The sequence below is a fragment of the Protopterus annectens genome, chromosome 2.part1 (genome assembly GCF_019279795.1).
Source record: "Protopterus annectens isolate FY-2018-M chromosome 2.part1, PAN1.0, whole genome shotgun sequence".
Classification (NCBI taxonomy): domain Eukaryota; kingdom Metazoa; phylum Chordata; order Ceratodontiformes; family Protopteridae; genus Protopterus; species Protopterus annectens.
In genome coordinates, this window is record NC_056729.1 from 1,045,639,178 (window position 1) to 1,045,783,356 (window position 144,179).

A 144,179-nucleotide genomic window follows, 5' to 3' on the forward strand; every position below is an offset into this window, starting at 1 on the left:
CAGGTTTAAAACAATATTTTTTTCAGTCACAGCATTAATACCATCTACCTTTTTATTATATGGTTGTTGTCCATATTGGTTGTTTTTCCTGTAGTAACCATTCAAACCTTCTCTATTCCATTTACGGTTTGGCAGGTTTTCATTTTCCCCACGAAAATGCCACTGATGTTCCTCTGGTTGTTGTGCCAGGGGTAAAGAAGGGAACTCTAAATCCTCATTATTAAATCCTTCATTACCACTCGCTCCTTCTGAAGAGGTAAAGGAGACAAATAAGGCCTTCTTATAACTTCCGTTACATTGTTGTTGGTTCCCCTGTCGTCTATTGGATGAAGCAACAAAGGCCCGCCCTCCTTCATAGTCTCCAACGTCTTTGAGAATTTTATTTTTTTTTAATTCAATGAGTTCCATTTCTAAAGAGTTCAGTCTACCATTTACTTTTCCCATAAATTTATTCAAATGATAAGCAGAGAGGGAACCAGTGATTTAAGCTGACAAATTCACTAATTTTTGTTTAAGCTTTTTTGCTTCCACTGGTCTCTCTCCAACAAAATGTGCAGCCACTCCATCACACACCTATGTAAAGCTGCTATTGAATGGTTTATAAATTGTTTATCAATTTCACAAGTTGTATCAAAAGGCTCACTTGGATTTTTAATAAAACGAAGACCCCTAGGAGTGACATTCAGGTCTATATACCTTTGTAACCCCAAAATATTAAAGTGCACTCTCATTTCTTTTTCCAGAATGCCTTTAAATTTATCACATAAATCTTTTTTATCAGGGGGGACTATATTAAGTGTTTGTCCCACCAAAATAAATGGATTAGAAATACATTTAGCTCTTTCACTAATACAATGATCAGAAATGTGTCCCAAACCTTGGCTGCCATTAAGGTTCTCATTTAAAACTGAAGATGAACTTTGGGAAGTATTCAAATATTGTTCCATAGTCCGTTGTAATCCCAGCTAGGATCCATTATTACCAACAGTTCCCAAAACTGATGTCAAATATTTCTGAAAAACCCAGGGAACATCCTGGTTAGGATCTGAAGCCATCTCAAACCACAACAGAAGCAAAGCAAACAACAGTAAGCAACTCCAAAATGGAATGCCAAACTTTAGTAACAACTGGTTCAGATCTAAGAGAATGGAAAAATCACCAAATACAGGGAATTCTGTTCACAAATTCTTTAATTTTCTCTCTCTAGTGCCTCAGTGTATGTACCTTCAAGAAGTACAAAACATTTTAAAACACAATCAATTTTTATAATAAAAACCTTCACCAATTAACTAATTAGGAAGCCAATTATTAAATAAAACACCTCCAATTTACTTCTGCATTTAGTCCTAAAGGGACTAATGTACCAAACTTTAAAATCAACACTGATTCCTCATATAATAATTTTTCTTTAAGTAAAACATCATTTTCATAAAACTTTATTTGTCCAAGGACACAACCCTGTAATAACAAAAAATTGCTGTTGGGTTTATCTTTTTATATTTGCAACCAGAGGGAAGATAAAGTAATAGCTATGCACTTTAAAGATAAACTATGTAAATTATGAAAGTTAAAAACAGTGTGTTGACACATGATAGTTTTATAATGTTGATAAATACACATTCGGTCATTATGTCATAGACTTTGACAACAATAAACTAAGTGCAATGTTCATTATCTCAAATGTTTAAGCTGTTGGACAGTTTAAATGTTGCTTAACTGTGTGTAGGTTCAAATCTCATGGTAGCCCATTTTCTAAACATTCTTGTCAGTAGCTCATGTACCTTTGCACATCACATATGGAAATCACAAAATACCAGGACTTGCAGGGAGAAACAAGGGAAGTATAAATGAAGGATCCTCAAAAAAAAAAAGTCCCCAAAGTAGTAGGGCAGTGGGTCTCATTAGAAAGAATTACAGTCTTATTTATATATGCTACAGATACATCTAACTCCATATGAATTGCAGAAGGAGTCAGTTCTGGGCACATTGCAGGTGCTGCAAAGGGCACTTGTGTCTGACATTAAAGACTGAAACAATATTAATTTTACAAACTTTAATTACACTTTGATGTAGGAATGGTGTCCATTCCAGTCATGGTATTAGAAACCCAAAAGACTTGGAAATTTAAAAAAAGATGTATATTTGTTTGAGAACTTATACAGTTCATATTTTTATGCACCTAGCATGGCTGTGGTACACTAATGCCTATAGTGCTTAGGCCATGGATTACTACTCTTATCTCCATTATCTGCAAAGTTTCCAGAAACATTATTCAGTTACTTCTATTGATAATGGTCTATGTATATAATACATACATATGTTACCTCTACAGTTTAAATTACACAACAGACTGTTATAGTCCATTGCTTCTTTTAATTGACTGCCCCCCTAAATAATGTATAGGTAGGTCTAAATAACACAGTTGTACAGTAATTCCTTTAGTGGCTATTTAAGTTTTGCAAGTAGAGAGAAATGTTTTCTTCCAAACTATGATGATTGGAAACCTAGCTGTGTACATTGGCAGGTCTTTGTCTAGTTGGTTAGGTCTGTCTGTACTCTTACAAAATGTCATCTTAGATTGGCATACATGTTATTGTATGTAATGCTTCCCTGCATATTCATAGCTGTCAGTTGTTTGACTTCCATCAGTTCATGTGAACTTATGTATCAGTTGTAAGTTTGAACCTAGGCCACTGTTTTTCGACCACCGGTCCACGGACTGGGTCTGGTCTGCTCCAGCAGAAATATCCTGCCAGTCCATGAAAGCAGGAGTGGACTGGGCATCTGGCAGTTCTGGCCATTGCCAGAAGGGCAGGTGCCAAAATGGGCCAGTGGGCCAGGAAAAAAAATTATGTATTTTTAAGGGTGTTCTTCCTTAAGAATGTCCTTTTTGTCTGGTCGCACACTGTTGCATCTGTGGGACTGATTGTTTATTCTTTGTCTTCCACATGAGTGGAATTGGAATTCCAGAATATATTTGTACTGGGGACTAAAGAAGTAGGTAGGTGTCTGTGTGTGTAAGAGGTTGGTAAGTGTGTGTGTGTGTGTGTGTGTGTGTGTGTGTGTGTGTGTGTGTGTGTGTGTGTGTGTGTGTGTGTGTGTGTGTATGTGTGTGTGTGCATGTGTGTGTGTGTGTGTGTCTGTATGCCTCATATTTTTGGTCTGTAGCTCATAAAATTGTGTTTTTTTCTGGCGATTCCCTGGCTAATCATTGAGGACTGAAGTCAGAAAATAATGGCAGACATTTCAGCTTTAGCATTCATATCTTTCAGAAAATTCATACTAATGCAAAACTGTTTTGTCAACTTTTGAAGTTTCTAACAGCAATATTTAGAAGCTGTCCCTATTTTTGGGCCTTCCTCCCCATTATTTGTGGCTTTATCCAGATTTCTTTCTCTAAGAGGTTAAGAGGTATGCTGGGGTATAAGAGGGAGGCGCAGAGGTGTATGCATGTGTCAGGTTCTACTTTCAAATCTCGAAGTACTGAAATACTGAATTTCAGTATTTTGACATGATAATCACGATAATCTACTACAATTAAAGATTTTAAAAAATGAACATAACCATGCTGAAAGTTCATAATACCGAATTTTCAGTATGTGATGTTTGGTTTTTCTTTGTACTCTCCACCATACAAATATACATACAAACATGACCTTCTTCCCTACACCATCACAAACCACAACAGCAAACACACCAACAAATCCTAATAATCTACATTTAAGCAGGGTCAAGCCCCCCTGCAACCCTCCCACACCCCGGCAAATTATATATATCAACTCCGTGGTCGCACTACCACAAAAAAAAAAAAAAAAACAACAAACCTGCTGTTACATGCCCTTACACCTGCATTGCACAATTTCAAAGCCATACCTATGAGAAACATACACATTACACATCTACAAAAATCATCACTTACAAAACAAACACACACACACTTTCACCTGCCTACCACAACCTACTCCTCAAACTTCCCAACAAAGTGAAACATAAAACATTTCTCTCCAAATCTCTTACATACTAAATACCTACCAGAACCTTCAAGTATCTGTCTCCCTGGGATGACATGATTGACAGACCATGATGCTCTGCCAGACATGGCCTGAATCTGTCACTCCTGGGCTTCTGGATACTGGCCAAGACTCTTGCCACCTTTATAGTGCCTTTTTTAAGCAGTGTTCCAAAGACCAAATTACCACCGTAACAGCAAAAACAAATGCAATCTGAGTATCATGCTGCTCAACGCTAGAAGCCTAAATCTCAAAATGTACTCTCTCGAAGCACTCCTTAAAATGGAGAACATCGACATCTGTGCTGTAACAGAGACCTGGTTCAAGGCAGCAGAAAGCACCCCTGCACTACCAGGGTATAATTCATTCCACACCTTTCAGCCCCAGAACTTGGACCAAAGCTCCAAAGATGGTGGAGTTTTCATATTCATAAAGGATCACACACCTCCAGACTGGTAGCCCAACATAATGCATCAGAGATACTTCAGGTGCAGCTAACATTGGGTAAGACAGCAATTCAGGTCATAGCCTGCTATAGGTCCCCAATCATGTCCCAAGACTCACACTCCTCATTCCTAAGCACCCTGGAGAATATTAGGGTCCAACCTAACACTCTCATACTGGGTGACTTCAACTACCCCTCCATTAACTGGGAAAACTACTCATATACCAATACACTTGCCCAATGTTTCCTGGAATTCATTATTTCCAATGCCTTGAACCAGCTCATTCTTACCCCCACTAGAGTTAGCAACATCCTTCACCTAGTCATTACTAACATGGGTGACCATTGCTCTACACCAGTAGTCAACGCCTCCCTGGTTAGATCCGACCACAAACTAATCACCTTGGAAATCCGCACCCTCCCCCCTCGCAAAGGTAACTACCATGAAAAACTTCTACAAAGCTAACTTTGGCCTATTATAAACAGAGGTTGCTGACTTCACAGCACCCATGCAAGTGGAGAATAGTTGCATGATTGCTGAATCACACACCAATGCACTGTACAAACATGGACACAAATGCATGGATCTCGCCATACCCAATAGAGCCAAGACACTCTCCTCCAAAAAAAGGAAGCTAATCTGATGGTCCCCTGCCATAAACAAACTCTACAACAGAAGTAGGAAACTGATGCAGAATAAGGTGAAGTCCCAAGACTGGAAAAACTCCTTTATCAGCCTCAACAAAAAGTTGAGATCCCTTATCAAATCCTATAAAGCTAGCTATGAAAACAGAATTGCAGCAGATAGTAAGGACAACCACAAGGCCTTCTATAGTTATGTAAAGAGTCTCCACGGCAATACCCAAATTTGCTCAGAGATACTGCACAATGGTACCTCCTATACTGAGCCAACAGATATTTCCAATATACTGTCCGACAGATTCAGTGCTAACTTTACCCCTCTCCCCCCTCAAAGGACCAATCACAATACCAGTAGATTACCAGGCACCCAGTATTACTGCTGCACAAGTTAAAACAGCACTGTCCAAGGCCAAGAATACAGCTTCTATAGGACCTGACAATATCCCTGGCTATGTTCTATATGAACTACAGAGTGAACTGGCAGTTCACATGTGTGCCCTGTTGAATCACAGCTTCACCTCAGGCTTTGTCTACCGAATGGTGCACTGTTACAGTCATCCCTCTCCACAAATGAGGAGCAACTACAGACCCTGGGAACTATCGTCCCATTAGCCTAACTAGTCTGATATGCAAAGCTATGGAACGCATCATCATGAACCTATTAAACAAGGATATAGGGAATCTTCAAACTCTGGATCCCACAGAGTTTGGTTTTGTGAGGGGTAGATCATGCCTGCTCAACTTGGTTGACTTCTTTGAGTCAGTCACCAGAGCTATGGATGAAGGCAAGGTGGTTCATGCTGCCTACCTTGATCTGGCCAAGGCCTTTGATACCATTCCCCACTCAGGAATCATAGAAAAACTTACTAAGCTAGACATCAAGCCCTATATTGCTAGGTGGGTTGCAAACTGGCTCACAGATAGAAATCACAGTGTGAAAGTAATTCACTCTAAGTCAGTCTGCCGACCAGTCACGAGTGGAGTCCCACAGGGTTCGATCCTGAGTTCTCTCCTGCTTGGTATCTACTTCTCTGAAGTCCAGTCCAACACAAAGGAACTCTGGCTGACAAAGTTTGCAGACGATTGCAAGTTGGGAGCCATTATTAACTCTCCAAATGATGTTGACATCCTACAGAAAGGCCTCCCTGAGACCAACAACTGGTGTCAGAACCATGGCCATAAGCTCAATGCCAAAAAATGTGTCATCATCCCCTTTGGGAAAAACCCGGTTCCCATGAATTACCATATTGATGGTAGTCCACCGAACACAGAAGGCGTTATAAGAGATCTGAGAACACAGGGTGATAGCAACATCTCTTTTGACCACCGCATTGCCACTGTGGTCAGAAAGTCCTTCTATGTGGTACATCTCATTACTAAGGGTTTTGCATCCAGAAAGAAAGAGGTCATTGTCTCCCTCTACTCTTCCCTCATTAGGCCAATCATCGAGTACAATGCCCCACTTGGCATGTACCTCAGTAGACACCTGCAACAACTGGAGAAACCACAAAAGTACCTCACAAAGAGGATCCTAGGCCTTAAACACTCGCCCTATATTGGACAGACTCAAAAAACTCCAACTATTGTTTGTCTCATATCATCTACTTAGAGACGATCTCTGCTTGACTTACAAAGCCATGTCTGACCCAGCTCTGTTAGAAATTCTACATCTAAAGAAATCCCAATCACTCCACACCACACGATCCAGAGACCTCAACCTCATTACTACAATCAACAAAACGTGCTGGAGGGACAGGTTCATAACCCAGAGACTGCCCATGCTATGGAATAGACTTCCCATGCATGTCAAACAGAGTACCTCACTGTCCCTCTTCAAGATAAATATTGATGAGTGGATGGGAAATAGAAAATTCACCCCATGGATCACTCCAGTGGCTCTACTCGACATGGGCACTGGGAACTAAGGCCGGGTGGCATGATGCCAGGGCAATCCTATGGGCTAGGCTTGTAAAGGCTCCAGGGCCATTAGCCTAGTGTACACCTATGAACCTATATGCAACCACACATCGGCTGCCATATGTACATCCCACAAACCACTACACCTTAAATACATTGCATATAATGTAAAAAAGACACCACCACAAGTTATTTTGAATTTTCACACAGCTGGACTCTCGACATTGTCATCTCGAGATGCTGAAATTCGGTATTTCAGTATTTTGAGATTTAAAAGTAAAACCATGTGTCATACCTCTCAACTGTAAAGAAAGTAGAACCATGTGTCATACCTCTCAACTGTACAGATGTTCAGAATGTCCAGATTTTTGCCTTATATTTTGGTTTATTCCTCATAAAATTGTTTTTTTTTTTGACAAATTATTGGGATGATCAAGGATAAAACTCACTAAACAATGGCATGCATTTGAGTTTCAGACTTCATATCCTTCAGACTATGCATTCTAATACACATCCTGTTATTCTAACAACTTTCTATGTTTATAAGAGCAATATTTAAAATGTGTCATACGTTCTGGCCCTTTGTCTTCCCATTATGTCAGGCTTTGTCCAGATTTCTTGAGTGCAAGAGAGAGGCAGATGTGTGTGTGTGTGTGTGTGTGTGTGTGTGTGTGTGTGTGTGTGTGTGTGTGTGTGTGTGTGTGTGTGTATGGGTGTAAGAGGGGGTAGGTAGGTATGTGTGTGCCTGTGTAAGAGGGAGGTGTGTGTGTGTGTGTGTGTGTGTGTGTGTGTGTGTGTGTGTGTGTGTGTGCGTGTGTGTGTGTGTGTGTGTGTGTGTGTGTGTGTGTGTGTGTGTGTGTTTGTGTAAGAGGGAGGTAGGTAGGTAGGTAGGTACATACCTCTTGTGTCCCTGATTTTCAGGTACATCCCTAATTTTGAATGAATGACTGAAATTTTAACTCTGTCCCTCTTAATCCCGCCTAAAAGTTGTGACTTTTAATGAAAAGGTGTTTTTTTATTTATTTATTTTTTATCTATTTTGCATTTGTTGACCAGGTTTGTCTGACTGAGCTGATAGCCCTTTTCAGCAGAGGCCCGGGGAGAAAAGCTCCACTTTACATAATATAACGGTAGAAAGAGGTAGTAAATCAATAACTGAAAATGTAATATATCAATAATTTGGAGAAAAACTCCAGGCAACATTTGTTAGCAAGATATTATTAGTGTTCAAATTAGACATTAATTGAGTACAGAGCAGTATAAATGAATTTACAGTGACTAACAGTATTAAGTACAGACAGGTTAAGTTACAGACTAGACAGATTCAAGTTTATTAGGGTTCACATATAGTGAACTAATTATAAGGCTTTAGTTCTGAGATGGGGTTGTGGAGGAAATGCAGTACAGTCAGGAAGTATTGAATGAAGGAGTTATAGAGATAGCTGAATGGGGTGCTAAGAGAGTGGAAGTGTGTTTAGGTTGAGAAAGGAAAAGTGAGATTTTGTAGTTGGGGAGAAGTTGTATATAGGTCTAAAATAGGCAAGTGTGCTGCAACAGGAGAAATAGGAAGGAGAAAAAAGGTAAGGGATGATGAGTACTTGAGAATAAGTTAAGGAGGCTGTGTACAACTGCAGGACCATAGACTGTTCAGGTCCTCTTTTAATGCTGATTTGAATTCCTTTGCATTGTTGAGAGTCCTGATTTCTCGGGGTAGTTTGTCCCATGATTTGGCAGGGTTGTAGCTGTAATGGTTGAAGCCAGTTTTATTCTTTGGTTGATGGGTTTGAAGTAGGTCTTGGTCAGATCTTCGAAGAGTCCTGGAAGGAGTGTAGTAGAAGATGAGGGGGGATAGGTTGGGACAGAAGGAGGGTTGATATAATAATGAATAACCATAAGTTGTGAGAGAAGAAGTTGATGGGAAAGTTCAAGCCAGTGTAAGGCTTTTAGAGAAACACAGTGATGAGATTTATAATTTAGGTTTGCTGCAAATCTGGTGATTTTGTTATAAGTAGATTCTAACTTCTTGAGGAGTGAGGAGTTAAGGCTAGTTAGGATTTGGGAGCAGTACATAACACTTGGCAGTAGATAAGCATATGAGAGTGATGTCCTTGCTTTGTTACTGAGGAACTTTGTATTTCTGTATAAGAGCCCCCGCTTTTGGTGTGTTTTAGTGATGCTGTTGTTAACATGTAGAGCAAATTTTAGATGGTCATTAAGACACCTAAGAGTTTAGTGGATGGCTCAACTGTGATTGGTGTGTTGTTTAGGGAGAGTATGGAGAAGGAAGATTTAAGATTGTTAAGATTTTTGGGTAGGAACAGTAAGGGTTTTGTTTTGTTAGGATTCAGTATAAACTACTTGTTTGATAGCCAAGTTTCAACTGAGTTAAAGGAAGACTAAGTTAGAGAAGTTGGGTGGGGGTTTTGGCGATAGAAATAACTGTGGAGTCATCCGCATATTGGACAAGTGATGACTGAGGGCAAGATGTATACAGTAGGTTAGTGGAGATATTGAAGAGAAGTGGAACTAGTGTAGAACCTTGGGGAACACCAGTTTTAAAAGTTAGAGGGAGGATAGGGCAAAGAGCCATTTTACAGATTGTTGTCGATCTGAGAGATAGCTAGAAAACCATTCTATAGTAGGGATAGAGAAGTTGAGGTTAGTCAGTTTGTTTAGAGGGAGAGAGTGGGAGACTGTGTTGAAAGCTTTTGAGAAATTAGGAAATAAGCAAGAGACCAGTTTGTTATTGTCTCTTGCTTCAGAGATTGCGTTAATGAAGGACAGTAGGGCTGTGGTGGTACTGTGCTTTGAGAGAAAGCCATGTTGAATAGGGGTAAGGAGATTTTCTTGTAGTAAGTGTTGTATGACTTATTTGTGAATGCATTTTTTTGAGGATTTTAGAGAAGGGTGAAAGGATAGCTATAGAACTGAAGTTGGAGATTTCTGAGACGTTACCTCCTTCATGTATAGGTATAGTGTAGAAGTCCTTCCAGATAGTGGGGACTTTAGCTTCAGAGATGGAGTGGTTAATGAGAATGGATACAGGAAGAGCTTGAGAGTATGCTGCTACTTGAAGGATGTAGGGAGGAATATTGTCGGCAGAAAGAGAACAGGGTTTTAGTTTGCTGTGTAGAGTTTTGATGTAGCTGGTAGGTACAGGTTTGAGAGAGAGAATGGATTACTTGAGTGTGAGGTGACATTAGGGCTAGGAGAGGTTACAGTATTGGTATTTAGGGAGTTGGAGGGTAGCATCTTCTTGATAGATTCAATAAAATGAGAGTTGAAGATAGTTGCAGTTTCTTGTGGTGTTTTTGTAGGGCAGGAGTTTGGAGAGGAAGGGTTGCCAGGATGGAGAATGTGAGTAATTGCATGCCAAAACTTAGAGGGATTTGACTTTTGAGCAGTTGGTGGGTTTTGATAGAATTATTTTTTGTCCTTGTTGATTTGGCTTTTTTGTCAGGTTTCTAAGTTCCTTCTATTTTTGTAGGTGGAAGGGTAGCTTGGATTTTACCCATATTTTCCCACATTCTGTCCCTAGATTTCACTAGGTTGCAAATGGCTTTGGTTAACCAAGGAGATGTTTTCGCTTTAATATGCACAGTGTGGATGGGTGCTAGTGAGTTAAGGATATTTAGGAAAGTGGAGTTAAAAGTGTGTACTGCCTAATCCAGAGGCATATGATTCAGAAAGGACCAGCTGATTTTGGAGAGGAGGGCATTGAAAGATTCAGTTTGGAATTTAGCTAGCTTGCGACATACTATGTATCTGTGTGGACTTGGGGTATGGGGAGTAGATCGGAGAACTTTTACAGGGAATTGGTCACTTAGGGAGTCAGTTAGAGTTGTAGGGTTGTGATATTTCAGTGGGTCTGAGACTAGTATCCAGTCAATAAGGGGACTGGAAGTGTGAGATTTATTGGCATGGGTAGGCATGGAGATTAGCTGAGTGAAGCCATGTAGGTTGACTGATTCGCTAGGGTTATGTGAGCAAAAGGATAACCAGTTTATGTTAATGTCACTGAGGAGGATGATTTCATTGTGAATATGATGAGAGAGGTAGGAGAGAAAACTTTCCAGTGTGGGGATGTTTACCCCAGGTGGAATATATATTGCTATTATAGTGACAGTGATATAATTGTTCACATTAAGGTTGGCATCAGGATTTCAGCCGGAAGGACGGAATTTGTTTGTCTAGGAGTGAAAGAGTAAGATGATTGGGTTAGGCAATGGCTACACCACCATATTTCCTCTTCTGACGATGTAGTCGAAGTATACTGTACCCAGGAGGGAGAATGTCTTTATCAGGAACCTGTTGTTTTAGCCAAGTTTCAGTGAGAGTGATAATATCAGGGGAATAGTTTGCTAGCCAAACATGAAATTCACTGATTTTATTTAATATACTTCTAGTATTCATAGAATAGAAAGATGAATGTTTTTTGGGAAGGATAGGTGAGCCTGAGAGTGTGAAAGGAAAATGGTTTATTGGAGAGGAAGGGGATGGGCCGGGATTTGGATGAATATCACCTGATACCAGTAAGGTGTTTGCGAGGATGTAACTGTGTAAGAGAGTGGGGTAACAACTAGGGTATTTAGGTTTATTTTTTGGGCAACTCGACACCATGAAACTCCACTGCCAATCATGAGCAGACAGGTGATCCACTGTGGTGACCCCTAACTAGGAAAAGCCAAAAGAAGAAGAAGAAGTAGGAGTAGAATGAAGTTTAATTTTGGGAAGTAAAGAAGTATGTGGAGCACTGATAGAGAAGGTGATGAAGCAATGTAGTGGGTGAGGAGAGGTTTTAATAGGTGAATAACTTTGAGTGAGGTGTATGGAAATTATCTGGATTTCATATGAGGTTAGAAAGTAAAGGAGTAGTAGTGAAGGGAGATAGAGGGATATGTAGATTCTGTGGTTCATGTTAGTGAGGTGTGAGTTATATGAAAAAGAAAAGAAAAACAATAGAAGCAAGATAAAGTTGAATAACTGATTCAAAGGCAATGAGGGAGTGGAAGAAGATATAAGCAGAGGGTGGGTAGTTGAAAAGTGAGAGAATTAGTGTTAAAGGTAAACGGGATAGGTAGTGCTGTAGGAGGTGGAGTTAGATATGTAAGTGTGGGGGTGTGGATGAGTTCTGAATTGTTGTGAGGAGAGGTCAGGGTGGAGTTTGGGGAGAGGAATGTGGTTGGTTAGCTACAAATGTAATGATATGGAGGGTGGGTGGGATAGGGGGTAGGGAAGAGGAGCAGAGTGAGCCCAAGCGTTAGCAAGGGCGAACAGAGTGAGGCTACACCCAAGGTAGTAAGATATCTGAGAGACTATCTCTAATGAAAAAATCAGGTAAGATCTGTGGAGGCGAGAATTTGTGTTGTAGTCAAAAGGCTATGTGGAGAGCAGACAAGAAAAGGCCAGTTTTATAGCTAATATGGCAGGAAAATCACAAGAGGATACTATGCGAGAAAGGTTAGTAACATGTAAGTTTGTAGGAGGGAAACATTACTGGGAAATAAGTTGTGAGCCAAAAACACACATAGAAGGAAGAGTTTGAAGGGAAGTTAATTCAGACGGAAATGCTAAATAGAAAAATAGGGGGAGGGAAGAAGGCAATAGTGATGAGTGACGTCTAAAACAGAGAGGTAATAGCAGGAATTGAAGGAAGAGGGGAGGGGGCAGAGGAGAAGGTTCCAGTGGCAAGGAGTTAAACGAGACTTTGCACTATAGTCAAGCAGTTCACAAAAGGCAACTCAAAATGTATGTCAAAAGCACCTTATTACATACAATGATTAATTCAGTAAGAGCGTGTCTTTTTCATCGGCAGATAGCTGAGTATTGACTGTTGAGCAGAGGCCATGTAGCTTGAGTGGTAGTGGACTTTGGGTTGTTGGTCACCTGGGAGGTGATGCAGGCAGCAGTTCCTAAAAGGGAAATAAAGGGGAGAAGAAAATATAAGCAGGGTGAAGATAATAATATGTAGAGACAGCCTGGACGTGGTTATAGAATGAGAAGTCAAGTGGAGAAAGTTGAGAATTTGGAGTAGTGAAGATATAGTAGGAGAGAGAGGCAAAAGTAAGTAGGATAGGAGTGCAGGGGAAAAAGGAGTCACTAACTCAATATTAGAGTTGCTATATCAGGCTTAAATATTTACACCACAATCTAACCTTAACTACCAATAAGCAGCAGATACAAATGAGAAAAGCTAAGTGTAACACTAGTAAATCGAGGCAGTATATACCAAGAAACACTAAACACCAGTCTATAGTAACAAATGCTAGCTAAAGCAGTCTTATAGAAGTTACAGCAAAAACACTAGAAAAAGGGTCAATGTGATGAATTACACTTAAACAATTACAATAATTACAGTTACAGACATTTTACTTTAGAAAAATGCATAGTCGCTCATGTTCTGTTATTTTGTCAATGTCTCAAGTTAATAATACTAATATATGAAAAGTGTTCCTAATTATTTCTGGATTAGTCCCTGATTCTGTTAGGATTTGTCCCTTTTTGGCTGAGAGCTATGGGTAGGTGTGTGTGTGTGTGTGTGTGTGTGTGTGTGTGTGTGTGTGTGTGTGTGTGTGTGTGTGTGTGTGTGTGTGTGTGTATGTAAAAGGTAGGTAGGTAGCATACCTCTCAACTGTCCAGATTTCTGCCCTATATTTTTGGTGTGTTCCTCATAAAAAGGACTGAAGTTTCAGACTTCATCTTCTGCCTTAGTGGTCTTCAAAATAAGTCTCCTATTTTCACTGCTCTCCAAATGTTAAATATTGAAAACCACTGATCTAGGCTACTCCTCTTTGTCTGCACTAATCCCCATGTATGCACAGCACCAAAAGTAAAACATCAATGACTGCATATGCAGAATGCAATATTGTATTTTATGGCAATGCTTTTGTGCATAGTACTGAGAGTGAAACATCAGTGACTGAATATGCAAAATGTGATATTGTGTTGTATGGCAATGCTTGATAACATGTACTGATAACTATTTTTTCACTGTTCTTTTTTGTTCAGAGCAGTTATCATGTACTGAGCTTAAGCAATCCTTCTGTTGGTGTAATACATTATCTTGTTCTGTTTGCAGGTGCTGAAGATCATTCCAGGAAGAGAGCCTTGTGCATAGAATGTATGTGCAGGTTGAGGAGCAGTGACTGGAGAGAGGTATGTGTTATGACTTTCCAACTTTCTGTCTCCAGAAATAGTATTAACATATTTAAATTTCCAGGTTTAGATGTGTGTTCCTAAGACATTCAGGCATGCTGATGTTATGTCAGACTTCATATAATGCATCTGCACGGTATGTGTAATATATAGATGTTTACTGTGAATAACATTAATGTTCTAAAAATTTCAGTGGAATGTAGTGGTGTTATTAACAGGTGATTGCTATTACATTGAGCTTATGTGTTTATGTTGACACAACCTAAATGGCAGACAGCTGTGTTTACCTGGCATATTGGTGTTGACTTGAATTTTTTATATAAATGGTGCTTGTACTGTTACGGTTTTGCACAGCAGGTAGTGTCAGACTTCTCTGTATGACAGTGGTTCTTGTTGAGCTGTGCATAGCCGGCCTATCCTGTTATCCGATGGCTCACCATTCTTAATTCTGTTGGCAGACCTTTATTGGTTTTTAGTTCTTAAGCTCCACTTCCTTTGCAACACTGTATAACAGCATTGTGATGGTTTGCTAAAACATTACATGCCATTTCCTGTTATTCTTGTGCCACAAGCTATGCTTAGATTTATTTTATGTTGGAGGTGCTGAATACTATCTTCATAATCATTATTGTTTTCACTGTGCAAGCACATATGTAAGCATAAAACAAATGTAGGCAGTGATAATTGTACACTTCTTGGGGCACAGTTATGTAAGTGTCTCATATGCATAAATTCTAGATAATACATGCTGTTCCTATACGTATAACTGTGTATATTTTTTCTTTAGCTTTCAACTTCCATTTTGATTATGTACTGTTGTTATGTCACACATTAACCATGTTGCATTACTTGTCTCATTTGCATATACATCTTAAGTTTACCGTGGACTGTTAATCTTGCAATATTATGTATATATGTATTTTAACCATGGTATGCAAACATGACACATTAGCTGCACATAATGAGTTACAGTGAAAATATAATGGTTACGTTAACACCTCAACATAAATGTGTGAGGCACACATTGAGTAAAGAATAGGGACAATGATTGTGTACATTTGTTTCTTGACACTGGGGTTGATGTTGTTCTAAGTATAGCTGTTGAAGTGGTTTTGGTAGAGAAAATGCTTTAAAGTTTTTCTGTCAGTAGTAGTCCTCATCATACCCAGTGTTTTGGAATTGGGTTTTATGTCTGTGTCACATGATACAGTGGTAAAGCCTATTTGTCTTTCAAAGTAATTATATATGGCTGAAATATGAGTAAAAGTACAAATAATTACAGGTATATGCATGTCTGATAGAATAATTTATGTATGCCATGTAATGCACCATAGTAACAATGAGAATGTATAATGGGCACACTGATCCATTCATGACCTTTTATTTATATCATCAATATATATGCTTATTATGACATTTAGAATGTCACATAGTTATGACATTACACTTGTTATTATTACACTTTTGGGACTTTTTTGATACATCATAGACATAAGCCTTATCGTCCAGATCTGGTGACCATTACAAATACACCATAATGTGATGTACATTGGACAAACATTACACATGCCCTGTTTCATAAGTTTTAATATTGTTACTTGCATATCCTATAGTCTCTTTACAGTTATGTTGCTTCACATCTGAACTTACAGTTATAGATAGTTATTTCAGATGTCTGCCTCATGTCAATACATACTGTAAAGCAGTAGATAGATGTAGCAATATAGGAGTTGCCATATACATTAATGCCTATTATGTATGGGAAATGTTTTGTTTTTGTGTTCAGATTTGACAGAGTGTGGGACCCATGCCTAATCACCAGTTTGGATGATGACGATGACTATGACAACTTGCCAAACCACTGCCAGCTGAGTCAGACTCCACATACCAGGGTGATGACCATGACAGGGACGATGATAATGATGAGAGACTGAGATCTGCAGGTGCCATCGTTCCAGTGGTTCAGTGAGCAAGACATCCAACATCACACCAGGCAGACAATTTTCAGGATTAGATCTGGGATGCAATGACAGACATATTCCAGAAGCAGATGAGGGACATGATGGGTAACTTCTTTCAGGATATGGTGCTGACCATGTGAAATTCCTTCCAAGAGATCGATAGAGATATCATGATGTTCAACCCTATCAGGGTGGTCCCTCAGGAATGTAAGTATTGTCTGTGTGATCTAATCTTGTAATGCTGCCACCATGACATTTTCAATATTAAAATCTGTATGGCCTAGGCACAATTCTGCAGGCATCCTGTATTGCTGTTATGCTTTTCTAGCATACATCATAATGTACACTGCATATTTCCAGTCATATATGGCTTTATCTTCTTGTTGCAGTAAGACAGACATTACCAAATTACACATGTTACCATTATTATTTACATAATCTTTACATGCAGTCATTACTGTATGCCTTGCTCCATATGGACAGGAGTGCTACTCCTTCAGTCTGTATGTGTGTGCACTCCTATATGAAGTACATCATAATATTGTTATGTGTGATACACTTTGGCCCTGTATGTGACAGATGTAACTGTTGCAGTTAGAATAATGCAAGTGGGTCACAATTGTTCTACTTGTGTTGTCCCTGACTATATTTATGAGGGATGACAACAACTCACATGCTACATTATTCCCATTCTTATCACATAACACTGTGAGGTCAGTCAAGTATATTTATTTGCATGTTATTTATGTGTATGTGTTGCACACAGATGTGCATTGATATAAAGGGCAAATATCTATCCCAGCAGAGTGCTGCCCCCCTGACATCTCAGATGCTCAGGTAAGAGCCGCCCTCTCCAAAGCAAAAAACACAGTATCAATGGGACCAGATGGTGTCCCGGGCTGCGTCCTACATGAACTCCAAGAAGAGCTAAACCCAAACATAAAACTACTGTTCAATCTCAGCTTTACTACAGGATATGTGCCCAAAGAGTGGCGTACAGCAACAGTGGTCCCTCTCCATAAAGGTGGTGCCTCAACGGATCCTGGAAACTATCGCCCCATAAGCCTGACTAGCTTGGTCTGCAAAGCTATGGAAAGGATCATCATGGACCTCATAAATAAAGATATTGGGGACCTACAAACACTGGATACTACCCAGTTTGGCTTTGTTAAGGGCAGATCCTGCCTCTTAAACCTGGTTGATTTCTTTGAAACAGTCACCAAGGCCATTGACGAGGGGAAGGTGGTCCACACAGCCTACCTGGACCTCGCAAAAGCCTTCGATACAATACCCCACTCCGGCATTATAGATAAGCTCACCAGCTTAAATATAAACCCCTATGTCACTAGATGGATTGCAAACTGGCTCAAGGACAGAACCCACATGGTTATAATTGCTGGAGCCATGTCAGACTCGAAACCAGTTACAAGTGGTGTCCCACAAGGCTCAGTCCTGGGACCTCTCTTGTTCGGTATATATTTCTCGGAGGTACAGGCCAACACGGAAGGACTGTGGCTGACCAAGTTCGCAGATGACTGCAAACTGGGCGCCATAATCAACTCTCCAGCCGACACAAGCATCCTCCAAAAGGGCCTCATAGAAACAGACAACTGGTGCCAGAGCCATGGCCTCAAGCTAAATGCCAAAAGTGTGTAGTCATCCCTTTGGCAAAAACAAAGTGCCCACAAATTATCACATAGGTGGTAATCCATTAAGTACAGAAGAAGTAATTAGGGACCTGGGGACCCAAGTTGATAGCAATCTCTCATTTGACAACCACGTGGCCAAAGTGGTTAGAAAAACATTTTATATAGCCCACCTAATCATGAAGGGATTCACATCTAGATCAGGGGACATCATCGTGCCTCTTTACTCATCCCTCATCAGGCCCATAATTGAGTACAATGCCCTTTTGGGATGTACCTTACCAGACACCTGCAGCAACTGGAAAGACCCCAAAAGTACCTCACCAAGAGGATCAAAGGGCTCAAACAGATGCCATATGCTGCCCGGTTAAAGAAACTCCAGCTCTACTCAGTGACATACCGCCTGTTCAGAGGCGATCTGTGCCTGACGTATAAAGCCATGTCCAACCCGGAATTAATGGACATGCTGCACCTCAGAAAATCCAAATCCCTTCGTGCTACGCGCTCGAGAGACTTGAACCTCAGCACTGAAATAAATAGGACATGCTGGAGGGACAGATTCGTAACCCAGAGGCTCCCTTCACTCTGGAATAAAATCCCAGTCCAGGTTAGGCAGAGTCCCTCATTGACTCTCTTCAAAAGGAATCTTGATGAGTGGATGGGAGATCGTAGGTTTACCCTGGGTATCACTTCTGTGTCACTGTTAGACAGAGGCACAGTATACTAACCTCGAAAAAGGGCATAGCAAAATAAATTTAAAATGTGTGGCGAAAGCCAAACACATTCTGGCTAGGCTTATGAATGCCCTAGGGCAGATAGCCTAGTATGAACCTATGAACCTATTTGCTGTCTTATCCTTGTTCAACAACATGACATGTCCTTGATTTTGTAATTTCTGTAACATTTTTGGGTCATGCTGTCCCACTGTCCCAATGACTTTACATGGGCTATGTACTGACATTTATTGTGCTATGTTGTTATACAGTGCCGTGACAGGTACATATGAACATGTATCCCTCACATACTGCATTGAAATTAACTGATCCCTTACTGTATATACAGAGGTGAGGCTTTGATTAGCATAATTCATAATTCTTTTTTTGACTGTATCTTGTTTTTGGCATTAGTCAGTCTTTATGAATCTAGCTTATATTAGGATATGTTTGTACTCCTTTGTAGTACATGTGCACTGATTTAAATGGATTTACATCTTTATAGCCGTACTATGATTGACACTCAACCACCCTTGTGATATGCCACTTGTTAAATGCACTTATTACATTTTGTTGTACTGTATTTGCATACACATACCTGTCCTTTGATTATTCCTAAACATGTATGGTGATGCTTGTGTTAACAGCAGTGAATGTACAACCTGTTATATTACATTTGCATGGCAGTAGATATGGGTTAAGGTCTATATTACAACATTGAAGTCTCAAAACTTCGAACGTTCTAATATCAACCCCTATTCAGCAAAAGCTGAAAACATCGAACATACAGAACAACAAATTTTTTCCTAGGGAAACAATTTGCTGTTCCAAAACACATACACACATCACAAGCACACCAAACAAACAGCAATCCACACACATACACCTAAAATATTACACCTAACCCTACACTAAACTATACACACACCACTAACTATCCACTTACCTTAACCCAAACCCTAACCCTAAGATCCGTCACTATCACACACTCACCTCACCCGAGCCCTAGCCCTAACTCACTGACCCCGCCCTAACCCTCACATCCACACAATCGCACACATCCCTAGCCCGCGCCCTAACCCTAACTCACCTAACCTGCCCTAACCCTCACATCCACACAATCGCACACATACCTAACCCGCACCCTAACCCTAACTAACTTAACCCGCACTCAATCGCACACTTACCTGAACCCGACCCGTAACTTTCCACCACAGCGGTGAAAATACTGAAGCAACAGAAATGGACAACCGAATTCTTTCCCTAGGAAAAAAATTGTTTTTTTGTTTCTTCGATATTTTCAGCTTTCGCTGAATAGGGGTCGATATTAGAACATTCAAAGTTTTGAAACTTCGATGTTCTAATATAGACCCATGGGTTAGTGATATTCCAAGCTACATTTGCTGGGTACCCATGTCATTTTCTGTTTGATTGTTGCACATTATTCTGTTGTTTGTGTCATTTGTACAAAACATGTTTACATCCACCCCCCCATGCACCTGTGTCAGACACTGGCCATTTCATTCAGTGTGCCTTGTGAGGGTTTGAAGTCTATCTTGTGCTCTGTACACATGCATGCACACTTGTGTCACCTTAGCTATGGTTGTCCTACTTTATTCTGTGCCAACATTCTCTTACAGTCATTTCCTCAGTGCTGTAGGCTTATGCTGTTCACCTCCCTTCCTCCTTATAGCTTTGCCCTACATGTTTCACATATACATGGCATATATTATGTGTATATTTATCTTCCTGTAATGTATTATTATTGTGATGAAGGTAGTGTACTAGTATAATATGACATTGTGCCACCATCATGGGTATCACACACATGCAAGGCATATGCAAGTAAGGTGTTGCCATTTGAGTAGATTCAATTAGCGTTTATGCTATCCTTGTGTGTTATGGATTACCCTCCTGCTTATGCACAGGCTTGCATATCTTAACTTTCATTAATCATATATGTATCATTGCTGTAATATTCCATGTCACTGGTGTGGGTGTGTGGGATGAACCTTCTTTCGCTTTGACTTATGTAATGCCATTGCATATCACACATCTATGTTGAATGCCTGAACACCCATATGTGTTGACTCTGACATAGTACAGGTTTTTAACATATGGATCCCATTTCTCCTGTGTTTGTAGTGTGCTTACTTAATTTGGCTGCAGTACTACTGTTTAACAGTGTGCTTAGCTGTTAGCTTTTTGCATGTAGGTTTGGAGGTTCTAGTCTGCTTTCAACTTGTAAACTCCTACATTCCCTAGCCTGCATTAGCTCACCCTTGCTGTTGCTTGACTTACATTTGCACTGCTGACAGTCTAGTGGATGACTGGATCAAATATCCATTGTATACTGTTATGGCAGAAATCTCCATTTATTGTTCTCCAACACACACCTACCATCAGTCATACTCATTCTGGTATGATGACCATACAGTTTACAGGACTCCTATCAGAAGACTGAAGACGCATTTTGCTGAATGGATCTTGGTCAAACTTCAAATGTCGAAAACGCAAAATGACGAAGCGGCATATAAGCAAATTCTTTCCCTGGGAAAGAAGTTGCTTGGCCACTTCCGTCACTTTGCCATTTTCAGCACTGTAGTGCGATCTCAGAGTTAGTATATTTAAGTAGGGGGGTGTGGGGGACAAAGCTCCCCACTTTATGTAATGTTCAAATGTTTTTTTTTTTTTTTTTGGGAACAGCGATTTTTTTCCCTGGGGAAAAAAATCACTGTTCTGGTAGTTCGATGAGTTGTGAATTCAAACTTTTGAGTTGGATATAACAACATTCGATCATTTGATTATTCATTGTTATAATATAGACCCCAGTTTACAACATCTCAGCAATAACTTTTCTTCTGTATATATGTATTTTTTCATTGCACAATGTCTGGTATGCATCCTTACCCTGTTTATCATTCTCCTTCACCTGTTTTGTATGATCTATATGTGTGCTGTCTATGTACCTTACTTTTCCTTTATATCTATTTCTGCCCTTGATCTGTCATGTCATGTCTTGTGATGTTTGTAATAGGTTTGGACCTTCTCTTTTGCCACCTTCCAATTTCCATGTCTTCCATCCTTTCGTTTCTCCAAAAATGTGGCCTTTTCCCACAAAACAAAAATGCCTATGCCCATCTGACTCTCCTTCTGACCTTCTTAATCCATCATGCCTCTTGTTTGCCCCTCTTCTTCACCCTCAACTCACATCTGCTTTTCTGTCACCTTATTTCCTTGGGTGGGTGTGTTACTTGTGTTCCCCACACATGTCCAGCACCCATTGTTAGTTACTGTTAGTCATGGCACAGTGGCTGTGATTATCCTTTGCTTTACTTAATTAATGTTTTAATTTGAAAATTTGCAGATTATGTCAGATTCAACAAATTGTGGGGGGTGTATTTATATATGTCCATCTACAGATTATGATTATATCTATGTACTACCAACGGACAGTGGAAGCTCCTAAATGCTTTATCCCATACAAAGGTCCCCTCAAATTATCTGCGTTATGATGACAGTTATTTTCATTAGGCATAATATATAATTATCAACCATGGGATGGGTAAGGCCAATCTGTAACCAAATGGGATAGATTAATTCAAGCACAAAAAAGGAAATTGGCTAGGCTTGAAATGGCCAGCAAGGGCAGCTAGCCTAATAGTTATCTATAAATCTATGATATTTGTAATTTTTCAGACGTAATGGCTGATCACATTTACCTTCATTTATTTCTTTCCACGTATTAATGGAACTTTAAATTGTGCTTGCATAACATCCAAATATGTACATTGGTGATGCACATACATACTTTACTTCATGAACAACTTTTCCTGGAATATATATTTAACATGACTGATTGAGGTTGCACTGACATTGATAGTTATGTCTGCCTTGCACTGAGGTATTCTCCAAAGACTTGGGCATATTTGCATATTACTCTGTGGAATCTAACCCCATGTGGTGTGCTGGTTTAGTTTTAAATAGTCCTGCATCTGTTGTGACTTGATCTCACACATTGCTGCTGTGTTCATACTTTATACATGTATACAACATGCTCAAGTGCATCCTTCCACCCTTTCTATTGCCTTACTGCATGGCATGCTTTATACTGCACAATATCAGTGCATTAGTGCCTTTGCAAATGGACCATTCTGTACCATGAATACAGTTCTGCACAGCATACCATGACTAATTAATGTGTTTAAACCTTGCTGCACTCTGAATATAATTCCTCACAGTATTTCATGACTAAATATAGAGAATTATGATCAGGTCTGTGATCATAACCAGGATGCTGTGTGTTCAAGATCTGACATCCATGTCAAGAACACATATCATCCTCATTATGGAAGGCCCAATCATATTTTTTGTACTACATGAAGCTTTACCTGCTTCCATGTATTATAAAAGTCAGGAAAAAAAAGTCTAGTAGTGGTAAGAGTTTTACAGCTTAGAAAGACGTAACACACTAACTGCCACCACAAACAGAGCAGCCACCCAGGAAGAACAGAGCTATTAAACACTTCCTTCAGACTTAAAAAAAGTTCAACTGAAGGTTTTAAATTAGTTTAATGGCCTTCAAATTCTCTTCTTCTCTAGCCACTAAGCACTGTTAAGCACAAAACTAGTATGTAAGAGTGCTATGGGGAAACGTTATCATTGTTAATCACATTTTTGACTTCAGAAGGATACTTAACAAACCTGTCTTTTCACCAGTTTCAGAGTGTAATCACATTACTCCATTTACTACAATGGATTTAAACCTCACTGCACTGAACAGATTTCTATGCAGCATGTCATGACTAAATAAAGTGGGCAAATCTTACCGCATCTGCACAACTGGGTATACTAGTCCTAGTTATGAACCTCTATGCTGCAGAAGCTGAATTGATCAAAGTTATTCAAAATGATTTCTCTGAATTCTGCCAGAAATGGTTACACTGATGAAAGTTACATAAACTCTGCAGATACAACAAATTTGATTTCTTTTTTTCCTTCTTCTTTTAGTAACTTCAGAGTTGATTACACTAATTTACATGTGGTATGTGGAGTACCACCTCACTGGCATCTGCCCATCACACCACCTACCTTGCAGCAGGGGCAACTGCCCTCTTCATCCTGCCCTAGCTACATCTCTGATAATGAGATTGGGTTTATTTAGGATATTTTATTGATAAATATTGATGGCTGCTAATCCTTTTCAAAAACTTTTTAGGCATATTATTTATCTATACGTAGCCTAGGGTATCATTCTGATAACAATCCTAGTTTGGTATTCTGTTACAAAGTCATATAGCACAGAAAAGTTATAATGGTTCAACAATATGACATATAACTCACTGACATATGAGGAAAGAGAGCACTTGGACAGAAACTTGCAATAATATGTGTTTTTTTTTGGGTTCCTATCATATAACTAATCCAAGAAACAATGGGAAATATTCATAGACAATTAACAAGTTTCACAATGTGTTATTTCATCAAAAACTAGAATACATAGCTAGGTAGCAGGTCAAGGCACCAAAAGGCATTATGAACAATGACCCAAACAACACAGAAATGGGGTATGCAAATTACCATGTAATGATGTGTGCTAATGACATGCAATAAGAATTGAGAAAGCAGGTCGTAATTCATAGAAATGGCACAGGTCATTGCCTCAAGTTAACATCAAAGAGCACACCAAAAGTTGTGTTTCATGCAGATATATTAGTAGCAGCAACAGCTTTCATTTATCAACATTTCCTTACCTCAACCAGTAGTCAACTGGGTATGTGACACTACTGCATTAAGGAAAGAACAACATATTAGCAGATAATTATTTCCCACCACCTCACAAGCTGGCAAGTATGAGACTGACTGCACATGAACAGAGATGTTGTACAGACATTGGTTGATACATGACTTAGGCAAGAAACTTCATTAAGTTTTGTGAAAAATTGCCACTGTTGTAACTATGCGACATATCAACAGTTCCAAAATATCAGCACATTGTATGTTGCATCTTCTGTACTCTGTCTGTGGTTGTAATGCCATAACTTATGTGTGTTGTAGAGATCTGTATTTGATCAATATCTGCATTGTGATACATACAGAGCTGCACTATGTCCCTCAGATATCTGCAATATAACTGGAGTGATGCAAGTACATGACAGTTATGGGAAATTGTGTCATATATTAAATGTGTAGCACTGTCATATGTGCTTTATGCAGTGGCAATATTTATGAATACTACTTTAAATCTGTGGATAATGTCTTTTACTCAGATACTTAGCTGCATCTCAGGCTGCTAAGACTCCTGCACTGTACAATCAAAGAAAAGGTCCTCAGCCACCATGTAAATACTCCCCGGGATTCATGAAGCTTGCACCATGCACCGGAGTAGCATTGGTGATCTAGCGCCAAATATGGCCGTTGAGCGATTCAGGTAAGCGCTGTTTCCATGTGCACTACCAGTGTACGCCAGAGATGCGCAGCTCCCGGTGCATGTATGCTAATTACCCCATGCGCAGCAGTGTAGCATGCAAATTAAGGTATATAGCAATTCATGAAGTTGTGCAGGCGTAGCATAAGCATGCAGAAATGTAAACCAAAAAAAATGGTTTACAATTTGCCAAACATAAAATCTGAGCCATGAAAGCGAACCAAACTTATGTATTATAATGTTAATATATGCCAATGGCTAAATATATAGCCAATGGCATAAAACAACATGCACAACATATAAAAAATAACATTTAATGTCATGGCCACACGAATGCAAAGTATAACCGCAGTGCATCGGTGCGCAAACGGGATCACAAGGGAAATATATTTAGATGTTATAAAACTGTAATGTAATGCAATTCATGATATCCCCATAATAGTCAATGGCATGCATGCTACACCACAACCATGGCGCAAGGGTTGCTAAGGGTCTGTGACAGTGTTCCGTGCAGTAACTAGGAATTATCAGTCAATGCCATGCAAATGAGCCAAGTAATACTGAATCGCAAACGCCCCGCCAGCGTAAGGATGTACCACACAGGGTAGCATTACAACACCGAGGAGTGGCCTGGAGGTAAACATGACATCAAGAGAGGGGCACGCCACAGTAGCTGTAAGCACATTGGATCATTGCTAATCCATGTTGCGTGTTGCTAAGCAAAGCCGCAGGATAAGGGTGTGGAAGTAGCCATAGCTTTGCTTAGCTGAGAGCACACAAAGTAACTGAAAGTTCATGTGAACGTGGATGAAAACGCGCACAAAACCCGGTAGTGTACGGTGCGCAACACAGCTGAAACAGGAAGGATACGGGAAGACAATAAGGAAATGCTGCAGCATGGTAATTGGAGTACAAATGTGTAATTAACACCTAGAAACCCAAAGTGGGCCATAGACAACAGCTAATAAGGCTGCTAGCAGCTACCTGCAGAACAGGAAATGGGAGGTGCCATACAGCAAAGAAAAGAGAACTGTCACAGCATTACAAAGCAAACTTGCAGTAGATCAGCTACATAACATATTTCCCAACACAATCCTGGGTTGGTTGTGGATGGTTGTGGAAGCACAAAACAAGAAAGGCGGCAGCTGGATGCATGCCTGACAATGGGAGGTGAATCGGGTAGAAAATAGAAGTAAAAGGCAATAGATGAATCATGGGAGACAAGCGTAAGTCAACACCAAAAGCCCCACAATAGCAGTACCTTCTGTAAAACCAGTAATTAAGATACCTTGCAGCTGGAATAGCACAAACACACCCAATTACACCAGCATCATCCATTGCACAATAGTATAAGGTGTGAAAGCCCCCCACACACACTTGTGTATTCCCAGACACTCTGCACCATTGGTGTATACAGACGGGGAACTTTTAATATGTATATGTTAGGGGCTGCCATAGCTTTGATTCACCAGCATGTGTTGGAGATTGACAGTGGTGTGGAGGATGATGCTGACAGCCATCTCAGGCATCGGAGGATGAGATGAGTGTTAAGACCAAGGGTAACCTACCAGGGGCTACATGATCTGGAGATAGTAGAGCATTACAGGGTGGACAGGGACATCATACAGCAACTTGTTGAGCTGTGCCGGCCACGCCTCAGAGCCAGAAGTAACAGAGGGGAACCCATCCCAGTGGACACAAAGGTATGTGTAAGCTTGAGAATACTAGCCACAGGTACCTTCCAAATGCCAACTGGGGATATCATGGAGATCTCACAGGCATCAGCATCCAGGGTACTCCACCAGTTCCTGGATGCCATGTTACCACATGCCAATGAGCACATATACTTCCCCCGAATGCAGGAGGAGTTGGCCAGCAATATACGTCTCTTCCACTGTGTGGCAGACTACCCAGAGGTACTGGGTGCAATAGACTGCACGCACATACACATCAAGTCACCACCTGGTGAGCAGGGAAGGCACTACATAAACCTCATGGGATTCCCCTCCATCAACTGCCAGGTCATGTGCAATGCCCAGGGCATTATCATGGATGTGTGTGTGCTGGCAGCCCTGGAAGCTATCACAACTCCCACATCTGGCATGCCTCATAGCTGTATCAGGTATTTGCCAGGGGGGACATCCCATATGGCCACCTGGTGGGGGATGCTGGCTATGCACTGGAACCGTGGATGATGACTCCCATCAGAAATGCAGAAACAACCACGCAAGAACGCCATAATGAGGCACACGAAGAAGCCAGAATCATCATAGAGCATGTGTTTGGGATGTTGAAATTACAGTTCCATTGCTTGGACATATCTGGTGGAGCCTTACAGTACTCTCTAGGAACGTGTGCCCACATCTTCATAGTATGTGCCATGCTACACAATATGATCCTGTGGAAACAGCTGCAGCAGGGACAGAATGGTGAAGGCCCTCACAGCCCACCACCATTTCCAAGGGACCCACATGCACAGGGGGACTCAGACCATGAACACCCTGTGCTAGCCCCAATAGGCAGACGGAGGCATGCCCAGAATGCCCATGCCTTGGCAAAGAGGGAACGTATAGCACACACACTGACAGTGTAGGCACTCATGGACTGACACCCTTCTCCACCTGCACACACAGCAAACATGGATGGCACACACACACGACCACCTGTAAATTGTCATGTATAGGTGGTCTACTGTGTGCATCCTACATAGGTAGCCTTCAACTATTGTACACACAACCGCCATTGGCACAAGGTAAGTCAATACCTGAACAGTAAATTAAGCTATCAGCATGTGTCCATACTGTATGTACAGGTTCACAGGTACATAGGTAGGTACATGCCCAACCACCGAGGCCACTCATAAGTATAGGCAAAATGTGTCTGCTGTCGCCACCCCATCGATCAACTAACTGTCCCTCGGTGGAGCAGAACCACTTGCAGGATCCCTGGGGTGTAGCTACTGTTCATCACCCACTCTGCAAGGATTCCCCTGAGTGTCAGTGAGGGGTTTTGTATAATGTAATCAGGGATGTCGTTCCAAATAATGGGGAGTATTCCTGACAGGAATTTTCACAGATGTGTACATGTTACATAGTATACCTTATTCACAGCTTGCATATATAGGTAGTTCTCCACAGAATAATAAGCATGTGGAACACACAACTGCTGAAATGTGCGTTAATCACCCTTGCACTACCAGTGCCTGCTCTGAGAGGTAAGATATCACTGCCAGGATTAAAACACACAACCATGTACACATTCATCACAATAACATATCGCTAAGCTACCTGAGATGTACCAATGGCAGTTGTGTATACTGACAGGATAAAACACAAAAGGAAGGAATGTGTTGAACTAGGACAAACCGGCATGTACCCAATGAAAGGTGTATGTTATTTATATATATATATATATATATATATATATATATATATATATATATATATATATATATATATATATGTATATACATCATCATATATAGAGAGAGGGAGAGAGAGACAGAGATATGTCAATATATGGGGTCTATACATATATATATGTAGATATATAGATAGGTTAACAACATCTACATAGCCATGGAGGTACATATAAATGCGATACTTACCACATACCGACTGCTTTACATACCAACGCGCGTAATCCCGAGGCTTAAGGTTCGAAAGATCACAGTACCAAAACACCAGATGCGTGAGGTGTAATCTCACGATGTTAATGGGCAGTTATTCAGTGCTTCTGGTGTTACGGTTCGGGTAGGTTACTGTGTGTACGTGTGTTTCTTAGGGCTGTAGTGTGTGTAAGTGTGTGTTCTGTGTGTGGTGTGTGTTCTTGGGGGACTTCAACATGTGGTTGTGGGTTAGCTTTGTGCATCTGTTTGTGCGACCTAGGATGTAAAATATTAAAGTAGGGGGTGGTGTGGGGGGCACAGGCACCTACATAGGGGGTGTAGGGGGGCTTGGCCACCTGCTCATATGTAGTGTAGGATGGTTTGTTTGGATGTGTTGGGTAGCAGTGTGTCTGTGTGCATGTGTGTGTTCCATGTTCGTGTTACCTTCGCGAGTTACTGTTGATGTCGGTAATGTAGGGTATGGGAGTCTGGTCCCGGTACTGTGTGCGTCGGCACACTGTGGTTTCGGGATTCCATAGGTCTCCTGTATACAGCGGTTGAAGTGTTCGTATATGTGTATAACATAGACCATAGCAATAACACATTCTGCCACTACCAACCTTTATGAACAAAGGATATGGAGAGTATATGCCTATTCACTATCACAAATATGTGCTATGGGCATGAGCCAATGATAGTGTTACCACCTGTCCCACTTTGCGAGGGACACTCTGTCTTTGGGTGGTTGTGTCCTGGCCAAATATATTAAACGTGGCAAATGTCCTGGGATTGTAGGACATAATTATGTCCCATATGTACTGCAATAGTTGCATAAAATAGTTATTTCTGTATCTAAAATACCTACATATTAAAGGAAACAGGATAAGCAACTAAACTGCTACAAGAATAAGCTTATAATTAGGCAAGAAAGGAAAGTTCTATCCCTTGTACTGACCGTGGGTTTGTGTCGGCCTGTAAAATCAGATGTGTGTCCCGAAAAGGTCCCACTATGGCCATATGAAAAGGTGGCAACCCTAGCCAAAGAGGGTCAGTCACCAACACAACTATGATGACTGCAAATACCTATGACAGATATACACAGCTGTTATGTAGCAACACGTTATTACATTCAGATTTATTACCGAAGGGATTCAAGGACTATCACCTGCATGCTATACAGGAACCACATAACAGTGCCTTAATGAATCCAGCCTGCAATTACCATTGTATTAGTCCACAAATAGTTCAAATAAGGAAGGAAACCTCATGCACATAGCAATTATGTATAAAAGCAGTTCCTACACACCTGCATCTGCTAAGCACACCCACTAACATCACCCCCACACCCATAAATATTACAATACAAACTGTAATAACATCACAAATCATTCTCACACTGTACGACATCTGCAAAAGCCTTAACATACCTTGTCAGAGACACACTAACATGGCCCTATGTGAAATAGCTGCTGTTATACAATGGAACAGCTGCTGATGTAATAGGGTTTGTTTGCACTAATCCCATTACAGAGGGTTGTGCGTACACCGGGATGTGTTAGCAATTAGTGAGTAACAGCACAGTATGCTGCACTTGTACACCAAATTGAGGATGTCTGGTGAGCACACTGTACACCACATATCAGGTACAAACAAATCCTGCATAAGTAGCACTGTTCTGAAATATAACAGCTGTACTCACATGTAGAACTAAATCATCTAGCCATTACACACAGTCCATGGGAGTCATGAAGCTAATATATCTCTGTGTGTCTTAATATAGCTGTTGAAATATATCACAATAACACATCTAGGCCATTTCCCTTGAAAGTAAGGCAAACGGACAATGCCCAAAAGGAGTACTCACTTATACACCACTGTTGCCATGGTATCGGCTAATGGAGTAGCTGCACAGCTGATGTGCATCCAATTAACTACTTTGAAACAGCAATTGGTGGACAGGATACCACATGTTACCGATATGTAACTAGAAAAGTATGTGTTATCACACATTCAAACCATCCGTATATACCAGCGGAACATTACAAAGAACATTGAAACACAAACCGAAAAGGATTGAATCAACAGTTAACGACACCTCGGGTTACTAAGAAGGTATGTAGAACAGTCAGTATGTCTGTGTATGTAGTACTATTCTGTAGTATTTAAAGTGCATACAATCCATATAGTGGAAACAGTTATCTTGTATGTATTGTTGAGCATAGTAACGCTTGTAGTATTTGTGGGTACTGCTGTAGGTTACAAGGCAAACACTGCATACACCACAAGGGATGCTATATAAGGGCTTTGAATAGAAATACTCCTCACCAACTGATGTCAGTGGCAGGGCTGGTCCAACAAGTATGTGCTATAACAGGGGATAGTATATGTTGATATTTTGTAACTGTAGCCGTATGTATGGGTGTATAACAGAGAATAACATGTGGAAGGTTGGGCCACTGTGCAAGTATGATTTGCATTGTGGGATATTGTGCCAATAACTGTGTAATGTACAGTATTTTAGGCAGATATGTATTACAAGCTACATAGCATTACTGTAATGTTAGGCAAACATTAGTTATGTCAATTGGCATTTACAATACACAATAACAGGATACATATGTCTTTTAGTGAGCCAACACTTTATCAGCATGATAGCAAAGTAAAATGGAAGAGCTATTTAACTATCCATGCACATAAGACATGTAATATGTGCAAAGGTAGGTACTAGGCTGCCTTACCAAGGGTATCTGTAAGCCTAGCTAGCGAGTGTTGGCTTTCACCACCCCCGTAGGTTGGTTTCCTATGCCTCTGAACGGCAGAGCCAATAGTTCCCTGTGCCTCTGCCCAGAAGAGCCACTGCAGTGATCCCCAGGGTACATGTCTGCCTCCCATCCACACATCAAGGTTTCCCCTGAAGAGTGCTCATGAGGGGCCCTGCCTGATGTACATTGGAATCATGTTCCAAAGCATAGAGAGTGTCCGGGTCAGGAATCTATCCATCCAGCACTTCCTATTCATCGTTGTGGTTAGGTATATATCCCTATAGCATGTGGCTCTCAGGGGCTTCAGTTTAGGTGGAGCATATCCAGCAATATAGGGTTGGACATGGGCCTTGTATGTAAAGCAGAGATCACCTGTGAGTATGTGGTTTGCAACTGAGTGCAGCTGGAGTTTGTAGGTTGGGCTGCATAGGTCATCTGTTTGAGGTCAGTAATCCTCTTGGTGTGGCACTGGTGTGGTCTTCCAAGCTGTTGCAGTTGTCTTGTAAGGTATATCCCAAAGGGGGTGTTGTATCCTTTAATGGGTTTAATATAACATGTGTAGAGTCACAATGGTCCCTCTGATCTGGATGTAAACCCATTAGAGATTAGGGGGACCATGTAGAAGGATATTCTAACCACCTTGTCATTATGGGTATCGAAGGAGAGATTGCTACCTGCTGGGATTCCCGGATCCCATATTACCTTTTCTGTATGTAGGGGACTAGCACCTATGTGGTAATCCGCAGGTAATTAGTTACATCTAAAGGGGATGACTATGCACTTTTAGGCATTCAGCTTGACGCCATGATATTAACACCAGGTATCCATCTCAGTGCGACCCTTCCAGAGGGTATCTGTAACAGCTGGGGAAACAATTATGTCCACTAGTTTGCAGTCGTCTGCAAACCTTTTCAGCCAAAGCCCTCCTGTGCTTGTCTGTATGTCAGAGACATATATACCGAACATGAGGGGTCCTATGACTGAGCCCTGGGGGATGCCAGTTGTAAGTGGTATACAGTCAGACCTAGGAAATGCAACTCCCACTGTGTGGGTTCTGTCTGTTAGCCACTTTGCAAACCATCACATGACGTAGGGGTTAATGTTCAGGCGGATGGGTATGTTGATAATACCAGAAGGAGGAATGGTGTTGAAAGCCTATGAGAGATCTAGGTAGGCTGTGTGGGCCTCCTTACCCTCATCTAATGCCTTGGTAACTGTCTCTAAGAAGTCCACCAGGTTTAGGAGACATGGTCCACCCTTAACAATGCCAAACAGGGAGGGGTCAAAGGTTGGGAGGTACCCAATGTCTCTGTGACAGTGATCCATGGTGTGCACCATAGCCTTGCAGACCAGACTAGTCAGGCCTATAGGGAAATAGGTCCGGTGGTCCGTTGTGGCACCACCTTTGTGGAGTGGGATAACTGCTGCTGTGCGCCATTCAGGGGGCACTATGCCCGATGTGAGGCTATTATTGAACATGGTGCGTAGGTGGGGAGACAGTACAATCTGAAGTTCATGTAAAATGCAGCCTGGGATGTTGTCCGGTACCATGGATGCTGTGATACTGCCTTTAGAGTGTGCAGCTTTGAGAGGAATCTGCCAGGATGTTGCCAATATCAATTGTTTCTGTAATGTTCATGCCTTTGTGCTGTAACTCAGAGCAGATCTGGTTGTTGACATTGAGATATGTGACATAGCTATAGAATGCTTTGTGGTTGTTGTTGGTATTAGTTGCATTATAGTTTTCATAGCTAGCTTTGGAGGATCTTATAAGGGATCTCACCTTCTTACTGAGGCTGGCCAAGGATCTCCTCCATGCATGGTAATGTATTCTTGTTTGCAACAGCGTCTTCCTCCTGTAGTACAATATGTTTATGGCAGGGGACCACCAAATTAGTTTAGTTAATTAGGAGTATAGCGTCCTGGTTCTGTTTGGGATAGCACAAGCCATGCACTCCTGTAAGTGCTTATAGAGTGCATTTGTGTAGGATTCAGCAGTTGTAACAGTACTGCCCATCTGCATGGGTGTCATGATGTCCACCACGTCTGTCTTAAGAAGCATGTAGTTGGCCTTGTAGACATATTATACTGTGGTTCCCTTAATGGGGGGTAGGTGTGGGATGTGCATATCAACGGTGTTCAGCACATGGTCTGATTGGACCAATGAGGAGTTGGCTTCATGTGTGGAGCACCAGTCACTCATGTTGGTAATGACTATGTCTAGGATATTGTTGTCCCTGGTGGGTGTGTGGATATGTTGAGTCAGGGCATTGGTGTTTATGAATTCCAGAAAGCGTTGAGCTAATGTGTTGGTACACGAGTAGTTTTCCCAGTTAATGGTGGGGTAGATTCAGTGAGAATTATGTGATGAGTGTGGTGTTGTGCGACTGTGTACCTTCTCCACATGGCAGTCAGGGTCAGGCGTGGTTGGAGGGACCTTTACCTCCAGTTTGGCTAGATGAGTGCATCTCTCACAGGTTGTAGTGTTGGGTGGTAGGCAGATAGGCTTATCTGTGTACATGAGGCAATGTGTACATTGCCTCAAGATGTCCAGATTCATCAGATAGACAGGTGAGAACACTGACAGTTGACTCTTGGACATGCCTGAATATAGAACTGCATTCACTTAGATAAGTGAGGAAAGTGAGTACAAGAGCTACATTACTTTAAGCAAATGTGAGAAAAGTATGTACAAAACCTATTCACCCTTACCTGTAGGTAATGAGGAAGATTGAGTGCTATAGTAATTATTAGCTTACGTAGTGTTTACAAGTCCTGAACAAGTGCTTAGCATGAATAAGCAATCCAGATAGGGTCTTGGATAATATAAACACACGCCCCCCTCCCCCCAACAGGTACACAAGCATATATCCATGTACACCACAGGGCCCTTGTACCCACATTTATGCAGGTACAAGCTGCACTCAGTCTGCATGGGACCTGCTCACATCACAGGTTGTATAATACACATATGGCAAAACAAGATGCTCTCCACGTACACATCATGTGAAACATAGCTCCATGTCAGGTTGTGTACACACTGAATGGTGCACACCAACAGATATCACAACCCACAAAGGGGGAGAGTCGGGGAGACACCACTGATAATGGGAAGTACTTTACTACTACCCTGCTGAGTCTGGTCTGGAAGGCCATGAACCTTGATCACTTAAGTGATGTCAGCAGTACAGATGTAGATGACAGTATGGTTAATGTCACACTGCATATCATAACCTTGCCAGGTAGATGATAGTATGGTTGATGTCACACTGCATATCATAACCTTGCCAGGTCATACGACATCATCACCCATACTGTGTACCACCTACACTCGGTATACTAGATGTACATTCCTATGTCTCAGGAGTGTTTTTCAACAGGACTGCTGGCAGAACCAACACTACAGAAGGTGTCTGAATAATACGTGATCATCACACCAGTGGCAGCTTCAGTATGTCAGGGTTAATTAATTTTATTCCCCCTCATTGTAGTCCATACCTCACAGACAAACAGAAGGCATCTGCCTATTGAAGTATGCGAATGACTATGACCTAAGAGCAATAGCTGACTCGCATTGTCACCCTTATGTTAATAACCCTGTACCCATAAACTACCACCTAGGCAGCGGTCAACATAATGGATACTTGTGTGTGAGGGATGCAGCTGGGCAGTTGTCTTTCCTGTGATAGTTACGTCACCACACCTGTCAGGTAGTCATATGTGGCAACCCTAATAATGATAGGGTACCATTCATGAATATAGAGATCATTGTCCAGCTATACAGAACACTCAAGTAACCCATATCAGATTACATATTTCCATTAAGGGGTATTGGCCATGTGCAGATGGCCTACACCAGCCTTCCCATTCCACATCTCCACTATGTAGCATGATGCATACCCTGAATAAATCCATGTCCAACCCAGTGATGTTGGACATGCTACACGTACTCATCCTGATCTCAAACACATACTTCATAGACATCCACCTACCACATGCTGGAGAGATCCTTGTCCCATACACTTGACATAGTCCTGCCATACTATACATTCCTGTCTGTCAAAGCTGCACATCGCTCCCCTCTCAGACATGGTGTGATGACCACATGGTAACGCATGGTATATGTATCATTAACCCTGTGGATCAGTAATGTGGCACTGCTCCACCTGGTCCCACAGACCCGACTGTCGGCTACTGCCAGGTAACCTTTCATCCTAGATTCATACATGGCCATGGCATATAGCCCACTAGTTGACTTTGACTGTACATGCTATAGTTGATATCCATCGCTGCAAATACCATCTGGCTAGCTAGTGTCCCATGTGTATCACATGTGCAACACAGGTGATACATGGCTGGATGTTGAATCGCTGTACAGTGCTGTGTAGATGTATATGGCAGAACACATACATGTAAAACCTTATGTGAGTATGTCTGCAGGGTAAACCACCAACGACCAGCAAAAAACGATAGTGAACATGCAGTAATGAAGAAATAATGATTATTTATTTATAATTCCTTCAAATCCAGACCGGTTTCGGCTATTCAGCCTTTATCAATGAATACAATAAAGTTTTTTTGAATGAAATGAAGCAGCCTGCATTTATACTAGTCTCTGATTACCTGGAAGCAATATTACAGCACCACCCAGTGGCTGGACTAACAAAGTGCATGTTCCATTCTTGTTCTTCATGTTCCAATTGTTCAGGATACGAATATGTATATGTATGGTTTGGTATTCGTATCTGGTATGTTGGCGTTAAACATTGAGTATTGTACAATTACAATGTTGAACTTGTATTATCTACAAGCATATTATTTCAATTTATTATAATCTATAATATAGCAGAGAATGAGGCCACTATACTCTTTTTGCCTTGTTTTGTAATATATTATATGATCAGTACTTGGTTCATTATTATTCAGTTCTTTTGAACTTGTGGTTATCACCCTTCAAAATATATATATACTAGTGGTATATATTTTCTGCTTTTTTACACTATGATATGCATTCACAAATAGTGACTATGGTATTGGTCTATTACCTTGTAATATGTATGTCATATAATGGCTTACTTCCAGAGCTTTGATTTTTATCTTTAAAAATATGACTTAATATCTACACCTCTGGCATTTTTATGTCACTGGTCATATGCTTTAATCAAGAATGGAACATGCACTTTGTTACTCCAGCCACTGGGTGGTGCTGTAATATTGCTTCCAGGTAATCAGAGACTAGTATAAATGCAGGCTGCTTCATTTCATTCAAAAAAACTTTATTGTATTCATTGATAAAGGCTGAATAGCCGAAACCGGTCTGGATTTGAAGGAATTATAAATAAATAATCATTATTTCTTCATTACTGCGTGTTCACTATCATTTTTTGCTGGTCGTTGGTGGTTTACATTGTTGTCTTGACCCTGCATGCCATCCTTGCGGAGCGTATGGTTGTTTGCTGCAGTATGTCTGCAGGGTCACAGGTCATGTCTGCTAAGGCAGTGTAAGTCCTTATATGTGACATATACACTACATCAAGGTCGACTGCATTAATGTGGATACATCCAGCCATGTGCTGATAGGTAGGAACACCAGTACAGGCAAACAGACCACATGGAGTATGAGCAATGTAATCAGGTGACACGCACACACACATATATGGTGATAATATCCACTCAACATTGAGTGTCACATGTATGTGACACAAACACGTCAGTGTCATGTAGGTTTGCAAATACAACTATTTAAACTGAATTAATGCGATACACATGTATGTTCAGCTGTAGCTCTGTATGTCTCTGTGAGTTACTGTGACCTGTCTCCATCATTATGTCTTCCAGGTATGCCACGTGCAAGGCTTTCCCCTTTTACACGCTTGGAGGATAAGGCCCTCATCCCATACCTACTCGACAATCACGATATCCTGTTCAGCCATCTGCCACAGGATGTACAGCAGCGGGATGCCCTGTGGATGGAACTTCGCAGGAGGGTTAATGATGTGGGTGGCCACAACTGCACATACCAGCAGGTGCACAGACACTGTACAGACCTCATTAGATGGGCGAAACAGCGTGCGAATTCAATCACCAGGGAACAAGGTGCAACAGGTGGTGGACCACCAACCCAGCCCCCACTCACATGTACCAAGGAGCTACTGGCCAACCTGGGGACACCTGCAGAACCACATCCACAAGCCTTAGCCGATATTGTGGAGGTGGGTGTCTCTCAACCATTGAGCCTGGAGTTGCCTGGTAAGTCAGTACTGCACCTATAACAACTATATTCCATATAGTTGCATGTGTCACTGTAAAATATGTAATGTAACATCATATGCAAGGCATGTATACACACATGCCACATACTATTGTGTGCTACTCTGTGTATACACACATGTGCATACACCATAGTATAGTCTAATGTACTGGTGTATGTGTTATGCACATTGCTCCCTGTAGCCTTTATACATGGGTGGATTATGCTCATACTGCTGTGTTACTCATATTTAGGTACCTCTGGCGTTCTGCTGTGACAACAGCCCATTGCAGTTGAGAGTGTTATTATTTATCAGGAACCGTAATGCACAAATCTATATGTCATATGGCCATTCACAACATGTACACATAATGTATGGTCCTGTCACAATATACAGGTCGGACCTGCAATGCATCACAATGACTACCCATGTGTAACACTTTCAAACTATGTGAATCATCTCACTGACATGAATCCTCACAAACTTTATTGTCAGATGTGTTGACAGCTGTGCATACAATGGTGGAGGTGCTGTTCTCTTTAGGGATGTACAACAGATCTGATCTACACATGTGGTGAATACAAACAGTACTACACAGTGGGCTGGAGAATGGCCAGCACACAGGTTTCAACATTGTGGATCATAGCCCTGCTATGACTGTCACACATTGTGATGTGCTATCTTGACATGTCCATGACATCTATTGGCCTGGCTGCTACACTGCCTACCTAACCTGAAAACATATCCCACATACCACCCTTTATCTGCATAACCCTGTTGTCACTGGAGCATATATGTCATATGGGACAACACAGATATGTGAAATAGATGCCCATCACAATAATTTGGACAACACATGTACACACATGGCCATGGAGGATGGCCAGAGACATGGAGCAACACACACAGTAGACATGTTGTGCTTGTGTGTACACCCTGTCATACAATAACTACACATGGTTCAACCATGGCCTTTGTATAATGGACATAATGTAGATGTGGAACACTAGACATCCTACAGGCCTGTGCACATCTTGTGTAGGCGTAACATCAATCCACCACATAAAATGTGTTGAACATCTTGAGGGTATTGCAACATGACAGAAGTCACCTGTACAGTATCCACATCAGGCCACAGATACAGTACATTCCCATTGCTGGTGTTGGGACATAAATGCCATACTAGCTCCTCATGTGTGTGTCTGGTACACAGACGTCATGTGGGACATGGTGTATTGACGTGTTCACCATGTCTGGCCATAGTTGCCAGGCTGCAGCAATATGGTTGCAGATGTGCAGGGGTGTCATCCGTATACCCATCAGTGACCTGTGTCACAACTTCCACATCATGGTTTAGCATGTATATACCTCAGTGACGTGGGTCACATTCCACAGTATATATGTATTGTATCTGAACATAGTCATGGCTATGAACCCTGTCTGTAACTCACACTGTATAGCACTAGAGACACCTCATGCTTCCCTGCAATGGCCATGCACATCAGCTAAATTTGCAGTATATCTGTAGAGCGAACAGACAACACTGAATTGGTACACCATTGTCCCACTGTATATTTGACAGGACACCATTGTGTTAAACATGTATGCATGTCATTGCACACGTCAGCAGATCACATGTCATACTACATGTGATCATCAAGGTCATATGCCACACATCAGGCAGGTGTACAGTTAACCTGTGCTGGTCCACATGGTGTAATACAGGGATGTATGCTAACCACTACTATGATAGTGTAATTTGCATGCCGTCTGCTATGACACATGCATACTGATGTGTGCAAACTAGGGATGTATGATAACTACCACTATTATTGTCTGCGCTGCATGCCGTCTGTCGTATCACATGCATATTGCATGCCTTCTGTCATATCACATGTGTGTGTGTGTATGTGTGTCTATTGTATAGATTGTAATGTACAGTTCTTGTCTGCCCTCATACGTGATGTAGGTACATTGCCCTCCTGTGGTACATCAGATGTTAGTGTCCCCACAGACTCTAGCAGTGATGATGAACGTATGATTGGGACACAGGCAGAGTTGTCAGGGGCTGACACTGTGCCATTGGTTGCCATTCCATCTATATCCACCTCATCCCTGCACACAGATCCCATACCTGCACATACCCCATCACCAGTGGCCATAAAAGGAAGGACAGTTGGTGCGTGGTAGCTTGGAACAGGAAAGTGTGGGGGCTATGGAAGGTGTGCCTGCACACCATGGTGTCAGACAAACTACTGGTGGTGCCCCACACAGGCACATGGCCAGTGCTGCTCGTAGGAGGACCTCTGGCCAACATGCTCCTTCATGACAGAGCGCAGCAGCTGGTGTCACCAGACACATGTTTCAGGCTGTAATGGAGGCACAGGCACATAGTGAATGGTGCAACAGAGAAGATCACAGGCTACAGAGGGTTTCTGTCCGTTCTTTAAACAACAGCATACAGGCAATGGTAAATGCTCAACAGCAGATTGCTGATGCTTTGGATAGATGGATGGGTGACATGGTTGGAGTCCTTGACCATGGCATGACAATCCGCGAGATTGAGCTGTCTGTGTTGGAACATCTGGTAGGAGTGAGGCATCGGGCACATGGATGTAGGCCTGCTACATCACCTGTGTCAGGTCTACGTGTATGAGCTACCTCACATGCCCGCTCCCATAGTGGTGGTAGCAGCAGCAGTGCATCTGGTGCTGTGCTGTCCACACCACAATACAGCAGGCCACGTGCACATGGCCCAGGATGGTCCCAACAGGGGCACGGTTCCAGTGGACAAGTGACATCAGACAGTACCCAATCTGCACCTCTGTCTGGTAGTGCCCGTGCAACCCCTGGCAGGTACAGGTCACATGTCCGTGGCTGGACACTGTGAACTGTAAAACCTCACCTGTACAGTCTGCAACTGTCAATAATACCCCTGTGTAGGCCAGACACATGGGAGAACTGTGTGCATACATACACACACACACACTGGACACATATGTAGGGCACCGCAACACACACATGCATAACATCCACACACGCCCAATTAGATCAAAGGCCCAAACCCACACACATGATGTCATCCAATGGTGCAGCCTAGGCCTCTGGCAAACATTAACACCCTGTGCATATGATGATGCCTGTGCCGCATCCCTGGCATCCACACCATCAGTGCAGGGACATTCTCATATGGTCTGATGCACAGGGTGAACAGACTAGGATGACATGTGTAGTTTACAAATGTTGAGGACTGTTGACAGGCAGCAGATATACCATGTAGTACAGGTGTACAATACTGTTAACAGTATGTGTCTTGTGTAACAACAGTGTAGCCTAGGCCTCCGGCAAACATTAACACCCTGTGCATATGATGATGCCTGTGCCATATCCCTGACATCTATATAATCAGTGCAGGGAAATGCTCATATGGTCTGATGCACAGGGTGAACAGACTAGGATGATATGTGTAGTTTACAAATGTTGAGGACTGTTGACAGGCAGCAGATATACCATGTAGTACAGGTGTACAATACTGTTAACAGTATGTGTCTTGTGTAACAACAGTAAATGCATGTTGGTCATGATGTTCTGCTGTCCTTCTTCAGGTCTAATTGCACGTGCCAGTGGATGTCAGTGTTTGCAGTTAAGTGTCCCATATGTCAATGTGGACTACTCACAGGTATGTATGAATATAACAGCATGCACCATGTAGCTGCCACACACCAGTGAGAATGTCCCACATTACAAACATGTCTACTGTTCCAAGAGCATGATAGCTGTGTACTAAGCTACTGTAGCCACAGATGTGACATCCATAAAGGGTGACATCACAGGTACAGTTACATGGAGTGGTGAGGTAAGAGAGTGGTCTAGCTGATTACAAGGGTAGAGGCTATTGGGAAGTGTGATGCCTCAATGGGAATCAGTAATACACATTCCCATCACAGGATGCCAACACACAACTGCACCCACACACTCAGGTATTGACACACATGTATTCTGTGACACTGTAACACACACACACTCACGGCTTCACCAACACAGTAACACACTAGCACACAGTTGCTACTGGTGGGATGAGGACCCCTGCCTATGTGCAAATCATCATTACAGTACTGTGCACCTACATGACGCGCCACAGAGAATACACATGTACAGGTAGTCAGTACGGCCTAAGATCGGGGACATCAACATGGATAGTAGAATGCATCACCTGGATGGTGGGAGGGGTCTTATCAGTTCAGTATGGTAACATACATCCTCACCCCAGGGACCAGTCAGCCCTACATACACACACTGTGGCATTCAGTGATTAATACACCTATGTCATGCACATACAGATACCTCATATGTGTGAGATACACACCCCTGCCTATGTCCTGCTTTCTACATTGCAGTCTGTACAGATGTGTACACTAGTGTACAGGAGAGTGAGTAACAATTGAGATGTATTCCCCACAAAACGTGACATATATGGACACACATGCAACCACACATGCCAGTACTGTGAATCTCAGATCTGCCTAGTACATGTTATGTATGTCAGATGTACAGCAGTACTGTACATGTTACAAACTGTACTGGCGCTTCCTGTGCCAACAGTGCTGATATATGCACTAGGGACGTCATATCTATTAACAGGTGCCAAGTAATTTACATTCGCTGTCACCCTGACTGCTGTCTAAGATGTGTGTTATGTCCTTCAGTTAACAAAACCATTGCTTACTGGTTACACAGGGCATTGTAGGACCACTTGTGACACACCTGTGAGCTGTCCACAGCAAACATCCATCTGCAAAGATGCCTCACCACTTAGTTATTTCAACACATCTGTCCATACCTGTGGTACATCTTTCTGTACATTCAGCATATCACCATATGCAGTTGGCAATGTTGTGGCTGCATTGCAGCTGCATGATGTACTAGGATACACGCCACCTGCATACATCAGCAACTGCACACGCATGTTATCTGAACACACAACACTATGTGTACAGGTGTGTAGGTCCTACAATCCTGACATTTGGTCATGTTTGTAGGCATTGCAATTAGTGGATATGTGTAATGACATACATGACACATGGACTGTTGTATGATAGGATGGGTGACCAGTACAGAGGGGATGTTACCTCTGTCAACATTGATATCACACCTTATGTACTGTTAGCATTCAGCAGCCATGGGCCTACAATCTATGTGCATGTGTGTAATGGCTGTAGCCACCTGTTTGCAAAAAGGACTACAACAGCTATGCTATTTACAGGTATGTTGTGTGTGTGGCATGTACATACCCAGGCAGGTACATGTATGCCATATCCATACATGAGGGTGTGTACTGGTGTACAGCAACAGACATCTGCTAAGGATGGAAAGTACCGGGGGGCCCTGGTATGTGTACAGCTGACCTGGTCACAGACAGTGGTATCATTGCATTGCATAACACATGATGCAACTGTGTCAGTACATGTGTACTGTCCACAGTTGATGTAGAGCTTAGTACAGTACACAGGTCAAGGGTCACATGGTGGTGTACTTGTCTATATCATACAACATGTATGGTTGCGTGTTGGTGGTCCAAGGGCATGGTGGTGTCTGCAGTTTACATCCTAGAATGCAGCATGTGACACTGTGCCCTGCACATGGCTTATCTGTGATGCCTTTCATGGGGGGACCGGTCAGTACATGTGAGTGGCCTTTATGTATGTGGGTACACCACCTGGAGTGGTCTGTACCTGTGTTATGGCCCACATGTCTGGTTCTTAGGTATATGGTGGTAGTGCTAGGTTCTGAGGTATATGGTGTAAGTGCTATTGTGCACTACAGAGACATCAGCCAGGTATTCCTCACTGCACAGATATCAGTACTCCCCATTTTTGGATCTACAGTGTCCAGCTGTGAATATGGATGCTACACATCTAGCACTGGTTAGCATAAGAAAACAATGCAGTTGTCCTGTAGGTGTATGGGAGTTAACCTGTGTTTAGGACATTTGCCATGGAATGGCACCATGTGGGCAGATGCAACTCGGGTAATATCCACACTGCCTTGTATCATGGATGCATGTGATATGTGAAAAAGGCCTGCCTACTGTCAGCCATGTCATCCCAGAATGACAGCTGATGTGTAAAAGACTGGTGTCAAATATATGTAGAGCAGCGTTCTTGCTAACAATGACAACTACTAACACCAGAGACCATTACAATGTGTTGTTTACATCTACCTGTAATAGCATGGCCACTGTGGCCCTCCGTGTTTAGCATCAGAGTGCATCCCAGTCAGCCCTGTGCTACTAGGAGTATGAGCATGCCCAGTATATCCCTGTGTAGATGGACACATAATAGTGCATTCCGACCAGCCTTGTGCTACTAAGTGTGTGAGCATGCCCCCTGTGCTACTAAGTGTATGAAGCAAGCCCAGTATATCATTGTGTAGATGGACACATAGTGCATTCTGAAGAGCCCTGTGCTACTAAGTGTGTGAGCATGCCCAGTGACACCTTGTGTCGGTTATGTGCCTCTGTGTATGGGCATGGCCATTGCAACCCTATTATAGTAGTCGTCCATTCCACAGATGGGCATACTCCAGGTCAGGATGGATTCCTACTTTAAACACACAGGTTCACAGGTATGTACATCTTAACTGCCAGCATCCCTGTTGATGTCCACATTCCCAGACGGTCATAATGACAGCCTTGACATGTGTAATCTGTGTTGCGCAATTCGTAAGTAAGTAGTATTGTAATAGTAATCTGTAAATAGGCAGGTGTTCTGTACCCGCCACTGTGTGTGTGTGTGTGTGTGTGTGTGTGTGTGTGTGTGTGTGTGTGTGTGTGTGTGTGTGTGTGTATGTCCCCGTTTGCTGGTGGACTCTAAATTGCTTTTAGACTGCCCACACTCCATACATTTCTTATACCCACTGTTAGCAAGGCCGATGATGTCACCCATCTAGAAATACACCTCTGGGAAGGCTGTGTTCCAGTAATCTCGGTAGTGCGTTCTGTAACTGCATAATGCTGTAGTGTAATAAAGTAATTAGGTCGGTGTTCTAGTCCCACACTTGCCGTGTGTGTGTGTGTGTGTGTGTGTCCCCGTTTGCCTGAGGACTAAGTAATACCTTTATAATGCTCACACTCCATACATTTCTTATACCCACCATTAGCAAGGCCGATGATGTCACCCATTTACAAATACACCTCTGGGAGTGCTGTGTCCCAGTAATCTCGGTAGCGCGTTCTGTAACTGTGTAATGCTGTAGTGTAATAAAGTAGTTAGGTCGATGTTCTAGTCCCGCACTTGCCATGTGTGTGTCCCCGTTTGCCTGAGGACTGAGTAATACCTTTATACTGCTCACACTCCATACATTTCTTATACCCACCGTTAGCAAGGCCGATGATGTCACCCATCTACAAATACACCTCTGGGAGTACTGTGTCCCAGTAATCTCGGTAGCATGTTCTGTAACTGCGTAATGCTGTAGTGTAATAAAATAGTTAGATCAGTGTTCTAGTCCCACACTTGCCGTGTGTGTGTTTGTGTGTGTGTCCCGTTTGCCTGAGGGCTGAGTAATGCTTTTATACTGCTCACACTCCATACATTTCTTATACTCACCGTTAGCAAGGCTGATGATGTCACCCATCTACAAATACACCTGTGGGAGTGCTGTGTCCCAGTAATCTCAGTAGCGCGTTCTGTAACTGCATAATGCTGTAGTGTAGTAAAGTAGTTAGGTCGGTGTTCTAATCCCAGACATGCCAACTGTGTGTGTGTGTGTGTGTGTGTGTGTGTGTGTGTGTGTGTCTGCCTGCGTGAGACAAGTACAGTGCTTTGTAGTATTCTCTGTAGTGCATGCCCTAAACACATGCTGCTGCAGTGTGATACAGTATGGGTTTGTATACAGGACATGACAAGTGTGTATTTGTCTGTCAGAGCCTGTGTAGAGGTGGCCGTGATTGTTTTACTATTGGACATGTTTGGGAGCGGGTTTTGTAGTTTTTCTATATAGTATCCATATTATGACACATTGGCCACCTCACGAGGAGTACAGCTGTCAGTCAGCCATGGCACTGTGTTGGCAAGCCATACCCATACATCTGGCAAAAGGTCTGGTGAACTAAGTATGAAGCTCTACTAGTACCCAGTGTATGTCCCGCACCCATGTGCCATGCACATACAACCTTGCCTAGGATATCCCACTATGTTGCTAGTAACATGCACATTGAGGACAGATAGTAGGCATGGTGTGACCGCAGTGGCCTGCAGAGGACATGGCACCCTGTACAGCGGTACAATAGGCACATATATATGGACATTGTGCCTTCACTATGTTCCACACTGAATGGCTGCAACATATGTGGTGCCATCATATGTGATCCACTAAGGCCAGAGAATGCTGTACACATGTGCCCTGTATGGACCCATGCCACTGACACCACGAAATACCAGTCCATTCTATCCATGCAGGTGCAGGGCCGACCTGCTCACTATAAGCAGGTTTCGCCACACCAGGCCAGTATTGGCATATCGGGGTATAACAGGCTGTGTACACTACATGAGTCTGCCAAACCAGGTACACCTGCACATGTCACTGTACAGTATTGTGGGACATGCACATCCCAGGCAATGTCTTTGTGAAGGACTATCAAACACAGACATGGCATGCATTGCAAATCTATGGCCCTACACATTGGTAACCAGGATGTCAGGCCAGATAATGCAGTACCCATCTGTGTGGGACATTGCAGACACTACACCCCTGCACTGCACACCATTGTTGGGTGACGCAATGGCAAGGATTACCCCTCACCCAGCCTTGTACAGCCATCTTGCACAGCCAAACACTACACACCCATGGAGCAATGCATACCTGCATGACAGTACTGGCACCCTGTGTCTGCATGTGGGTTGCGCTGCTCCCAACCACAGTCACTCCCAGTATAAACCTCGTCGGCATACCAACAGTTGTCAAGCACTTTCACATGCCCTAGCCCATAGAACCTCCAGATATCCCCTGTGGTGCATGTGGTCCTGTGCATTACTGCGGTGTGGCAAACTAAGTAGTTACATTGTGTATTTGCCACCCTGGCAAAGGTGTCAATGCGTGTCCATTAGAGTGTGGTTGTGGTGACAATGGCATCCGTTCACGTGGACTGACATGTGTGCCACACCTAATGTATGTCTACTATATCTGTTGTAGATGGCACTCACTCACCTACACACATGTTCTTACAGCACTGCAACATACCGCCTCTGTAGCACATGTAGTAATGTCATGCACATGTAATAGTAATGAGTAGTCAGGGGTTTGCCCCTGTACTATTCAGCGTGTGGCAGATGATGCTTATGGTTAAGTCTCCAAGCCCTTCCCTGGTGTACATTGCCTGTCCCGCACACACACTCTCTGGTGGATGTGAAGGTGTACACCTGCACAGCAGTAGAATGTGTATTGTAACAGATGGAAATGGTCAGGTGATGGCATCTGCACCTATTGCAGTCCTCCTCTAGCTAATTGCATGTGACACAGCTGTGATGGTGTTCCCATAGCCATCTGCATGATAAACACAGTACACTATCTAGGGAATCATGTTATTATCTGGCCATGACAGTCACTGTGAGTGGTACCTGGATGTGGTGTTCTGACACGGCATCACAGATGTTATCTGAATGTACCTCAATCATTTTCCACAGTAGGAAATAGCCTAATGACAGGAGGGTGATGTGCCACACAACTACAGTATGTAAATGTAGCTATGCTGCATTGAGACTACTGCCTCTTTAACATGTGTGTGGTAATGGCTATTCTGCATGTTAAAATACAGACATGACAGTACTCTGTTCATGAGGGAACCCCATCTGTTGTGCCATCTGTGAACAGGTCAATGTGTGCAACCATTTGTTTCCTGTGTTACACACTGAACACACTTCTGTGCACAGCAGAAGCATGGTGTGGGGATTGCAGACAGTACATGATGATAGGGATGTGTTACTGCCATCGCATCCCTGACTGGACATGTGTCACATGAGACAGTGGTATGACTGACACTGTGTGGGATTCCCAGTGACAAGCCAGTGATGGGCAACTATTCATAGCTGCGGTCACACGTCTACTACACATTGTACAGTTGCCATGTGGTATATATGCATATGTTGTGCTCCCTCTGCAAATGTATACCATCTGTTGTGTTGGGTTGCTGTTGATATCTATGCATACTGTCATAGGTAATCCTGTATGCTGTTGTCTATCACTAAGCCATATGTGGGTTTAAAATGCAACACCATAGGCTGAATGGGTTGGTAGGTCCCGGCAGATCCTCCCTTCCCACTTCAGCTGACCATGGCACCGGGCACTGGCACATCTGGGGCCCAGCCATTAACATCAACCTCTGGTGGCTCTGCACCACCTTCTGGTGGTACCACCACTGAGGATTGAGCATGTCCCCCTTGGGAGCGGGACCAGACAGGTACATATCTGCTGTCGTGCGGGCCCGGATATGTAAGTGACTCCCTAAGGGGTTACAAAGCCAGATACGCCAGTTCAAGGATGGAGTGTCACATTTATAGGGTGATGCTGCCCCTCCTGGACAGCTCCCAGCACTGCCTCCTTTGCAGCTGTGTAGGTGTAGTGGCAGTTGCCCATGGCTGGAGACCTCCGTCCCACTGTTCCCATTGGCTTTTGAATGCCAAAGACCCATCCCCATCCAGGGTGTATCCCCCCCACATGTGTCATATACCAACCCTGTATGCTGTAATTTCTGTGCTCCTACCTATCCTCCACGGCCATACCTACACTCCTTCCCCAACATCTGACCCTCACCTATGGACACATAAGGCCATTCAGCTCCTAGGATGCCATCTGCCCTATACATAGCTGTCCATTACACACACGTGCCCACTGGACACATGAAACCCTTGTAATATGCATCATAACATACTACTGTTATCCTCACCACTGTCCCTCAGGCGCACAGTCCTGGTATGCACATCACTCCTCCATGGTCCAGGTACACATGAGGAGGATGACCCCATTGTACACAAAACACTACCAGTCCCTGTATGGTTATCCCATTTACCTCTATCATGATGATGATGTTGCACACAGCACATTGCAGGAGTACTGTTCACACATAATAATTGGACAGGTACTGTTGTGTTAATGTACATTACATGCACAGAGTGATGTATATGGCCAATGTACAACTATCTGTGTGTATGACTGACACATGTCTGTCAGAGAGAGTCTTGTAATCACATAGAGCAACACCACTACATAATACAGGTGTCGCTGGTGTTTCCCACTTCATTCGTTTGTAATGCTTTGTTGACACATGGTATGTCCCTGATACATCTCTATATATGTATGTACCTATATGCTGGACATAAACACTCACATGTACATCTACATGATGGGATACATTCCTATACTGTTGAATGACTGTGCTGTATGATATCCTCTGGTTACAGCCTCTTACGCTCGATTAGCCTCTACATTGCTTAACCAATGCAATACTCGCATACTGGTAGCCAAACACGCTTACACCCGCTCAATCCCGCACTTGCTAATGCACCTGCACTGGTGCTTGCATGTGTCACTCACACCCCTGGGTGTGAGTGAGGACCACAATATTACCTTGTGATGCCTATTACATCATACTACATGACTCCAGTATCGGGATTGGCCACCCATTAGGCGACGGCATCGCGTTCAACTGTACGGAATCTGTGGCCTGTCCAGTGACACAATCATATTTATGTGTACCTCATATAATGTGCTCCCACCTTCTGATGCCTATTACATCAGAATAAATGAATACAGTATTGGAAATGGCTGCCTATTTGGCGACGGCATGGCGTTTGACTGTATGGAATCAGCGGCCTGTTCGGAGAATCATTCATATTCATGTGTTCCTCTTAGGCATACCTTGTGATGCCTATCACATCGGCCTACATGAGTACAGCCATAGCCGGCCTTAGGCATAGGCCAACTAAACGGCCGCCTAGGGTGCAGCTTTAGTGGGGGCACTTTACCAGTAATTATTTTCTGTAGGTAGACCAGGATAGGGGCACTGGATGGTGTGGTGGGGGGTGCCGTTGTGCCCTCTGCCTAGGGCACCAGTTGACCTAAGACCACTCCTGACTACAGTATCGAGAATGGCTGCTCATTAGGTGACTGCATGGTGTTCGACTGTATGGAATCAGCGGCCTGTCCGGTGAATCATTCATAATTGTGTGTTCCTCTTACTATCTGCTCCCACCTTGTAATGCCTATCACATCAGACTACATGACTACAGTATCAGGAATGGCTGACCATTAGGTGACGGAATGGCGTTCGACTGTACGGAATCAGCGTCCTTTCCAGTGAATTAATCATATTTGTGTATTCCGCATACACTCTGCTCCCATCTGGCTTATACATGGGAACCGAGACCCTGCATTACAAATGAGTAGTTGGGTTGTGGTAGTCACATCCGTCGGACGGGTCATGCTACCACATACCTATTATAGGTTTGCCACCTTCTCAATTGGCCAAGGTAGGACTTTAGGGTTACCACCTGTCTCACGTTGCGAGGGACAGTGCGAAAATAATCAAGACATAGCACATGTCCAGATTACAGGACATTATTATATTCTACATTTCATTAATAATTGCATACAACAGTTATTTTATATATGACACTTCTATATGTTATGTGAAGTAGCATAAGCAATTCAAATGCAACTAGATTAAGCTTTTATTTGTGCAAATAAGTGTAATCTTGTACTATGCACGGCTGTAGGTATGTTTAGTCCTGGAATGTCTGACATTTCTACAGAACATGTCCCACTCTGGCCATTTGGAAAGATGGCAACCCTATAGGACCTGTATGTAGGGAAGTCAGACTTTGCAGGGCAACACACCCACAGCTTCGGCTAAATAAAAGGTTACTCTTGTACATTAGAGTTGCTTATACTGTTACCTATAGCATTTAGGTGTTTCAGAGAAACATAATTGTTTTATGCTACTACTACAGACAATATAGGTAGTCTTTGCCCTAAATCACAGGACATTTGCCTTAATTACAGTTATTATGCAGGACATAACTGCCCACAGGGGAGTGTCCCTCGCAAAGGTGGACAGGTGGTAACCCCAAACCTATTATTCTATCAACTTTCTAAGGTAGTCAGTGGAACATGCACTTTTTCTCACTATCAGACCTCTCATACGAATGGGGAGGAATAAACACTGAATCAGGGACACTGCATAATGACCTCAGGGACACATTTTAGAAGGTTGGTGCTATTAACCTGACACATTGACGGACACAGAGCACATATGTATTCATACACATTGTCTGAGGTGCATGCAGTTTATAACTTTTACATGTTGTCATTATTCATTATGTGTATTCTGCCACCTTTCCTCCTAATATCACTAGTTCTAGGATGGTTTAGTTGGGACTGTGTTAAGCTTCTGATTCGTAATCACAGACATCCCTGGTAATCGGGGACAGTTCAATTATATGGTCCGTATGTATTCCCCCAATGGTTTACGGACTTTCCAGTAGATGTGCTCTTACAGTTTGGGAGGTATAGGCATCTGCTATACCCACATCGGAATATTACTTACTCCCACGGGACGGTCCTAAGACGTGTCTGCCAGCCAACACCTGCACCCCTAGCCCCATAATCGCATACACATAGTTCCCCCACCTGCCACTAATCTACAGCACTCATCCTTACTGTGGATGCAGGTGGATGCAGGTGGGATATGAACACACTCCTACACACTGCCCACTCTCCCTGTGTCGGGACACATGTCATACATTGTGTCAATCCATGTGTTGTCAGGCTAGCACAACCTATTGTTCCATGTACAGCTACATCCTGGTCATAACTGTGTTACTCCCATTGGCTGAAGGTACCAAATGTTTGGTGTCCTGCAAGGGACGTTGCTGTCCATGTTTAAAGTGTAGACCTTGTAGATCTCTCCCACTGGTAGTTTCCTGCCGGTGGTCTGGGAAGCAGTGCTGTATTTACCTTTATTGCGTGTCTGTATGTCTCACCAGCCTAGCTGGGGGGGGTGGGGTGGTAAGTAGACGTTTGTTGAGTGGACCTCCCACCAACATATGCCCGGTCTAAACATGTTACCTGTGACTGCTGTAACATAATCTAGGTATATACATGTGTATATTTACTGTAACATATATATATATATATATATATATATATATATATATATATATATATATATATATATATATATATTTACATTAATATATACAGACATATCTGCATATGGATTCATACATGTATATTCATATTTTGCTGTTATTTATATATATATATGTACATCAGTGTGTCAATACATTCCCCGCTCATACGCACTTATACATGCGTAATGGTGTTTATAAGCTTCACCAGCATACTAGTGCCTTATTCATTATAACACCGACACAATCCAGTTATCTTGTAATCGGTATGTAGCACGTTATACAGCGGACAGATTTCAGTATATGTTCATGTACGGATTACCAATGGTAATTGGAATGTGATAGTGTGATTTGACCTGTCCCTCTTCTGCACAGCCTATTATTCCATGTACTGTTGATGTTTGTATGGGCACATTCCTATTATTTATGTCAACAAATGGAATGCATGTGTTACAGAATTTGTACGTCAACATATATTGTTGTCTGCATGTGAGTATGCATATATACCTATTACGACCTAGCTGACCTCCACTGGGCGGTCCATTAGACCCGGCCCATCCAACCCTGGCACGCCTGGATCCATAATTACATACCCATAGTTCCTCCACCCCACCTGTGTTAAATATACAAGCGTAACATCCATTATTCACTTGTTATCACAGCCATGACACACATTTACACATTTCCCTCTCCAGAGCTTTTGGGGCCCTACACACATTCTGTCCCGACTCATGTATTTACAGGTTCTCCCGCCATGTATATTTGCACATACGTGCCTTTCCTGGGATTATGGAATACGGCCATTTGCCCTTTCCAATTTTTGGAGGTCCCAGCATGGGACTACATTCCATCTATGTGTAAAGTAGACCTAGAATTTCAACAATGTTACTCCCACTGGTAATACCCTGCCTGTGGTGTGAGTAGAGGTGCTCTGCTCACTCCTGGGCAGCTTTTTATGACATACACTGAAAGCACTTTATAATACCAACATTGCTCTTGATTCTGTTCACATCCCTTGTATATGCTTTACTGTTACAACGTCCATTCTTTATATATATATATATATATATATATATATATATATATATATATATATATATATATATTTCTCATGTATGTAGATATATAGCTATACACCCATATATGTGTGTGTGTGTGTGTGTGTGTGTGTGTGTATACATATATATATATATATATATATATATATATATATATATATATATATATATATATATATATATGTGTGTGTGTGTGTGTGTGTGTGTGTGTATATATATTACATCTGTACATACAAACATATATTTCCTATGCTGGGAACTGCTTACACCTGCGCAGGTGCACTCGCCTGTGCGTTACATATGTTTAGTGTCGCTTATTTGTGCTTATTTGTGCCTTATACATTATGAAAATACCACTTTGATTGAAAGGATCTGGTTAATATTCCCATGCAATACACACGTTTACCTTTGCATGTTTAAATGTCGGCTTTACAGCAGAGCAACATTCATTCCACAAGGAAAATGATATGTGCTATTGCTGACCTTGAATTGTAAATGCCTTTTTGTTAGGCGGATGCTCTAACCACTACACTATTGGTGTTCTGCCTCATTTATATGTATATCCATGGTGCATAGTTACTCGAACACACGCCTCATCACTTCACTTACACAGCAGGCATCCATTTACTTGTTGGGAAAAATGCACTACTACACATGCGCCATTCCCTATTCCCTACTTCTCTGGACTCGTGCCACATGTTGACTCACTCCGAGGATACTCAGACCTCTACAGCCTATAGTCCTGGCACATACGTGTGTTCAATTGTCAGGGTGTTCATATGGTCTTCCGGGTTTAGGCTTATCCAACTGGGGACCAAGACTGCCCTGTACCTAGTTGAAAGTCAGACTTGGCAAGGGGAGATCGTGTGTTCCACTTTTAGCGTCATACCTGTGGTTGGGGATGCAGAGGTGTGCTTACCTATGGCCATCCTGATATATAACAGCACTATTATGGGGATTTCCTATACTGTGACCATGTTCATTCTTCATATCTACATATATATATATATATATATATATATATATATATATATATATATATATGTGTATGTGTATGTGTGTGTGTGTGTGTGTATATCGGTCTGTACATGCACATGCATATACACCTACATGCTCATTTACATTTCCCATACTGTTGAATCACCGCCACCTACCGTTGCGCATACATGCTTGCATACCCGCTTATGTCTTGGGTTGCCACCTTTTCATATGGCCAAAATCGGGGCATTTTCGGGACACACATCACACTTTACAGGCCAACACATACCCACGGTCAGTACAAAGGTTAGAACTTTACTTATTTGCCTAAATGAATGCTTATTCTTGTAGCGGTTTGTTTGCTTCATCTGTTTCTTGTAACTTTGAGTATTTTACATAAATAACTGTTTTATGCAACTGTTACATGAAATATGGGACATATTTCCTACAATCACAGGACATTTGCCATTGTATTATATTTGGTCTGGACACAACTGCCCAAAAAGGGACTGTCCCTCACAAGGTGGGGCAGGTGGTAACCCTACTTACGTCTGCTTTACAGTGCCTTAAGCACCCTATATCCGACTGCCACTATGCGAATGTGTAAGGTATATATTCTCGATAATGCACATGGGGAGATGTGCATCATGGTCAGGTGTTTAATCCCTCACAAGGTGGGGCAGGTGGTAACCCTACTTACGTCTGCTTTAAAGTGTCTTAAGCACCCTATATCCAAATGCCTCTATGCGAATGTGTAAGGTATATATTCCCGATAATGCATGTGGGGAGATGTGCATCATGGTCAGGTGTTTAATCCCGGGTCGTAGGTTCTGCAGAACCGGCTGGAGGCTGAGCAGTCTTGTGGACAACTACTGCTTATACAACTTGTGTCCAGATGTATACAGGACTGGACATTGTGTCGTGACACCAAGTCTAATATTTAGAACAGATACATATCCCATGAGGGATATTCAAAAATTGTGGGGACCGATGACCATCTTTGCTTTACAGCTGTAAGGTAGGGTTATACATGGAAGGGATACATAGTTTGCAATCCTGAGACTGCCTAGGGTGAGACTGCCTACTAGATATGGGTAGGGGTCAGTATGTGCAGATATGGCCGAGCCTATCTGGCAGCCCAAGTATGGCTGGTTTTGGTGGATGTTCAGGAGGGGGGGGGGTGTGCTGTGAAGGGGATGATGGGTATTTAGTTATGTATCCAGGTGTGTTGGGGTTGGATGGCTCAGTTCAGGCCAGACCATTATGTGGGTATGTGCCGGTAACGTTTCTGTACATGTGTACTGCACATTTTAATGTTCTCATGTTTGTGGGATTGTATTGCGGATGTGTATATCTGTTCTTTGGTTATCTTCCTGATTCACCCACCGCTCCCTTGTAGACATCCAGTTCACCTATTGAGCATCCAACGCAGTCTTCCCTTGGCAAATTATTACATTACCCGTCACCCCCCACCCCCATATTCCACAAACAACATTCATCCCTTCTCTAGTTGATGGCCCATGGCACAGTCAACCAAACACATTGTGTACACTACATATCTCTGGGACCAATATGGTTGTGAGGTCTACACTAACATTTCAGATCATCCACATGCTGTAGTTCATGCACATAGGTACTCACAAATACTTATCTTTCATGACATGGTAGGTAGACCCGGGTAATACCTGTTCATCTATGGGCCGTCCTGACAAGGACAACTTGGACCGCGAATGGGCAGATATTGGGCAAATGCTCTGACCATTGGTAGGGTTGCCACCTTTTCATATTACCTGGATGGGACATTTTTGTGGCACACATCTGAGTTTACAGGCCAACACATACCCACGGTCATTACAAAGGATAGTACTTTAGATTCATGTCTACATATAAGCTTTTATTGTTGTAGCGGTGTAGTTGCTTATTCTGTTTCATTTACTTGCTTATTCTGTTTCTTGTAACATATAGGTATTTTATATACAGACATACGTACCGTATGGGACTATTATATAACATATGGGACATAATTATGTCCTACTATCGCAGGACATTTCACATTTATTATGATTTTGGTATGGACACACCTGCCTAGAGGGGGACTGTCACTCACAATGTAGGACAGGTGGTAACCCAAACCATTGGGCTACGCTTGGCAATTGGCGGTGCGCTAACACGATGCGTTTCACTTCCACTTGGTATAACTAGTGACACTACAATGGAATATGGGCACGGGTTTTAAATATCTTTGTTCAAGGGACGGGGACTCAATATTCAGCTACGTGCCTTTGTGTTTACTTCTTATTGTGGTGTTCGCAATGATGTCTTGTATGCTTTGCATACATTTTGGTATCCACGGACACTGACAGGAGTGATTACTATTAGATGAAGGCTGTACTAGTCAGTATTTTAGGTTGCGCATATGCAGCCGACATGTTCATGCCTCCGTGCAGCGCTTGGACACGCCCCCTGCACTCGTACATGTTTCCTATGCACGTGGCCGTTACTGCAGCGCACCTTCATTAATATGCATGTGGTGCTGCTGCGCCATCTCTACACTGCACAGTTGACACAAGGATAACGCCGTCCTTGCGCCAAGCTTCATGAATCCCGTGGACTGTGTTAACAATCCACCCACAGTTACACATAATAACACTGTATCCAATCCCACCACTGCTAAGCCGTTAAGGCAAACCAGCACACAGCCAAATTTCCTGGTCATTGATGATTCTATAGTGAGGCACACCTATGTCCCCCTCATGAGACTGAGCAAGGATAGGGTCCTGGTTAGCTGCTTTTCTGGGGTTAAGATCCATCAAGTCACACAGGAACTCAGGTCATTGAACCACAGTCAGGCACCAGTATGACTCTGTCATAGTCCATGTTGGTGTTAATGACCTGAGATGTGCCTCTCTTGACTATATGAAGTGGGACATGATCAAGCTTGCTAATTATGTGTCTTAGGGCAATATGAGCCTAGCACTAAGCTCATTCTCCAAGGATGATGCCATGTTACCAACAGATAATGGTTGTTTTTAACAACTGGCTTAGCTTCTGATGTCAGTTCAGGGGGAGTACAATATTTAAAAGCCTAGGGGGGCATAGTTGACAGACCATGCTGCTTTGCAGGGATGGTCTACACTTACCCCCTTTAGGCTTTTGGATATTAGCAGAGACTTTTTCCACCCACATAGTGCCTTTTTTTTAGGCAATGCAAAACTGATAAACCTATCGATTTAACTGAACATATGAAGTAATATCTGAAGATGGTACTGCTCAGTGCTTGAAGTCTTAACAAGAAACTCCACTTCCTGCAAGCCTTCCTCATCCTGGAAAGTGTACACATCTGTGTAGTAACAGAGACATGGTTTAAAATTACTGAGAGTGCCCCAGCAATGCAATGTTATATTGCCTTTCACACCTTTAGATGAGCTACTGCATAGGAGAGAAATAAAGGTGGAGGAATGTCAGTGTGTATTAAGACCAATCTCACATTCAGACTAGTTAAAGTGTATGACCGTCTGGAACTCATACATGTGCAACTCACCATAAACAGGGTGCCGCACCATAATCTTGCAACATATAGGTCCTCCTCCATGTCCCATGAAACCCATACTACCTATCTTAATGTACTAGAGTCCGTCACTGTAAAACCCAATGCACATAGCAACACCAGTGTCTCACCTACCAATCCCTTAAGGTGCAACACTCAAAAAACAAATTGTCTTGTCATTGGAGATTCCATAGTGAGACACAAAGATGCCCCACTCACCAGGTTAAATAATAAGAAAGTCACAGTCAGCTGCCTGTCTGGTGCCAGGATTCTTCAGATCATACATGCACTCAGGTCTCTCAGCAACAAGTATCATTATGACTCTGTCATAGCTCATGTTGGAGTGAACAACCTGAGACATACCTCAGTGGACTATATGAAGAAAGACATGATTGAGCTGTCCGAGTATGTGCCCCAGGCAGGTATGTCCCTAGCCTTGAGAAGCATATTACCCTCACCTAAAATGATGCCACATTATAAACAAAACATGATCGAGTTCAATAATTGGCTTAGTTTTTGATCTCATTCAAAGGGGATCCAGTTTCTGTCAATCTGGGATGACATGGTTGACAAACCTTGCTACTTTACCGGAGACAGTTTGCACCTGGCACCACTAGGTTTTCAGCTGCTGGCAAAGGCTGTTGCCTCCCCAACAGTGCCTTTTTTGGGCAAGGTCTCAAAAACAAAATTGCAGCAATGAAAATTGCCAACCATAACAAAATAAGGGTCATGCTGCTAAATGCTAGGAGCTTAAACCAAAAACTGCACACCCTGGAAGCACTTCTATCTCTGAAGGATATAGATGTCTGTGCAGTCACAGAAACCTGGTTCAAGGCCTGAGAGAGTATCCCGGCCTTGCAAGGCTTCAATGCCTTCCACACCTTCAGACCACAAAACAAACGTGTGAGAACAAAAGGAGGTGGTGGTTTTATCTATATTAGAGATAAATTCACCTACTGACTAATTAGACTGGACAACTCCATGGAGCTACACCAAGTTCAGATTACTGTGGGTAAGACCCCCATTCAAGTCAAAGCTAGTTATAGACCCCCCCTCCATTAATCATGATGCACATGAGGCCTACTTGATCAAACTGGAGTTAATCCAAATATTGCCAAACACTGTAGTTATGCGGGATTTCAGTTATCCCACCAATAACTGGGAAACCTACTCTAGCCGTAACTCACTAGTGAAAAAGTTCATTGACTTTGTTAACTCAATTGCCCTGGAACAAATTATCCAAACCCAAACAAGAGGAACAAGCATACTAGATTTGGTCCTCACTAACATGACAAACAGATGCACTACCACAATTGTTGGACCCCTCATTAGTTAAATCTGATTACAAAATTCACCTTCAAACAGGCATTAACACCACAACTCACAAAGGCTGAAGTCAGACTAAAAACATCACCAAAGCAAACTATACCCTCCTAGGGGAAAGTATAAATACATTCCAAGCCCCACCCCCAGCTGGAAGTGGTAACTACACCAAAGCTTACACTAAAGCCCTTTACAATCACTTGTATAAGTGTATAGACACAGCTGTTCCAGAGAGAGTCAAAGCCAGAGCTCCAAATAATAAAATGCTGCCCTGGTGGACATCCAGCATCAACAAACTTTACAACAACTGTAAAAAGTTGCTAAGAAAACTAAGGTGAGGCAGGGTTGCCAGACGTTCCTATTTGAGTAGGACTGTCCTGGGATAAGCAGCCCAATCTCAAGTCCTACACTGCCAGTTAAAATCCTGGTGAAACAGCCACCACTTTGTTTTTATGATTGGCCCGTATGCCGGGTTACGAGCCACTCAAAAAATCGCAAACCGGAGCCATTTCTGTTTAATGCAGAAATGCCTGATGTTTCTCGTTGAGCAGAAGAGGCTCCGCTGTGCACTTTTTTAATTACTTCTTATACCGGCATACAGGCCAATCAAAAATTGCAAAACTGACCTTATTTTTTTGTCCCTACCTGTCCCTTTACAAATCTGGGAACCCTGAGGTGAGGCCCCAACAATGGAAAAGCACCCTCCTCAGCCTCAACAGGCAAATATGACATGTCAAATCCTCTAAGGGTAACTTTGAGGAAAAATGTAGCAAACACAGAGAAGGATAATCATAAGGCCTTTTACAACTATGTACATGAGCCAAACTAATGATTAATGGTATCACACACACTGATTCAGCAGAGATAGTAAACCTGCTAGCAGACAGATTTGGCAAAAATTTCACTCCCTTATCCCCTTCAGACTTATCACAAACCTTACCCCCAACTTCTCCCCACCCTACATATCTGAATAGCAGGTCATTAAAGCCTTGTCTAAGGCAAAAAACACAGCTTCTATGGGACCAGGCTCCATCCCAGGCTGTATTCTAAACAAACTAAAACATGGACTAGCATCACCATTAAGCACCCTATTCAATCATAGCCTAACCACTGGCTTTGTTCCTGCATAATGGAGGACTGCAACATATGTTCCCCTCCACAAAGATGGCTTAGCAACAGACCCAGGGAATTATAGATCTGTAAGTTTGACCAGCCTCATTAAAGACATAGACAACCTCCAAACTATGGATCCAACCCCAATTTGGCTTCATCAAGGACAGATCCTGCCTGTTAAACCTGGTGGATTTCTTTGAAAATGTAACCAGGGCCATTGACGAGGGCAATTCTGTGCACACAGCATACCTCAACTTATAAAAGGCCTTTCACATAATCCCACACTCAGGTATTACTAATAAACTTAGCCAACTGAATGTAAACCCATTTGTTGTAAGATGGGTTGCCAACTGGCTCCCAAACTGGTCACACACTATCCAAGAGGGTGACTCCATATCAACCAGCAGACCTGTCACCAGTGGGGTGCCACAACGGTCAGTGCTGTTCCCCCTACTGTTTGGTATATATATTTCTCAGAAGTTCAGGCCAAAACTAAGGGGCCGCGGCTGACCAGGTTTGCAGATGACTGCAAACTGGGTGCAATTAGTGAATCCCCAGATGATGTCAGTGGGTCTACATTAGATTGTCGAAATGGCATTACAGTGAATGCCATTTCGATGACACATAAACAGAGAAGTCTAAAAACAGTGAAACCCCAAGTCACCAATTTTTTTCCTAGTGAAAAAATCGGATGACCAAAAATACACACTGCACTAGTTAAAACATTACAAAGTGGGGGGCTGTACCCCCACACCTCTCAATGTGGGGGGCTGTGCCTCCCACACACACCCAAAACTAAATATACCAACTTCGAGATCGCAATAAGTGGAGTAAAGGGCAATGTCACAGCTCAGACCAAACAATTTTTTTCCCTAGGAAAAAAATCGCTGACCTGAGCATTCACTGTTTTCAGATTTCTCTGTTTATGTGTCGTCAAAATGGCATTCGCTGTAATGCCATTTTGATAATCTAATATAGACTCATGTCTGTATACTTTAGGAGGATCTCACGCAGACCAATGACTGGTGTCTTAATCATGGTCTCAAACTGAATGCAAAGAAATGCATCATCATTCCCTTATTGGAATCTCCAATAACAAGAATCTCCTATAGATTGCAAAGGGATGATCTATCCCTGGCTTGCAATGAATCCACAAACCCCACTCTTATGAATCTCCTACATATTTGTGAGTCAAAGAGTACCAGAAATACAAGGTCTAGGGACCTGAGTTTTGTCTGTGACTTAAACAGAACATACTGGAGAGACAGATATGTGTCCCAGAGACTGCCCATCCTATGAACCAGTCTTCCCATCCATATAAAGCTGAGTTCATCTATTACCCAGTTTATGCACAACCTAGATAAATAGATATTGAATAGGAAATTTCCATCAGGCCTGTCACCCATGTCCCTTATGGATAGAGGTAGCTTATAAATGCCTGGTCTTCAATGGCCTGTTTGGATACAGGACATCTTTATTCTTTCAGGGAAACCTGTCTAGGCTTAGAAAGGCCCCCTGGGTCGTTAGCCTAGTAACAGTCGATGAACCTATGAATTACCATTCCCAATGCACATATTCTAATCAACCACTCAATATGGTATCTTTCTATATGTCTGGAAATGGTTACATTTATCCATTTTCCTAAAAGTTCCAGTCCAACCGTAACTCGACTCGTCAATTGTATATTTGTGTTGCTGTCGCTAGCTAAATGTTACAGAATATGCTGAATATTCAGGTGCAGGAAAATCAAGATAAATGTAGGATCCAAATGTTATGCAAGTATTGTTTCAGGACAAGGAGAAACACCATGACATTACATGAAATCTTTTCAAATATGGATTAGGTATTACTTACTGGGGCTATCACTGGCAACCTACCTAAGGCCTTCAGGAAGTTTAATTGTGCTGTATTTTTTGATACATTCTTGCACCTCAGTTTTATGTCTTCAGTATCATGGACCATGAATTATCTCTATGAAGGAGTTCATCATTGGAATCACTTCTGTTCACAATACAGTCTTCATGCTTTATTGTACAGAGATGGCCTAGTTTTGTAGCAGGCACCTTCATCTACAGACATCATAAGCTTAGTAGGATTACTGCAAGGCAACACTGATAAAATCCAGTATATTTTGATTGGCACACCCACATAGATTGCAATTCTCATCACACCCTGAGAATCAAGCACCAAAATGGTATGGTCAAGAAAGGAGAAAATATAGTACAAAACGCAAATGACTTGTACTGTAGAGAGCCTACCTACAATACCAAGTCTGGCATACAGGTGGTGCTGTTGGGTCATGAGGCCATCTAAAGCAAACAGTCCACCTCTAGAGCAGACTGGTGAGTTCAATCATGATAGCCAGCTTAACTGGAATGCCTGCTTTCTTGTTTCTGAGAAGGATAGGCATATAGGTTCATAGGTAAGTACAAGGCTAACTTCCCTTGTGGGACATATTTAGCCTTGCCAATTTCCTTTTCAAAAGTGGAAATCAAATGTGACTGTAAGGTAAACAGATTAACCATTATACCAACAGACCTCTAGCAGACCAGGGAATTAAATCCATATTTTAGAAAACAACAGATCCAGCTGTTCCCAAAGCAGTTTGGAGGTGGTTTGCATTGCACTCTAAATGCATGCACGTGGTGTTAGGCTTCCCCTCCGGATAGCTACAGTACAGCTCCATCTGTATGAGGAGCTACTGTTGGTGCTGCAGGTTTGCTGGATTTTAACACGTGCTGCCTGCAATACGTAGCTCAGCCTAAAGATAGTGCTGCCACTTCCCTACCAGTTCCAAGGACTTGAATTGGATATCCATTGTCAACCTTGCACACTGACTAACTACACAATGTACAATGCTGGTTTAGTCTGGTGTAGAAACCCTTGTTCCTCTTTTGGAATCAGACACAGGATGAGTGGAGTCATATCTTTTTGATTAAGGTATGAGAAAAATGAGTAACTGTTCAATGTAGTGAAAGTTTTTTTCCTGTGCCCCTGTCGAGCAGAGCCACAGAAGTGATCCCCGGAGTGTATTTACTATTTCCCATCCACTCATCAAGATTTTTCTTGAAGAGTGCTAATGAGGAACTTTGCTTGACATAGATGGGTAGCTTGTTCCAGAGTATGGGAAGTCTCTGGGACATGAATCTGTCCCTCCAACATGTCCTGTTTATTGCGGTGACGAGGTTTAGGTCCCTAGAGCATGTAGCTCAGAGGGATTGGGATTTCTTTAGGTGCAGCATGTCCAACAGGTCTGGGTTTGACATAGCTTTATATGTTAGGCCTAGATCACTTCAGAGTAGGCAATATGCTATGGAGTAAAGCTGGAGTTTTTTGAGACAGTCACTGTAGGGCATCTATTCGAGGCCAGTAGTCCTCTTTGTGAGGTACTTCTGTGGCCTTTCCAGCTGCTACAGATGTCTTGTGAGGTACATTCCAAAAGGATCATTGTAATCTATCATGGGTCTAAAGAGTGTCAAGTAGAGGGGAACAATGACCTCTTTTTTCTTGGATGAGAACCCTTTTGTGATGAGGTGTGCCACATAGAAGGATTTCCTGACTACTGTGGTGATGTGATTATCAAAGGAGAGACTACTGTCCACCTGGGTCCCAAGGTATCTTATCACACATTTGGTGTTAAGTAGACTGCCGCCTATGTGGTAGTTCACGGGTACAGAGTTTTTACCAAAGGGAATGACAATGCACTTTTTGGCATTGAGCTTGAGGCCATGGCTCTGACACCAGGCATCTGTCTCAGTTAGGCCCTTCTGTAGGATGTACACATAATTTGGCGACTCGACTATGGCTCCTTGATTGCAGTCATCTGTTAACTTCATTAGCCAAAGGCCTTCTGTGTTAGCCTGTACTTCATAGAAGTAGATACCAAACAGGAGAGGTCCCAGGACTGAACCCTGTGGTACTCCACTTGTCACTGGTTTGAAGTCAGATTTGGAGTCTGCAACTTTTACAGTGTGGGTTCTGTCAGTGGGCCAGTTGGCAACCCATCTTGTGATGTAGGGATTTATACCTAGTTTAGTGGGTTTAGCTATAATTCTGGAATGGAGGATGGTGTTGAAAGCCTTGGGGAGGTCAAGATAGGCTGTGTGAACCACCTTACCCTCATCTATGGCTTTGGTGACTGCCTCAAAGAAGTCAATCAGGTTCAGGAGGCATGATCTGCCTTTCACAGACCCGAACTGGATGGGGTCCAGAGTTTGGAGGTTACCAATGTCTTTGTTTATGAGTTCCATGATGATATGTTCCATGGCCTTACAGACCAGACTCGTCATGCTAATAGGACGACAGTTCCCAGGATTAGTGGTGGCTCCCCCTTTGTGGAGTGGCACAACTGTTGCTATGTGCTGTTCAGTGGGCACAAAGCCTGACGTGAGGCTATGATTGAACATTGTGCTTAGGTGGGGAGCCAGTTCGTTCTGAAGTACGTGTAATACGTAGCCTGGGATGTTGTCCAGTCACTTGGTTGCTGTGTATTTGTCTTTAGAGAGTGCAGCTTTTACCTGCGTAGTTGTGATTACAGTGGCTCTGTATTCTTCCTGGATAGATATGGGCCCTTTAGGGGGTGAGAGAAGAGTAAAGTTAGCACTGAACCTATCTGCCAGGATGTTGGCAATATGAGTTGGTTCTGTAATTTTCATGCCGTTGTGCTGTAACTCAGAGCAGATCTGGGTGTTGCCATTGAGATTCTTGACATAGCTATATAATGGTTTGTGGTTGTCCCTAAAATCAGTGGCAATTTTGTTTTCATAGCTAGCTTTGGAGGATCTTATAAGGGATCTCAGCTTCTTACTGAGGCTGACCAAGGAGCTCCTCCACTCATGGGATTTTACTCTCTTTCGCAACAGTTTCTTCCTTCTGTTGTAGAGTTTGTCTTAAGAAGCATGAAGCTGGCTTTGGAGACATTTTTTACTGTGGTTTCCTTAATGGGGGGTGGGGGCAGGATGTGGATATCTAGGGTGATTAGCTTATGGTCAGATCTGATCAACGAGGAGTTGACTTCAGGTGAGGAACACCGGTCACTCATGTTGGTAATGACTAGGTCTAGGATATTGTTGCCCCTGCTGGGGGTGTGGATAAGCTGATCTAGGGCATTGGAATTTATGAATTCCAGAAAGTGTTGAGCAAAGGAGCTGGTACATGAGTAGTTTTCCAAGTTAATGATGGGGTAGTTGAAATCACCCATTATTAGGGTGTTTGGTTGAACCCTAATATTTTCCAGTATATCAAGAAAAGAGGTGTGGGAATCCTGGGGCATGGTGGGGGATCTGTAGCAAGCTACAATTTGGATTGCAGTTTTGCCCAGAGTTAGTTGCACTTGGATAACCTCGGATGCATTATCCTGAGCAACTAGCCTGGAGGTGTGGATATCCTTAATGAATATGGACACACCTCTTCCTTTGGTTTTCCCATCCAGGTTAGGTGGCCGAAAAGTGTGAGATGAGTTATAGTCTGGTAATGCAGGGTTGCTCTCTGGAGCCTTGAACCAGGTCTCAGTCACTACACAGATATTGATGTTCTACATTTTATGGAGTGCCTCGAGGGAGTGCATTTTGAGATTTAGCCTTCTAGCATTGAGTAACATTACCCTCAGTTTTTGCTTGCCTGTTCCTGTTACGGTCCACTTAAAGAAATCCCAATCCCTCCAAGCTACATGCTCTAGGGACCTAAACCTTGTCACCACAATAAACAAAACATGCCGGAGGGATAGATTCCTGTCCCAGAGACTTCCCATACTCTGGAATAAACTACCTATCTATATCAAACAAAGCTCCTCATTAGCACTCTTCAAGAAAAATCTTGATGATTGGAAGGGAAATATTAAATTCACCCCGGGGATCACCTCTGTGGCTCAGCTCGACAGTGGGAAAGGAAATTCATTTTCATGGGTGGCAAAAGCCAGGGTTCCTTTTTGGCTGGGCTTGTATAGGCCCCAGGGCCGATAGCCTAGTACCTACCTATGAACCTACTGTGGTGAATTTGTCATTTGAACCTTGCTTAAAAAAGGCACTATAGGGGCGGCAAGAGCCTTAGCCAGTATCCAGAATCCAAAGGGTGACAGGTGCAGGCCATCTCTGGCAAAGCATTGTGGTCTGTCGACCATGTCATCCCAGGCAGACAAATACTATATCCCCTTAGAATGACACCAGATGCTTAACCAATTATTGAAGTCAATCATTTTGTCCTTGTACTGCAATATCATTCTGGCGGTGGCAGTATGCTACTCAGGGCTAGGGTCATACTTGCCTGGGCTACAAGATCATTGAGCTCTTCCATGTCTCTTTTTATGTAGTCCAGGGAGGTATGCCTCAGGTCATTCACACCAACATGGACAATGACAGAGTCATATTTGTACTTGTGGAGTGACCTGAGTGCGTGGGTTATGTGGTGGATCCTGGCACCCGACAGGCAGATGACAGTAACCCTCTCCTTGTTAAGCCTGGCGAGTGGGACATCAGTGTGCCTGACTATAGAGACACCTATGACTACTGTGTTGAGTACGTTGTTTTGCCTTATGGGCTGTGGTTGTGTGGCACACTGAGTCTGTGGGCTATGTGTCATTTGGGTTGTGTTGGGGGGGTGGAGGTTGTTTGCATTTCTGCTTTGGATGATGCTGTTTTGGTTTTTAGTAAAATAGACAATGACATTTCACTTTAAATGCACAGATTGCTGCTGCTTGATAACTGCATTCGGAATTTTCCGTATAGACCCTATTTTGTTCAGAGAAAAATGCCATCATGTCACAACCACAGATAAATGAAAGCAATTCTGGTACTTTTTAATATTTCCTTTTTCTGTTTGGAATTGATTTAGACTGCTTTTTAATCACAGCCAAAACTGCATTTTCCTTAGTAATAGATAAAAACGCTTATAGGTTTATATGTTCATAGGTGTGTACTAGGCTAATGGCCCTGGAGCCTTTACAAGCCTAGCCCAAAAAAATTGCCCAGACACCATGCCACCTGATGTTAGTTCACAGTGCCCCTATCCAGTAGGGCAACAGGAATGATCCCTGGAGTGAACTTTATGTTACCTGCCCACTCATCAAGATTTCTCTTGAAGAGGGCCAGCAAGGTGTTCTGCTTGACATGAATGGGAGGCTTATTCCAGAGTATGGGCAGTCTTTGGGAGATGAACCTGTCCCTCCAGCATGTTCTTTTAATTGTGGTAATGAGGTTGTGATATGTCTGGAGTGTGTGGTGCGGGGGAATTGGGATTTCTTTAAGTGTATCATTACAAGTAGGGCTCGGTCAGACATGGCTTTGTAAGTCAAGCAGAGATCACCTCTAAGTAGATGATAAGAGACTGAGAACAGCTGAAGTTTCTTGAGTTTGTTCATGTAGTACATGTGTTTAAGGCATAAGATCCTTTTTGTGAGGTACTTTTCTGGCCTCTCCAGCTGTTGTAAGTGTGTGGTTGGGAGGGTTGCCTAATGGTTAAGGTGTTTGCCTTACAAACGCAAGGTGTAATTGGCTAGGCTTACAATGGCTCGTAACAGCAGTTAGCTTAGTACTAACCTATGAACCTATGGTCAGGTACATGCCAAACGAGGTGTTATATTCTATGATTGGTCTAATGAGGGATGAGTAGAGAGGGATGATGACCTCTTTCTTCCTGGATGTGAAACCTTTAGTTATAAGATGTGCCATGTAGAAAGACTTTCTTACCACAGTGGCAATGTGGTGGTCGAAGGTGAGGTGGCTGTCGACCTGGATGCCCAGATCTCTTATGCCCCCCTTCAGTGTTCAGTGGGCTCCCATCAACGTGGTAATTCATGGGAACTGAGTTTTTTTCCAAAGGGGATAGTAACGCATTTTTAGCATTAAACTTCAGGCCATGGTTCCAACACCAGTCACTGGTATCAGAGAGGCCCTTTTGTAGGATGTCTGCATCACTTGGAGAGTTGATAACGACTCCTAGCTTGCAGTCATCAGTGAACTTGGTCAGCCAGAGTCCTTCTGTGTTGGTCTGGACTTCTGAGAAGTAGATGCCAAAAAGGAGAGGGCCCAGGACCGAGCCCTGTGGGACTCCACTCATGACTGGTCGACAGTCTGACTTGGAATCTACAGCTTTCACTCTGTGGGTCCTGTATGTGAGCCAATTTGCAACCCACCTAGTGATGTAAGGATTGCTGCCTAGTTTAGTGAGTTTATCAATTATACCTGAATGGGGAATGGCATCAAAGACCTTGGCCAGGTTGAGATAGGCTGTATGCACTGCCTTAGCCTCATCCACAGCCTTGGTGATGACTTCTCAAAGAAATCAACCAAGTTCAGCAGGCAGGATCTCCCTTAGACAAAGCCAAACTGTGTGGGGTCAAGAATTTTGAGATTGCCTGTATTTTTGTTAAGCAGGTCCATGATGCGCTCTATAGCTTTGCATACCAGACTTGTCAGGCAAATGGGGCGATAGTTCCCAGGGTCTGTAGCTGCTCCCCCTTTATGGAGCGGGATGACTGTAGCAGTGCACCATTCGTTAGGGACATAGCCTTAAATAAATAACAGCAAACCTATAAGTACAAAGCAGTATTGTGCTATTTTCTAGAACAGTATTTTTGACTAATATATGTCTTTTTTCCTTGCAGACCTTGATCAGAATTCATGAATTTTACTGAGGAAGAGCAAATTGTCATTAAGGAATTAAAGCCAAGTATGGCAACCAACACACTGAAAGCACAGTGAAAATCAGTTCATTATTATTAGTACTTTACCACACAAACAAACCATCATAATAGCCTAATATCAGTTTATACACAGCCAAACAGTCATTTGCTAAATCATGAGATCTACAACAGATCAAGACCACAGAGTACAGGCTGTGTTATGACATTGTGGTATGTATAATCTCAGAGTATATTTGCTGCAATCATAGCCCAAACAACAATTATGGCTCGCTAAAGAAAATGAGTTTCTGTACTTCTGTACTTTAACAATATGCTAAAATCTTTGCTATGTATTGCAATGAAAAAAGGATCTCCTGCCATGAGAATGCCATCTGAAAGACCTAGTCAATATATTCAGAGAAATAAGCAAAACTGCAGAATATGCATCACAACTCAGAAATCTGCTATATACTTAAAAATGGCAGTAATGTATGTCTTCAGCTGCATGTGTGTGCAAACATAAACACAATACAACCAGCCCCAGACAAAGACACACAAACACACACACACACACACACACACACACACACACACACACACACATACATACATAATCATTCAGACAATAAATATATTCTCTGTCAAAATGATGAAACCCTTCAATGCCAAAATTAGTATAGTTTTTTTCATGTTCTTCAATTTTAAACTCACAGACAGTAAACCCTCACTCTTTTATCTGCTTCTAGTAATCCATTTTAGTTAAGACTGTCTAGTGCTCCACCATCTGCCAATGCTTTAATATATTTGATTCATTGAAATATATCATGTTCAGTGACACTCCAGCCCAAAACAGACATTTTTAATTCTGCCTTTCCATTTAGAGACTCCCTCCTGTGAAGGAGAATTTGCTTGTGGTGTTAGTACAAAGCAGATGGAGTTCATGGCCTGTAAAACTGTGCGACATGTGAAAGTGTGGTGCAGTGTATTATTTATACAGACCATCCACTCAGCAAGTAGATTTACAGTTACAAAATCATAAACTTGCAGAATGAGATCATGTTGGGAACAAATGCCATGATAAGACAGACAGTGCACGTAAGCACTGCACTCTGTTAACTAAATTGCAAAGACATGCTGTCTTGCCTGTAGTATTACATTCAGTGTTAAATATTAATTTGCTCATCTATGTTTGATAAAACCACCTGAAGATCTCCATGTAGTTTCTAGAAAGTGAACCCCAAGCTATGCTAACATCCTACAAATAGGCCTAAAATAAACAACTGGTGCCAAAACCATGATCTGTGACTAAATGCTAAAAAATGCATAACCATACACTTCGGTAAACCAGATATCCCTGCAAATTATAATATTGATAGCAGACTCCAAAAAGTAGACCCAGTGGTGAAGGACCTAGGCACTCAAATAGATAGTAACCTAAAATTTGACCACCAGGTAGCTACAGTAATGAAGAAATCTTTCTGTGTGCCTCAACCTACAAATAAAGGCATGGCATTAAGATCTAAGGAAGTCACAGTGCCATTGTACTCGGCCCTTAGGCCCATAATGGAGTACAATACTCCCTTCAGCATGTATCTAAGCAGGCCCTTACACCAACTAGAGCAGCCCCAGAGGTTTTCACTAAAAAAATAGAAAGTGTACGGCACATGTCTTATGCAGACCGACTAAAGACCCTATCCCTTTACTCTGTCTCATATTGTTTATTGAGAGGGGACTTATGCCTGACCTGCAAGGCATTTTCTGAATCAACTATGATGAAAGGGTGATACATTCCATGGACCTTAACCTTATTTCTGACTCTAACAGAATTTGCTGGAGAGACCGATTCATATCCCAAAGACTACCTCATCCATGGAACCGACTTCACATCTTTGTAAAACAAAGCCCTTCACTCATTCTTTTCAAAAAGAATTTGGATAAATGGATGGGGAACCAAAAGTTCACTATTCGCATACTGCCCATGCCCCTTATGGACAAAGGCAGTCTGTAGAATGACTCAGAGCTTGAAAACCCAAAGACCCACTACCCTGGTACGACCCCACCCCATATCTGGGGAATTAAGGTTATAATATCACCATTTCCTGGGTATTATTGGCAAGGCTTGCAAAGCCTCTTGTACCATTAGCCTACTAGTCACCTATGAATGTATAATGCAATAAAGACAAAAAAATGGTAGGTTCTTCACTATCTAAAATAATGTACAGTTTTTATATCAGTATTTAAGGCACAGACATACTTCTGTCATGTTGGAAGCATCCTTATTTTAAAATGAAGTTGCAAATAATTTTGTAAAAAAAAAATAAAAGTTATAGTATTTTGTATTACTTTTGCTTCTTACTTAACTTTTCTTTGCAACCACACTATAACATCATGACCATAAATACACATGCAGCTGCTTACCACTTTAAGAGGAGTGTGTTTTTTTTTTTCTGCTGTATTTTGATGCGTTAATTTTCAGTGATATGTATTCCATCTGCAATAAGTAGTTGAGAACTTGCCTTTTTATGAAGAAAGAAATTAGATTAAATGTATTTCACATAGACATACAGTAGTTTATATATTAAGTAGTGAGATATTGTGGGTTCAGTCGTTCATGATGTCAAGGCAGGAATTTTCAGCTCTGATAAATTTTTGTAGGGAGCCATATTTCCCAACAAAATAATATGCAAAAGCAACTCACTTTTTGATTCAAAAAACTCTATAGTTTGGCATTGCATATAGTAAGGAGGTTATATCCAACTACAAATTTTTGTTGCTTAACACTTGGTTTAGAACACGACCGATATACTTTAATGATTAAGGACCAAATTGCATAAAGCCTGAATCACTACATAAAAACTGAAAGAATTCCTGGTCTTTGGGATTCGCACAGATCAATATATTGCAGTTCCAAAACATTGAATTGAAAGGGAGATGATTACATCCAGTCAAAGTAATGAGGTTCTCTGACATTCCGTGTTAATGCACCTCTTTACTTACTCTAGGCAGTATTTCTAAAAATAGCCAAAGTTGCAGGCACAACTATACCATCTGTATATTGAGCAACAATTTTATGTGTCCCTAGTTCAAAATATTAGCACTAGTATGTAAGTAGAGCTGAATGGAGAATAGTCCATCTGGAGAAACTTGTAGAGAGGAATAGTGAATGTAGGTATGATGGCCAGCTCAGCTATCATTCCTACAGCCATACTGTCCAAAAAGAGGGCTGGACATGCAGGGCCACTCACCAGGGTTATCAATCTGTTTTTAAGTATAATGCAACACTAGGCATCCCAAAGGCATCTGGGAGATAGCTTGCAGTAAATACAGCAGCTCATGGCTGTGGACCCAGCCCCCAACCCCATCTCCTGTCTTCTGAAATACAGCTTCATCTGTATGCAGAACTAAGAACTGGGGGCAGCCTGGCTTGCCAGCATTTATGGTACATAGTACCTCGTCCTACATCCCACATACTGCTGCTTGGACAGTACTTCTCTTTCATATAAACTTGTAAATCTGTGAAACTTTTCAATGTGCAATGTCAACGTCAGTTGGTGTGGTAATCCAAATTCCACTTTTGGAAATAAAATTTGGACTCCACCAGTCCCCATTATCTTACACTAAATGAGGTCTAGTGAGGCCCTATCTTTTGAACTCCAGTGTGAAGTAACTGTTCAGTATTGTGTAAATGCCCAGATCATCTTAATATCTGGCCATTGGTGTTACTAAGTCATGTTTTTTTTACTTACTGTGGATTCAATAGCTAAACTGAAAAAATGATATACACTGATCTAATATCTTCTTCCTTTCCTAGCACTTATTTCTGCAGAACAACATTGAATACTGTTTATTGACTGACAGGTGTTCCTGTGGGTGCCGTGCCATGCCATGTAGAAAATCGTTGCTGTTGAGCATTGATGCCATTACGAGTACACCTCCACTAGTCTAAAAATGCACACTGCACAATTGATATGTCCAGATTTCTATTGTATTGCTTAGATATTGATGTTCTTGGGACATGTTAAAATATGTTGATATATACTGGGATTCCTGACAGGTATGATCAGAGTGACTGATATCCACATTACCCAAATCAGGTATAGTTATTATTCAGTTCTGTAAACTGTATTGTTGCTGTCATTATGTGTGGTATAATCAGCTTTTTAATTTGTAATGCAAATTATTGTTGCAGAATATTTAATTTCTCATTCAAGGGTGAGATAGCCTTACTTGTACAGTGATCATTGAGGGTTAAGTTCATTTACATGAAGTTATTTGAATGTTTTATTTAGTTCTCACCCACCATGACATTACTGAATGATTTGTGCTGGTAATTTTCTCTGATAGATAATAATTTCATTTCCATAGTGAAGAGATTCCTTCATCACTGGTACCTTAATTTTTGGGTATGAAAGCATTTGAGTTACAAAACTGAAAAGTTGTTCCCTCTTGTGACATTAACTGCTTATAGTAATGGTTCTGAACCACAGACTCACAGATTTCAAGTTTCTGAATTGTTACTTTTATAATAATTTTCCAGAATAGAACTGTGTTTTGTGCTTGTTTTTTTATTTGCATCATTTCATGTTTCCTGGGGGTTGCTTGCAGTCTTCAGCGCTGGATAACTAAAGCAGTTGATATTGCATGCACATTAACTCATTCACATCTTAACAGCTGGTTTATATACTGCCATTTCACCCTCATAACTTCTTATAGCTCTGTTAATTGAGTAACTTATCAATTAACAACAGTCAGTGAAAAAAGGGCAAGATGTAAGTAAAATATGACACTGAGATTGTTAGAGCAGGATGTCCTGCAGTGGGAACTGTTAGTCAATGTTTGTCACGTATTATTCATTTTTTCTTGTTTATGTTTTCATGACTGAGAGAACTATGTGTTTTGGGGGGGGCACAGTGTGACATATCATAGGTTCATAGGTAACTATTAGGCTAGCTTCCCTTGTCGGCCATTTTAAGCCTAGCCAGATTCCCTTTTTGTGGTCAAAGTAAACTATCCCATTTGGTTATGGATTGACCTTATGCATCCCATGGTCAGTAATTATATATTACCCCTAATAAGAATAACTGAGATCATACCATAGATAATCTGAGAGGGCCTATACATGGAATAAAGAATTTAGGAGCTGCCTTTGTCTATTAGTAGTACAAGGGGCAGTCCTGGGATAAATTTTCTATTTCCCATCCAAACATCCAAGTTGTGCTTGAATATGGACAAGGATGAACTTTGTTTTATGTGGATGGTGTGTAGGTTCTAGAGCAACAATATCTTCTGGGAAATATACCAGTCTCTCCAAACTGTTCTGTAGATGTTGCAGAAGAGGTTTAGATTCCTACACTCAGTATTTCTGATGCCATTTGACTTGCTTATGAGCAGCAAATCCATCAGTAATGCATCGGATGATGTCTTGTATGCCAGACACAGGTAAGGTCACCTCTTAGCAGTCTGTAGGATACTGAATGCTGAATATGTTGTTTAGGCCTTGCATCCTTTTAGTAAAGAATCTGTATATCATGTATATATCATAGTGGAAGACAGCAAAGTACATTGCAACTGTCCATGTATATTATATTACATTGCATGTACTGCTAATTGTTTATTAGAAATTATGAAAACATGCAATTAATATTTCTAAAACCAAATGACTTGCAAACTATTGGATGGCATTAGGTGAAACCTTAGATTATGTTTAAGGACATTATTTTCAACATTTAAGATGCTAACTTCTACATCTTGAGAGGCATTCAATGTTATTGATATTGTTCATGATACTAGGGCTTATGCATGGAATAACATGTCACACTGAGCAATTACTCCACAATGAAGTGTAAAAGATAGGGACCAAGAAGTCCCTATTCAATGTATGTTAATGAGGGCTGCCAAAGCCCTAACCCTGATTCCAAACAAGGAACATGGCTTGCAATGTCAAAATATTTTGACATTTCACATTGACAGTCAGTACCAGATGGCAATCCAGGCTACCTGTATTACCAAATTCCACCAAAGGGCAAAGCTGCTCTACAGATTTTCAGAAGTCAAGCAGGAGCCTGGGTCCACATGCATGCATTGGTTGGTGAAGTGTGTGCTATTCCAGCAACCCCTATGAGGATAGCACTTAGTATCCTGTGGATTAAAATTAAACTTACTTCCCTGATGGGCTAGTGGCCTATCATGCATGTCACTCAACCTGGATGGGGAAAACTCAGGCATAATGGCCTTGCTGGCCATCCATCATATCTGCATTTATTTCCCTGCTGCTTACCAGGTGTGGCATACAGATATATTTGCATAATCCTGAGGGCATCCCGGACATGTGTACAACCTGTAAGGCAGACTGCTGAATGCAGGCATGATGGTCAACATAGCTGTTATGCCTTCATTTTTCTCATACAGGATGAGACACAGGTATGTAAGACATTAGTCCACCAGGGAGGTAAATCAATTTTTAAAATAGAGGAGGCTGTGAGCCATCCCTATAGGAATTTGGTGGGATGGCTAGCATTACATGAAGCTATGCATGCATCCAGTTTCAGGTTCCCTCCAGTTGTATAGCTCCATGTGCATGTCTGTCTCCCCATCAAGTACTGCCTGCATGCAAAGTTTCACATGCAGGCACATCTTCCATCGCCCATAAAAGTACACTGTCATACTTTCCATAGAAAATGTAAATAACAAACACTTAAAAATGGGGTAATGTCCTTACAATATTGCAGCATCAGATTTTTACATTGTTTTATGCAAAATTAAATGTTCTTTTTGCAATTAAAGTTGTTGATAAGCACGGTCCCTTGAAAATTTTCTTGACATGTCCTGGCATATCATCAAGAAGGCATGAACCCATAACATCTTGCAATCTACATTAGTGCATAAGGCACTATTTTCAGTGGTAACGGCAGCAAAAATTAAATAGTATATTCCAATTTTGTCAGATATATATCTTGGGTGGAGCACCCTACAATGCAAATTAACATGTGATGATTTATTAGTAAAACCATAATGTAAAGATGTAATGTGTATCTGTTTGTGTGTGTGTGTGCATGTGCGTGTGCGTGTGCGTGTGTGTGTGTGTGTGTGTGTGTATATGTATATGACAACCCAAAATGCTTTGCTGTACATAGCAACTGACAATACCTAAGTTATCATCATTTTGTGTGTGTGGTTTTCAGACAAAAATGAGTCAACACTGGAAATAAACATTCAAAAAATGTGCCATAATCACTGTCTTATTTTGAAACAACTTATAGCTGTAAAATTAGAATTATACCAGAATTCTGTGGCTCAAAGGACTAAGGAGGTTAACTCCTGTGATGGTGTTAGGCTTCTAATCCAGAGGAATCCATATTTTTCTTCAAGCACAACCTTGATGAATAGATGGGATTTGTCCCAGGGGTTTCACCTGTTTTATATTTGTGTTGTGAAAAGACATTTAATATGTGTTACAAAGTCATTTTTTTAGAATAAGAAATAACATGAAAATAGACATAGCTACAAGTGTGAGTTAATAAGAGACATAATTAAGTATTGATTACACATGTGTAAAAGGTAACAATATCAATATTAATGAGTGCTACTAAGTTTAATAGAAGAGTCCATACAGGTATAGAAAGTAGAGAAAACAGAAGACATGTTTGCGATTGTACACATGCAGGTTTAGTGAAGGATGACAGAGAGTTGTCTACATTCAATGTTTTTTCTTTCATGTCAAGGGATAATGTATGTAGATCTGTCTGTAGTTTTAAGAAAAAAAAGGGAGTTCAGAAGGTAGCAATATCAGATGATGATATTAGAGTGAAAGACAGAAAGAGAGGTAAATGTGAAAAATATAGGGTAGGTTAAGGGTGGAAGGTGAGGACTATGATTTAGATGTGGAGGGGTCAGGACAGAGGTACGATAGAAGGGCAGTGGAGATAATTTGGTATGATTATTTGTCATTGTGGAGTGTGTGTGTGTGTGTGTGTGTGTGTGTGTGTGTGTGTGTGTGTGTGTGTGTGTGTGTGTGTGTGTGTATATATATGAGTTAACAATAATGTATTAGATGTGGAATATAAAGTGACTGTTTAGGGATTATAAAGTAGAGAAATGAAATTTACTGTAAAATTCAAATACAGATGTGTGACACTGTACTTTAAATTTAATGATCCTCACCGATGGTTTTGGAACTGTGTGGAGGAGACCAGCAGTCCCTGTTATCAAAAAATGAATGTGAACTGACAGAGGCCTACCTTTTGGACTTTGGCTTGGTGAAAGTGCCCAGTGTAGCATGTTACTTCATAGCCAGCATGGTATCCAACCCATGATTTATTATGGGTTTGCACTTGGCAAACATCAGTCTCCATGCACATTATGTGAGAAGGCACATCGGCTAATGTGATTATCATTTGCCTAATCCCACAGCTTCAGAACAGTGCATTGTTTCTGTTGATGCTTTGCCATTACCTTTTCTTGATTTCTGTTACAGTAAGTGTTAATTTAAATTAGTAGTATCTGAAGTACCATAAACTCAGAGTCATTTGCCAGCACACACAGCTGATTTTTAATGGTTGAGCACTTTCATCTTTTACAAAAAGTTCAGACTTCTTTTGGTAACTTTGCATGTTTTTTTCAACACATCTGAAGTGGCTTTTTGTGAACCTGAAGTAACATGCTGCTGATGATATTTTTAATATAAATGTTTATTTGGATTCCTGTACTTCCTGCATTTTTGTGGGCCTTGCATAAGATGTAGCAGGTGATTATGGCAATCACGCTAATAAACAAAAAAAAAAAAATCTGTGACTTCAGCTATATATAAAAATGAACTAATGCAAATGCTTTACTAACACCAGTACTGCAACTCTGATGTCTTGGCTAGAAGCATCTTAATTTATTTAATTATTTAACATTTGTTTACCAGAAAATGCTGACTTGGAACAAGACAATTTTCAGCAGAGGCCTGGGGAGAGATGCTCCAGATGCATGTCTTTGTAATGTGGGAGGAAACCAGAGCACCCACAGTAAACCCACATAAACACAGGGAGAACATACAGATTCCACCCCAGCTGAGAATAAAACCACAGAACCTTTGGCTGAGGCAACAATGCTACTGCTGCACCACTGCTCCATCCTCCGTCTTAAGGGAGTTATAAAGCACATATTTCCGATCTTTCACCAGTACTAGATTATATGGCTGACCTCCTTGACCATAAGTTTAGTAAGAACCTCTGAAGCATCGATCTAAAAAACAGTCTGACAAAACAACAATGTACCAGATTTTAAAACATTTTAGGTAGTGTATTAGAGATCCTTCTCCATATTGCTTCCTGCTTTGAAGCTGAAATACATCCATATTCCCATGCATGACATCATCTGAGAGGTTTGATTAATTCAAATCACTACCTCACAATGTTAAGCTATTGATTGCCTAGAGGTACCAGTATGCCAGAAGCAGGTAATGGCATTCTGCAGAATTCTGCATTAATGAATCTCATTATCCATTCTTAGCATAGCATGATCCCAGCTGTTGCCACACCTCCACCTATAGAGCAGTGCATGTTCTGTAGGCATGATTTGTCATACAGGTGGAGCTGTATGATCATTATGTGATACTGCTCAGCAGTGCCACCTGTACTATGTATATGAAAATGCATGCATGACAAGTAGCAAGGCAAGTGCGCATGCAGTTTCACAGTATGCAGAGTTGGACTGGCATACAGAGTCACTATCCCACCAGAGTATACTTCTAATTTTCACCAAGGAATGCAGCTAGTGTAAACAGAGACATAAATACATGTATGCATGAGCTCTTCCCACTGACATTCAGGAAGGACTCATAACTGTTCAGCTCTTGCTTATGGTCCTTGACCTCCTGCATTAATGGTTCCCCAGTAGCATCAGAATATCTACACATGTATATGAAACTTGGAGCTGAAGGCAGTTTGACTTCCCACCATGGATTGCTCACAAGGCAAACCAAAAATAGTAGTCCATGAGAGAAAAAAATAAATAAATAAAGTTGGCACTGATCACTGAAATTGCTACACCCAGTGATTACAGTGTCTTATGTACAGAGATACACAAGCTATAGAATGTCAAAAACTGCAAACAGAAATAGGAATGTGGAAAAAAAATACCCGACCAGTTCCAATAGCAATAGGAACAACAAGAGTAATAAAAAATAATTTACAGTCATAGTTTGATTTCTTACCAATATGTGTAACTCTATATGACTCATAGTAGGAGGCAATTCTGGGCACATTGCGGGTGCTGAAAAGAGCACTTTTAACAAGGATCAAAGACTGAAACAGTACAAATTTCATGAACTTTAATTCTACCCTGAGTTAGGAATGGAGTCCATTTCTATCATGGCATTAGAAAACCAAAAAGCTTGAAGAAATTAAATGATGAGTATGGGCATTGGTGGATTATAATCAGGGACTAGTCAGGATCAGGGTGAGGATAGCCCCCTTGTTGTAGAAGGAAGTAGTAGTCCTCAAAAACTGACGGACCAAAAAAGAGCTATAACGATGACGGTGTGGAGTACTGTGGATAACGAGTAAGTATGTATTGTTTCTATTATGCTAGAAACAGGATTTCAGACAGAATATATTGAGAATGATATACGGCTGGATTCCATATCATTTGCAGAATTCAGTGCACTGCATCAATATCAGTGGAACATTTATGGATAACCATGTAATATGTAAATGTGCCAGAATGAACACAGGATATCCTGGTGCATAACAGAGCATCTCAGTAGTAACAGCTACTCTATGAGGCATTAATAATTGCTGTGAAAGTGTCATGTACATTAACAAAGTTATGGAAAGAATCTCACAATCTAAGCAGCCTGACATTCATAAATACTTTTCTATGACAGAATCTCAACAATAAGCTTATAGATTATTATTATTAAAATAGGAGTATAGAAAAACAGAAGTAGGTTATTGGTGGAAAAGATGGACACACGAGATATGTTGGAAAAGGAAAATCAGAGGAACAGTCAAGTCATGGCAATGTTTTTTTTTGGTGGAAATAGGCCCTATTTTTATTATTTTATTAAGAACAGAAGGAAAGTAAAGATAGGGAAAGAGGAGGAGAAGGCCATCAGAGGAGATATACCCATGTAACAAATATCACAACACATGGCAGGCAAAGGTTGGAAATAAACAATAAGGCTAGGTAAGTTGCACAGAAGGCACACTGCACAGCACAGGCAATGGAAAGCTGTCAAAATAGGTGGGGATGCATAACAGGCATAGTAAAATACAATATATATATATATATGTATAAAATCATATAATGACACATTGCAAACTGTGTGGCAGTCATATGTGGATGTGTATAACCAATGGTAGCTGTGTGTTGTAAGGTAAAAAATAAGGCTGACAGTACAGATTGGATAAATAAATCAATATCCAAGTCGTCTGTCAGCAGTGAAAGTGCAAACCAAGCAATGTCACAGATGAGCAAATGCAGATCTTGGAATGGCAGATAATATCAGCAGAGGACAGAAGAGAATTTCTGACCATGCATGTGAAAAGCAAACAAGTAAGAACAGTGCCAAACAGCTGAATTGAAACAAAGATTCAGTGGTGTACACAACCAGAACAGGTTAGTAATGTCATGTGTATGTCACACACATATGCCACGTCAAAGACAACATTCAGGTACAGGCATATATGTATGACCTTTAGTGGCCTAATTCAAAATTAGATGAAATTAATGTCAATACACATACACACACCAATAACATGGAATATTAATATATGATCAGAAATCTAACTGTACTGCTATATAAAAAATATCAGGTTGTGCACATGAATATCAAAAAATGTACACTGTTAAAATGTAACACACATGTATAACAATAACAGGGATGTATTTCAAGCAGTAGCCAGCATTTTGTGTGTATATGTCCTGCATCTGTATAATGGCCATAGAGCTGGCACATGTTGACCTTATAATGAAAGTAATACATGGACATGGATAAGAATTCCAACAAAGATGAGCATATGTGCATGATATGTTGCATACTTACAAAGGTGGAAGGGCAGTTGGTCAACACGGACCCATATCAAAGAAGACAACAATAAGGCAGGACAGCAAGGTATGGCCACACATTGCAAATGCATGTGTACACCACATAGGTGCTTTTGAAGTCAACCCAAAATGCATTGAAGCAAACGGCAAATGTAACCAAAAATACACTGAAGCAAATGGCAAATGTATGTCACATGGACGGACTGCATTGCCAATGTCAACAAACTGGCCATGTATAAATCATACACACACTATTGTGCAAACATATAACATCAACAGACATAGATAAGCAACCTAAGAACTGGTATCACATGCGCATATACTGTAATGGCAGTGTAAAACATCATGTGGTATAAACTTCTGCGGTTATATGTCACAGACCCTGCTCATTACTGAACAGAGGACAGTCCTGTGAGCATCATTACAGTACATTAACATTAAGTCAGTGATTGCTCACATTTCAGAGGTACAACAGTGTCTCAATATGGATTAGAATATGTGCAGAGACATGTACATAAATCAGTGAATGTTTACACCATTTGTGGAAAGGTATGAATTTATGTGAATAACGAATGGATGTGAAAATGTAACATAGACCTAAGATGACATGCTGCACTCTTACTGAATAAATTAATAGTACCATAATATATACATAAATGCCACATTGGTGGTCTTTGCATTCAGTAAAGGACTGCTGAAATGTATGAGATACATTTATATGACCCAACATAGCCTTGCCAACACATGCTACACAACATGACTTCATGCCAGTGGGACACCATGATAACTGTCAACCAAAACACATGGGCAAGGAAATGTCCTTCTGTTCCATATACATGATATGATAATACACAGATCATACCCATACCACTTTGGTAGTGCTGGACAATGGGCATCATGTTGTTTGTGAGTTTCTGTCACTAACACAGAGTTTCTGTCAATAACACACATGTTTGCAGTGGAATTCTTGCAGCAGTAGATGCATGTTAACTGACAGAATACATGGTCAACTGAATGCTGAAGGAAAGTCTAATGTGTTAGTGTGTGTCATGCATATATTGAAGCACAATGTTATATGTCACATGATAGCTACATTGTATGCCTGGACCTGTAACACATAAGCATGGCAGCACAACTGCATGCATGCACAAGTGTGCATATACAGAGCAATCACCATGGTGGCAGCATTACAAATTTGGATTACACAGGCAATACTTTCAGAGCTGAATCACCCCGCATCATGAATGATTTCTCAGGCTATTTTCCTGAATGAGTCACACATAGCCTGTGCCATGTCCTGAAAGAAATTCCCCATTATGCCCCTCATCTGAGTATGAAACACATTTGGTACTATCTCCTGAATCTGCTCCTGATAATAATCTTGCTGTTATACTTGGTGTTGTCTCTTCCAGGGTGCAGAAGGGAAGCTTGCACATGCATGTCCAGCTTCCTCATCATCAACCTCATCTTTGGTATGGTCATTGTCAGTGGTGGACTTCAGCAGTGGCCTGATATTTTCTTGTCACCAATGTCTGATGTGTGATTGTTCATGGGTCCCATGCTCTGTCAAGATGAATCACAACACAGGACAGAAATTAAATATGTACATCTGATACTACATGTCTGCATAACATACCAACTGTGACACAATGAACAGGCAGAAAACAGTCCTCATGAAATCTTAGTGAACTGTACCACCATATGCTAGGTATGTCAGTAATCAAAACAATAGTAATGAAAAATAAATGTCTGTTTGGCCACACATTCCTGTGAACATCATAGCTGACAGTAAACTGAAACTGATGTGCACATCTGCAATCTAAGAGACTGTGAAGGCTGCCAGCCTAGCCAGATAGAATTGTATTGATAATTCTATCATTTGTAAATATTAATGTAAGGCACAGGCTTGTTATCTTCAATGGAAAAAAAACTGCTGTTAGATGTGGAACTGGAAAACATGAAACAACAGTGCTCTGACCATGTAAAACATGGTGTGACCCTTTGATCTAAAGTCGGCTGTGGCCTGGCTAGATGAAGACATTCTTTCTATTGTTTTAACCAAGACTTAAATTGCTAGATTTAAATATGCAAATGTATTTTTATTGCTCTGCTTCCTAACTAGCTGCAAGATAACACAAGGAGATGTTAACAATGTAAATGTAGTTTCTGTTAGCCTGGGAACCCAGGGAAGTATGAAGAATGATGTAATGGGAATCAGGAATGTGATTTTAAAAACAGAGAGAATCAGAGACCATTAAGCATTTTTGTCTTGACCATCCAACTCACAGCACTATCTTGTGCTATATGTAAGTTATAGTAGACTTTTGTTTTCTCTTAGAAAAAGCTAGAAACTAGAAAGATTAGACTAAGTGTTTTTTCTGTGATGTCAGAACTGTACTACTGAATTATTTTAAGTATTTCTCTGTGATCTCTGAACTCTTGACTAGCATTGTGTAGTAAGAAGTATTGTCTTGTGTTTTAATATTTATTATTAAATATTTTACACCTTTCAACTGTGGCTGTTTGGTGTAGAGATAATTTAAGCTCTTGAATACATTGCATATTTATAGTGATTACTCTACCAAGTCACTCTAATAAGCCTTGGCTGTTTAGCTATACTACCAATTGGATAATAATATTGCACAGTAATAACTGGACACCCTTTTAAGGGCCTTTGAGAAGCTGATGAATATTAACTGGGTGGTGGCAGGGATTTCTACCATATAGTCTGGGTAAAAGGGGCACAGCTGTAGAACCTATGTCAGTCTTCCCCAGGAGTGTCTGTGTGGCTGTATAAACTCTTATCTCAAAGTGTATGTGTGTGTTTCAGCTACTTGGGCAGGGACATGAGTCACTGGTTGGACAGAGAGGGGGCTGGAGATTTTAGCTTGCCCAGCTAGCTGAGATCTGGACCCTATAGCTGTGCCAGTGGGGAGTCGTATTGGGGACATGGAGAGCAAGGGAGCAACCAGCCCCAGACTGACTGTGATCTCTGTGTGCTCTTAAGGGAAATTGCACTTTACTGTGTGTATTTCGTATCCTTTCATCCTATAGGAGACACCCCCTCACTGGTGTTAGGGGTGAGGATTGAGGTTTCTTGATTGCTGGGGCAGGGCATGGGTGTCACATATTAATTGTTTGGCAGTGGTTGGATATCCACATCACATATTAATTGGTGGCAAATACTAATTGGCTTGTAGTGGTGTGGGTAAAGTGAATTCCTGTAGCTTGTGTACAGTGAGCTTTGAAGGTGTTTTGTACTCTAAATCAGCCATGCAGTGAAGACTCAGAGTTCAGATCACAATTGTTTTATTTCTTTTGTTAGCTTAGTTAGTCAGGGTGAGCAGGCAGAATGTTAGCAGAGGAGTATGGAAAGCTGACAAGGAGCCAGCTGGCAGAGATGTGCCAGGCTATGGGACTGGTGCATGGAAACATGACTAAGGGAGACCTGATTGCAGCCTTGGTTACAGCTGCATCAGAAAATAGCAACCAGGAGGACAATCAGACTGGCAGTGGAGATATAATACCCATGGAGAATGGATATCTCAGCCTTTCTGCAGATGACTTAAAATCCATCTAGAGCTAAATAGACTTGAGTTGGAGGCCAGTGTGTAGAAATGCAAGCAACTGAGAGACTGAGGCATCTAGAGAATGAGGACAATGAGAGACTGCAACGTTTGCAGGCTGAGGGGAATGAGAAACTGCTATGCCTGGAAGCTGATGAAAGGGTGAGGCAGCGGCAGCATGAGAAGGAGATGCTGACTCTTCACCAGAGGTAATGGGGAAGGGAGTAACTGGACCCAGAAGCACAACAGGTCAGTAGATTTCTTCAGCAGTTTAAAGAGGAGGATAATTTTGATAGTTTCATTCATATGTTTGAGAGGATATGCAAAAAGTATATTGTTGACCAAAGGCTCTGGGTACGGTTCCTGACCCCCTTACTCCATGGTAAAGCTGTAACTGTTTTGTCAAAAATGTCTGACATTGTATGTTTTGATTATACTGCGGTTAAAAAGCATTTGTTCGTATTGTTTAAGCTAACACCTGAAATGTATAGGAAAAAGTTTTGTGAGCATAGACGCAAGGCAGATGAAAGCATTTGTGAATATGTTGCTGAACTGAGCACTTATTTCCATAGGTGGGTGAGTGGATGTCAGGTCACCACTTTTGTAGGGCTGGGAGACCTTTTGGTGTTGACAACAAGCCATTAGCACTTTGCCTGAGGACATTAGGATCTGGTTAGCTGATAGACAATTTGCTACTTCAGATGAGTCAGGGAAGAAGAGAGACTTATACTTGGCAAGCAGGGAAGCCCTGCACAGGAAAGGGACCCCAGTACTGTTCATCGGTCTAAAGGAACCCATGGTGGGCAGCACAGACTGGCCCAACAGAATCTGCCAGTAGCAGGGGAAGCCACTAGTCCAGGTACACATCCAGGAGCTAGGGTTAAATGCTTTGAATGCAACCAGTGGGGCCATGTGGCATACAGGTGTCCATGGAGGCAAGGTGGGATAAAAAGGTGAGGGAGACAGTAAGTGGGAGAGACAAAATGCCCATAATAGGTTGTCTTGAGACAACAGGGGTACCAAACTACCATCCTGCAGATGTCCTGATAGGGAAGGATTTGGATGAGGCAGTACCATGTGCTTATGCAGGTACACGTGGTCAGGCTAGAAGACAAGTATGTGGGTCTGGTAGCATGGGGGAGACCCAGATGGCATACTTGCAGCCAGGACTAGTGAGGTGGTTACTTCAGGGAGGGAGCTACCCTGTAGCAGTGAGACTGAAGGTGAGCCACAGCTGCTTGCGGGTACTGATGTTCCCTTGGACAGAGTGACTACAAAGGTAGAGGTGAGTAGTAGTACCCAGGCTGACAGTGAGGCACCACTGTCAGAGGATGCCAGACTTCCTGTGGAAGTGGAGCTGGGAAGGGTTACAAGGAGAGAGTTGAGACAGGCTCAGCTCTCAGACCCTACATTGCAAGGCCTGAGGCAGGTAGCTAGGGAGGAACCTTATTCTCAAGGAAAGGGGGAATCTGTATACTGGGACAAATGGCTACTATTCAGAGAGTGGACACCTGAGGGAGGGCTATAAAGTGAGAGAGTACAGCAGTCGGTAGTGCCTGGACCCTACCATCTGGCATTTCAAGCCATAGCCCATGATATTCCCTTTGCTGGTCATATGGGCATAAAATGTAGAAAGAGGCATATTATGCAGAATTTCTATTGGCCTGGAGATGTAACAGGGTACTGCAGGACCTGTGAGCAGTGCCAAAAGGTAGGCAAGGCAGGAGACAAGGTGAGAGCTCCTTTGATGCCTTTGCCTGTGATTGAGGAGCCATTTCAGAGGGCATCTATGGATATTGTGGGTCCTCTGAGTACCCCAAGTTCCACAGGGAAAAAGTATATCCTAGTGGTATTGATTTATGCTACACAATACCCTGAGGTGGTGGCTTTGTCCTCCATTGAGGCAGAAAAGGTGGCAAATGCTTTGTTAGAGATTTTCAGCAGAGTAGGTTTCCCAAAAGAAATACTGACTGACAGAGGTGCCAATTTCATGTCAGACCTTCTGGCTTGTCTGTGGAAGTCCTGTGGGGTGAAGCACATGAAGACCACCCCCTACCATCCCCAGACTAATGGTCTTGTTGAGAGGTTAAACTCTACAATCAAGTCCATGCTACGGGCATTTGCAGATCAGTTTAAGAGGGAGTGGGACAAATATTTGTCCCATCTGTTGTTTGCTTATAAAGAAGTTCCCCAGGAATCCACAGGTTTTTCACCCTTTGTGTTGCTGTATGGACATAGGGTCAGGGGACCACTAGATTTAATTTGAGATGAGTGGGAAGGTGAGTGCAAGTCTCACAAGGAGTCTGTTGTGGTATACGCCCTAAACCTCAGGACAAGGCTCAGGGAACTCATTGGCTTGGCCCAGGAGAACCTGACAGAAGCCCAACAACATAAAAAGGTGTGGTATGACAGGAATGCTCGAGCTAGAGAGTATGCTGTGGGGCAGCAGTTAATGGTTCTCATTCCTGTCAGACACAACAAGCTGCAAGCATCTTGGGAGGGATCCTACAAGGTGGTAAAAAAGGTAAGTGATGTTAACTACATGTTGGAAGTGCTAGGCAGATGGCAGGGGCACAAATTGTACCATGTTAACATGATGAAACCTTACCATGATAGGGAGGCCCTTGTGCTAAGCATTTGCAGTGGATTGCAGGAGGAGTCTGAGGGAGATCTGGGGACTGATCTTCTAAGTGAGGCTCGAGCTGGCACCTCAGTGGAAGGGTTGGCAATGTCCCAGCAGCTATTTCCTACCCAGGTTTGAGAAAACCGAGCAGTGTTGCAGGAATTTGGGGACGTGTTCACTGGGAAATCAGGGTGCACCCACCTGGGGCAGCACCAGTTGGATACAGGATATCAAAGGCCTATTAGGCAGGCCCCTTATAGAGTGCCTGAGAGAGTCAAACACACTCTGAGGGAGGAGGTACAGGAGAAGTTGGAACTAGGGGTGATTCAAGAGTCCAACAGTCCCTGGGCCTCCCCAGCGGTGCTGGTGCCAAAGAAGGATGGCAGCACCAAGTTCTTTGTGGATTACAGGAAATTAAATAGTCACACAGAGTCGGATGCTTCCCCCTTGCCTAGGACAGATAAGGCCCAAGATCAGCTGGGTGGGGCTAAGTATCTTCCAACCATTGATCTTACCAAGGGTTACTGGCAGGTGCACTTGACTCCCAGTGCTAGAGAGAAGTCAGCCTTTGTGACTCCTTTTGGCTTGTATAAGTTCACAAAAATTCCCCTTGGGATGAAGAATGCCCCAGTGACTTTTCAGAGGCTGGCAGATCATATCCTAGAAGGAGCAGGAGGGTTTGCCCTTGCTTACCTAGATGATATTGTCATCTACAGCCATTCCTGGCCAGACCACCTTCAGAATGTCAGGGAGGTGCTGGGCAGACTACAGAGGGCAGGGTTGACCATTAAGCCGAGCAAATGTCAGGTGGGTATGGCAAAGGTCTCCTACCTAGGACATAGAGTGGAGAGTGGTAAGATAAGGCCAGAACCTGCCAAAGTAGAAGCCATTCAGGCATGGCCTGCACCTGTTACCAAAAAGCAGGTGAGAGCATTTTTAGAGACAGCAGGGTACTACAGAAAGTTCATCCCCAGTTATAGTACCATAGCTGCTTCCCTCATGGACCTGACAAGGAAGAACAGACCAGATAAGGTAGTGTGGACCCCAGCATGTGAGCAGGCATTCCAGTGTCTTAAAGAAGGTTTGGGAGGACCCCCTGTGCTAGCCAGTCCAGATTACAGCAAAGAATTTGTTAAGCAGGTGGATGCTTCGAAACATAGGGTGGGGGCTGTACTTAGCCAGATTTCTTCAGAGGTAGAAGAGCACCCAGCAGTTTATCTCAGTCATAGGCTCCAACCCAGGGAGGAATGCTGTGCAGCTGTAGAAAAGGAATGTCTAACCATAGTGTGGGCACTGCAGAAACTTCAGCCTTGTCTGTATGAAAGGAAATTCACTGTTATGACAGATTACAACCCCCTTACATGGTTAAACAAAGCCAGCCAGCAAAATGAAAAGTTGCTAAGATGGAGCATAGGGTTGCAAGCATATGATAGTGCAGCACCAGAGTGGGATTAGCAATGCCAGTGCAGATGGGCTCTCAAGGCATGGGATGGGGTAAGGTTTACTCAGATGAATGAAATAAAAAAAACATCCAGGGAAAACAAAGCATTCTGTTGTGCTTTTATTCCAACTTGCAGTAACAACTCAGTGAAAAGCATAAACGCAGAAAATCTCCTACACGTTTTTCATCACAGTAGCTGTAACTTCTTCAGATATCGACATTACTGAATCAGTCTTTATTTAAACACATTAGATTGAGCTTATGGTGCCTGTCAGCCCATCATTAATCAAATTTATCCACCTCACCAAGGAGAAGGGGCGTGAAGCTAGAACAGAGACAGGCACAGCGAAACCTCCCCAAATCCAACGTAATGGCGGAAAACAGAAAATGGATGCTGGAAATAATGAACAGGATTTCACTTACACTCCTGCAGTTTTAAAAGAAACTAATGGTTCTGACAACAGAGAGGGTGGTTCTTGTGTTGTAATACCACCAGGACAGAACACACGCTCATATACAGGAGCGGTTGGTAACCAAGACTGTGGACTGAGAGACTGGTTTCAGGTTAGCTTTACAAGTAAATTTTGTAACACACAGAAAATGGAGAATGGAGAAGGACGAAAAAAACTAGTAACACCAAATGTTCTCCGTTGTACAGGATCCAATAAAGGCAGTCCCACAAACCATAATGAACAATGGCAATGATGAAGATAATTCTCCATCAGAAAAACTGCTCAGTCCACAAACAGATGAAAATTTTATATGATTTATTGAACAACAAGAAATAGATTTAGCGCTTTCGTTTCCAATACAGGAAACTTCATCAGAATGAATAGCATTGTTCTACTTGCATATTTATATGATTCTATGCTAATTAATTGCCACTCAATTCATTGTAATTAGAACATTTCAATTGAAAGCATTCAAATCACTGTGATTGAAAATAAAGCTACAGTGCATAACACAACACAAAACATAAAATGTGTGCAAAGAATAATTGAATAAATATATATAATATATAGTATGTAATATATAATATAATAATAATAAAACACATAACTATCTGAAAATATAAAAATATATATACACACATATCATACATTTAAGAAAAACTGTATATTTTAAAAGTTTTTTGGAAACATAGTAAATAGAATATGTTAAAATGTTAGAATTGTAATGATAGTGGGAAAAGTGTAATGATGGTGTGAAAAAAATATATAATATATATACATATATATGTATGTATATATACATTATATACATATATATACATTGATGCTGATAACTGGAAATTTATAGTTTATATATTAAGTTTGATTTTTGGATGTAAAAAAACTGTACTTTAAATTTCAGATCTACTTAGTGAACTATTAATGAACTATTAATTATTGACTTTTCTTTATATTGTATTAAACTTTATTAGCTCTTAACCTTAAGGCGGGTAAAAGTGACACATAATCATTCATTCCTGGGGGTGTGTTGGAATCCAGTCGCAGTTGCTATATCAATTCTCTGTAACTTAACTGGTTTTCCCAATCTCCCCTCTCTACTATCCCTAGGTAACATTTCCAAAATCCAAAATTTGAAGTTGGCTTCCCTACATGACAATGTGTGTCTGTATAATGCATTTGTTTCCTTTTTCCTATTAACATCGTACATGTGCTCGTATGTTCTTTGTCTTAGGTGTCTTTCTGTCTTCCCTACATAAAAAGCCCAACAGTAGGTACAGTACACTAAATAAAAAATGGATCCTGTACAATGGAGAACACAAGGTGTTACAAGTAAATTTTGTGACAATTTTAATCAACTACCTGAAGTCAATGAGTCTTACAGTAATAAACTTGATATGTTATCAAAGTATATGATGAAATTTAGAAACTTTGAAATTGAGAATGCATATTTAAAATGCTGTGTGTTAAAAGAAATGGTGCCTAAGGGCTTAAGAGTTTACAAGTTCCCTAATAATGTATTAGAAGGGAATGATTACCACAAGGATTTATTATAATTGTTTAACAGATGTGGAACTGATGTTTTGAGACTTATGATCAAGGAAAATGAAAGGGTAAAGGATGAATTAAATAAACACATAGAAGTACTAGACAAATGTATTAGGGAAGATTTAATATTTAGTATTGAAGAAGAACAAATTAAATATTATAAAATAAAAGATAGTAAAAAGCCGAAAGACGCAACATAGATGCTAAATGTGTTGATTTAGTGAATAGAAAAATTAGGAAGCTAGAAAGAGATATTCATGAATACCACAATAACACAAGTTACCCTAAACCACATAACCAGCATGTTTTTAAGGGGGATTATGGACAGGAAAAACTTCATTGGAAACAATAGAGAAACTACAAGAGTTGGGGAAAATATTAATGACCTGGATGAGTTTGAGGAAGAAAGGCCCTTGCGTAGATCAGAAAGGATAAAGAATAAGAGTGATTACAATTATCAACACCCGAATTATAAACAGTTATAACCAGAACCAGAATTTTCAATGGAGAGGTGGGAAGAAGGACAGATATTAAATGGAGAAGAACATACACAAGTCCCCCCCCCACCTCTGCACACATGGTGAATGAAATAGGAGAATACAAAAGTTCTTTCAATAGTTTTACTATCTATAATTTCAGCTCCTTAAAATTGGAACAGGAGCATTTTACTTTATTTTTCAAAGGGCTTAAATACATTCCTAGGAAAAATGGAGATGTGGCAAGGACACTTATGGATCTTAAAACTTTTTTTAGGAAAATTAATTTAGGTTTGCTTGTTAATCATGACAATAACACTAACTTAAACAAATTATACAAACGAAGCATTACTAACCCCCCATTACATCCCCAGTTAAGAAACTTGGAAAAAGTTATAGCGAAAGAAATCAGGGAAAAGTATCAGCACATTCATTTTAAAGGAAATTTAAGTGAAAAAGAAAAACAAGTATTAAACAACTTAAGAAGGGATAAAGAAATAAGGGTTATGAAACCCGATAAGGGGGTGGAATGGTGCTTATGGACAACGTGTCATATGAAGGGAAAATGAATGACATGTTAAAGGACACTATGAGATATGCTATTGTGTCAAGAAATGAAATCAATATTGGTTATAGCAAAATAGATATTGTTTTGAAGGACCTTTTGTTGTAAGGACTAATAGATCAAAAAGCATATGGTTACTTAACAGTAGAGAAACCTAGCATTCCATCAGTGTTTGGAATACCTAAGACCCACAAAAATGAGAGAAATCCCCCATTGAGATTAATAGTTTCTGCAGATGGTTCCAGGACTTTACCTTTAGCCAAATACATTGACAAGAAATTGAAGAAAATATGGCTTAAAAGGAAAAATATTCTTAAGGATTCTTAGGACCTTTTAAAGGAAATAGATAGGAATTTTGAAGTTTCGTATAATACATGTATTACTATTGATGTAATAGATCTCTTTTCTAGTATTCCACATTTAGAAGGGTTAAAAATGTTAGAAGAAATACTATATGAGGATACTGAAATTAATAATGAAGAAAGGATGACATGTTTACAGCTTATGGACTTAGTTTTGAAGCACAACTATTTGTTTCTTCACGGAGAATTTTACCACCAGATTAAGGGAGTAGCAATGGGGGCGGCTTGCGGCCCCACGTATGCTAACCTTGTACAGGCTACATGGGAGGAGAAATTCATTCTGAACTCCCCTTTCAACACCTTTTGGCATCTTTACAAGCATTTTCTGGATGACATATGTATTTTCTGGATAAGAGATACTGATGTCATTACAGAATTCATGGAAATGATGAAAAATTCCACAACTTTTCTTGATTTCTTATGGAATAAAAAGAATAACACCCTTCAATACCTAGACGTAGAAATATACAAAAAGGAAGGGTGTTTTCATTCAAAAGTATTCAGAAAAAATACATACACAAATTCTTTTTTACACTTTAATAGTGCCCACCCGTTTCACTGTAAGAAAAACATAGTGAAAGGGCAATTTGTCATAGGTTCATAGGTTGATACTAGGCTATCTGCCCTAGGGCATTTATAAGCCTAGCCAGAGTGTGTTTGGCTTTCGCCTCCCTTTTAGATTAGTTAAGGTCACAGAAGATAGCCTTTTTAAAGTTAGTTTACTGTGCCTCTGTCTAGCAAGGACATAGAAGAGATCCCAGGGGTAAACTTACGATCCCCCATCCACCTGTCAAGATTAAAGTCTACATCCTACAAAAAACAAATATAATGTACTGAAATCCCAAGGCTATAGATTAGCTTGAATTACCAGAGAGATGGAACCATTTTTGAGAAACCTGAACAACTTAGAGAAGGATTTTCTAGAGAGAGGCTATGAAAGTCAGATGTTAAAAAACATCCTGGAACCCATTATAGAACTGAAAAAGACTGAAGCACCTTCACTCAACCTCCCCAGTAGAAAAATGTTAAGTAATTCCACAGAGAATAACAAATGCAAAAATAGCTGCATCCTGACATACACTTTGGATTATCACAGTATCAAAAATATTATTGAAGAAAACTGGAACATTGTCACAGGAAACCCTTTTCTGATTAACATCTTAGGTGAAGCCCCATCATTTGTTTATAGGAAGGCCAGGAATATTAGAAGTTTTGTTGAATTTAAACCTAGACCATGTGAGAAAAGCACTAAAAGATGTGAATCTAATTGTACATTTTGTATATTTATACAGCAAGGTGATAGTTTTTATTGCCTTTATTTAAAGAAGATCATTAAAACCAGTGCAGGGGGCGACTGTAACACTAAAAAAGTAATTTACAGGGCACAGTGCAATGAATGTGATGCATTCTATGTGGGCAAGACTGTAAATAAACTCAAGCGAAGGATTTCATGTCATCTGTCAGAAATCCGCTCTGGATGTAAAAATAATGCACTAGCCAAACACCTTTCTCTTCATAAAAGACACACAGGTTTTAAGTTCCAGATCTTGGATTGCATAGACATGGGTGATCTTGAAGGAGACATCCCGAATATTCTGGAGTAACATGAATTTATGTGGCAATTAAAGCTAAACTCTTTTAGAAAGCCTGGACTAAACTACTACTGTTCAATTAAAAGTGCACTGGAACTTAGAAAATTGCCACATTGTTTACATGACTAATTGTATTTTATTTTATTTTTTTCTACAAATTGGTTTTAAATACCATTTTAAATCATTTGAAATTTAAGTGTATATTTTATTTCCATCATCATACATATATATATATTTTTTTTCAACTTTATTCAAAATGATGGTAATAACAATACTAACTAATTATACAATTATATAGGTTTTTAGGGTTCTTGTACACAGACCTGAAGAAGTCTAGAAGGATGAAAGCAATCTTTGTTAACAATAGGTTATGAAAATAGAAACTGATTTTTACATGCAAAATGTATATGTATATATTTATATATAATTTTTGATCGCAAAATGAACTAAGGTTTATATATTTCCAGCCATGTAGTATATTGCCTTGTATATAAAATCACAGACTTAATAATCTACTTAATAATTTGGTTAAATAAGATGTACCATTAAAGTACATTAGGGCTATATATTATTATGACAGCTACTAGGTAGGGCAGGACCAGCTCGAATGTCACACTGATGGGGAAGGGATGTGAATTTAACATGTGTACCAATAACACTTTGTTTTACAGCACAATAAACCACTCCCATGCCTGATAAAAAGTATATATATATTTAGAAAGCTTGTGAGGAAATTATTACTCTATTTTTGTTTTACTTGGATCACTTGTCTGTGTACTTAATAAAGGATTTTCGACTGGAAACAGACTGCCTGCCTTGCTTGGATTACTTTCGAATACTTAGTAATGCTGTAGAATTATATATTTTCTATTATTACTTTTTGACTTGATGAGTTTACGTTCGCTACTTCTACTACTATTGTCTGATCTGATTATATACAGTGATTAACTAGAAATATATGGACTGAAAATCTTCCACACAGAGAAGTTTCTCACACTGTTTTATCTTTGATGAATGGAGTATATGGATACACCCCCCTCCTTTTGTGATTCGGTCCGAGTTTTGGGGCCGAGAAGCATGGTATGAGGTATAACCTGGTAGTGCTGGGGTGCTCTCGGGAGCCTTGAACCAGGTTTCTGTTACTGCACAGATATCGATATTCTCCATAACGAGGAGAGCTTCGAGTGTGTGCATCTTGAGGTTTAGACTTCTGGCGTTGAGCAGCATTACCCTTAGTTTTTTTTTTCTTGGGTTGTCTATGGAGGTGGGTTTGTCTTTTGAGCCTTGCCTAAAAAAGGCACTATGGGGGAGGTAAGAGCCTTAGCCAGTATTCGAAAGCCCAGAGGTGACAGGTGCAAGCCATCCCTAGTGAAGCAACGTGGCTTGTCGAGCATGTCATCCCAGGCTGACAGACACTGGATCCCCTTTGAATGACACCAATACTTTAGCCAATTGTTAAAATTAATCATTTTGTCTTTATATTGTGGCATCATTCTTATAGGTTCATAAACTTGGTGAGGGCAAGATGCTACTCAAGGTCAGGGTCATACCGGCCTGAGTTACATGATCAGAGAGCTCCTCTATGACTCTTTTCATATAGTCCAGGGAGGTACGTCTCGGGTCATTCACACCAGCATGGACAATGACGGAGTCATATTTGTACTTGTTTTGGAGTGACCTGAGTGCTTGTGTTATGTGGCGGATCCTGGCACCCGACAGGCAGCTTACAGTGACCTTCTCCTTGTTCAGTCTGGTGAGTGGGATGTCAGTGTGTCTGACAATAGAGTCACCTATTACAAGTGTATTAGGTGTGTTGTTTAGTCTTAAGGGCTGTGACTGTGTGGCACACTGACTTTGTGAAATATGTGATACTTGGGTATTGCTGTGGGGTAGCGGTTGCTTGGATGTCTGCTTTGGAGGTCTCCTGTGCTTTGGCAGATTTTTATTTAGAGCCTCCGAGTATGTTTTTTGTGTGCTTATGTGTTTGGTTTGCTGATACGATAGGTCTATGTGAGACTGGATTTGTGGTGTGTGTGTAGTTTCCTTCTCCTCCTGACTGACTGTGCCAGTCCTGGGTTGAGAGAGCTCAGCTTCCAGTTTGGCTGTATAGTTGCATCTCTCACATATATTTGAGCTTGTTGGGAGGAGGAGAGGGTGGTCTGTGTACATAAGGCAATTGTAACATTGCCTCAAGATTCCCAGATTCACTAGCTGGACTGGAGAGTAAACCTGAAACTGACCTTTGGACATGCCAGAGAAGTATAAGGAACTGATTTTTGACTGATCAGAATGGACCAATAGGGAGCCTAGTACTTATAAAGAGTATGAGAGAGTGTAGTGCTTTAGTTTGTTTGTGTTTACTTATAAGATTACTTATAAGAGCAAGTGCAGGGCTTTAGAATGAAAATAGAGTGCTTACTTTGAGAGTTAAAACAGTTCTAAGGGAAAAAGTGAAGAGTAGACTTTGTGGAGCCGGGAATAGTTTAAACCTGATTAAGCGGCACTGCCCGATGCTGCGCTATGCGCAAATGCGGGTTTTAAAGCAGAGAAACTGAAAGAGATAGGAACTGACCCAAAACGGCCAATAAGGTACTAGTTTCTGAGCTGAGACCACTCCTCCAGGGGCTGCTCAAAGCTCCCCACTCTCACTGGTGAATAGAGAAGCTTCCTCCTATCTAAGAAAGGATATGGGCAACACAGGAACCTATACCACAGTCCGGAATTCAGCAAAGCCTGAAATCTGGACTAATCTAGTTCAGTAAGGCGGGAAAAAGAATATTTTTTGGGGGTTTTTTTTGCAGAGAATAACAGAAAGTCACACAGAAAACACTGTAAATGCTATAAACAGGCTAGCGCACTTGAGTGTGTAGCCTACAACAGTTAAACAATACAAAAATGACTTTTTAGAAAGTGCAACTGTAAAAGCAAGTAAGGCAATACAATTTTAAACTTTTTCAAACACAGTTCAGTTAGAAACTTGCTTTTTAGGCGGGAAAATGCAGTCGGAGCAGAAAGCAAAGAAAAAATACTTAAATCAGTTGAAAGTCTCTCTTAGGTCTCTCTGTTGCCTGTATCACTCTGCAGGACACCACGAGGGGCTGTGCTGAGTTGTATACTGGCGCAAAACTGCGCAAATGCAGGTTTTAAAGCAGGGAAACTGAAAGAGATAGGAATTGACCAAAAACGGCCAATAAGCTACTAGTTTCTGGGCTGACACCACTCCTCCAGGGACAGATAGGCTGCTCAAAGCTCCCCACTCTCACTGGTGAACAGAGAAGCTTCCTCCTATCCAAGTAAGGATATGGGCAACATAGGAACCTACACCACAGTCCGGAATTCAGCAAAGCCTGAAATCTGGACTAATCTAGTTCTGTAAGGCGGGAAAAAGAATATTTTTTTTTTTTTTTTTTTTTGCAGAGAATAGCAAAAAATCACACAGAAAACACTGTAAATGCTATAAACAGGCTAGCACACTTGAGTGTGTAGCCTACAACAATTAAACAACACAAAAACGACTTTTTAGAAAGTGCAACTGTAAAAGCAGGTAAGCCAATACAATTTTAAACTTTTTCAAACACAGATCAGTTAGAAACTTGTTTTTTGGCGGGAAAATGCAGTCGGAGCTGAAAGCAAAGAAAAAATACTTAAATCAGTTGAAAGTCTCTCTTAGGTCTCACTGTTGCCTGTATCACTCTGCAGGACACCACGAGGTGCTGTGCTGAGTTGTATACTGGCGCAAAACCACACAAATGCGGGTTTTAAAGCAGGGAAACTGAAAGAGATAGGAACTGACCCAAAACGGCCAATAAGCTACTAGTTTCTGGGCTGAGACCACTCCTCCAGGGACAGATAGGCTGCTCAAAGCTCCCCACTCTCACTGGTGAACAGAGAAGCTTCCTCCTATCCAAGTAAGGATATTGGCAACAAAGGAACCTATACCACAGTCCGGAATTCAGCAAAGCCTGAAATCTGGACTAATCTAGTTCAGTAAGGCGGGAAAAAGAATATTTTTTTTTTTTTTTTTTTTTTGTTTTTTTGCAGAGAATAACAGAAAATCACACAGAAAACGCTGTACATGCTATAAACAGGCTAGCGCACTTGAGTGTGTAGCCTACAGCAATAAAACAATACAAAAATGACTTTTTAGAAAGTGCAACTGTAAAAGTAGGTAAGGCAATACAATTTTAAACTTTTTCAAACACAGATCAGTTAGAAACTTGCTTTTTAGGCGGGAAAATGCTGTCGGAGCAGAAAGCAAAGAAAAAATACTTAAATCAGTTGAAAGTCTCTCTTAGGTCTCTCTGTTGCCTGTATCACTCTGCAGGACACGACAAGGAGCTGTGCTGAGTTGTATACTGGCGCAAAACCGCGCAAATGCGGGTTTTAAAGAGGAAGCCGAATGTCATCAGAGGAATGTGTATTCAACAATGAGATAGATTTCCTCACTAAGATGTTTAGGGAAAGAGGTTACCCTGAGGAAATGCTGAAAGAGTTGAGGAAAGAAGTAAGCTTAAAAAGGGACTCACACTTTAAACTGATTTTAGGGGACACAAATGATAAAAATAACACCAAAGAACTTGACAATGGAAATCAATACACTAAAGATTTCAGCCATGCCATGGTTTTGGAATTTAATGTGAGTACCCCACACATTAGGGAAATTATTGAAAAAGCATGGTCAAGGTTTATAAGTATTACAGACCTAAAAGGGCTTCCATCGAGTGATATAAGATTTGTGTATAGTAATTCAATAAATCTAAAAAACTTGCTAGAGAACATTACAGAAAACAATAACAGACAAAGAATAGGCACTTTTAGATGTGGACGGTGTAGTCAGTGCAAATATGTAATAAATAAAAGTGAAATTTATTTAAGTAGTAGAGGTAGATTACTGACAAGTAAGGGATTTTTTTAATTGCAAATATTTTGGATTAGTTTATTTGGTTACATGTGAGGTTTGTGGGTCCTTCTACATTGGAAAAACAAAAAGAAAACTAAAAAGAAGGATCTACGAACATTTAAATGACATCAAGAATAAGAAAGAAACCAATACCATGTACAAACACAGTATGGAATGTAGAGAGGCAAAATAATCCTTTTTTGCCCTTGAGGGGGTAAAGAAAGACATCAGAGTGGGCCTTTGGAAGGAGAGGATTGAATACAAAGAAATGTGGTGGCAATTGACACTGGAGCCAGCATCTCCCACTGGCCTAAATGAGACCATCTCTATTAAATCTTTGTTAAAAATGAGAGCTGCTAAATTGTAAAAGAAAAAATGTTAGCATACCTTTTCTATTTCTTTCTTTTCATTGTGCTTAATAGTGGTGCATATGTTTGGCCTGGCCACAAGAGGGAGCTTGAACACTTCTTAATACAACACAGCAAATGCATATTTTAAATTAATATATTTTGGTTTACATTGCCGCCTCACAGCAAGAGGTTCTCTGATTCGATCCTTGGTTGGGATGCCTTCTGTGCGGAGTCTGCATGTCCTCCCTGTGGTCCCGTGGGTTTCCTCCAGGTACTCCGGTTTCCTCCCACATCCCAGAGACATGCTGTAGGTGGATTGGACACTCTAAATTTGCCCTAGGTGTGTGTGTGTGTGTGTGTGTGTGTGTGTGTGTGTGTGTGTGTGTGTGTGTGTGTGCCTTCTGTGGAAGGTTGGGCACCGGGCTGGAAACTCGACACCGTAAAACTCCACTGCCAATCATGAGCGGACAGTGATCCGCTGTGGCAACCCCTAACCGGGAAAAAGCCGAAACAAGAAGAAGAAGGTTTTTAAACTACGTTTTTAAACTATGTTATTCACCATGTTTTTAACACAAGTTTTCTAACAATGTATCATTGAAATTAGGTTTTTATTAGGGACAAGTTTTTAACGTTTATTTAAGACTATGAAAAAGTTTTTTTTGGTACTTAAGCTAAGGGAGCTTTACATTTTTAACAAAGTAATTGTGAATGTCATTCAAATGGTTTTGTTTAAGCCTGATAGGTTAGAATATTTTTAGTGGGAAACTAATGTGTTTAAATAAAGACTGATTCAGTAATGTCATTATCGGAAGAAGTTACAGCTACTGTGACGAAAAACGTGTAGGAGATTTTCTGTGTTTATGCTTTTCACTGAGTTGTTACTGCAAGTTGGAATAAAAGCACAACAGAACGCTTCGTTTTCTCTGGATGTTTTTTTATTTCATTTTACTGGTTATAGTTGTGGCTTAACCATAGGCTGCTGTTTTGTTTGAGTATGCTCAGATGACCTAACTCTCTCAAGCATTGAATTAATATGTGACGCCCGTGCCCTGGCCCAGCAATCAAGGAACCTCATTCCTCACCACTAGCACCAGTAAGGGGCATCTCATATAGGAGGAAAGAATAACAAATACACACAGTAAAGTGCAATTTCCCTTAAGAGTACACAGAGATCACAGTCAGTCTGAGGCTGGTCACTCCCTTGCTCTCCAGGTCCCCAATAAGACTCCCCACTGGCACAACTATAGGGTCCAGATCTCAGCCAGCTGGGCAAGCTAAAATTTCTAGCACCCTCTCTGTCCAACCAGTGATTTGCGTCCCTGCCCAAGTAGCTGACACACACACACTCCCTTGCTCTCCAGGTCCCCAATAAGACTCCCCACTGGCACAACTATAGAGTCCAGATCTCAGCCAGCTGGACAAGCTAAAATTTCCAGCACTCTTTCTGTCCAACCAGTGATTTGCATCCCTGCCCAAGTAGCTGACACACACACACTTTGAGATAAAAGTTTATACAATGACACAGACAATCCTGGGGAAGGCTGACACAGGTTCTCCAGCTGTGCCCCTTTTACCCAGACTATATGGTAGAAATCAATGTCACCACCCAGCTAATATTTATCAGCTACTTAAAGGCCCTTAAAAGGGTGTCCAATTATTACTGTGCAATATTATTATCTGTTTGGTAGTATAACTAAACAGTCAAGGCTTATTAGAGTGACTTGGTTCAGTACTTACTATAAATATGCAATGTAGTCTAGAGCTTAAATTATCTCTACACCAAACAGCCACAGTTGAAAGGTTTACAATATTTAATAATAAATACTAAAAACACAAGACACTACTTCTTACTACACAGTACTAGTCAAGAGTTCAAAGATCACAGAGAAATACTTAAAATAATTCAGTAGTACAGTTCTGATATCACAGAAAAACACTTAGTCTAATCTTTCTAGTTTCTAGCTATTTCTAAGAGAAAACACAAATCTAAGATAGCTTACATATAGAATACAGGCAGTGCTGATGAGTTGGATGGTCAAGACAAAAATGCTTAATGGTCTCTGATTCTCTCTGTTTTTAAAATCACATTCCTGGTTCCCATTACATCATTCTTCACACTTCCCTGGGTTCCCAGGCTAACAGAAACTACATTTACATTGTTAAGATCTCCTTGTGTTATCTTGCAGCTGGTCAGAAAGCAGAGCAATAGAAATACATTTGCATGTTTAAATCTAGCAGTTTAACTCTTGGTTAAAACAATAGAAATAATGTCTTCATCTAGCCAGGCTGGAGCCGACTTTAGATCAAAAGGTCACAACATGCTTTACTTGGTCAGCTTTCTGCCAGCAGAGTGTACTGTTGTTACATTTTTTCAGTTCCACATCTAACAGAAGTTTTTTTTTTTCATTTAAGACAACAAACCTGTGTCTTACATTAATATTTACAAATGACAGAATTATCTATAAAATTCTATCTGGCTAGGCTGGCAGCCTTCACAGAGACATTAAGTAATATTCCATCAACCTGTGAGTTCTGCATATCAGAATGAAAGTGTACTAACATACATTGCAGGTCTCATTTCAAATACAATTCTGGATGAAATGGTGAAGGCATTATTAAGTAGCACAACTATAATTTACATATTTGCAGTTAGCAGATGGCCTGTTGTGCACACAACACCTTCCCTATGTCCTTTTATCTATGCTTTTGGATATTTTCAATAACGGAGCATGTTAGGGACAGTGCATCAATCGAACAATGTGAGCAGCTTACTCAAGGCGATGCAATAGCATGCATAACAGAGCCTGCCATTGAAAATCATGACATGATCTGAACAGCTGTTGATTGGACAGCCATTAAGCATGACATGCATAAGAAAAGCCAAAATTCTTGACATATCCTGACATTTGAAGTGAAGTAAACCCTGGCACAGCCTCGTGTAGCATTCACATAATTCTAATTTGCAAAAAATACCGGAAAAATGGCAACATAACAGTAGTATTGGGACCCACACAATTTAATAATAATGTATGCCACAATAAATTGTCCAACGGAGTGTCTGACAGAATATTAGTGTTTCTGTGCTTTTTTTCCTTGCATCTGTTCCATGAACAGTTATGTTTGTGTGCAAATGTCAAATGTATCCCATGGGTCTGTGCATGCAATGAATCATATGAACTGCCAACAACTACCATTGTTATAATGACGTCAGAGTGAGATGACAATACCGTGGAAAATATAAAATCCATATGACAAACAGCTAAGCCAGGCAACATGGTCACTTGCTGACCCCACATGAATTTATGAAACACAACACAACAAAATAATCATAATTTTCAATCCTAAACACAGTGGGATGTATTCCATAAAGCTCACAGAAGCTGTTTGCAGACAGAGCAGCATGGCAAAAGAAGACTTCAGTGCTCTTGCTGTGGATGCGATTTCAGGATACACACTGAAGGCAGTCCAAGTACTTAACTATTCAGTGAAGGATAGTTAGGGATTCCATATACACAGGTCTGATTCCAAAACTCATCATGCATACACAAAGCAATTTAAATGTGACAAACTTCTATGCTGACTCTGTTTCTGAAATTATTGGCATGTGCTTTATGGACCCCAAATAATTAAATCGAGTACAATAAATTTTGGCAAAATCCATGGCAAAGGAACAAAAAATATATAAAAATGCAACCTGCTGTTAGTGAACTGAAACAGACTGCAGTGATACAAGCTATAAGTGAGGATGTGGCTGTGTGACCTAGAAGGCAGCCAGCTAGAGTCAGAGCAATGCTGCAACTAAACCAGATGTCAGAGCAGCACATAATCCACAGATACCAGTAGACAGATAACTGCTGCAGGCTGTCCATAACATGTGTGCTGCACAAATCACACAAATACCCTGTAAGAAAAACCCACCCCCCTTGAAATCGAAGTGTATCCTAGACAGGGTGTACTTGCAGTGTGGATATTCCAGAGACACACGGGGATGTTGGGGAGTGTCATAGACAGATGACAGCTGTATCCTGGCAAAATTCCTGGAAGTAATATGCAGCAAGATAGATGACTACATACAGTACACTATCTATTCACCCACATGGAGTGAAACTGTAATGCACACGTTTTACATCATCACAAACATCCCCCATGTACTTAGTGCAATGGATTGATGCACATGCCTATCAAGATACCAATATATCCTGAAGCAGACCCGATATGTACACATAAAGGGTTGGCCATCCATCAACTGCCAGGTTGTTTGTGCAACAGATGACAGCATATCAAACATCATGGCAACACAACCTGGAAGTGTCCATGATGTTGCCATATGGAAAGAAAGTGTACTGAGGGCTGCATTCCAGCATGGTGAGATATCTGATGGACTATTAGATAAGTACAGGAGCACAACAATATCCATTCTGGCAAAATGTGTTTTCATTCCTCACAAAAGGTGACTGTGGTTATCCACTTGACCCTGGCTAATGACAACATATCATGAACTATCCAACCTTGCATAGGAGGCCTACAATACAGCACAGACAACAACCAGAAACACCATCAACCATGTGTTGGGTGTACTGAAATCTAGGTTCAGATTTCTGGACAGATCCGGGGGTGCACTGCAATAAACACCTGAGAAGGCAGCACACATGATAATGGTGTATGCCATGCTACATAACATGCTAACTAAAGCACATGGTGGTCTTCCAGCTACAGGTGTGGGTGAACTACCCCAAGATCCTTAGATTCCTGAAAATGATAACTCACAGGTATCAGAGGAGGAGCAGGAGGGCATAGGGGACAGAAGACATAGGCATAGGCAGCCTAGAGTACAACAACAAGTGCTGGCCCAGGCAACACAGCAGATGCTGACCCACATTTCTGAGTTATGACAAGCCAGACATACATGAGTACACCGATTAAACATTAATGTTCAGGTGTTGCCCTAACAATGTAGCATGGACTGCATCTAATGGCAAGTAACCGCTAAATGTACATACTGAACATCAGATATAACATCATCATAATATATTACAATGTGAACATATGCAAATATGTCACAACAGGGATCATCAACTCAGGGCACAACTGACACAGGTATGCATACACACTCAGATTGTCATATTACTGTATAGAAGCAATAAGGGGCACACATAAGTGCTTCACATTTCTATTTGTACAATATAATAACATGAAAAAGAGAAACCACATCAGACATAATGCAGAATGTTTAATCACTCCAGAGGACTATATCACTGTAAAGTGATAATTCAATAATATGAGCCAGCTATGTTTACAACACTGCTGGAACACTCTAACACAGTCTAGGGTGACCTCACTGACAACTCACATCATGGTCCATTCTGCCTCAACCATGTACAGAAACATGCTGCTGTGGTTGCACCACAAATGAGATTTATGAGGGTGACAACACCATGTTGAGGTGAAGGAAGAGGACTGTGAGTTGAAGGCCTTATGACTGGCAAGACCACAACAGATGGTCCGGCAGATGAACTCTGTGCAGACTGCATCACAGACACTGATACTAGATGGACAATGGTGGCTCTGTGAACAGGTGGTCTGCCACTCCCATGCTGCAATCTGCTGACCACAGTCAGGGATGCAGAACCTTAATGATAGTATGACACTGCTGCAGTACTGTATAGGCCAGCGTTTCTAGTGACCATGCTACAGTTCGCAGACTCTCATTCTGAATTGTCAATGCTGCCTTTTCCTCACTGTGTCTGCACTCTTGTCCTTCATGCATCACATATAGCTGGTATGCCACATGATCTGTAGCACATGCAAGTGCACGGATGTCTGAATGATACCATTTCTGTGAACATTCATTGGCCTGCAGCAAGAGACAGACACCCGCTGATACCTGACCATGCTCAACATCTACTCACCTATGACAGATATAATGCCCTGTTTCAGGCTGTTGTGGGGAAATGTCATCAGCAGCAGTCTCAGTTTGGGACTGTTCTTCAACCGCCTCACCCTGTTCAATATCCAAAGTGCCATCATCCTCTGAATGGCTTGATAGGTTGATCTCCACATCTGACCTTCAGAAACATCACTGTCAACATCTTAGATGGACTCTCCAAAAATGTCAAGGTCCTGTATGCCATATTACCATGCTGAGACAGATCTGAAACCACATCATGATCACTGGATGGGCTAATGAATGATACAGCTATTTGATGTGCTACAAGATGCAAAGACACATATCTTCATTTCTGTCCTCCACGTTCCTTAGGTTTGTGCATTACTTGTGTTCCCCACAAAAGTCCTGAACCCATTGTTAGCAAATTTTAGCTGTATCAATGTGGCTGTGATTGCCTTCCACCTTTAATTTTTTATTAGAAATCTGTAAGTGCAAGTAGGCATATTTTATTAGTATGTGTCTTACGGAGATATGAGTAGTTGTTGTTAAGCTTACTGCAAAGATTATTGATGATATATATGTATCTATATCTATATATGTGAATGATATAGTCCTCAAATAGCAATGATATACATTGATCAGATCAAGTTCTCAACATACTTCTCTTAAAGAACATCACTGAATCACCTTCCGACTTTTATCATGTTACTTACACATTCCTTTACATATTGGAACAGAATTGAACACATATTGGGAGACCTGAGATTCAAACCTGAAAATCTAAACTACATCCACACTCTAATCCTGACACCTATTTGCCTAAGTAACCCATCTTACCTGAGAATGGGTGGTAGGAATGCAGTGAAATGACTTGGAGTTATGAATCTGAGGGGATGGGGTACTAATACAGATCACTGCTTGGCTTTACTAAAAGGACAACTTGCTGTGCATGTGTCTTTCGGCTTTTCACGGTTAAGGGTCGCCACAGCAGAACTCCAGTCCGCTAATGATTGGTAGTTGATTTTTACGTGCTGAGTTACCAGCCCTGATGCATAACCTTCAACGAAGGTACGCCCATTCACGCATGTCTCCACGCAGAAGATGCTCTAGTTGAGAATCGAACTGGACAGCGCCTTACTGTGAGGTGACAATGCTACACAACTTGCTGTGCCTTTAGGAAAATAAGTTGCAAGAATGAATGTGTGTCAGCACAGGGATCATAACCGAAAACTCCAAATAAAAACTTTCATTCCTCACAGACTGGAACACTTTCATGTATCATAGGTTCATAGGTTCATACTAGGCTATCTGCCCTAGGGCATTTATAAGCCTAGCCAGAGTATGTTTGGCTTTCGCCACCCATTTTAAATTAATTTTGCTATGCCCTTTTTCGAGGTTAGTATACTGTGCCTCTGTCTAACAGTGACACAGAAGTGATACCCGGGGTAAACCTACAATCTCCCATCCACTCATCAAGATTCCTCTTGAAGAGAGTCAATGAGGGACTCTGCCTAACCTGGACTGGGATTTTATTCCAGAGTGAAAAGAGCCTCTGGGTTATGAATCTGTCCCTCCAGCATGTCCTATTTATTTCAGTGCTGAGGTTCAAGTCTCTCGAGCGTGTAGCTCGGTGGGATTTGGATTTTTTGAGGTGCAGCATGTCCCTTAATTCCGGGTTGGACATGGCTCTATACATCAGGCACAGGTCGTCTCTGAGCAGGCGGTATGCCACTGAGTAGAGCTGGAGTTTCTTTAACCGGGCAGCATATGTCATCTGTTTGAGCCCTTTGATCCTCTTGGTGAGGTACTTTTTAACAGACAACTCCAATGTGCTGTACATCAGGAACACAGTAATGTGTTTTATGTGAGAGGACATAAAACCTGTAAAGACATTCATTGCCAAAGTACATATCATAAATCAAATGCATACATGATAGCAGTGTATCCCTCTGTTCTTAATTCCAGCTGTATGTCTGACCATCTGACTCCCTCCAAATATAAGGATGAGAAGGCTGTTGATGTCAATTTAATAAAAATTACACAATTATACATGAAATTCATGGTACAAATGTTAGCATATTCCACAAATTCTTTTGGAATAAATATATCAGTCTATTCCAAGCTTTGCACATAATACTATACTTAAAGAGTTGCTGTTGGCAGAACATTTATTTATATTTATTTATTTATTTGCATTTGTTAACCGGGTTGTTCCAGCTGGGTAAGAATTACCCTTTTTCAGTGGAGACCCGAGGGGAAAAGCCCCAAACAGACATACATAGAAATCCAATGAACAATTGAGGTAAATGTTAGCACACACAAAATAATTGTTATTATCAATAAGCAGGTATGTCGGCAGCATTTTGGAATGTGGAAATGCACAATGATAAGAATATAATGAGAACTTACCCCATGTGGAGTTGAACCCACATCCCATCAAGCTATATGCAAGTTAGTTTGTTTTCTTACATGCTAAATTTACAGCCAACAGACATTGCTTCTGAACAAACTAGTAATGCATAATGATATCCATATTCCTGCAGATAATGGATGAATATGATAACATCAGACACATAAACACTATAGACCATCATGATCCACACAAATACTAGCTACCATCAAATACAATTAAATGGATATGTGTAACCAGTCAGGCAGGCATCTTTCTTGTGTTACATAAACAGGTCTGTAATAAGAATGTTCACTTTGTTAAGAGGAACAGACTAATAAAGTTATTTTAGAGTTATTATTCCCACATACACAACTTGAATAAGTGGTACTGTTGAAGTATTGTGAATAACTAAGAGATCTATAGTCATCATCTGCATAGGCACTATAGGCATCAGTGATACATAACTAAAGTGGATGTGTGAAATGTTGTTATACATTGGAAAACAGATAAACATATACAATGTGCAATATTATGCACATTATAAATATTAATGAATAAATAAAACCCATGGGAATAAAACCCATACTTATAGAGAGAACAGTCATCATGTCTTTTTAATTATCCATATGAGCTAATTGTCAGAACAGTTACTTAATGGTTTTAAATGGTATCCCTCTGATATATTTGGGACACAGCTTTATCTCTAAATTCCATAAGAATGTTCAGGTATAAATAGGATTGTGACAATTATTATAGTCATCTACTGACTGTCAATGAAGTTCTGCAATCCTTCAAAGAAGCGTCTCTGCATCCCTGAGACGCAGGTCATCATAGCTTTGACAAACTTGCACTCCAGTCTGTTAGATCCCTGTATGCCATCAATGCTCTCTCACAATCTGGTTCCAAATGTCGATCATCACAAAGTTCCATTGTCTGGCTCATGCAGTGCTCCTCTCCAGCATAGATGGTCAGCATCTGGTTGGTCTCCCTTTCAGTCTAACTGGGTGCCTGGACACAGTGAAGCCTCCATGAAGAAGCCAACTTAATAATGTTGATAATGTTGATAATCCAATGCAAAGAAACACAATTCAGAAAATTGCTCACTGAGGTACTTTTCAGTTCATAAGTAGCAATGGCTGATGTGAAAATGTATCAATATCAATATTTAAAAGTGGTGCTTATGTCATGTTGACAGATCATTGGAAGATAATGGGCACATGCTACACAAGGTACAGTTTAATGATACCTATTGGTACTTGTGCTGAGCAGCTTCCAATTATGCTGACCTATTGGTTTATGTGTCAGATTTTGAGCGGTTACACAGACGTGTGAAATTGAGATTCTAAAACCTTGAATATGAATGAACTTCATTAATTATGTATGGTGTAAATGGTACTTAAAAGATGTATTCACATAGCTGGTCTTACTTTTGGTTATACCTGACTCATAAGTAGCTGCAAAGGTAATTTGACACCTGCTAGCATTGCTGTTTTGAGAAATATTTAGCACCTTATTGACCTACGTTATCATTACTCCTTATCAAATGTGTATCTATTTAGATTGATGCATTTATGGAAATATGTGGATTATTAAAAATGTTTGTGACTTAGTTGAGGGGTGTAGGATTTACCTGAATGCATACAGGAGACAACATCTGTATCAATAACTTGCAGTACTTTCCCATATGCAGTTCTACAGACAGATGTAAATAGCACAACTTTGCAATACATAAAGATGGATTTACTGATTTTCCATATATCTTGTGGGTGACTCCATACACTATGAGGTGCATGTAAGGAAAACTACAAATTCCACATTATCCACATGTTGCTGTGTAGTATATATTCATATTGTTGTTATGAATATTTATTCACTGAAGATTCTTAAAACAAGTATTAGAACACTGACCCAATACAAAAAGTATCTGTACTGTCTATGGCGTTCTTACAGATCCTGAGACTTTCTGATGTTTTCCGTAAGTTGTTCAATTGATAAGATATAGCTACTGCCTGCGAATGTGGATAGCATTCACTGCTCATTAATGATTGTGTTGATATAAGCCAATTGTGTATAACATTCATATGACATTATTTTACGATGTTGAGATCCCTCATCAAATCCTCTAAAGCTAGCTATGAAAACAGAATTGCAGCAGATAGTAAGAAAACTACAAGGCCTTCTACAGTTATATAAAGAATCTTCATGGCAATGCCAACTTTACCCCTTCCCCCCAAAAGGATCAATCACGATACCAGTAGATTGCCAGGCACCCAGTAATACTGCTGCACAGGTTAAAACAGCACTGTCCAAGGCCAAGAATACAGCTTCTATGGGACCTGACAAAATCCCGGGCTGTGTTCTACATGAACTACAGACTGACCTGGCACCTCACCTGTGTGTCCTGCTCAAGCACAGCCTCACCTCAGGCTTTGTCCCTACTGAATGGTGCAATGCTACAGTCATCCCTCTCCACAAATGAGGAGTGACTGCAGACCCTGGGAACTATCACCCCATTAGCCTGATGAGTCTGATATGCAAAGCTATGGAATGTACCATCATGGACCTAATAAACAAGGATATAGGAAATCTCCAAATGCTGGATCACACACAGTTTGGTTTTGCGAAGGGTAGATCATGCCTGCTTAACTTGGTCGATTTCTTTGAGTCAGTCACCAAAGCTGTGGATGAAGGCAAGGTGGTTCATAGAGCCTACCTAGATCTGGCCAAGGCCTTTGATACCATTCCCAACTCAGGAATCATAGAAAAGCTCAGTAAGCTAGGCATCAACCCCTGTATCACTAGGTGGGTTGTAAACTGGCTCACATATAGAACCCACAGTGTGAAAGTAGCTGACTCAGATTGCTGATCATTAATGAGTGGAGTCCCACAGGGTTTGGTCCTGGGTCCTCTCCTGTTTGTTATTTACTTCCCTGAAGTCCAGACCAACACAAAATGAATCTGGCTGACAAAGTTCACAGACAATTGCAAGTTGGGAGCTATTATTAACTCCCCAAATGATGTTGACATCCTACAGAAAGGCCTCACTGAGACCAACAACTGGTGTCAGAACCATGGCCTTAAGCTCAATGCTAAAAAATGCGTTGTCATCCCCTTTGGGAAAAAAACAGGTTTCCATGAATTACCACATCGATGGTAGTCCACTGAACACAGAAGGCATTATAAGAGATCTGGGAACACAGGTTGACAGCAACCTCTCTTTTGACCACCACATTGCCACTGTAGTCATAAAGTCCTTCTATGTGGCACATCTCATTACTAAGGGTTTTGCATCCAGGAAGAAAGAGGTCATTGTCTCCCTCTACTCTTCCCTCATTAGGCCAGTCATCGAGTACAATGCCCCATTTGGCATGTACCTCACTAGACACCAGCAACAACTGGAAAGGCCACAAAAGTATCTCACAAAGAGGATCCTAGGCCTTAAACACTTATCATATTTGGACAGACTCAAAAAACTGCAACTATTCTATGTCTCATATCGCCTTCTTAGAGGTGATCTCTGCTTGACATACAAAGCCATGTCTGACCCAACTCTGTTGGAAATGCTACATCTAAAGAAATCCCAATCCCTCTGCACCACACACTCCAGAGACCTCAACCACATTACCACAATCAACAGAACGTGCTGGAGGGACAGGTTTATAATCCAGAGACTGCCCATGCTATAGAATAGAGTTCCCATACATGTCAAACAGAGCACCTCACTGGCCCTCTTCAAGAGGAATCTTGATGAGCGGATGGGAAATAGAAAATTCACCCCGGGGATCACTCCAGTGGCTATACTCATCAGAGGCACTAGGAACTAAGATTGGGTAGCACGATGCCAAGGTAATCCTATGGGCTTGGCTTGTAAAGGCCCCAGGGCCATTAGCCTAGCACACACCTATGAACCTATGAACTTGTGCGTCCAAACATCTGAACCTAGCTTTCAGTGTACCAAAGACATGCACATGCTCTATGTTACGGTGTTGGTGCATGCACTCTATTATAGGCCTCCTCTGCAGGGTTTGATGGTTGTGTGTACTGGGTCATTAGAGATGGTTCAAGTGGATAACCACAATCACCTGTTTTGGGGCATGAACACATATGTTGTCATTACGGATAATGTTGGCAGGGGTGTCGTTAGCTTACATAGCCATGTTCCTGTACTTACCTTTAGTAGTCCCTCAAGTATTTCACCTTGCTGAAATGCAGCCCTTAAAACACTTTCTCTCAAAATGGCTGCATCATGTCACTATGATGTTTGTTACACTGCCCTCTGCTGTACACACAACCTAGAAGTTCAGGGATGGCCACCCCTTTCAATTAATGAATCTTTCTGCTTATGGATTAATGGGTGTCTTAATAGAGATGTGAGTATAGTCTATTGCATCAAATACATAGAGAAGTTTGCAAGGTTATAAAACTGGCACATAACAGTTCTCTGTTCCAGTGGCATAGATGAAAAGTGTATGTACTCATCTACCTTGTTGCACATTGACAGGAATTTTGCCAGAATACAACTGGTAGCTGTCTGTGACACTCGTACAGCATCTTCCATGTGTCACTGGAATGCCCTTGATGACGGTGCACGTTGGCTCAGCCATACTTTGGTTTTGAGGGGGATGGGGGTTGCCTTGCAGTGTCCTCGCAGTGGGGTACATATTCTGCACACAGTCTGTACCAGCTCCCTGCCTAGGCAGTGCCTGTCAATGATTTCTTGACATGAGAGCTGCCTTAGTTGCAGCCTTGCTCTCTGTCTGTCTGGCTACCTTCTAGGATGAAAAGCAAAATCCTCCTCCATGGCTTGCAGCCTGTTTCAGGTCGTTCACTGCAAATAGCTTTTTTTTGGTGTTATTATTGTTACAGATTCCATCGGATTCTGTAGGAATACCATCTGTTCTTTATGGTGCAATGTGGCATTTGTTAAGGATTTTAGAAACAGTGTCAGCATTGTAGTTTGCTGCATTTATGTTGGGTTGGACACACTTGGTGTATTTTTGGAATCTGGTGGGCTTGTGTGGAATTTGTAATTATACTACACTGAATAGTTAAGTACTCAGATTGCTTGCTGTTTATCTTCTGAAATCGCATATGCAGTTGGTATGTTGAATTCTTCCTTAATCTTGCTGGGCTGTCCACAACTATCTTCTTGAATTCAGCCCCAAATCTGCCTTGTTACTATTACAATTCCTTTGCATATCATGCATTAATACTGTTTGCTAAGTTACCTCCTTAATTACTCTGATGATTTCAGAGAACCTTGGTGTATGATTATATGGAATCCCACCCACAGAATATGTACCAAAGTAAAGGCCAACTATCACATATTTTTCCTACAAATACATTGAAATAACAGTATATTTATATGTATGCTCTAAGTATTTTGCCATACTTCAGAAAATAAAAATAAATTTGCACTTACAAACATAAAAGTACCTTCCCATCTGTGATTGTACATTGCAAATCAGCTTCTGTCAGTACATTATATCAAACAAGTTTCATTTAAATAAAGACTATGTAATATATCATCTACATCAATATGTAAAATTAGACCCCCCTTCATAGTTGCATAACATTAAAAATCTATAACTTTGAGTGCTCTTCATGGTTACATATTAAGTGTTAATTTGTTGCACTTCCTTCATGCCATTTCCCCCAAAGTTGTTATTATCTCACAGCAGAAAGAAAGTTGTGTTTGTCCATTAATTTATTAGTCATGCCCCATTTTTATCAAAAATACAAGCAATCAGTGACAGAGTAAGCATGGGCCTAGATCCCAAGTAGATAAGGCATATAGTACGTGGGAGGGAGATGAAGGACTGCAAAACCTGAGACATTCATTTGCTAAATAGCATAGCTTCTGCGCTAATGATAGGCTGCTAAAATATGTGACAATGCAAAAGGGGTTTAATGTATTGGGGTAGTGCAGGATTAGATGTCTACCTGTGACACATATTTTAACAAAGAATGGGTATAGTTGATGGTTTAAAGGCTGGTTTATACACCTGTGATGATGTGGGCATATTGAGAAGAACCACAGTCACCTGTGCAATCATAACAAAAGTGATACTAAGTGATGAAAAAAAACTTTGTTAAGCAGCTTGAATGTTGTGAATGTTAGAAAGTTAGTGACTACATGCATGCTTAGTATGTATGTATGTATGTATGTAGCAAAATACTATAGGACCTGATACATAACATACATGTGTCACTTTGACTAGGATATAAACATTAATGATAATATACATATTACCATTTCTCTAACTGAAACACATGTGACATATATACATGCAAAATTAGTCATGCTAAGGTGGGATATATGAGTATGGACATAACTCAAAGTATAAGTCAAGTGTAGTCAGTTCACTGATGAAAGGATTGTGTTTCTGAATGTCATGATGTGTATCACTTTATATTGGACATTGTTTTGGTATATCACAAATGGATAGGTGTCTCACACAAGACATGGGTAAAATAAAAGTCCATGTCAACATTATGCCAGTGATGCACCAGCTGATGGGCAAAAGTAACAAATATCAGGCTACAATTACTTGTGGCTCTGATGCATTTCTGTTATTTTAATCAATGAAATTATGTGTGCCGTAACTAGTTTAAGTGCCACACCTGACCTGCGGACTTGAGTAAATGCATTGATGTGCAGATGTAACTGCAGTGTATTGCAATGTATATCTAGCCCTGAAGTGTGGCTTGTTAAAAGCAATAGTAATAACCTTGTGACATTACATTAGCATATAACACACCCAGGTAGAGCATTGATGTATATTAGTAATCCACTTGTAGTAGATTTAATTGCTCATACAGCAAATGTAAGAAATGCAAATATCCTCCACCTGTAGGTCACTGTGTCCATTGTGTGGATATTGTCAAAGCCAACATTCAAGAGACTAATTCAATTATGTATTCACCAAGAGTGACAAATGACAACACATATCTCTTGACATTCATTACTTAAAGGTCTCTTTGCTAAATGGCACACATCTATTACATCATTATACTGGGTATGCTCACAAGGAATTACAGCAGACACTTCCATAACAACAAGTAAACACCACAAACACACAAGAAAGTCTCATAAAATAAATCCACTGACACTTTCTGATGATCTTGCAGCATGCCGTACAGTAAGAACTATTATGCAAGCTCTCGTGTCCCACAAAGCTCGACAGTGAGAACAAATGAATTAAAGTAATACATAAATGTTTGGATGATGACATGCAATGTTTGTGTCTTTCGGCTTTTCCCGGTTAGGGGTCGCCACAGCGGAACTCCGGTCTGCTAATGATTGGCAGTAGAGTTTTACATGCTGGCTTGCCGGGCCTAACGCACAACCTTCAACGAAGGAATGCCCGTTCACGCATGTCGACATACAGAAGACACTCTAACTGAGAATTGAACGGGCAATGTCTAACTGTGAAGCGACAACGCTACCGCAGCACCACCACCGCAGTTACAGAGCATTATTATTTTAAAAATAAGAAAGGGCTGTGAGCAATCAATGACATACTCAACATTTGTATCTTGCCAGACTTAAGCACATGCCAGGACAGACATCAGAGAGTTGGATATCAAGTATTGAAGCCACTGAAATAGGCATACTGGTTGTTTCATGAAGAACATACTTGAATGGCTTACATCACTATCCTATTGCAATGGGTATAGCTCCCATAACATGGATTGTAAGACCTGAAACATGTGGCCTTTTTAATCTGCCATATCTGCATTCCTTGCCTAAGACCATTGTTCGCTGTCACAAGTGTCTGACAGACAGATGTTAAGAGTCAAACCCCTGCCAATCATGCTACACCTTTACAGAGCTGTGTATTAACTGTGTCTGATACAGGAGACAGTACTAAAGGTTGTCCCAAAATAACACAACTCATGGTTGGAAGTAAGAAATGTCTTCTGAGGAAAATTTATCCAATACAAATCTGTATCAGTGATGAAAATGAGGTAGCTATGATACTGTGCACGCAACTGTGAACCCTTTAATATCAGTCTTGGTTGGTCAAGCCCCTTATTTATGCCTGCAATGTTTTGTGCAAATACAGTCCAAGATTCAAGGCACAGTCCAGATATATAGATGTGCTATAGAAGGCTATATTAACTGCATGTGCTTCAGGAGCACTCACACCACAAGAATCACAGAACACATATTTGACTGATCAGAAATCCTTAATAATCAGAAAGGTGTTTGTTCAATATTAACATTGCTGGAAATTGATGCAGTTTTGCATGTGTCACAGTTTACTGGCATAATAATGCCCTTTGCTCAGACTGAACAGCCACCTATGTAAGCTTGCAAGTTAATGAAATGCGTATTAACCACATGTGCCACAAATTAAGTTTTAACACAGCTATGATACACAACATCTGTGAAGTCATGACAGCATATCATTGTTTTGTGCAAAAGTTTTTGGTGACACCTGTCCCGCTGTAAATTTATGCATGACTACTGTGGTGGATTTCATTTATTCATACCGCAATACTGACACACACTGACACTGTTCAGTCACTTCAGGATTTGAACATCTAATTATATGACCACATAAGCTACAAGATATTGTGCAGATTGAATGCACCATCAGAGAAGCCTTACTCAAATTGTGAGCTACTGTGTATCTGAAGGCATATGTGTTGGCAATTTGGTCAAAACAGTTTTGTGATCTGTCACGTTGTCACTAAATATTGCATGGTGTTACCTATACCCAAGCACATGTACTACCTAATGCATTCATCACTGTGATATTAGAAGCAGAATCATGTACAATGTGCAGTTCACCACGGATTCAACTGATGTCTTAATAAGGCAACAGTCTACAGAACATTGTATCATTTCCTCATGCCACAGGAGAAGGCTTACTTCAAGATTTATAAAATGTACATTTCAATAAATTGTGTAACAGCAGTGTCCAAGAAAGGAGTAGTATGTGCTCAAATGCAAAAAAAGCTTTGAAACAGAAATCTCCAGCTATAAACATGCATATCAGATATTTGGTTAATAACATTGTTACCTACTCAAACATCCACACACATATACTGACACAACTGAGTTTAAGGAATAATGCCTGGTTTTGAACAAACTACCTGTCGAAGATTATAAGTAAGAGAACATTGCATTAATTGGAAGAGCAACATGAGACATTTTTTAAACTGTGACACTGGATATTTGAATGAATGACATCATCATGGTTTTAATGCTGTGATGCATCTGCTAAAAGGGCATGAAAGTGTTGGGGCCTACTAACACTGTGCAGTACAGATCACATCTGTAGTTGAAGCCATTTTTGCACTTTACAAGACAAAAATATGTTCATAGTAGTCCTTCACTGCTGGGTTTGACCCACCTACCTATTTATGTTACACAATCTAGAGAATACAGATTCAACAAAAAGAGGCACAGGAGAAGTTGAATTTCAATAATGAAAAAGTTTGCATTTGAAACAATGACATCATTGCATTGCACAGAATGTGAAATATGCAACAGATTGATGGAGAAGTAATCCCACAGTGGAAATATAAGTTGATGTTTATACAATGGATGATAACGCAATAAATTTTACCTGACAATGCAGACACACACACACACACACACACACACACACACACACACATACACACACACACACACACACACACACACACACACACACACACACACACACACACACACACACACACTTAGAGTATTTATGTAATGCTGAATTCAAACCACCTACCTATCTAGTCACACAGTCTAGGGAACATGGCATCAGATGCAAGTGCCACAGCAGAAGTCTGACCTCTATGGGTAGAGAGTGCAGTTTTGTCAGGATGACCTTATCAGTGTGTTGCAGAGAAGACAAGACTTTTGTGTAAAAGTGGCATTAGGTGAGGTGGAAGTCATTTCCCACTATGTTTTACTCAAGAGGAAGTAGATACTGCATTTTGTCAATTAAGTTCTATATAACTGACACTTCAGATGTCACATAAACAAGTTCAGCATTACTGAATTCAAACATCCTACCTATCTGGGGAACACAGTATAAATCAAAAATGCCACAGAACTCTGACTTATAAGGAAGAATTTCACCATTGATGGAATCAAAACTCCTACCTTACTAGTTATATAATATAGACGCAGGAGAATTCTGACTTTAAAGTTCTGAACATGCGCATTTTTAAGTATTAACACATCAGTGTTTTAAAGAGCAGCTAGTGTGCATCACAGATTTTGTGGCACATACATGTGTCTGGACAGGCAGATGTAACAGTAATGTGCTTGTCCCACGTATATACATACTGATCTGATAACATTTGTATACTGGCATTCATGTACCTTGCATTACTGTAAGTGACATGTACCTGTTTTACAGGATAGTGTTTTGATGACAATCCCACTTGTAAAACATTATATTGTCAAGCATGCATTCATGACTGTTCATTCTGGAATGATTGTATACACACAGTAACCATTTTTGTGCCACTCTCACACTCTCAATTGTACTGGCTCATGTTTGGACAATATTTATTGAGAATACAACTTAATTTCCAAAATATGACATTGCACTGCTGAAAAACATTGATGTGTGAAAAAGATACCCAACCTTGTACCAACGTCACAAGTGTCACTGTTGGAGTGCAGACATACCTTCACTGATTGAATTAATTGAGTCAACATCACTGTGAAATCCCGATATCTTGGTTACAACATTCCATTAACATGTATATAAGTTGTACACCCCAATCACATAACTCTTTGATGATCACCACTGTCAAGATCATTTACACAGCTGATGGCAAAGTATTAGCACATGACTAATCATATCTAGAGTATTAGCTCATGAGTAATCACATTTGGAGTATTAGCGCATGAGTAATCACATATTGAGGTGCTGAAATTAGAACAAGAATTACTAGTAGTCTATGGTGCTCCATGCCAACCTTCGCAGAGTTAAGCAGTGTACACATACAACCATGTCTGAATCTGATGGAAATGGAATAACATACAGATATGTGTTATAATCATGTTTCATGGATTATAATTTGCACATATGTCATGACAGTTGCAGTCCTTCACTCCTTGTATTTTTGATACAGGTGTATAGTGACACAGTCCTTAAATATGATGACTGTTCACATATCTGTGATGATGAAGTTGTTGCCATGTAATTGTGTTTATATGACATGGCTGAGTTCTACAGTTAATACATCTTTTAACAGACAGGTATGTCTTAAAATGATTTTTTCTCCAACCATGGATTCAAATGCAATCTCATCAGTACTCTCATCTTCAGTGGATATAAGCAATATGATCCATGCGTTAATATTGTGGTATGGTTTTAAACCATAAAAATACTTTGAATTTACCTCATGTGTTACAGTTATTTCTGTGAAGATATGAGCATATTATGAATGATTATGCTTCACATTAGGACCAAGAATGCTATTGTTGGCAGAAACATGACTTAGAGAAACAGTATTGAAGTAAGGAGTTCTATTTGATAAGACAGAAGGTGGTGGGAAGAGGGTGGGATTTGGAGACATGGATACATTTACAGATATACAAATAAATTGGCTTTTGTTTCATTTCTTCACATATTTGTGTTGTGTTATCCTGCATTTTCCGATGCAGATACATTTCCTAAATTGAATCTATGACTTTTCCTAATACAGCCAATGGTTAATGACTGACAAGAAATTCTCAAGGGTATGGAACACAACACAAAACAGTAAGATTCAGAATTTGTTCATAATTTGAAATTCTGTACACTTCAGATCTATTGCTGTATGCAGTTCCAGTATAGATGAAGATAGTATAGGTGAGTAGAAACACGATGAGAACATAAGGAAGATATTGCTGTTTGACAGCATATGCAGCACACACTTACATACATACTATTAATATGTGAAAACATGACATAAATGTATGACAGATGTATGGATTCGAACTTGACAGTGTAAAAAAAAGTGTACTGACAGGAGGATTATCTCCACTCATCAGATAAGAAATCATAAATTCTTAAGTTTAAATGACAAACTTGAAGGGGCACTGAGAACAGACTGAAGCAAGGGAAAATATCGGCATCAGCCTTCATCACAGTAAGAACAGGTGAACATCCTATAAGGTATATGACGTATCAACCTAATGCATATGATACACTAGCTGCCTCACAATAGTACTATCAGTGTTTTATTTGTAAAATACAGCATAGCTAAGCACATTTGTGCAATGAGAACCATGCTAGTCTGGCTGAAATTATAATCTTCAGATCTGGCCATAAGAAGTGAAATGACATTTATCATCACTCACCATTGGTGTACTATGCCAAGTTCCTCAAAAAATCTGAAGACAATAAATCGGGAAGAGAGATTGGGAGACAATGATAGAGACTTAGGAAGAAATTTCCTTATAGTCACTTTCTACACATTTTTGAGACACTCTACTGTTCAGTTTATCAAACTCCCTCTTAACATCTAAATTATTTCTAACATTTCTCTCTATAACCCTCCCCCATCCCTAAGAAGCTCTGACCAATGTTTATTACAGATTTACAAACCTAAAAAATGAATTGGACAACATTTATATAGCTATTCTCCAGCCATCCAATGGAACAAGCTTCCCATGTCTCTCAGAAATATTAGCAATGTCCACGAATTTAAGAAAATACTCAAACAACATCTAAATACCAGCTGGTTATGTTTTTGTGACCACCCCACCTGAACCCTGTCCCTTGTTAATATTCTTTTTAATTTTCTTTCTCTTCTCTTCTAACAATCCATATGATATTAATTTTATTCTCTTATTTATATCAAACCATTAAGTTAATTTTTGCTTATGTTTCAATATGTTGTTTCTGTATTGTATTTTATTTTATTTTTCATGTAAATTATCTTGTATTGCTGTAATCTGGAGCTTTTCTCTCCGGGCTCCCCTGAAAAAGGGCTTTTGCCCAGTCAGGCTATCCCAGTCAACAAATGTCAAATAAATGAATAAATAAATAAATAAATACAAACTTAAAACTTTTCTCCTAAATGTCAGCACCTGTCATTGCAATGATTCCACTTAAATCTAAATCCCACCTTACCACTTTACTATCGCTCACACTTTTAACACCCACCTATTTCAAGTGTCTTATCTCATTGGCATCTATTTGTCTTTTTGTTGATTAAAAAAAAATTCTAACGTTTGTACTACAATGTAGTATTCGGGCTGGTAATGTGGTTGTTGTACTGTAGGGGCGCTGTGGGGAATTCAGCATGTACTGTTGGTTCTGTATTCTCTGGTAACTTGTTGGTTCTGGTGGATGTATGACTTGCAGAAGTTGTGTGAAGAAGCATAGGTGCACACCTGGAGGCTCTTAATAAAGAAAGGCCTTACAACTCCATAAACCGTGTGGTCTACTTATTTCCCAGGATATAACATATTGGCGACGACGAGATGGGATGCCTCCGAGTCCGCTGCGAGTAAACTGGTGAGCTGCAGTTCATGTCGGATGACGAAGAGACGGGGCCTACTGGAGTGATGTCTGGTTCCATGTTGGGGTCACTGGTTGCATACGACTGTCAGACACAGACCTGGGAGGAGTATTGTGAAGTGTTGGAACATTTTTTTGAGGCAAACCAGATAATGGAAGCGGGTCGGAAGCACGCCATATTGCTAAGCTCGGTGGGCAGTAAGACGTACAGTCTGATGAGGAACTTATTGAGTCCTGATAAACCGGGGGACAAATCGTTCACAGAGTTGACGAGTTTACTTCAGTCACATTATAACCCGAAGCCGAGTGCAATAGTCCAGAGGTTCAAGTTAAATTCAAGGACTAGAATGGCTAATGAAACGGTAATGGAGTATGTCGCAGTGTTGAGGGAATTGGCACAACATTGTGATTATGGGGACAGACTGACCGAAATGCTACGAGATAGGCTCGTATGTTGCATTGCAGACGACCGCATACAACGCAGATTGTTAGCGGAGCCTGACTTGTCGTTTGAAAAGGCCTTGAAGTTGGCACAGGCCATAGAGACAGCGACTAAAGACATTCGTGATTTACAACAGAAAGCCACGGAAGGGGTTGGAAGCAGGAGTGCGACCCCAATGCCAGTGCATAAAGTGGTTATGGAGCATAATTCACAAGGGAAGTCTGGTCAGTATGCTTGTTACAGGTGTGGAGGTGAACATCTGTCACGGAACTGTCGTTTTTTAACTGTAAAATGTCATGCTTGTGGGAAAAAGGGCCATGTAACGAAAATGTGCCGTTCAACGCCCTCTCGGGACCAGCCGAAAAAGGGGGAGGAAAAAAGCAGTATGATGGAAAGGAAAGGAAACCAAAAAATAAAACGGCAGTATGCACACCACATGCGTGAAGTTACAGATCAACACACCAGGGAAGCCGAAGAAGTGTTCACAATGTTTAACGTGAAAGAGGCCAGGTGGGAAAGAGTTGATCCCATTAAAACCCAGTTGGACTTAAATGGTAAAATGGTGCAGTTTGAAGTGGATACGGGGTGTAGTGTGACAGTTCTGTCAAAGGCTGAGTATGGGAAGTTATGGCCCAGAGAAGCTCTAAAGCTGCAGGACTGTTCAGTGACTTTGAAAACCTACACGGGTGAAATAGTTCCCACGTTGGGAATGGTGAAAATGAAGGTAAAATATAAAGACCAAGTCAAAGAGTTGCCAGTCATGGTGGTAGCAGGTAAGGGACCAAACCTGCTAGGCCGGGTGTGGTTAAAGGAGCTAAACATGGACTGCCTACAGCTCCATAAGGTAGAACAGCCGGGCCTGACCTTGCAAGAGGTGCTTGAGAGCAATGAAGACGTATTTAAAGAGGAACTGGGGACCTGGAGGGGTCCACCAGCAAAGATACACGTGAAAGAAAACGTAACGCCAAGATTTTACAAACCCCGTCCTGTACCATATGCGATGAAGAAGAAAGTTGAGTTTGAGTTAGAGCGACTCACTATGCAAGGTATAATTGAACCAGTAAAGTTTGCGGAATGAGCCGCACCAATTGTTCCAGTATTAAAGCCAGATGGTACTGTACGCATCTGTGGTGACTACAAGTTAACAGTGAACCAAGTCTCGAAGCTGGAGCAGTATCCCTTGCCAAAGGTGGAGGATGTGTTTGAAAAGATGTCGGGAGGTGAAAGGTTTAGTAAACTGGACCTCAGTCAGGCATATCAACAAGTAGTGCTGGAAGAAGGGTCAAAGACGTATGTTACCCTGAACACACACAAAGGTTTGTTCCAAGTCAATCGTTTACCTTTTGGGGTTTCCTCGAGTCCAGCTATTTTTCAGAGAATAATGGAGGGACTGGTGGCAGGAATTCCGAAGGTGGCTGTGTATTTAGACGATATCCTGTTGACGGGTAGGAACATTCGAGAGCATCTGGAGACGCTGAATGAGGTGCTGAGTCGACTGCGAGAGGCAGGTCTAAGGGTGAAGCGGAGTAAATGTGCTTTCATGGCAACGGAAGCAGAATTCCTGGGCTACAAGGTGGATGCATCAGGCCTACACCCCCTGCCAAATAAAGTGGAAGCCATTCAACAGGCACCAGCACCCACAAATGTTACAGAACTGAAAGCCTATTTAGGCTTACTCAACTATTATAACAGGTTCCTGCCAAATCTGTCAACCCTGTTAGCTCCTTTACATAAGTTGTTAAGGAAGGAGGCTCAGTGGTCATGGAAAGAGGAACAGGACAGAGCGTTTGAACAGTCAAAGGAACTAATGCAATCTTCAGAGGTTTTGGTGCACTACGATAGTCACAAGGACTTAATTTTGTCATGTGATGCCTCACCTTATGGGTTAGGAGCTGTGTTGGCACACCGGATGCCAGATGGACAAGAGAGACCCATTGGGTTCATGTCACGGACTTTAACACCAGCGGAGTCAAACTATTCCCAGATAGATAAAGAGGGTTTGGCTGTGATGTTTGGAATCAAGCGATTTCACAAATACCTCTATGGGAGGAAGTTTACTATTTGCACTGATCATAAGCCTTTGTTGTCATTATTCAACGAGATGAAAGCAGTACCGCAGATGGTTTCTCCCCGCATTCAGAGATGGGCTGTAACGTTGAGAGCTTATGAATACGAGATTGTTTATAAGCCTGGGAAACACCATAGTAATGCAGATGCACTAAGTCGTTTGCCAATGCCAGGGCATCTCCAGGAAGAGGAAGCGGAGGACCGAGTTTTAATGATGGAAGACATCACGTTGGTGTCTGCCAGAGAACTGAGAGTTTGGACACACAAAGACCCGGTGCTTGCTAGAGTGTTTCAGTGGGTCCAGCAAGGCTGGCCAGTCCAACAAACGGATCCAGTTTTTCGGCCTTATGAGGTGAGAAAAACAGAGCTAAATGTGCAAGATGGATGCGTATTATGGGGGGCACGAGTGATAATTCCGTCCCCAGGAAGATGGGCACTGTTACAGCAGTTACACCAAGGTCATGTGGGCATTACCCGAATGAAGGCCTTAGCCCAAAGTTATTTTTGGTGGCCCAAGTTGGACCACGAGATTGAAGTCGTTGTGAATGAGTGTAAAACATGTCAACAACATCGCAACTTGCCGGTGGCGGCGCCACTACATCCATGGGAGTGGCCGAGTAGGCCTTGGCAGAGACTTCATATAGACTATGCAGGACCTTTCATGGGGGCCATGTTTTTGATAATCATGGATGCTCATTCAAAATGGATGGATGCCTATCAAATCAAGACACCCACTTCCCTCATTACCATTGAATGCTTGAGGAGGAGTTTCAGTAGCCAAGGACTACCAGAGACTATTGTATCCGATAATGCTTCATGTTTCACGAGTGAAGAGTTCAAGGGTTTTCTGAAAAAGAATGGCATCGTACACATCACATCAGCACCCTACCATGCAGCTACGAATGGTTGTGCTGGAAGGGCTGTGCAGACTTTTAAAGCAATGATGAAAAAGTCTGGAGAAGGAAGTATAGCAGCAAAAGTATCAAGGGTGTTATTCAATTATCGTATTACACCACAATCTACCACGGGTTTGTCACCTGCCGAGATGTTGCAAGGACGAAGATTGAGATCCACGCTGGATCTAGTGTATCCCAATGTCCGAGCAAAGGTGGAGGGGACCCAGTGGAGGCAAAAAGAATGTCATGATCGACGACGGAGAGAGCGAAGTTTTCTGGAGGGAGATGCAGTGATGACGCGAAATTTCAGTTATGGACCTAAGTGGATTCCAGGGTTCATTGTCAAGAGTACAGGTCCATTATCGTACCAGGTGAGGTTGAATGGAGATTTCTTGGTGAGGAGACATGTAGACCAAATTCTACGGAGCGAACAGAAGAAAGACGCCATGGAACTGCTGGCCTCAGAACTACCGTTAAGTTCGGAACCAGGGCTTGCAGTGGCAGGAGGATCGAAAATCGAGGGAGACTGCCGGAATGTGGAAGGAGAGGTTCCTGAGGATCCAACTGTTCCAGGGAAGGACACACCGATACCTGAAGTGGTAACTGTGACACCGGAGTCACCTAAGGTGGTACCACTGCGCCGTTCTAAGCGTGTGCTGGTTAAACCTAGTTACTTGAAGGACTATCAATGTTAACAAAAGTGCATGTATAGATTACCAGCCTACAAATAGTAGATTGTATGGTAACCAGTTAATAACTAGCCTGTTATTTACAAGTAAGTGATTAAATGCATTATGGAACTTGTTCCCTAGTTTTGCTTATGTAGGACATTGTGTCTTAGCTTAAAAGGGGAGGAATGTAGTATTCGGGCTGGTAATGTGGTTGTTGTACTGTAGGGGCGCTGTGGGGAATTCAGCATGTACTGTTGGTTCTGTATTCTCTGGTAACTTGTTGGTTCTGGTGGATGTATGACTTGCAGAAGTTGTGTGAAGAAGCATGGGTGCACACCTGGAGGCTCTTAATAAAGAAAGGCCTTACAACTCCATAAACCGTGTGGTCTACTTATTTCCCAGGATATAACATACATGTTATGCAAATTATAGTAATGTTTATGTAAACTTCATTCTCAGGCCTTCCGTAAATTTCTAATGGTTTCACATAAAGCACTTTATTGTATTGTTTGCATCCAGCTTCAATGTCTGATGTTTTTCTTTATGTGACTTTGTAATAACTGTCTAGAGCTTTTCTCCTCAGGTCTCCACTGACACTGGCTCATTTGGACTAACCCAGTTAACAAATGAAAAATAAACAAATAACATAAATCATCATAATTATTCACACAAGATCTGTATAAGCAGGGTTCTCATAAGGGAGCGAACAGAGTTATGCAGCAGAAGGATGATAATGTATTTATAAAATGTGTAGAAAGAACCTACTCACAAAAGTCATACAAAATGCTCAGTAACACTTTGGCATACATTGGGATTCAAACCTTGACAGTATTAATAAAACAAATCTACAGATCTGAACATTATTTAATCATTTCTCATAGGAATTCCTACTTTACAATGTTCAGATCTGAGTGACAACAGACTGAAGCAAAGGAGAATATATGAATTAGTCTTAATTGTACTCCTTCAACGTGAACATTACATCCAGTAGCACAATAAATATGCAGCAGTGCAAGATGATGATACTGAAGGGGGGACAGACAGAGAAATGATAACAGTGATAAAGACAGACAAAGATTATTTTATTTTTTAGGCATTTTTTTACCATCTTTGTGGTGTGTTACTGTTATGTTTTTCTTGATATGTAATCTGTCATGCTATGTACAATCAAATGTTCACTAGGGAGCATTGACAACACTTACACACATAATACTAATATAAATAAAACAGACCAGAGTAATGCACCTAAAGGTCAAAACTCATATAATATTGCCATAAGCTATTTACTGCTGTTTCCCCTGTCACAGATGCTTCTTGGCACCAGGCATTGCACAAATGCTGATGAGACAGACTGATGATACAGAAGTGGGTGGTGACATAGGAAGAGAGGGGGCAGGAAGCAAGTAAATTATGACAGAATCAGGTTAAGGGTGGAAATATGTAGGCAACAGCTACACATAAAAAGGTCTTATGAAGATAGTCAATAACAGTCTGAGATAGCTCTGGATTAGAACCCTTAAAACAGTACAGATTCAATCAAGAGATCTGAGCATTATCTTGGCACACCACAAAGGAATTTTTAATTCACACTGTAAAAAAAATCACTCAGTTGTAGGTGACAATTTATTGAAGCAATGACGAATGCAGGCATTAGTCTTCATCACAGTAATCCCAATGGTAAAATCACATAAGATGAACAGTGCATCCATCAACCTAATAAATATGCAACAGTAAAAAAGTGATGATAAATAAGGGGCGAAGAGGGAGACAGAGATGGAAAGAGAATTACCCGAAATTTTGTTTACGGAACATTTAGTACCATTTTTATGATGTGTTACTGTTAGGTATTTCCTAATTTTACTTCATTATGTCATGCTCTGCACAATAAAGTGCTTGCTATAAGGAGCAAGAAGGGGTAGGAGAGTTGAAACAAGATCTAGACATAAGCAGGATAAGTCTGGTTTAATAAGTCTCCTTGTTGGGGATGGGATGCATTTTGCAAATGCTTTATTGCTCCACTTCAAATGATATATTATATTTTTCTTAGTCCTGTTAGGTTCATGAAATGTTAGAACTGGAGAGAAATAGAGAAGGTCATAGTAAAACACATGATAAGAATATAAAATGACATGAAATAATATTTTGACATACAACTGGAATTGAACTCTTGACACTACGCAAAGCTATCAGACTACAGACATGGGAATTACCTCATTACACCACACAGATACATGTAGGTCACCACATCCAGCTGCCTAATAACTGTTAGAATAACTGTGTTACAATGTTGTCTTTACTCTGTATTCATATAGCACAGCAGGTTTAAGCACATTTGGGCAAAGGTAACTGGACTGGTGTGAGTGATGGGAAAAACTCACCAGTTTTTGCCATAGGATGTGAAATGTGATTTTCCATCACTCAGCATTGGTGCGCAATGCCAAGCTCCACACAAATGCTGAGAACAAAAAGTGAAGGATTTTTGATGGGACATTTTTGGCCATGTATGTTGCATGTTTTTCCTATTTTTGACCAGATTAAATGTGTGAAAATCGGGTTGATAGGACAGTGGCGAAAATGGGGGGAGGGCAAGCAGAGAGGACACGGGAAAGAATACAGGAATTTGTAGAATGTTGGTGGAAGAGCCATAGCTATCCACTTCTTCACAACATATATGTAGAATTATACACAGAATTTGATAAATTTTGAGAGTTAGCCGAGCAAGGGATGGGTGACAAAAACAAAATAATGTTGTAGAGTCAATTGGACAACATTTTCTGCTGGAGAGAGAGAGGACTGTTGGGGAAGTTGCTTAGGAATAACAGTGTCAGGTAGGTGAAGTAAGATAGGTAGCAGGATTACACATATATAACATACAAGACAGACAGAGATGGTGATGGAAACAAAAGGTTGGGGACACCATGATTGCGGATAGGTAGGGGGCATCGGAGGCACATCTGCATCCAGCCTGAATACAGTGAGACTCTGGTTCTAATACTTAGAACTGTCATCACCGTCTCCTGCATCTGTTTCCTAGATCAGTGCTGGATGTAGCATCAATTTGGCAATCTGACTCATGACCATTTCAACACTGCCAATTCTGGACCAAGGCCCTGACTTCATTATGACCTCCACCAACCTTGACAGCTACTAATGGATGACAAAATCACCACCTCCATTAGTACTGCTCCTGGAAATTACCTCTGCACCAGTAGCTAAGGCAGACTTACCTGATACAGTTAGAGCAAGTAGAGCATGAGCAGTGAAGGCAACACTGACAGGTTGTAACCTAGATGTGCTGGATGTCTGTGCTGCCTTTGGTGGTGCTGCTACAGCCACCTTTTTAAGGTATGGTGGGCCAAAGTGCAGTAGTCTGTCTAGCACCCTATGCTGATGGTCAGTTTGGTTTCAGCAGCAATGTACCCACCACTCCAAAAAGAGATACAGAGTTGAGGAAGATCAGTGGCATGTCACATTATTTTATTATTTCAATACATAAAGAAATATAACTCATAATTATGTTCTCCTTTGACACATCCATATGTGCTGTGAGGGCATTAGTGTCTTATAAAATAAATAAGTTTCAGGGTTATTATATAAGATGATAAAGCATTTATTTCACTATGCCATGTAGGATATATTCTTTTCAAGTTAACGCATTCACTCCAATGGAGCTCAGGATGTTTGCACTGTAACTTCCAATGGGCAGAGCCAAAGCCTTTTGACAGAATCAAATGATATCCTCACATTTCAAATAAATGTTCATATCTCTGGAACCATAGGGTTTATGAAAGAAGTATAAATGACAAACTGTTTTTACACTGGTAGTATTCTTTAGGTTATAGGTCTTAAACTGAATCTTGTAATTTACAGTAAACACAGTAAGTATTATGCTTGTAATATTTGTTAACAACTTACAATATCTTGGCAGCCACTCAAGTTGCACACATACTGTCAGCAGCATTTTATTCATCTGGCTGACAACTTTCACATGACGCTATGGAGTTCTGTTTTACTTGGTTGTTGAGATATTTGGAAAAATGTGTAGAGTATATCTATATAAATTAATTTCATGAAAACAACAGTTAATATCTCTTTACCTGCAGTAGACAAAAGTCAAATATTAATGCAGTTAAGCTTGCCATTGTATAAGCTTTAAGATGAAATCTTTTAAAACTTTGTACATGGCAAGGTTTTAGAATTACTGATAGAAATTTGAACATGCAATATTTGATGCCTAGAGGAGTCAGTAGGAGTTAACTGCAGATGCACCTGGAGGCGTCACTCAGCTGTGATGAGTTAATAACTGCAGTTACCAGCATTGAATTGTTAATGTCATTCAGTATTGCAGTTAACATTTTAGAAATACTACACTATAATAAAAGCTAATTTAAACTTCTAAGAACTGAACCTTCACACAACTAAGCCTAATGCAATCACCAACAGCTACTGGAAAAGGCATATATGCATGATTAAAAACTTAGGTGTACCTACTCAAGCTGAGCTAAGGTAAAGGAAAACAGCTCTTGTACTTTACAAAAAAAAAAAAAAGCACCAAACCATGCATGTCCAAGGGTCAGCTTCTGGTGATTTCTCCTGTCCACCTGGTGAATCTGGGCATACTGGGGCAATGCAGCAATTGCCTCATGTACACAGACAACCCTCTCCTCCTATCACCCAACACTACAACATGCGAGAGATGCACTTATATAGCCAAACTGGCAGCAAAGCTCTCTCCACCCAAGATTGTGCTAGACAGTCAAGAGGAGAAGGTTAACAACCGCACTACACCTCAAGCAACACATAGCCCTTCTAAACCCATACCACCGACACCCACACAGCAACACTAAACCCACATACGTGGAGGCCCTTAACATTAGCCTGCCAAAGCATCAAGTACCTCTAAAGCTGAAATGCAAACAAACACCAATCACAACTCAAGTGTTACATAGCTCACAACACCAGTGTGGCACACAACAGCAGCCCCTAGAGCAAGACAATGTACCCAATACTTTAGTCATAGGTGATTCTATAGTCAGGCAGACTGATGTTCCATTCACCAGGCTGAACAAGGAGAAAATTACAATCAGCTGCCTGTCGGGGGCCAGGATCCACCACATAACACATACACTCAAGTCACTCCACAACAAGTACACATATGACTCTGTCATTGTCCATGTTGGAATGAATGACCTGAGAGATACCTCCCTGGACTACATGTAAAGAGACATGGAAGAGATTTCGGATCATGTGGCCCAGGCAGGTATGACCCTAGCCCTGAGTAGCATCCTGGCTTCGCCCAGAATGATACCACAGTATAAGGACAAAATGATTGACTTCAACAATTGGCTAAGCTTCTGGTGTCATTCAAAGGGGATCCAATATCTGTCTGCTGCGATGACATGATCGACAGACCACGATACTTAGCCAGAGATGGTTGGCACCTGTCACCCCTGGGATTCAGGTTACTGGCTAAGGCTCTTGCCACCCCTATTGTGCCTTTTTAGGCAAAGTTCAAAGGACAAAACCACCACCATAACAGGTACAATCATGCAAAATCTGAAGGTAATGTTACTCAATGCTAGAAGTCTAAACCACAAAATGCACTCTCTCGAGGCACTCCTAAAAATGGAGAACATTGATATCTGTGCAGTAACTGAGACCTGGTTCAAGGCTCCAGAGAGCACCACTGCAATACCAGGCTACAACTCTTACCACACTTTTTGGTCACCAAACCAGGACCGAATCACTAAAGGTGGAGGAGTGTCCATATTCACCAAGGATATTCACAACACCAGGCTAGTTGCCCAACACAATGTGTCTGAAATTCTCCAGGTGCAACTAACACTAGGTAAGACTGCAATCCAAATTTTAGCTCACTACAGATCCCCCACTATGCCCCAAAATTTTCACTACACCTTTCTAAACATACTGGAAAATATTAAGATACAACCAAACACCCTACCCTACCATTAAATGGGAAAACTACTCGTGTACCAAAACCTTTGCCCAACAGTTCTTGGAATTCATAAATTCCAACGCCCTTAGATCAACTAATCCTTAGTCCCACCAGGGGCTCCAATATCCTAGACCTGATCATTACAAATATGGGAAATCAGTGCTCCACACCTATGGTCACCCCCTCGTTGGTCAGGTCTGACCATAAGCTAATCACCCTTGACATCCACATCCCACTCCCATCCCCCAGTAAGGAATCCTCCATAAAAAAACTTCTCCAAAGCCAACTTCATGCTACTCAAGTCAGACGTGACAAACTTTATGACACCCATGCAGACGGGAACTGAAAGTTCAACTGCTGAATGCTACACAAAGGCACTGTAGGAGCACATCCACTTGTGCATGGATCATGCCATCCCCAATAGAACCAAGATGCTCTCCTCCAAAAAAAGGAAGCCAATCTGGTGGCCCCTTGCCATAAACAAACTTTACAACAAAAGGAAGAAACTGTTGCAGAAAAGAGGAAAATCCCAGGATGCAAAAAACTCCCTTACCAGCCTCAGTTAGAAGCTGAGATCCCTCATAAAATCCTCCAAAGATAGTTATGAAAATAAAATTGCCAAAGATTCCAAAGACAACCACAAGGCATTCAATAGCTATGTCAAGAATCTAAATGGCGATGCTCAGATCTGCTCTGACCTGCAACAGAATGGCATTAAATATACTGATCCAAAGGATATTGCCAATATCCTGGCAGATCGATTCAGTGCAAACTTCACTCCCCTCTCACCCCCTAAAGGGTCCATCACAATACTGAAAGATTGCCAAATTCCGGTAATAATGGCCACATAGGTAAAAAACGCACTATACAAAGCTAAGAATACAGCATCCATGGGACCAGATGACATCCCAGGCTGTGTACTACATGAACTATAAAATAAACTGGCACCTCACCTAAGTGTCATGTTTAATCATAGCCTCACTGCAGGCTTAATGCCCACTGAGTGGCACACAGCTACAGTTATCCCACTCAACAAGGGGGGATCCACCTTGGATCCCGAGAACTACCGCCCCATCAGTCTGACAAGCCTGATCTGCAAGGCCATACAATGTATTATCATGGAACTTATAAACAAAGACATTGTCAACCTTCAAACATTGGAGCCCATGCAGTTTGTATTCGTGAAGGGCTGATCTTGTCTCCTGAACCTGATTGGCTTCTTCGAATCAGTCTCCAGAGCTGTGGACAAGGGTAAGGTGGTCCACACATCCTATCTAAACCTCGCCAAGGCCTTCAACACCATTCCCCACCCTGGAATCATAGATAAACTTACTAAGCTGGGCATTAATCCCTATGTCACTTGATGAGTTGTCAACTGTCTTACTGACAGAACCCACACTGTAAAAGTAGCCGATAAGTGGAGTACCTCAGGGTTCAGTCCTGGGACTGCTCCTGTTTGGCATCTACTTCTCTGAAATACAGGCCAACACTAAGGGACTCTGGCTAACAAAGTTTGTAGATGACTGCAAACTGGGAGCCATTATTGAATCCCCAAATGATGTGGATATTCTACAAAAGGGCCTTACAGAAACAGATGCTTGGTGCCAGAGCCATGGGCTCAAGCTCAGTGCCAAGAAATCTATAGTTATCCCCTTTGGGAAAAAACATGTACCCATGAATTACCACATAGGTGGCAGTACACTAAACACCGAAAGTGTGATAAGAGACTTAGGGACACAGGTGGACAGTGGTCTCACCTTCGATAACCACATCACCGCAACAGTCAGGAAATCCTTCTATGTGGCACACTTCATCACTAAGGGCTTTTCATCCAGAAAAAAGGAGGTCATAGTCCCACTGTACTCATCTCTCATTAGACCACTTATAGAATACAACACCCCGCTTGGTATGTACCTCTCAAGACATCTGCAACAACTGAAAAGGCCGCAGAAATACCTCACTAAAAGAATCACAGGCCTAAAGCAGATGCCCTCTGCTGACCATCTAAACAAACTCCACCTATACTCTGTCACATATTGTCTACTCAGAGGCGATTTCTGCTTAACATACAAGGCCATGTCAAACCCAGAGCTGTTGGACATGCTACACTTAAAGAAATCCCAATCCCTCAGAGGCACATGCTCCAGGGATCTAAACCTTGTCATCACAATGAGCAAAACATGTTGGAGGGATAGCTTCCTGACCCAGAGACTCCCCAGACTCTGGAATAGACTGCCTATACATGTCAATCAGATCACCTCTTTGGATCTCTTCAAAAGGAACCTTGATGATTGGATGGGAGATAGGAAATTCACCCCGGGGATCACGTCAGTCGCCCTGCTAGACAGGGGTCCAGGGAAGTAAATACTGTGGGAAGAAATAGCCAGGGAATTGTTATGGCTAGGCTTGTACAGGCCCTAGGGCTGATAGCCTAGTACTAACCTATGAACCTGTATGGACTGATGACCTGAAAAGTATTATTTGGCTTGCATGGATACCTTATGCACAAATTTCTGCTGGGGATTGTCCCTGCTTCTCTCCTGGACATGGATAATCCTTGCTAGAAAAACCTTGACATCTCTCATGTAGTATTATATTGGGATTTAATAGCTAGGCTTGTAATGATCCTCAGCTCAATAGCCTAGTAACATCCTATAAACCTATGAAACTATGAATAACCACATGGGCAGACTCAGGCATAACATGCACTCAAGGCACAAAACATCAAATTGCATACTGCACACATTCAACAGAGGACTTTCATATTCATAGAGCATTTTAGCAAATGGTATGCCTCTGTAAGCCCCTGCATTCCTCCCTATCTTATATAGCCTAACTTTTCTTTCACATACACTGGGTAAAGGGTGTATACTTTTATACGGCAATACTACTACTGCACCATAAGCACTCACATTAAACACACACTATGTCGTTTATGTCACACAAGGAGCACTACAGTGCTTCATTTCTGATGTTAAATGCAGTGACAGTATTGAGAAAGCTGGCATACACTGAAGACCATTTGGGATCTGCCAATCAAGTCTCCTAACTTTTTCCTCCAAGGTTGCTTGCCCCCTTCACTCATCCTAGCAATGCAGCTACATCTCTGACCAACACTAGCACATTCACATAAATCAACCAAATACCAATGCAAGCCATCACCTCAGACTAGCATAACTTCTCACACAAACACACTCACTTATGATCACGTCTACCACATCTAAAAAAAAAAAACACTCAATAAGTTGTCTCAGTACACTGAATGTCAGCCTTATATGCTATATATTTGTTTTCTGTTTAGCTCTTTATCTCTTTGTCAAGTCTATCAGGAGATATCTCTCTGTCTATTTATCTGTCTTCCTGTCTGCCATAGGTTCATAGGTTCATAGGTAGGTACTAGGCTATCGGCCCAAAGGCCTACGTAAGCCTAGCCAACAAGGTTCCCTGGCTTATGCCACCCAGGAAAGTTATTTTCCTGTGCCACTGTCGAGCAGAGACACAGAAGTGATCCCCGGGGTGTATTTCCTATTTCCCATCCACTCATCAAGAATTTTCTTGAAGAGTGCTAATGAAGAACTTTGCTTGACATAGATGGGTAGCCTGTTCCAGAGTATGGGTAGTCTCTGGGACAGGAATCTATCCCTCCAGCATGTCCTGTTTATTGTGGTGACAAGGTTTAGGTCCCTAGAGCATGCAGCTTGGAGGGATTGGGATTTCTTTAGGTGTAGCATGTCCAACTGCTTTGGGTTTGACATAGCTTTATATTTTAGGCAGAAATCACCTCGAAGTAGGCGATATGCTATGGAGTAAAGCTGGAGGTTTTTTGAGGCGGTCAGTGTAGGGCATTTCTTTGAGGCCAGTAATCCTCTTTGTGAGGTACTTCTGTGGCCTTTCCAGCTGCTGCAGATGTCTTGTGAGGTACATTCCAAAAGGGGTGTTGTACTCTATAATGGGCCTAATGAGTGTCGAGTAGAGGGGAACAATGACCTCTTTTTTCCAGGATGAGAACCCTTTTATGATTAGATGTGTCATGTAGAAGGACTTCCTGACTACTGTGGTGATAGGACTATCAAAGGAGAGACTACTGTCCACCTGGGTCTCAAGGTCTCTTATCACACATTCGATGTTAAGTAGATTGCTGCCTATGTGGTAGTTCATGGGTACAGAGTTTTTATCAAAGGGGAAGACACTGCACTTTTTGGCATTGAGCTTGAGGCCATGGCTCTGACACAAGGCATCTGTCTCAGCGAGGCCCTTCTGTAGGATGTCTACATCAGATGGGGACTTGACACTGGCTCCTAGTTTGCAGTCATCTGCGAACTTCATTAGCCAGAGGTCTTCTGTGTTGGCTTGTACTTCAGAGAAGTAGATACCAAACAGGAGAGGTCCCAGGATGGAACCCTGTGGTACTCCACTTGTCACTGCTTTGACGTCAGATTTGGAGTCTGCAACTTTTACAGTGTGGGTTCTGTCAGTAAGCCAGTTGGCAACCCATCTTGTGATGTACGGATTTATACCTAGTTTAGTGAGTTTAACTATAATTCCAGAATGGGGGATGGTGTTGAAAGCCTTGGAGAGGTCAAGATAGGCTGTGTGAACCACCTTACCCTCATCTACGGCTTTGGTGACTGCCTCAAAGAAGTCAATCAGGTTCAGGAGGCATGATCTGCCTTTCACAAACCTGAACTGGGTGGGATCCAGAGTTTGGAGGTTACCAATGTCTTTGTTTATGAGTTCCATGATGATACATTCCATGGCCTTGTAGACCAGGCTCGTCAGGCTAATAGGTCGATAGTTCCCAGAATCATTGATGGCCCTTCCTTTGTGGAGTGGGATAACTGTTGTGTGCATCATTCAGTGGGCACAATGCCTGATGCAAGGCTATTATTAAATATGGTGCTTAAGTGGGGAGCCAGTTCGTTCTGAAGTTCGTGTAAAATGCAGCCTGGGATGTTGTGTTTTTGGCTTTAGAGAGTGCAGCTTTTACCTGCGTAGTTGTGATTACAGGGACTCTGAATTCTTCCTGTATAGATATGGGCCCTTTAGGGGGTGAGGGGGGGTAAAGTTAACACTGAACCTATCTGCAGGAATGTTGGCAATATCAGTTGGTTATGTAATTTTCATGCCATTGTGCTGTATCTCAGAGCAGATCTGGGTGTTGCCATCGAGATTCTTGACATAGCTATAGAATGCTTTGTGGTTGTCCTTAGAATTAGTGGCAATTTTGTTTTCATAGCTAGCTTTAGAGGATCTCATAAGTTATCTCAGCTTCTTACTGAGGCTGACCAGGGATCTCCTCCACTCATGGGATTTTAATTTCTTTTGCAACAGTTTTTTCCTTCTGTTGTACAGTTTGTATATGCAGGGGACCACAAGATTGGCTTCCTTTTTTTGGAGGATAGCGTCTTGGTTCTGTTTGGGATAGCACGATCCATGCACTTTTCTACATGCTAATAGAGTGCATTTGTGTAGGATTCAGCAGTTGTAACTGTATTGTCCATCTGCATAGGTGTCATAAAGTTCATCACTTCTGTCTTAAGAAGCATGAAGTTGGCTTTGGAGAAATATTTTACCGTGGTTTCCTTAATGGGGGGTGGGGTGTGGGATGTGGATATCAAGGGTGATTAGCTTATGGTCGGATCGGACCAATGAGGAGTTGACTTCAGGTGTGGAACACCGGTCACTCATGTTGGTAATGACTAGGTCTAGGATATTGTTGCTCCTGGTTTGGATGTGGATAAGTTGATCCAGGGCATTGGAGTTTATGAATTCCAGAAAGCGTTGAGCTAAGGAGTTGGTACACAAGTAGTTTTCCCAGTTAATGGTGGGGTAGTTGAAGTCGCCCATTATTAGGGTGTTTGGTTGAACTCTAATATTTTCCAGTACATCAAGAAAAAAGGAGTGGGAATCCTGGGGCATTGTGGGGGATCTGTAGCAAACTACAATTTGGATTGCAGTTTTGCCCAGAGTTAGTTGCACTTGGATAACCTCAGATGCATTACGCTAAGCAACTAGCCTGGAGGTGTGGATATCCTTAATGAATATGGACACACCTCCACCTTTGGTGTTTCAGTCCAGGTTACATGGCCGAAAAGTGTGGCATGAGTTATAGCCTGGTAGTGCAGGGGTGCTCTCTGGAGCCTTGAACCAGGTATCAGTCACTGCACAGTTATCGATGTTCTCCATTTTAAGGAGTGCCTTGAGTGAGTGCATTTTGAGATTTAGACTTCTAGCATTGAGTAGCATTACCCTCAGTTTTTGCTTGCTTGTTCCTGTTACGGTGGTGAATTTGTTATTTGATCCTTGCCTAAAAAAGGCACTATAGGGGCAGCAAGAGCCTTAGGCAGTATCTGGAATCCCAGGGGTGACAGGTGCAGGCCATCTGTGGCAAAGCATTGTGGTCTGTCGACCATGCCATCCCAAGCAGACAGATACTGGATCCCCTTAGAGTGACACCAGAAGCTTAGCCAATTGTTGAAGTCAATCATTTTGTCCTTGTACTGCAGTATCATTCTGGGTGATGGCAGAATGCTACTCAGGGCTAGGGTCATACCTGCCTGGGCTACAAGATCGGAAAGCTCTTCCATGTCTCTTTTCATGTAGTTCAGGGAGGTACGTCTCAGGTCATTCACATCAACATGGACAATGACAGAGTCATATTTGTACTTGTTGTGTAGTAACCTTAGTGCGTAGGTTATGTGGCGTATCCTGGCACCTGACAGGCAGCTGACAGTAACCTTCTCCTTGTTTAGTCTGGTGAGTGGGACATCAGTGTGCCTGACTATAGAGTCACCTATGAGTAGTGTGTTGGTTATGTTGTTTTGCCTTATTGGCTGTGATTGAGTGGCACACTGAGTCTGTGGGCTATGTGTCATTTGGGTTGTGTTGGCGGATGGAGGTTGCTTGCGTTTCTGCTTTGGAGGTCTCTGTTGCTTAGACAGATTATTATTGAGAGTCTCGGCTAATGTTTTTGTGTTACTATGTGTGGATGTTGGTGGTATAGATTTAGTGAGACTATGTGATGAGTGTGGTGTGGCGCAAATGTTTACCTTCTCCTCATGACTGTCAAGTTCAGTCTTGATTGGAGAGAGCTTTACCTCCAGTTTGGCTAGATAAATGCATCTCTCACAGGTTGTAGTGTTGGGTGGTAGGAGGAGAGGGTTGTCTATGTACATGAGGCAATTTCTACATTGCCTCAAGATGCCCATATTCATCAGATAGACAGGACAGAACACTGGAAGCTGACCCTTGGACATGCCTGAATAAAAATTTTTTTTCTTCTAGATAAGTGAGGAAAGTGAGTACAAGAGCTGTTTTTCTCTAAGCAAATGAGAAACGTAAGTACAAAAACTGTTTTCCTCTACATAATGAGGAAGGTTGAGTGCTAAAGTAAATAGTAGCTTATTTAGTGCTTACAAGTTCTGAATAAGTGTTGAGCACCAATAAGCAAATTTATGTGCTAAAACTAAGAATCTGCATCTGCACTAGACGAGTTACAGGACAGAAGCAAGTGCAAATGCAGGCTTTCAAATCAGAAAGTTGAGAGAGATGGAAGACCGCCCTTACGGCCAATAACTACAATTTCTGGGCCAGAACCACTCCTTATGTGGTAGACAGGTTACCTAGTGCTTACCACTCCCACTGATAAGCTAGAAGGCTTCCCCCCAACACAGAAATACTTGGGGTGCTCAGAAGCATACATACAGTCCTGGATACAGCAAATCTGTATCTGGAACACTAGTTACAGGAAAGGTAGGAAACAGGCTTCAAGTTTTTTTTTACAGAAAAGTAGCAAAAACAGCAGTAAAAACAATTCACATGTAGTGCAAGCTAGCACACTTGAGTATGTAGCAATATTAGACCAAACACAGTTTAAAAAAATGCAATTAAATTAAAAAGGACTAAAAGCAAGTGTAGAAAGAGTTTATTAGGTAGAATGTGTTAAAGAAATCGGAGTGGGGGAGTGTCCCACATCAAATCTAGATTGGGACAGGCAACTGCAAAAGCCACCAAATTTAAACTACAACTAAGAAATACGGTGGGTGGGACAAAACAGATATCTAATCAACAATTAACAGTACAAACTCTAAAACCAAAAAAATATACTCAGCTCTGTATATTTGCCGATAGATTGGAAAGCAGTCTCTCAAAACAGGGAGACAATAGTTTCATCAGCGATTTAAGCAACAATTAACAAACTCTAAAACCAAAAAATATACTCAGCTCTGTATATTTGCAGAAAGATTGGAAAGCAGTCTCTCAGAACAGGGAGACAATAGTTTCAACACAGATCTAAGCAACAATTAACAAACTCTAAAACCAAAAAAATATACTCAGCTCTGTATATTTGCAGATAGATTGGAAAGCAGTCTCTCAGAACAGGTAGACAAAAGTTTCAACAGAGATCTAAGCAACAATTAACAAACTCTAAAACCAAAAAAATATGCTCAGCTCTGTATATTTGCAGATAGACTGGAACACAGTCTCTGAGAACAGGGAGACAATAGTTTCAACAGAGATCTAAGCAACAATTAACAAACTCTAAAACCAAAAAATATATACTCAGCTCTGTATATTTGCAGATAGATTGGAAAGCAGTCTCTCAGAACCGGGAGACAATAGTTTCAACAGAGTTCTAAGCAACAATTAACAAACTCTAAAACCAAAAAAATATACTCAGCTCTATATTTGCAGATAGATTGGAAGGCAGTCTCTCAGAACACATGTTCCAGCAATTAAATGCAGGCTGTTACTAACAGGTCTAATTTTATGCAAGTGATCCTTGAGTTAGATAACACATACTCTGTAAACAACAGTTATACCAACTGAAGACACAGCAGAATATGGGGGGATGGTTTCAATAGAGATCTAAGCAACGATTAACAGTACAAACTCTAAAACCAAAAAGTATACTCAGCTCTGTATATTTGCAGATAGACTGGAAAGCAGTCTCTCAGAAAAGGGAGACAATAGTTTCAACAGAGATCTAAGCAACAATTAACAAACTATAAAACCAAAAAAATTATACTCAGCTCTGTATATTTGCATATAGATTGGAAAGAAGTCTTTCAGAACAGGGAGACAATAGTTTCAACAGAGATCTAAGCAACAATTAACAAACTCTAAAACCAAAAAAATATACTCAGCGCTGTATATTTGCAGATAGACTGGAAGGCAGTCTTTCAGAACAGGGAGACAATAGTTTCAACATAGATCTAAGCAACAATTAACAAACTCTAAAACCAAAAAGTATACTCAGCTCTGTATATTGGCAGATAGATTGGAAAGCAGTCTCTCAGAACAGGGAGACAATAGTTTCAACAGAGATCTAAGCAACAATTAACAAACTCTAAAACCAAAAAAATATACTCAGCTCTGTATATTTGCAGATAGATTGGAAGGCAGTCTCTCAGAACACAGGTTCCAGCAATTAAATGCAGGCTGTTACTAACATGTCTAATTTTATGCAAGTCCTATATCTATCTATCAATCTATCTATCTATCTATCTATCTAGCTATCTATCTATCTATTCTATCGATATCAAGTAAAGGTAGCTGCAGCAGGAACCAAGCCAAAGCTTAGAGCAAGAAAACACCATCAGCTCAGTTAAATTCTCAGGGTTTAATAAAAAACAAAATGCAGGTATTCACTCCATACAAGTGCTTTTTTCAGGCATTCTTTCATACACAAAGCTTATTAAATAAAAAATGATCACAGCCACAAGTTACAAAACATCCAATAAAAATATAACAATTCCAGCTAAAGTTTTGCATTTCAAAACAGACTTATTTGACACAGCATCATTTAAACTGGGGGTAGAGTCAGCTCTTAAACAGGAAATCTTCCTATAGTCTTCCCTGTCCATTAGAGAAACAATGTCACCCCCCTAAAATATGTTGTTTAAGAACAGTAAACACTGCAAACCTAAACCTTGTGGCAACACCCTTGCCCCTAGAATGTTTGTATAATATATTTGTGCCTTCTCCTCTCCTAATATCTGATAAATGTTGTCATATCCCTTCTTTTAATTTTCTATTATTTTTACCACTATAGAAGGCTGGGCATTCTTCACATTGGTTTATATATACTACTCTAAGTGTTCACTATCACTGTATGCATATTGACATAGACTGAATTCTTTATTTAAAAGGGGATGATTAAACTTTCCACTTCTATAAATTAATTTACAGGAAGCACATTTATAACATGGCCAGGTATCTTTTTATGACTGTACCTAGCATGAACTCAATTCTGCTGCTCCTTATAGCAGAGAATCTGTTTTAATGTCCTGTTATTTCTGAAACTGTAGTGGGTGCCTATACAAACTGGTCCTCCAGCTTCTCTACAAGGGATAATATTTACCAATGCTGCCTAATGATCGTTTGGATATCCAAAGCTCTCACGTTGTAGTTTAACACATACTTAAAGCCTGTGTCCATGCTATCCATTACCATTGGTTCAAGTCCTAGTGCCAGAAAAAAATGGTCCCTGTCCAGCATTCCATTAATTTCTCACCACTTCCTTTGCATAATTAATTTCCACCATCCTGTATTTCCTATATCTAAAATCTCTTTCCATAAGATACAATTGTTGAAGAAGCAGTACATCATTCGTCACTAACCTACTCAGTCTCAACATCTGACCCTTCACAGTATTTTTAATTATAAAACCTGGATGCATACTATCTTAGTATAAATACATATTCTTTTTTCACAAGTTTTGTATAAATGTAGGTAGCATTACATCTATAGAGTCTTGTTATGATAATATCAAAAAAATTAATAGAGGCTTCTGATACTGTAAACTTAAAAAATCTACAGTTGTTAAATATTCAACAAACAAATTTAGTTTATTTACAATACATCTCCATAACATAAATACATTCAATGTGAATACTCCTTACAGTTTAATATAATGTCTTCTTCCCATGCACACATAACTAAATTAGCATAAGTGTTAGCTACAGGCATAACCACAGCTACACCTTGCTTCTGTAGAAAAAAATCACCTTGATAGGTGAGGACATTGTTGGATAAAATCACTTTTATTTCTCTTATTTCATAGGTTCATAGGTGTGTACCAGGCGAATGGCCCTGGAGCCTTTACAAGCCTAGCCCATAAAAGCATACCTCTCAACCTCTTAGAACAAGAAATCTGGACAAAGCCATGGATAAAAGTGGGACAACGGACCAAAAAGAGGGACAGTTTTTAAACATTGCTCTTACAAACTTAGAAAGTTGATAAAATAGCAGATTGTACATTAGTATGACTCTTCTGAAGGATATAAAGTCTGAAAATCAAATGTCTGTCATTATTTTCTAATTTCATTCTTTAATGATTTGCCACAAATTTGCCAGAAAACCACAAATTTATGAAAAATGGACCAACAATATGAGACAAAAATCTGGGCATTCTGAAAAATGTATACAGTTGAGAGGTATGCATAGAAGTGCCCTGGCATCATGCTGCTGAATGTTAGTTCCCCGTGCCTTTATCAAGCAGAGCCACTGGAGTGATCCCCGGGGTGAACTTTCTATTTTCCATCCACTCAACAAGATTTCTCTTGAAGAGGGCCATTGAGGTGCTCTGCTTGACAAGTATGGGAAGTCTATTCCAGGCATGGGCAGTCCCTGGGTTATGAACCTGTCCCTCCAGCATGTTCTCTTGATTGTGATAATAAGGTTGAGGTCTCTGGAGTGTGTGGTGCGGAGGGATTTGGATTTCTTTAGATGCAGCATTTTTAACAGAGCTGGGTCAGACATGGCTTTGTAAGACAAGCAGAGATCACCTCTTAATAGATGATATGAGACAGAGAATAGCTGGAGTTTTTTGAGTCTGTCCATGTAGGACATGTGTTTAAGGCCTAGGATCCTCTTTGTGAGGTACTTTTGTGGAATTTTCAGCTGTTGCATGTGTCTAGTGAGGTACATGCCAAATGGGGCATTATACTCGATGATTGCCCTAAATAGGGAAGAGTAGAGAGAGATGATGACCTCTTTCTTCCTGGATGCAAAACCCTTGGTAATGAGATGTGCCACATAGAAGGACTTTCTGACCACTGTGGCAATGTGGTGGTCGAAGGAGAGGTTGCTGTCAACCTGTGTCCCCAGATCTCTTATCACACTTTCAGTGTTCAGTGGGCACCCATCGATGTGGTAATTAGTGGGAACGGAGTTTTTCCCAAAGGGGATGATGACGCATTTTTTGGCATTAAGCTTAAGGCCATTGTTTCAACACCAGTCATTGGTCTCAGTGAGACCTTTCTGTAGGATGTCTAAATCACTTGGGGAGTTAATAATGGCTCCCAGCTTGCAGGTGCCTGTTAACTTGGTCAGCCAGAGTATCTCCGTGTTGCCCTGGTCGTCTGAGAAGTAGATGCCAAACAGAAGAGGACCCAGGACCGATCTCTGTGGGACTCCACTCATGACTGGTCCGCAGTCTGACTTGGAGTCTGCTACTTTCACACTGTGGGTTCTATCTGTGAGCCAATTTGCAACCCACCTAGGGATAGAGGGGTTGATGCCTGGTTTAGTGAGTTTATCAATAATTCCTGAGTGGGGAATGGTATCAAAAGCCTTGGCCATATTGAAATAGTCTGTATGAACTGCCTTGCCCTCATCCACAGCTCTGATGACTTACTCAAAGAATTCAACCAGGTTGAACAGGCATGCTCTACATTTCACAAAAGCAAATTGCATGAGATCTAGAGTTTGGAGATTCCCTCTATCCTTGTTAATTAGGTCCATAATGATGCGCACCATAGCCTTGCATATCAGACTCATCAGGCTAATGGGGCGATAATTCCCAAAGTTTGTAGTCGCTCCCCCTTTATGGAGAGGCAATACATAGAAAATGATATATTACCTGTATCCTATAGATATTAAGTATAATGATGAAGAGTCAGTTTACATCCAAAATGACCAACAAATAATTTGTTCTTCCCATATTCATTACATACCAAGCATGTAAGTTTATCAAACAATCATTAATATCTTTTATAAAACTAGATATCAAAGACAGTATCCCTTTCAGGTGATGTTCTGCATATACAGATAATGTCTCTCATAGCCAACCCCTCGATAAGACAATAGGCCTCATACATGGGTTCATCAGATTTTTATGCACTTTGGGCAAGCCATAATATGTAGAAATAACAAGTTGTGCCACATAAAGGAAATTTAACACTTCTGTAGGGAACATGCTATTAGTATAATTGTCATAAATCACCCTCTGTGTAATATCATTCATCTCACCTCTCATGTTTATATACATTACTTTCACTCAGGAGTATCTGAGTGTCATTTATAAACTTTGGATCCATAACCAGTATAGCACCCTCCTTATCAGCACTTTTAATAACAATTTGATCATTAGAAATTCAATTATGCAAAGTATCATGTTCAAACTCTGTCAAATTAGTTCTAGACAACTTCTTATCCCAAAATATTGCATAAATGTCCTCTGTATAAACTTTTCCAAACATGTGAATTATAGGATTAGAAATTGGAGCAAATATACTGGGATTATGCAGTATGTTATTCTCATCCGTATTAGAAAAAATCAGTGCGACATTCAACTGCCTAGTAAACAAGCATAAATCAGAGTCCACCAAACTGCCACTTATGGTAGTTTGGTTCTCCAAAGCACTTAATTAATCCTTAGACAAATTGTAGCTAGATATATTGATAACAGTGCCTGCAGTTATACTTGTCTGGACCTGCTGCTCATTATCGGTCCCCGTACGTTCTTCAGTCTTCCTCTTTCTCTTCCCCTCTCTCCTACACTATTCCATTCTTTCACTGGTATGACTCGGACCTTTTCCTGAAGCAAAGGAGGGAAATATAAAGGGTCAATTACTGTCAAGCTGCTAGATTCCATGTGACTGGGTGCTTTACTCTGCACAGACACTACCGACCTATCTCTCTTTCTCTCTCTCTCTCTCTTTCTCTATCTATCTAATGCATCTCTGTCTCTCTCTCTCTCCCTCTCTCCGTCTCATGTAAATGTGCTCCATATGATAAGTGCACTTTTCTGAATGGTAAAAAAATTAAGTTCAGGACTGATTAAGTTTAAAAATATAAAGTCAATGTGCAGGATGCAGATTTTCAGAGTTTTGAGAGTTGCTTTACTAT